A 143,594-nucleotide genomic window follows, 5' to 3' on the forward strand; every position below is an offset into this window, starting at 1 on the left:
TCAAGCCAGCAACCCTGGGCCTCAAGCCAGTGACCTTGGACTTCAAGCCAGCAACCTTTGGGCTCAAGCCAGAGACCATGGTGTCATGTCTATGACCCCACGCTCAAGCCAGTGACCCCACACTCAAGCTGGATGAGCCTGCACTCAAGCTGGCGACCTCGGGGTTTCAAACCTGGGTCCTCAGTATCTCAGGTCAACACTCTATTGCACCACACCTGGTCAAGCTTAAATGGTACATGTTAAAAATATGTTATTGAGGCGTGGTTGACATATAAAAATGCTATACATATTTCATGTTTATAACTTGATGAGGTTGCATGTAAGTATACACCTGTGAAACTATTATTACAATCTATGCCATAAACATATTCATCAAAACAGTAATTTTGCCTGACTAAGCTGGCTTGAGCATGGGATCATAGAAATTACCCTATGGTCACTGGCTTGAAGCCCAGCGTCACTGGCTTGAGCAAGGGGTTGCTGGCTCAGCTGGAGCCTCCTGGTCAAGGCACATATGAGAAGCAATCAATGAACTAAAGTCATCCAACTATGAGTTGATGCTTCTCTTCTCTTTCCCTGCCTGTCTATCTATTTTTCTCTTTCTCAATAATAAAAAAAAAAGTACCATTTAAATGTTCCTAACAGTTACTGGTTCTGGCTGCTTCTGCTTCAGTAAGCTGACCTTGGCTATGGTTCTCTGTATTCACCCATCTCTCCAGACTTCAGAGTGGAACTATGTCCAGTGACCTTAGTTGTCTGCCAAATCTAAGAAAAGGTGCTCACTGTCAACTTGTTCCGGTTTTTTCTTGTTGTTGTTGTGGAGTGACAACTTCTAAGATCTTTATGCAGCACAGCTGAAACCAGAGTCCTTCCTTGCTGGGTTTTGTGGGGTTTTTTTATAGCACTCTTTTTTTTATTTTATTTTATTTTATTTTATTTTATTTTATTTATTTCAGAGACAGAGTGAGAGTCAGAGAGAGGGATAGACAGGGACAGACAGACAGGAACAGAGAGAGATGAGAAGCATCAATCATCAGTTTTTCGTTGCAACACCTTAGTTGTTCATTGATTGCTCTCTCATATGTGCCTTGACCGCGGGCCCTAGGCAGACCAAGCAACCCCCTGCTCAAGTCAGCGACCTTGGGTCCAAGCTGGTGAGCTTTTTGCTCACACCAGATGAGCCCACGCTCAAGCTGGAGCGTGACCTTGGGGTCCCGAACCTGGGTCCTTCCACATCCCAGTCCGACACTCTATCCACTGCGCCACCGCCTGGTCAGGCTCCTTGCTGGGTTTTTAACCCATCTACTAAAGGCCTGTCTTCCAGTCATGGGACAGAGGGATGGGCAGTCTTTGTTGGGGGAGCAAGGTCAGGAGCAGGTAAACCCACTACAGGTCCATTCAGCAGACCTGCCCTGCAACCTGTGAGAAGGAAGCATCACGCAAGGGAAACTGAGGCCCTAGGGCAAGAGCCACGAGCCAGGTCCTTAGGAGCCTACCCACCCCTCTGCCAGCTCTGGCTTTCTAGACCCCCTACCTCCTTAGGGACAAGGCTGGGTTGTAGTGGAGGCATGAGGATGGGCTCATGTGAAGTGGGTGTGGGACTGAGGTCAGGCTGGCCAGGCAGACCAACCAAACGTTAGCTCTGCCCTTAAAATATTCATGTCCTAGGACTGGTCACTGTACTTCTGGAACCTCGATTCTCATCTGTAAGCTCAGAAAAGAACAGTACTTTCCTGGTACAACTATGGAGAGGAGGAAAATGCCTGGCACTGGACCTGGCATTTCACAGGTATCCTATAGGTATCATTTCCTCTTCCCCCTACAGCAGTGGTCCCCAACGTTTTTTGGGCCATGGACCGGTTTAATGTCAGAAAATATTTTCACGGGCCGGCCTTTAGGGTGGGATGGATAAATGTATCACGTGACCCAGACAAGCGTCAAGAGTGAGTCTTAGACGGATGTAACAGAGGGAATCTGGTCATTTTTAAAAAATAAAACATCGTTCTGACTTAAATAAAACCGAAATAATGTAAGTTATTTATTCTTTTTCTGCGGACTGGTACCAAATGGCCCACGGACCGGTAGCGGTCCGTGGCCCGGGGGTTGGGGACCACTGCCCTACAGGAGTCCCTGTCACCTTTCAAATCCAGTTCAGTAGCCCCCCGTTGGCACTAACTCTTCCCAGGTCAGGACTACCTCTCCTCTCTCCTGCCCCAGCCCCAGGGCCACCCAGAGGAGGGAAAGAAGGAAGGCGGATAGCAGGTAGCTAAAGTTAACGGAATTATGTGCCAAACACTGTTCTAAGAACTTAATGTATATTTGCTGATTTAATCAGCCCCCAAAATACATGATCTAGGAACTATTGTTATCCTATCTTACTGAAAAGGAAAAACCAAGAAGTTTACCAAAAAAAAAAAAAAAAAAATCATCAATCAATAAAGGGCAGAGCCTGAGTGTGAAGCCAGAGCTCATTCTAAGAGGAGGGTATAGGAAGACAAGATCCTTGACCCTGGGGTGAGGGGACTTGGGAGAGGGAGAGTCCTTCCCACCGAATTAGTCTGGCTGTGAGTTTTCAGAGCTGGAGGTTCCCTCCTGTGCCTTTGGGCTCCCTGATGTACTGAGGGGATGCTTGTGCTAACATGGGAGCCGGAGTCCAGGGAAGCTGGGCTGAGGCTGGTGGTGCCAATCCCAGATCCCATGGCCCTTCCTCCTCCTCTGAGGCAGGAAGAGGCTCAGGGATGGATGTGCTGTGTGTCCCACCCGTGCTCCTTGAACTTGAAAGTGCACAAGGTCTTGTCAAAATGCAGATTTGGACTCAGTTGGCCTGGGTGGGGCCCAAGATTCTGAGTTTCTAATAGGCTCCTGGGTAATGTGGGCGCTCCTGGTCCAGGGACCATGTTTGGAGAAACAAGATTCTACAGGACACTTTATTTCTCAGGCCTGCTTTCTTTTGTTCTCTTCTTTTTTCTCTCGACTCCACCTGCTTGCTTGCCTCTGTACTCCCCACTTCTGGTCTGAGAGTTTTCCCCACCATCACCTCTCAAGGGCCGGGCAGCTTCTGAAAAGCATTTAAGAAAAGCTACCCAGGGGAAAAGTTCAGCTACAAAACCAGTTAACCAGCATAGGCCCAGCATCTCCCATTATCTCTGAGAACACTGGCTTCTGGCCAAAACACAGCACTTATGTCACCTGTAAAATGGAGAAATGACCACAGAACCTGACCTCAGGGTGGATGTGTGAGGATTAGGTGACTTAGCACGAAGAAAGCAGTCAGCCCGGTACCTGGCGCACAGTAAGCACTACTTAAGCATTACCTCCTAAGTTTCTGAATGAATAACCAGATGTGAGTTTGAAGCTGACGTACAGATCCTTAAGTGCAGTGGCCCTCCAACTTGAGTGTGCATCAAAATGGCCTGAAGGGCTTGTTAAAACAGAGATCTCTGGACTTTACCCCAAGAGTTTCTGGTTTAGTAGGTCCGGGGTTGGGGCCTAAGAATCTGCTCTTCTGACCAGTTCCTAGCCGACGCTGCTGTTGACGTCGCTGGTCTAAGGACCAATTCTGAGAACCCCTGATCACGGGAACTCTTGCTCCTGCCCCATAAGGAGGAGCCTGGAGACCCGGCCAGAGCTGGCAGCGGTAGGCCAGGTCACACTGAGCGGTTGGAGCCTTCCCAGCAGCCCAGGCTCCAAGGACACCGAAGGGGCCCGAGGCCCGAGGCCCCTCTGCAGGCCTCTCCTCCAGGCTCGCTCCCTCCTGCCTGGCCCAGTGCCCCAGCCCTCAGGAGGCCCCTCCACCCAGCTTTGTTTGCATTCCTGGAGCCTGCGTCAGCCTGGGCAGCAGGCATGTCTATGCGGGCAGGCGGGCGCAGTCCTGCTGGCGGGCCCTGCGCTGCAGGCCTCCTGGGCTCAGGGCCACAGTGGCCACGCAGAGCTCACTTAGCAGGCTGGTGACTCACACTTCCTCCCGGATTCCGGGAAATGCTTTCCTGCTGCTGTTGCTGCTGCTTTTTTCTTGTTTAATGAGAAGTTCTCAGCAGACTTCCATGGCAACCTCAGGATGGGAGGCAGGAGGAAAAGGTGGACAAATCCATTCCCAAGAGGGGCCTCAAGAATTCCCATCTCACAAATACTCACGCTTAAACACACTCATTTGCATACATACTTCCGACCTCTTGCCAGCCTCGGCCTGAGCCCCCAACCCACCACAGAGATTTGGTCCAGGAGGGCCAGCCCCAGAAATGCTTGCTTTTATTAAAAAGGAATGGCCTCACAAAGGCACAACTGTAGGAAAGGTTGTAATTTGCCCAAATAAAACTTAATTTGATCCATGAAATAGCTGTGGTTTATTGTGTAATAGATGTGCTATGTGTTTCAATTTAATAGAAGCCAATATAATAGGGGGCCAGCTGTGGCCTCCAGAGGCCAGCCTCTTTCCCACCACGCACAGTAGGGCCACACAGCCTGCCTTGATGGTAGGACCCTCCACCAGGAAAGGATGGAGAAGGCTGGCCACAGACTCCTGGCCTGGACCACAGAAGCCCATGGGAGAGACAGCCCAGGGACAGACAAGTAAGAGTGCTTGAAGGAAAAAAAAAGAAAAAGGGAAGAAATGAAAACCACCTTTTTTCCAAAGCAAGGCTGTGAGGAGGGGGTTGTGGAGGCTGAGTCACCTTCCTGTCCCCTGCTGGAGTGGGAGGGCCTCTAGCAAGGGCTGTAAGAGAAAGAAGGATGGGTCTGTCACCTGAAATGTGTTGGGGAGGGGCCCTCCGGAGAAGCCTTCAGGGACAATCCCGGGGCAGCAGGCAGCAGCCTCGCATTGGTCAGGCAGCTCCTCTGAGCTTGGTATTGCTCTGAGAACGTCATGTGTATCATCTCCCCTAGTCCTCATGACAACCCTGCACAGAAGGTAATTGTGGCCCCATATTTCAGATGAGGAAATTGAGATCGGGATGGTAGCTTGTCCAAAATCATAATTACCCCTGGGCCCTCTGCTGCCTCCTCTGAGTTGAGACAGTATCCACCCCATCGCCTCTCCCCTCCCCTAGTCCTTTCTGGCTCTGGGGCTCTGATCCTGGGTCCAGGTTACTCCACATTCATTCTCCCCCATTAGTGTGTCTCTAAAAAGGCTTTCATTTGGTTTAGGGTGACCTTGGACAAACCTCTGAGCCTCCATTTTCTCATTTGTAAAATGAGAATAATTATACATGCCCCACAAAGGCTGTTCTGAAAATTAAATGAGATACCGTTTAAGATCACTGAAGCCAGGACTTGGCATTCAGTAGGCACTCATTAACTCCATCTATTTCAAACACATCCCACTGAGAATATCATATTCTAGGTAAGAGCTAAACATTCATTTGGAAGGGAAAACCATCCCTCCCATTTGAATTCCAACTCTGCCATTTACTTGCCAAGTATCTGGACAGTTTCAAAATCTGTAAAATGGACATAACATGACCTCTTCCACAGGGATAATGGGATAATTAAGTGAGATAATAGATGGCACATAATAGGTGCTCAGTAAAGGATAGTTGTTATTTTATTACTGTCGTTGCTATTATTCTCTTTCTAAACTCTCTTCTAGGGCCTGGCCTCCAGTGTGTATGACCAACCAGCCAGTGCAGTGCTGCCCCCATAATCTTGCATGTGCTGTCCCCTCTTCCCCCCAAGGATTTCTTAGTCTATCTGTGAACTGGGGCTTCAGCACTAAGGCTCAGAGAACCCTCTGTATGCTGAACATCCCAGAAACAAATCACACCCAAGCTTTCTGAAAGAACAGAAAGCAGTTGGCCTGGAAGCATCTCCTGTGCGACCTTAGGCAAATTACCCAACTCCTCTGAGCTCCGTGTTTCCACAGCTGTAAAACGGGATCAAAAGGGTTAGTGAGAGTGTCCAGTGTGAGCATTCCTCTAGGTAATGTATGTAAGTTTTCTGTCACATGAGAGGGACACAGTGTATTTACAGTACAGTACCACTACGCTAAAGAGGATGAGTGTTTTAAAAGGAAAGTCTAGAGAAGGCATTGCTTAACCCAGGGGTCTCAAACTCGTGGCCCGTGGGCCGCATGCGGCCCGCCGAACAATTTTGTGCGGCCCGCAGACTAATCCATGAAGTTCAAAATATTTTGGATAAAATTAAGTAAGCCTAGGGGCCTACTTGTATTTTTCATTTCTCTAGCATCCTAGCTAGATATTAGCTTAGTTAACAGCAGTTGTGATGCGAACTACAGTTTCTGGTCGTTTTGTGACACTGAGTAAACTGCATGTACGATTGTGCTTGTTGTACTGATTTTTTTTGTTTTCAACTGCAGTGAGAAAAGTGTTGCGTAACAGTTGCCTTTTGTAGACCTAGTGCGGCCTGCCGAATGTCTGTGATCTTGCTCTGTGGCCCACATGCTGAGTTGAGTTTGAGACCCCTGGCTTAACCCAAAGGGATGTCCAGGATTCCAGGCATAGGAAGGCAGGGGACACTGCAGCTGACAAACAACTTATAAGGGAGCCCTGGCCCAGGCTCTGCCTGACTGGCCCTTTCCACTGCTTTCTCTTCATCCCAGGCCTCCCATCAAGCCCTTCATTCTTTCTTCCTGGGCCATGTCTCAGACCACGTCACTGTTCACAGCAGTATCTTCACAGCAGTATCTCTGGAAGTGCTTCTAAAGCACTTCCCAGCTCCTGAGTTCATTTGTTCCGCATGACCACTATGTTGAAGCAGGTCTTAGACCCATTTCACAGATGTAGAAACCAAGACCCCACATATTATATAGAGACAAGGTGATAGGGAACCCACTGGCTGCTTCATGCTCCCCAGCCTTCTAAGTCTTCCAATCAGAGCCAGTGCACAGGTGAAAGGTATGAAATGCTATGAGCCTGGGTCTGTGAGGCACATGGAAGAACCTAGCATGGTGAGTGAGGGAAAGATACGGAGGTGGAACTCTAGAACAAGAGTCAGGCAAACCTGGTTGTAGCTCAATGCCACCACCTGCCTGTGTGACCTTGGACAAATGCTTGACTTCTCTGAACTTTTGTTTTTCATCTATAAAGCAGGCATCATTCCACTAATGCCAAAGCAGGGGTAGTCAACCTTTTTATACCTACTGCCCACTTTTGTATCTCTGTTAGTAATAAAATTTTCTAACCGCCCACCGGTTCCACAGTAATGATTTATAAAGTAGGGAAGTAACTTTATAAAATTTATAAAGCAGAGTTACAGCAAGTTAAAGCATATAATAATAATTACTTACCAAGTACTTTATGTCGGATTTTCGCTAAGTTTGGCAGAATAAATTTTTATAAAACAACTTACTATAGTTAAATCTATCTTTTTATTTATACTTTGGTTGCTCCGCTACCACCCACCATGAAAGCTAGAACGCCCACTAATGGGCTGGAGGGACCAGGTTGACTACCACTGTGCTAAAGCATTGCTGTGAGCATGAAACAAGACAGCTTATGGTGTATTAGTTATCTACTGCATAACAAATTAACTAGCCCAATCTGTCCTATTGGTCAACACTGCCATTCAGGTGACATTCGTCAGGCACCCACAGGGTGTCTGAACAATAGGAGTGGGGTGGGTCAGACATCCAAAGGTGCTGCTGACAGGTATTTTGCATGGGAAGTGCAGGAGTTGGGGTCATCTCATGCTGTTTCTCAAAACTTCTCAGTGCAGGGGCGGGGAGGGGAAGATGCTCATGGTCAGAGCTGTAGGCAGGGAATGACTAAGCAGTCAGCTAAATTTAAGGCACATGCACCACTGTGGGAGGGCTGCACAGGGCACTGTCCCTGTCCCTTGTGAGGAAGGCCCGGACATCTAAGGTGTTCCCTTCCAGGTGCTGGGTTGTTGCTCTTCCTAAACTGCCAAAAAGAGCAGTGTGTTCTGTTCCAGTGGCTATAACGTCACCTTTTCCCAATCAACTCCCATTTACAACCAGAACTTTCTCCCAGAAGGCTCGGGTGCAAGAGTGATAGGACATTATTATAAAATTTAACCAGAATTCGGTTTGAATCCCCTTTTGGCCAGCCTACCAAGCATAGTCTGCATGGACTAGTCTAGCCACTTGGGGAATGCCCTGGAATGGTTAGGCAGGAATCTCAGATTTTCAAAATAGGTCAATATAAATCCCCACCCCTTTCATCTTGGTCATTACATACATCCAGTTGGTGGCCCAGAGTAGATGATCTCTTTCTGAGGACAGCCACAATCAGTGACCAAACTGCCTTACTCCAACGAGTAGACCAAGAGGAGGTGAAGGAGAGGGAGTTGAGAAGTCTGACTTGACAAGACCATCTCTGTAGATGGCAGGCGGCAAAGGTCGTCAAACTCCTTGACTGTCAGCCCATTGTGGAGTGCCTTCTGCAATAAAAGATACACCACGATCAGACTGCAAATGACCCAAAAAGATGAAAACATGATGCAAATTAGTTTCAAAGGCCACAATGTTGTGGCTGGAATCGGCTGAATAGACTGGAACAGAAACACCATAACTTGAAAATGTGTCAACAGCAGAGAGGCACCCGCCCATAGCCACAGAAGATGTCAAAGTTCCAAGGCAGTCAATCTGCTTTAAGCAGGCAGGGACCATGCCCACTACAAGACAGCCAGGTCAACTTTTGGCAGGAATTACAAGCAATGTAGAAACATAGAGTCCTTTACTTGTACAGGTCTCTGAGGGTAGGGTTATGGCTCTATCTGCTAGGATAACAGGTCCAGGCTGCCATGGGCAGAAGTCTGGGCAGGTCAGGTATGCCCATTGGTCTCATCAGAGAATAAACCACTACCATGGGCATCCACTGGAGTGACAGTTTAATCAGCAGTCTTGACTCACTCCCACAGTTTGTGACCCTTTAGAGGGGTGTCTTCAATCTGCCAGCCTGTTTTCCAAGTGGAAGACAGAAAAGCCAAGTCATTGGCCATACCTAAGAGACAGTAAAAATGGAACAAGTCGCATCAAGGGGAACGTTGTCTGGAGCTGGGAGAACAATCTGGATTTCTGTCCACTCAGAAAAGTAATCATGCCCACTTTCAGCTCTGCAGAACTGAAACTGAGATGGAACAGTCACAGCAGCCCAGTGGACACTGTCAGGACAAACCCAACCTGGAGCAGTTAGAGCTCTGATACTAGTTGATTCTTCACCTATGGTTTCCTCTGGGATTTTGTCTCAGGAAATTTCCCCAAGGTCAAAATCCCTTACAGCAGCCAGGACTCACTCACAGCCCTCTCACTATCATCTCCAAACGGATCTGAAGCTGGCATGATAGCCTGCAAGAGGGGCTGAGTCATCATTCTCTTTAAGCACGTCCAAGTGCATCCTAGTGCACTTGGATCTAGTGATCCTTCTCATTTCTGCCCACAGCAGTTGTGAATTTCTCTCCTTTCACTCTTAGTGTAGGTGTCCATCTCCCTAACTGCTTTCTGAAAAACAGCAGCATCTATGCCCACGCAAAGAAAAGCCTAGTGCGCGTTTATCTCAATGGGAGGAATTGAGGCTGGCCACTACGTTGGCAAGGAAGCCCTCTCACCCAGGGGTGAGTTAGCCACAACCAGGGTATCATTTCAGCAGCTGTCTTTGAACCGGCATCCCAATACACAGCCTGCAACCACCTCCCCAATTCCTTCTCATGGAAAGAGAATAAAGTAAAGAGCCATTTAATTATCCACTTGGTCATGCAATTTGGTCAACATATTTGCTCCTGGTTTCCATAGATGTCCCCCCAAATCTCATTATTTGTCCTGTGAGGTCCTCATTGCTTCTCTTCCAGAAAGTCATGTCTCTGCCAACATTTCATCTTCATTGCCAAGTCTGTCAAGAACTGAAGGATCTGAGATTGTACTCAACTACAAGATAATAAGTTAGCTTGCCCTGTTTCCTGGATGCTGGCAGAAGACACCAGACTCCTGGGTCAGAGACAACAGACTTCTATTACTCACAGCACAGCCAGCAGTATGAGTGTTGCTTTTGTATCAGTGCTCTTGCAGTGCAAAGAGAGACAGTGACATCTGCACACTCAGGGGGGTACTTTATAGGAGGGAGATCCTGAGCTTAGGGGACCCAAATAATAGGCAGTAAACATGCCTGCCTTTTGCACCAGAGGGAGACACTAGCTCTGTCTTCTGAGGCTACTGGCTATCACATATCCTTGAAGAGATAGCCCAGAACAAAGGTTAGTGAGTACCTCTTCTTGCAAACCTTGCAGAGAGGCCCATGGAAAATCATCTCTCAACACTACGAGCTTACTCATTTAGTTTCTCCATGGTAGAGGATACCATCCCCATTTTACATATGAAAACACCAAAGCCCAGAGAAAACACTAATGCATAAGTTCACACAGTGTGGAAAATGGTGGAGCCAAGATTCAAGTCTATGTCCACAGGCTGTCGCTTCACTCCAGACCCATTCATCCTCAGCAGCAGCAGCTCATGCATAAGGCTTGATGGAGAAGCTGAGGAAATATCTCTGCTCAGTGGTGGTTTTCAGTGGCTCTGTTGACTTTAGCTCCTCAATATCTCCTCTCTCCCCAACCACGGCAAATTTAAGAACAGACTCATCTCAAAGGGCTCTGGTTTCTCATGGTCACTTAGAAGCCACCCCGAAGGTCTAGAAATTATCACAGAAGACTCTGATGACATTGCCCACTTGGGCTAGGGCCAGGCCAGCCAGAACCCTCTACCTTTACGGAGCACCCTGGGAATCTCTAGACTCCGACTCAGAATAGGATCCCAAACATGTGGATTGACAATTCCACACTTTAAAACCCCATATGCCTCAGCCTGGTTCTTATTCCCTGCAAGCTGTTGCAGGAGCTCCCCTAAGCACGGCCAGCTGGGGCAGGGGCCCAGGGGTCAGCGGACCTCAGTCCCTCTGGAGCCCCAGAGTGAGAAGAGTCCAGGAGCCAGCCAAGACCTGTCGCCAAAGCAGACCAGGTGCCACTTAGCTTTCTGGGGATCTGATGAGTTGTTTTTTGTTTTTTTTCTGATGTGGTTTTTATGTTCATTGATATTATATTTTGGGCAGCACAAAGCCAGGGATTCTCAAAGAGTCAAAATCACTGTCATCAGGCCCAATAATAGTAATCAGAACCATCCTAGGATCAGGGGTGAGGGTGGTGTAGCCATTTTCAAAGGGTCGGCTTCTAATACACATTCTTAGAAAACATCAAGATGCTGCCCATTTTATGCAACTTAAGGACTCTGGAAGAGACTTTCTTCTCCTCTACAAAAACTTATGAATAGGTTTGTTTTTGTTAAAATGTTAAGGAAAGTGCATCTTGGACTGCCTGCACGTATGTTGTTTGTGTGTGTTTTCTCTAGGCATTCCTAAAGCTCCATGTTGTTTATTGCTCAGTGATAACAAAAAGAGATAATCGAGGCCTGGCCAGAAAGCTCGGTTGCTTAAAACAGTGTTTTTCAACCGCCAGTCTGCAGACCTATAATCTTCATACAACATAAGGGTGGTTAACTCCTTCTTGGACTGGCACAAAATTTCTGGTGAACTGGCACCAGTTTGCGGACTGGTGGTTGAAAAACACTGAATCAGAGCAGCGTCCCGATACACAAAGGTTGCGGGTTCAACCCCCAGTCAGCGCACATACAGGAACAGACCCATGTTTCTGTCTGTCTTTCTCTAAATAAATAGATAGGTGATAGATAAAATAAAAAGACATACCATAGATCATCCAAGAGCAGATAGAAATAGCAACTAGAAATAGATAATAGAAAGCAAAACTTAAAAAAAAAAATTCTAATCAACTTGCTGTTTCAAACAAAACTGACCAAAATAAAATAAAATAAAATAAAGCTGTTGACAATGTAATATTTTTTTAAGTTCAACAAATGCTGTTACTCACTACAAGCTGGGCCCTGTTCAAACTGCTTTGCAAATATAAACTCCTTTAATTTAATCTTCCTAATCACCTTATTCTTATTCTTATGCCTATTCTAACAAATGAGGAAACTGAGACTCAGACACCCTAAGCAACTTGCCCAGGGGCACTTAGCTGAAGGCAGGGCTGGGCCTGGAGCACCTGGATTTGCCTCCAAAGCCTGTGTGCTCAGCGGCCTTGGAAAATCAAGTTCAGAAGTCAGTGTTGCCATCAGATGTTCTAAGACTGCCAGTGGATTCTGTAACTGCAGATAGTACAGAACCCTAAGTCAACTACATTTTTGCCTCTGCATACATACCTATGATAAAGTTTAATTCTAAATTAGGCACAGTGGCCTGACCTGTGGTGGCGCAATGGGTAGGGCATTGACCTGGAACGCTGAGGTCGCTGGTTCAAAACCCTGGGCTTGCCTGGTCAAGGCACATATGGGAGTTGATGCTTTCTACTCCTCCCCCCTTCTCTCTCTCTCTCTCCTCTCTAAAAATGGAATAAATAAAATCTTTAAAAAATTAGGCACAGTGGCCCTGGCCGGTTGGCTCAGTGGTAGAGCGTCGGCCTGGCGTGCGGAAGTCCCGGGTTCAATTCCCAGCCAGGGCACACAGGAGAAGCACCCGTCTGCTTCTCCACCCCTCCCCCTCTCCTTCCTCTCTGTCTCTCTCTTCCCCTCCCGCAGGCACTGAGGATGGCTCTGTGGCCTCTGCCTCAGGCGCTAGAATGGCTCTGGTTGCGGCAGAGCGACGCCCCAAGATGGGCAGAGCATCGCCCCCTGGTGGGCATGCCGGGTGGATCCCGGTCAGGCGCATGCGGGAGTCTGTCTGACTGCCTCCTGGTTTCCAACTTCAGAAAAAGAAAAAAAGAAAAAAGAAAAAAGAAAAAAAAATTAGGCACAGTAAGAGATTAACAACAATAACTAATAAGAAAATAGAACAATTATAACAATATGCAGAGGCGGATTTAACAGCGGGTGTACCAGGCATGCGCCCTGGGCCCCGACTTCTGAAGGGTCCTGCAAAACCCCAACTTGACACTTTTTTTAAATGACACCAAGTTTGGTTTCATATGTGCAATTTCAACATTAATAGTACATAATATTTTTTATTTATTTAAAAATATGGTTAACATGCATTTTTATTCTCCCCGCCTCTCTCTTTTTTAAGGGGCCCAATATTTTCTTCTGCGCCCAGGGCCTCAACCGACCTTAATCCGCCTCTGACAATACGTTATAATAAGAGTTATGTGAATGTGCTCTCCCTCTCTCAAAATAACCTATTGTACTGAACTCACCCTTCTCGTGATGCCGCGAGACGACAGGAAGCCGAGGCGAGGAGATGAGGTGAGGTGAATGACGCAGCGTTGTGACCGTTAGGTCACAGGGCTACTATTGACCTTCTGGTCAATGGTACAAAACAAGCACTTTACGACTTCTCTTTGGCGTGTCTGAATCGCCAACATCACCACCAAGCACTTTGGGGCCATGATGAGGTAAAAGAAGGGTTACTTGAACCCAAGCACTGCGAGACTGCACGAGTCTCCCTGATGACCAAGATGGCGCCCAGGTGCCTAGCAGGAGGGAGTGTGTGCAGCGTGGAGACAAACAGGTGATTCACATCCCCGGCAGGACGGAGCAGGACTCGTGAGATTTCAGCACTGCTCAAAACAGCTTGCATTTAAACGTATGAACTGTTTATCCTGGAATTTTCTATTTAATATTTTCAGACCTTGCCTGACCTACGGTGGCGCAGTAGGTAAAAGCATCGACCTGGAACATTGAGGTTGCTGGTTCAAAACCCCGGGCTTCCCTGATCAAGGCACACATGGGAGTTGATGCTTTCTGCTCCTCCCTGCCTTCTCTCTCTGTCTCTCTCTCTCTGTCTCTGTCTCTCTCTTTTTCTCTGTCTCCTCTCTCTAAAATGAATAAATAAAATCTAAAATAAAAATAATATTTTCAGACCATGGTTGACCACAGGTAACAGAAACCACAGTGAAACTGTGGATAAAGGGGACTACTGTATACAAGTCCCTCAGTAAATAAAATCTGTTATTATTTTTGCTAAACAAAGGAAGAGTTATATTACTAAGGATTACCCCACTTCTCTCAGCAGGCCCCATATTAAAGTCCACTCTGGCTACCACTCTTGGGACACAGATTTTTGGGTGTAGGGCAGGGGCTCTCTAGAGTCGCTAGACTCCCCCAGAAGGCACTATCTAGCCATCTAGTTTAGATCTTTTCTTTTTGAGGGAAATAGAGGCCCAGACAGGTCTCCCACAGAGCTCCAGAGAGTCCAAGAAAGTCATATTAAAAAACCACCTCTCTCCTGTGCTCAGCCCATGGACTCCCCTCCAGTCTCACGTTCAGAAATTCTGGGCATTTTATCTATACTCCACTAACCTCGCTGTAACCTGCTTTAAAAACAGCAAGGCTGCGAGGCTGTTCCAACCTCTATCCCTGGTGATGGTCAGCCTAGACTGGGCACCCCTTCCCCAGCCCCTCCTGCCAAACCCTCCACAGGGCCAAGATGACACAGCTTCCTCTAGGATGTCAGGGCTGCTGCAACTCAGCAAGGGCTTCCAAATCCCCGGGTGAAGAATTGTAACACTTTCTCTTCATCTGTCTTTTATTAAAAAGTATAGGGAACACAACAAGGAGAATGTACCTAATGTCCCAGAACTGTACACGTAAAAATGGTTGTAATGGCAAACTTTATGTGGTGTGTATCTTATCACAGGAGCATAAAAAGCACAGGGAAGATGAAAGGGTTCTAGAGACCGATGGTGGTGATGGCTGTGTAACAATGTGAACATGCTTAATAATACCATTGAGCTGCGCACTTAATAAGGGTTAAACCAGTCAACTTTATGTTGTATGTATTTTACCACAATTAAAAAAGAAGATAGCCTGATCAGGTGGTGGCACAGTGGATAGAGCATCGGACTGGGATGCGGAAAGACACAGGTTCGAGACCACGAGGTCACCAGTTTGAGCGCAGGCTCATCTGGTTTGAGCAAAAAGCTCACTAGCATGGACCCAATGTCGCTGGCTCGAGCAAGGGGTTACTCAGTCTGCTGAAGGCCCACAGTCCAGGCACATATGAGAAAGCAATCGAACAACTAAGGTGTCACAACGAAAAACTGATGATTGATGCTTCTCATCTCTCTCTGTTCCTGTCTGTCTGTCCCTATCTCTGACTCTCTCTGTCTCTGTAAAAAAAAAAAAAAAAAGATAAAGTGTGACCTACACCCCTACCCTATTGCCTCTCAACTGCTTTGCTTGGGCTGCTGCTGGCTTCTCAGAAGCCTTTGCAGCATTGCTGAGAGGCCCAGTCTGGAAGGAGCCCTAAGTTGTGGGTTTGGTTCCCATCTGCCATTGCCTTGCTCTGTGACCCTGGTTAGCACCCTGCCCTCTCTGGGCCTTAGTTCTGTGAGTAATGGAACTAGATGCACTCTAAGGACATTTCCCAGCTTGGATGTTCTCTGAGTCTGTGTTCTAAATTTTCGAAGGGACGCTACCCCCAAACCAGGAATTCTTGCTACTATACTCTTGGGAGGGTGGAATAAGGCTGCAGAACAGGAGTCCTTGAGCCCTGGGCCTGAGGATGAGGATTCTTGGGGACTTGTAAGGGGAAGCCAGCTGGGGATCGTCATGAAGACACAGGATACTAATAAGCACAACCCCCTCTGGATGCCTGCTTAGTCTTTTAGCATTTATAAAATAAATACCCACGTTCATTACCTCCATGACCTTCCCACTTCTCAAACATGTGGGGGCCCAGGACCATGGGGCAAATGGGACATGAGACATCTCTGGCTTCCAGGAGACTCCCTTGGAGGAGAAAGGGATGGCGGTGTGGTCAGCACTCGGACTGGGCTGGCTGGAACATGGTCTGGAGTAGGGGCAGCTTGCATAAAGACCTGGGAGAGAGAGACAGAGAGACAGGTTAAGAGATGGAGACAGAGCTCTGGAGTGTGGTGTTTGAAGGGCGTTGGCCAGGTAGAGATGGGGCAGGGCCAGATTCCCTTAGGGCCACACAGACCACTCTCAGAGGTAGTTCTTTATCCTGTGGGCGCAGGGAGCTGTCAGAGAGGTCATGGTCATGCGAAGGAGGCGCTGTCAGATTTGAGAGGAGGAGAGTGAATTGGAGGAGGCATGAGAGGGGCAGGAGGCCCAGGTAAGAAGCCACAGCAGCTGTCAAGGGAGGCCGTGGTCTCCCAGACTGGGGACAGCCCAGTGGATCACGACTCTACTTTCCCCCTGAGGAAACTGAGGTTTACACAGGTCAGGTGATTGTCCGAAGTCATCAGCGAGTTAAGGGATCTGAATTTGAGTCCTCATGCTTGCTGAGACCCCAACCAAAGCTTTTTTCACCTCCCTGAGCTGTCTTTCAGGCCCCAAAACAGTACTATTGAGCATCTGCTAATAGTTACCGTATTCCCCCATGTATAAGACACAACTTTTCTCGAAAAATTTGGGGTCTAAAAACTGAGTGCGTCTTATACAGTGGTTTTAGATTTTTTTACTTGCATTTCCCGCTTTTTCGTGCTTGTTTTTGTGCTCATTATTGAAGACAGTGATTTGTTATCAGACACTAATGAGGACAAGGTAATGGATGGGAGTTCTGACAATGATGAGGAGTTGTATGAATTTTATGATGAATAAAACTTGAGTTCAATAACTTTATGTAATACATTTCTTTTCCAAATTTTGGGCCCCAAAATTAAGGTGCATCTTATACATGGGAGTGTCTTATACATAGGGAACTATGGTCATACATGCCAGTTTTGAGTGCGAAGCATACATTAATTTATTTAATCTTCCCAGCAACCTTAGGAGGTAGATGCTCTTATTGTTATTCAGATGAGGACACTGAGGCACAGAGAGCTTATGTAGCTTGCCCAGGATCATATAGCTGGTGAGTGGCAGAGTCAGCATTATAATAAGGCAGCTGCAGCCAGAAGTAGCTAGAACTTTAAGCCCTCTGAAATGTATTAATATATGTGGGATGGGACCTTTCAGGACAGGGAGAAGGGGAATGGGGGGAGTTTCCAGAGGGAACAGAGGTATGTGCACACCCTCCAGAGCACAGATGGAAGCTGTGCCCAGACACAGAGGAAGCAGCCAGACCAGAAATCCAGAGACCTAAGTTTTAGGTTCAACTCTGCCCTAAACTTGCTGTGTGAACTTGGGCTACTCATGCCCCTCCTTGGTCATGAACCCAAGATTTGCAGAGTCCCCTCTGTGTCCCAGCTCTGCTTCTTCCACTGCTAGATGAACACTTCCACCCCCCACACCCCTAAACACTCCAGGAGACTGAGGTGGTGGTGGGGAGTTGGAGATGGAGGGGGTCTGTGGACAGGAGGAGGCAATGAAGAGACTAACCTAGTCAACTGCCGAAAATCCCACCTCCTCAATCCTACCCCCGCTCTAGGCCTGAGCTTGGGTTTGGGGACATTAAGCCCCACCCACATTGTTTGCCAGGGCCCACAGGGAGCAGGCCCTCAGGACACTCTCCAGACCAGGCCTTGCTTAGAAAGTATTTCTTTTGGAGCCTGAGAAACCAGATCCCTGGGTGGTCGGGGGAAACCACAGTTACTAGGGGCACTATGACTAGCAGAGGGGGAATGATGGGAGTTCCTGCCACCACTGTGACAGCAAGTTAGCCTCTCCCGTCTGAGACTTGATTTCCCCATCTGTAAACTGAGGGGCTAGAATTGGATTCTCGGACCCCCATGAAGAAAGGCAGCCACCGCCTCCCTCTCCCTGACACCTGGAGCCACCCAACCACCTCAGGGATATCCTTAGCCTCAAAACAGAGCAGGTCTGAAAGGCAAGATAGCTGTGAGAGTGATGGCCCTGGGTCCCCAGAGGTCAGGCTCATTCTCCCCCACGGACAGGCCACTCCAACAGAACCAATCACAGACAGCACACAGGAGGAGCCCCCAGCTCACTTCTGAGACTCCTTCCCCAGGGAGCTTGGGCAAATGACAGCATTTATGTATCAGTTTCTCCAACTGAAAAAGGAGAATAACTGAGAACACTGCACAGAGGTTCTTGTGAAGATCAAATGTATAAAGACACTTAGTATGCAGGAAGGGCTCACAAATGGTGTTGTTAGTTACCAACTTGAAAAGAAAAATTCAGTGACTCCTCCCAGCCCATCCTCATGTATGTAGCACAGCCCTGCTCCACTCAGTGCTCAAGAGGACCAAGGCCTGGGACGTGCAGGACATCAGATGGAGTTGTGTCTCCCAGGAGAATCAGGTCCAAGGGTGGCAGAGTGAAGGGGTCAACGGAGGAGTCTGGGCTGGCAGGGAAACCAGGGGAAAGTTTTCCGTGAAAAAGTGTGGCCATGAGGCTTAACTCTAGAAAGAATCAATGTCACCTGCCTGGGTGGGCACCCTCTAAGAACCTGGGAGATGGGGAAAGGATGTCAGCATCTGGTTGGCATGGAGTGGTAGACCCTGTGGTGGGAGGCAGGAAACCTGGTCATATCCCAGCATTCATGATCACCCAGTTTGAGATAAGCATTTCCATTCCCTAGGTCTCAGTTTGTTCATCTATAGAATGGGAGTGTCCAGCTCTGTCCCTCTTGCTCCTTGATGGAGGATTATGATCACTACTTCCATATACAGGCATTGCGGTGTGACTGCTGCTTCCTCTAAAGGCAAGGAATCTGTCAGGAGACTGACATTAGTGAGAACCGTCCTCAGGGAGCCAGGATGGATTTCAGGGCTCAGATGACCCATTCCTACCTGCAGCCTGGCCGTCCTCTGGGAAGCCCCTACAGAGAGCTTCTTTTTTTTTTTTTTTTTGTATTTTTCTGAAGCTGGAAACGGGGAGAGACAGTCAGACAGACTCCCGCATGCGCCCGACCGGGATCCACCCGGCATGCCCACCAGGGGGCGACGCTCTGCCCACCAGGGGGCAATGCTCTGCCCCTCCGGGGCGTCTGTTGCGACCAGAGCCACTCCAGCGCCTGGGGCAGAGGCCAAGGAGCCATCCCCAGCCCCCGGGCCATCTTTGCTCCAATGGAGCCTCCCTGCGGGAGGGGAAGAGAGAGACAGAGAGGAAGGAGAGGGGGAGGGGTGGAGAAGCAGATGGGCGCTTCTCCTGTGTGCCCTGGCCGGGAATCGAACCTGGGACTTCTGCATGCCAGGTCGACGCTCTACCACTGAGCCAACCAGCCAGAGCCAGAGAGCTTCTTAAAGCTTAGCTCTCATCACCTCCCTGGCCCACGCAGAAACCTGCCCACCTGCCTCCAAAATGCCAGCCCAGCTCCTCATCTTAACATTTGAGGGTTCCCAGCCTTCCTTTCCAGCCCTGGCCCTGTTTTAATAGCAGCTAATAGGCACCGATGATGAACCAGGTACTAGTGAGGTACTTAATTCTTCCAATTCACACTTACTTCTCAGGAATAATTTTATTCTCTTAACACTGAGGCACTTTCAGAAGTCCCTGAAGTCACTCTATAAGTGGTACAGCCGAGACCTGAATGCAAGCATGAGTGTCTGGGCCTGACCTGTGGTGGCACAGTGGATAAAGCGTCGACCTGGAAATTCTGAGGTCGCCGGTTCGAAACCCTGGGCTTGCCTGGTCAAGGCACATATGGGAGTTGATGCTTCCAGCTCCTCCCCCTTCTCTCTCTCTCTGTCTCTCCCTCTCCTCCCTAAAATGAATAAAATATTTTTTTTAAAAAAGCACAAGTGTCTGAAGACTCCCCTCTCCTGCTTCATCCACACAATGGCCTTCTGATTTCTGCCACCTCCTGTGGCATTGCCCCTTTGCTCCTGCCCCCTCTGCTACTCCTAACTTGTCATCTTGCCACTCATCTCTCAGGTGAGGGTCCGAGCTGAAGCACTGAGCCGTCCCGGGAGGCGTCCGATTCCTCTCCTCAGCTCTCCCTCGGAACTGGCTCCCTAATTCCAATTCCGTCTTGCCTGGGGACCTTACTAAGCCTGAGGAGCCTCTCCAGACCCCACAGAGACTGCACTAGTGAGGCAGGTACCCCAGGTGAGCATCTTCAGGGCAGGGCTCAGTGTGGGGTGCCCTGGCATACCCAGCAGTCAGCAGTGACCAACCAGCCCAGAGGTACCAGTGTGCCTTGAAGTGAGAACAGGATTAACAGGGGTGGAGAGTCTGTTGGCACATAACTTCGGGAAACAAAGTGAAATGGTACATTTCCTGGACATGGTGGCTATCCCTACCTCCTTGGCATTCACACTCCTGTGCAGTCCCTCCCGTATTGTAACAAGAATGGTTTGTGTGATACACAGAGTATGGCAGAAGTGACGGCATATCACTTCCTAGGTAAGGTTATAGGCGGTGACAGCTTCGCTCTTGGTCATCTCTCTTGGACCATGTGCTCTGGGGAAAGACATTTCATGAATAGCTGGGGAGGACTCCATGGTGAGGAACTGAGGCCTCCGCCCAATAGCCCCAGGAGTGAGTTTGGAAATGGGTCCTGCTGCCAATGTTAAACCTCAGATGACCACAGTCCTGGCTGACGGCATGAAACCCTGAACCAGAACCACCCACCTAAGCAGCTCCCATACTCCTGAATGCAGAAACTGTGTGATAGATAATGTTAGTTGTTTCAAGCTGTTAAATTAGTTATCCACAGGACTTCCGAGAGCATTTGCTACACAGTACTGATGTAAATCTCCAAGGAAGATACATGATGTAAAATTCCCCTTCATTATTTGGCCAAGGAGGCTTTCTTTTTTGAGTTTTCAAGAGAAAAAACCTACTTACTATGGCTCTGGTCCTACAGTTAGATGTAACTTCTAACCTAGGTCTGTCTCATGAACTAGGCATACCCTTCCAGAACCTCAACTTTTCCCTTTTATAGAGAAAAAAGAAACCACCCGACTTCCCATAATTCATGAATGCAGCCCAGATTCTGAACTATTTAGAGGTGGGTGGGAGGGTCGCTTGGTGAGGTCCTGGTCCTAAGAGCTTCACTCTGGAGCTCAGGTGGGCTCTACATGGTAGTGAGCAAGCCTAAGGCCCCACCTTCTCAGTTCCTCAGGCCATTTCCCAGAGTGGTGAGATACAGCCTGCTCTTCTAGCTGTGCACAGCTCAGAGATGGGAGGCATGGGCCTGCGACTCCACCATCAGGCTGAGAGTTCCTCCAGGCCAGAGCAGGAGCCTCCCCCATCAGACTGGCATGGATGACTCATGCACTCGCCATTATCCCTCCTTCTCCCCAGCCTTTGGACACCACACAGCAATGGGCAAGAAGGAACAACACAACCTCCTGTAGCCTTAAGAGTAAAGGTTTGTCCTTCTTCCCTTTTTCAATGTATTCCCTCTAATCTTTATCTAGTAAAGGGCTTTGTCAAGTTTCAGGATCCCTGCGGGGTCAGAAACCCACTGAAGCCCTGCATGACCCTCTTTGTTAAAATGAAGACAGTTTTTTAAAAAAACAAAACTATAATGCGAATACTTTATTATCAACGAGTGACTGGTATTAGCTTTTTGTCTGGGCATTAATATTTCAAAAACCATACACCAAACCCAGGCTTTTCCACCTAGCTCTGCTGTATCGTTTTCTTTAAAAAAAAGAAGAAGAATAGGAAGAAGAAGAAGAAGCGGGAGGAGGAAGAGAAAGAAAATATATCTGTATTGAAAGAATTATAAGCCAAAGTGCGTCTTTCTTGTTTTGTCCATATACACACATTGCACCATACATAAATAATTACATTGTAAAAATGACTCCATAATTACAAGTATAATATATATTTCCATATAATATATAAAACTTTATATTAAATCTAGGTAGATGATATTTGGGAGGTTGCGTCCGTGGGAGCAGTGTCTCTGGGCACTGGCACCCCCGGCGGGGGGGGGGGGGGGGGGGGGCAGACGGCGGGCCGCTGGTGGGCAGCTGCCGCTATCTGTGGTTGTTGAGCAGGATCTCTAGCCAGCAGGGACAGGAGGTGATGAACTGCCGGGAGTAGCAGGGCCCCCAGCCCTTGGCGAAGCTGATGCGGACGCTGTTGGGATCGTAGGGGCCGTCGGCGGCGTCGGGCTCAGGCCCGTGCTGGAGCAGGCCAGAGCGCTCGAAGTCGAACACTTTGATGGAGTAGCCGGGTGGCACCTTGCGCACGACGAGGGCGCGGCCGCCGGGCGCATCCAGCGTCGGGGAGTTGACGAAGATGGGGTGCTCGCCGCGGTTGTAGGCCCACACGCCGTCAGGTTCCTTGCTGAGCAGGATGCCGAAGCCGATCTTGCTGCGCGTCCGCCGCACCGACTCGCTGCGCTGTTCCAGGTTGAGCTGGCCCAGGCAGAAGCCGCTGCCCTGAGGTAGGTCGTAGAAGATGCTGACGGCCTGGTCGTACACTGCGTAGAGGCGTCCCACACGTGTCCGGTGCTCCCAGTATGCCACGCTGCACCAGTGGCTTGGCTTGGTGGCATCCGGAGACATGCTGGCGTCTGTAGGGCAAGCACAGGGCACAGTGTGTTTATTCAGGGTGGGGAGGTGGGTGGCAGAGGGGAGCAAAGGTGGTACTGCTGCCTGGATGGTGGGAGTTGGGTGGTGTTTCTAGCGGTCAACAGACCCGCCAGCATCTACTGTGTGCCAGCCTGTCCTCAGGAAACTTAACACACAGTGAGACCCCTCCCTTCCCAAAACATACACAAAGGAAGAAACAGAGGCTATGAATCTACAGCAGAGGCAAGACACCTACTATGTGCTAGGTGTTGTAGGAACACAAACATGAACCACACCTGATTCTTGGCCATAGAATTTCACAAGCTAGCAGGAGTCGGAAATACACCCATGTGCCCAAAGGAGACCCTGGGCGCTGAGAGCCTACAGTGTACCAGGTGCCATCACTGTACTTGTTACTCTGCACGTGACCTCACTGGGTTGGGTCCTCCAGTCACTCTGTGACGAAACCACCTTCTTCTTTTACAGGAGGATCTAAGACTTGGCAGGCACCAGCTACCTGCCCCCGGCCACACAGGTCGTAAGTGGCCTGGCCAGGATTGGGAACTCGTCAGTCCAAGCCTCTGTCTGAACAGCGTAGGGTTAAATATCAGGGGGCAAATCATCACTCGGGGGGACTCAAGCAGAGGAGTTGGCCCCCAGGATCCCTTCTAGCTCAGAATCATAACTGTCCGACTGCCCCCGACTGGTCTTCGGGCATTAGGTCTAGTTCCCTCAATGTCCCCTCGAGTTGGCTCTCTCGGCAGAAAGTGCAGGTTTTCACCAGAACTGCAGTCACCTCTGTGAGACAGAGAAGTCCAAGGTCTCTAAAATGCTAAAGAAACTTGCTCCTCAGGGGCTTCAGAGTTTGCCGGCTCTCAGTTGTGTGTTGTGCCTCTCTGGGCCTCAGTTTCCCCACAGACAACAAAGAGGTGCACTGGAGCATGACTAGAATCCTTTCTCATTCCAGCTTGGGGCATCTCTATGTCTGGATAAATTTGGCAATTTTCTGAGACCAGACCTAAGACCACACACACAAAGGGTGGGGTCTGTCTTGAAGGGCAGCCCCATGCTCACTGCTCTCCTGTGTGGGCAGCTTCTCAGAGTCTGAAGCCCTTTAATATCTGCTCTTTCCTTTGAACTCACAGCTCTGAGAAGCAGGTGGGTACCCATGACTGCCTCGTCATGTTCCCACATGGGCCCTGGCTGGGGCTTTTGCATGGAGGCAGAATTCTGTTGATGGCCTGATGAGAACACACCAAAGCACTCTATGGCTCTTATTCTCCAAGAGAAACTGATCAAAGTCCAACTAAACTAGAGGGAAAAACAGCACTAACAACTTCATTCAAGAGCCTGAGTGAGGTCAGCTCTGTCTGTCAGCTCAGCCCCACTAGAAGTCCCACAGCAGCAGGGTGACAGGCCCCCTGACATCCTCTTACGTGCTAGGAGGCCTGCCTAGCTACCTAGCAGGAAAACCTGTCTGAGGGGCCTCCTGTAAGCTGTCAGCTCTGCTGTGGCCTTGGGCTGGGCACAGCCCCAAAGGGCGTGCCCCTCCCCCTATGTCTGGCTTCAGATGCCAGTCACAGGTTCCCAGGCCAGCTCCTGAGGAGGTATCATTTTGCCTCACAGCCTCCATCCAGGACCCTCATGGTTCTAGCTGATTGTCAGGTAGGGAAAGAAGAGACCCCACTCCCTGCCCTCACTGACCTGCCCCTTAGCCAGTGGGCGAAAAGACAACTCTACCCTGTTATAGGTGACCAAGCTGTGGGCACTAGGCCAGTCCCAGCAGGTGGGCAGCCAGGAACACCCAAGCCATTGCCCCTCTCCATTCATCCGTCTGGCACTGATTGGGAATTCTCAAGTACCACCCCAACCCAGCCATAAAACTCTAGCACCAACATTCTCAGCGAGCAAAGAGGATTCCTATTAATGCTCGTGGCAGAGAGAAGTGAGGAAGCAAAGAAGCCATGCTTGGAGAACACTAGGCAACAGGCATCCCTGGGTGCCTAACACGAGCTAGGCGGCTTCTCTACAACCATCCGGGTACACCTGTTATCACCCCATTTCACAGGTGCAGAAACTGAGGCCCAGGGAGGTGCCCTAACTGGTCACGGGTGCACACTAGTGAGTGCCGTAGCCAGCCAGCATCAGTGCCAGACCATACTCCTGCAGGAAATGCTTCTCCATACTCCAGGCAGGCTTCCAGCTAAAACCCACGCACTGAGAAAGTCCCTCCCCTTCCCTAGGCCGCAGTTTCCCTATCTCTAACCATGACTTCTCTCATGGTCTATGAGTCCTAGAGGTGTTTACCCACAAGCCTGTGAGTCACTCTCCCTCCCTAAACAAAGGGCCTTCACTCCCCAAGGACTCACTGCACAGTGTCACCAAGTGAGGGACTGATGCTACTTCCCTTTCCCAGATAAGGCTCAGAAAAGGCCACCTTATCCTAAAGTGGCAGCTCTTCCCCAGGGTGTAGCCACTTCGTTGTAGAAGGGAAAGAAGCAGTTTCAGAGTCAGAGTGTGGGGGAGGAGGGTGGTAATGGGAATGGGGGGGGGTATGTACTCTTTCCCAGCTCCTATAGAGCAGAGGTCCCCAAACTTTTTTCACAGGGGGCCAGTTCACTGTCCCTCAGACGGTTGGAGGGCCGGACTATAAAAAAAAAACTATGAACAAATCCCTATGCACACTGCACATATCTTATTTTAAAGTAAAAAACCAAAATGGGAACAAATACAATATTTAAAATAAAGAACAAGTAAATTTAAATCAACAAACTGACCAGTATTTCAATGGGAACTATGCTCCTCTCGCTGACCACCAATGAAAGAGGTGCCCCTTCCGGAAGTGCAGCGGGGGCCAGATAAATGGCCTCAGGGGGCCGCATGCGGCCCCCCGGGCTGTAGTTTGGGGACCCCTGCTATAGAGCTTTCAATCCAAGGCCAGGTAGGACTTTCTGTCTCCCCTCTCCTCTCACCAGCCAAGCAAAATGCCCCCTATCAGCTATACCCACCCCCATCAAGACCTGTGTCCCCTGCCTTGTCCCAGTGCCCCTCACAGGGATGGCATCCTGTGATTGAGGACAAACCCCACATTGCTGCCTTAGGGCCCAGCATGCCCCAGCCGTCTGGCTCAGAGACACGGCCTGGGCCAGCCCTCACCTCCTGCGGCCTCTTCGGTTGAGCAGACTAGGTAACACCTCATCAGGCCTGGGCTGGTGGCCAAGTCTTCCAAACTCCAGGAGATGGACTGCTGCCTCAGAAAAGCCCTCTCTGACCCCTCCCTCCCGTGTGGTTACAGGCTAAAATGCAGCCCCACCCTTGGCCTGAGCAGGTGTCTGTGCTATTGGTCAGTGTCCCTGGCTAGGCTAGACTCTCAAGTGGGAAGGGGTGGGTTTCAGTCCTCTCTGTGTCGGTCCCAAGGCTGCATGTATCCCTAAGGTGCTCTTGGAACACACACTAAAAGGGAAGGAGAAAGGAAATAAAATATATCATAAGTGTTGGCACACTGTCCTTGCCGCCACCCCCATGAGAATCCTGCCCAGCAGGTGAAGCTCATGGCTTTAGGCCCAACTTAGATCTCAGGTATGATGGAGAACAAACCAGCAGGTGAGCCATCACCATGTTCTGGGGGCTTCCCCACCCCCACCAAGCTCTCGGGGGACTCAGGGCTCCAGAGCTCGAAGGACTCCTGACAGAATCTCATCCAAGGAGCCCCAACACTCTGGGCTTTCACAAACCAACACACACAGTTTAACAGAGGGGCTGGGAATGTCAGAGTAACCACTGTTTTATTTTGTAATGACATTAAAATCCTCAAGACCATCTACTATCACTAGCACAAAAGTGTATTAATACTAACAAAATTATAATTTTGTATAGCTAAATTAAAGTATAATTTAATACTAAAAGAAATCAGGAATTTTAAAGTTACTACATTTGGGTCAGTGATTTTCAATTGGTGTGCCACAAGAGTTTTTAAAACATGCAATACCTGACTAGTCAGCAGCACTGACCTCTTTTCCCTTAGACTGTCAAATTAAAGAAGGGAGGGAGGGAGGGAGGGAGGGAGGGAGGGGAGAGAGAGAGAAAGAAAAGAAAAGAAAAGAAAAGAAAAGAAAAGAAAAGAAAAGAAAAGAAAAGAAAAGAAAAGAAACCAGCTAACACAATAGCCATCTGGTGTGAATGTCCTGTCCCGAACCATAAATGTATGGGTCATGCGACAGCATTACATCTAATTGGTCACACTGCATAATAAGGTTGCATCTGACTTTTTTTTTCTGGTGTGCCACAAAATTTTAGTAATTAGTTTATGTGTGTCATGAGATTAAAAAGGTTGGAAATCACTGCATTTATAAGAAATTTTCTTGGCCCTGGCCGGTTGGCTCAGTGGTAGAGCATTGGCCTGGCGTGCAGGAGTCCCGGGTTCGATTCCCGGCCAGGGCATACAGGAGAAGTGCCCATCTGCTTCTCTACCCCTCCCTCTCTTTCCTCTCTGTCTCTCTCTTCCACTCCCTTAGCCAAGGCTCCACTGGAGCAAAGTTGGCCAGGCGCTGAGGATGGCTCCATGGCCTCTGCCTCAGGCGCTAGAATGGCTCTGGTTGTAACAGAGCGACGCCCCAGATGGGCAGAGCATCACCCCCTGGTGGGCGTGCTGGGTGGATCCTGGTCGGGCACATGCGGGAGTCTGTCTGACTGCCTCCCTGTTTCTAACTTCAGGAAAAAAAAAATTTTTTTTCTTATTTCTTTCATCATGGATCAATGAAAAATTAGTCCTTTGACTAACCTGTGTGAACCACTGATTTAGTCCAATATCCTTGTGCCCCCAGATACAGGGCGAGTCACCCAAGGACATACAACAGTGTGTGGCAGAACACAGACCAGACTTGAGACCCCAGAATTCTAATCTGATGCTTGTCATATGATCTTGTGGACAAGCCTCAGTATCCCCATTTGGAAAATAGGCTTATTCATAATCAAGTGCCTCACTTAGGTAGCCTATGTTTGGGTTTTCTGGAAACTCTGGAAGCAGATCAACAGGGTGCAAAAAGAAGCAGCTGTCTACTGGTCCCAGCATTGGCCTGACCCTTCAGAGGTCAGGGATACAGAGGGGTGTTGGTGGAAATGACCCAGGGTTACCACCATGGGAGGTTAAATAAGACAGTGAATGGCAATGCCCTTTGCAAACTGTAAAGCACTTTACAATGTTAAGGTTTAGCTCCTAGCCTGGTAGCTGAGGCGAAAAAGGTATTCAGATAGTGAAAGAATGATGAATCAAGCAATGAATAAGAATGTCTAGAACAAGGACTAGTACTGCTGTGACAGTATTTCACTCCACACATATACATACATACGTGTGTGCGTCCAAATCTCATGTAGTGTTAACATAAGCTGACACGCTGTCTGCGAGTGAGAAGGCAGGTTCCCCCAAACCGAGGGTCCCCTCTGCACTTCCCACAGCTGCAGAGCACCAGTACACCCACCACACTTCCCATCTGCAGCCTGAGCTGCCACTCAGGGTGCAGGCAGACAGTCTCTTGCAGAAGATCTTTTTCTCCTCGAGGCTCCAAGGCTGTGGTCCCGCCATCAGCCTAATTAGGAACCATCTCCTTAATTGCAAATAAATGCCGGAGAGTCAGACCCGAGTGAGCAACATCAAAGATGACCGCGCTCTGACCGAAACTCCTGCTCACTACCCCCTGCCTGCTAGGGGCCTGGCCTAGTTCCCAGACAGATTCTGGGTCCTGGCTGGGAGGATTCCAGGGGGAGGAGGAGAGGAGAGGTGCAGTCTGGCACTCACGTGGCAGGAGTTCTGTAGTCAGGTGTCCTGCCTCCTGGCTCTGATCAGGCAGGTCACCTACATTATCCTAGCCTCAGCCTTCCCAGCCAAACAACGAGCTTTCAATTTCTGTGATTTAGTGCATGTTCATAGCAGAGCTCTCCTCATAACCACTTAATCTTGGAAAACTGCCCAGATGTCCAACAGGAGAATGGATGTTATAGGCTGAATGTTTTTGTCCTCTTCAAATTCATATGTTGAAATCCCAACCCTTAATGTGATGGCAATAGGAGAGGTGGGGTCTTTGGGAGGTCACAAGGGTAGCTCATGACCGGGATTAGTGCCCTTTGAAAAGAGATGCCAGAGAGCTCTCTAACCCTTCCAGCACGTGAGCAACAGCAAGAAGATGCCGTCTATGAACTAGAAACGGGCTCTCACTAGACACCAAATCTGCTGGCACCTTGATCTCGGACTTCCCAACCTCCAGAATTGTGAGAAAAAACTGTGTTGCTTAAGCCACTCAGTCTGTGTTACTCTGTTCTAGCAGTCGAAATGGACTAATAATAAATAAACAAAAATAAGGTACATCCCTGGCATAAAAACAAACACATAGATCATTAGAATAGAATAGAGCCCAGAAATCAACCCACGCATATATACAGTCAGTTAATATATAACAAAGGACACAAGAATATACAGTGGGGTCAAGATGGTCTATTCAAACAATTTGTGTTGGGAAAACTGGACAGATAAGTACAAAAAAAAATGAGATTAGACTACCTTCTTACACCATATACAAGAATAAACTCAAAATGAATTAAAAACACAAATGTATGACTTGAAACCATAAAACTCCTAGAAGAAAACAGGCAGTAAAATCTCTGACATTTCTTTTAGTAATATTTTTTCCTGACATACCTCCTCAGGTAAAGGGACACCTAAGAAAAAATAAACAAATGGGACTACATCAAACTAAAATGTTTTTGCACAGCAAAGAAAACCATCAACAACATGAAAAGACAGTCTACTGAATGGAAGATTGTATTTGCCAGTAATACATCAGATAAGAGGCTAATATCCAAAATTTATAAAGAACTGATACAACTCAACACCAAAAAACTCAAACAATCCCATTAAAAAAATGGGCAGAGGACCCGAATAGATGCTTCTCCAAAGAGGACAAACAGATGGCCAACAGACATATAAAAAGATACTTAATGTCACTAATCATCAGAGGAATGCAAATTAAAAACCTCAGTGAGCTATCACCTCACACCTGTGAGAATGGCTGTCATCAATAAATCAACAAACAAGTGTAGGTGAGGGTGTGGAGAAAAGGGAACCCTTGTGCACTGCTGGTGGGAATGCCGACTGGTGCCGCCAAAATGGGTAACAGCATGGAGGTTCTTCAAAAAATTAAAAATGGAACTGCCTTACAACCCAGTGATTCTGCTTCTGGGTATATAACTGAAGAAACCCAAAACACTAATTCAAAAGAATATCTGCACCCCTGTGTTCACTGCAGAGTTATGTACAAGAGCAAAGATATGGAAGCAACCCAAGTGCTCATCAACAGAGGAGTGAATAAAAAAGTTGTGGCACATGTATACAATGGACTGTTGGTCATAAAAAAGAATGAAATCTTACCATTTGTGCCAGTGTGGGATGGACCTAGAGAGTATTATTATAAGTGAAATGAATCAGACAGAGAAAGACTTAAATACCGTATGATTCCACTCAGATGTGGAATCTAAAGAACAAGATAAAGAACAACAAAATTGAAACAGACTCATAGACTGAGATCGGACTGATGGTTGCCAGAAGGGAGAGGGGTTGTGGGGCTGGAGGAAGAGGTGAAGAGATGAAGAAGGACAAATTGGTAGATACAAAATAGTCACGGGACGTAAAGTACAGCATAGAGAATGTCATCAGCCCTGGCCGATTGGCTCAGTGGTAGAGCGTCGGCCTGGCGTGCAGAAGTCTCGGGTTCGATTCCCGGCCAGGGCACACAGGAGAAGCGCCCATCTGCTTCTCCACCCCTCCCCCTCTCCTTCCTCTCTGTCTCTCTCTTCCCCTCCCGCAGCCGAGGCTCCATTGGAGCAAAGATGGTCGGGGCACTGGGGATGGCTCCTTGGCCTCTGCCCCAGGCACTGGAGTGGCTCTGGTCGCGACAGAGCTACGCCCTGGAGGGGCAGAGCATCGCCCCCTGGTGGGCAGAGCATTGCCCCTGGTGGGCGTGCCGGGTGGATCCTGGTCAGGCGCATGCGGAAGTCTGTCTGACTGTCTCTCCCCGTTTCCAGCTTCAGAAAAATACAAAAAAAAAAAAATTAAAAAAAAAAATTTAGTGAAATTAAAAATAAGGTACATGTATACAAATGGAACACAACTCGCCAATAAAAGGGAACAAACTACTGAAAAATACAACGTGCATCAGAAGCCTGGGCTGCCAAGACGCCCACAGCAGTGCTGTTTGTTTCCACTAACAGGAAACTCTCGAATAGAAAAAAAAAAACGAATCTATGGTGACAGACATCAGAACAGTGATTACCTCTGTGGAGTGGGGATGACTGGGAAGGGGCACAAGGGAACTTTCTAGGGTGACAGAAATGTTTGATATTCCGATCGGTACAATGGGATCTCAGGTGTACACATGGTCGAAATCATGATCCGTACACCTAAGAGCCGCGGATTTCATTGTAGGTATGAGGCGTTGAAAGGAATAAAATGAAAAAAAGAACGGTGCGCCACCAGGCCAGTGGCAGGCCCGGCGTGGCCTCAGCAGGGCTCTGTGATGGACCGGGGACAGCCCTTGTGTTTCCAGGCCGGGCAGGGGGGGGCTGTGCTCCTGGTGGCGCCCACATTCCTGCCACCAGAGGGAGGTGGATGCCTGCGGTGGGCTGGGACAGACAGGCCCTCGACAGGCCCTCTCCCCTAAACTGGAGCCAGCCCCTCCAATGGTTGGCATTCCTTCCTCTGGGCCTCTTTGCCCACAGAGGGAGCTGTGAGCCCAACATGTAATTTTGTGGGGGTGATGGGGCACCAAGGGGGCCAACTGCAGTCTGGGGGAGGCGGGGAGAGCTGAAATCCCAAGAAAAGCCTTCAGCTTCTTCGAAATCAGCAGTTTTCTGTCAAAACAAAGGGCAGGAACGTTCCTGTGTGCTCCCCCGTGAGCTGCACGCTCCAAAAGCCTGAGCACACGCAATGCAGCTTGTTTTCCTCGTGATTCCCCCCTTTCCACTTGGCCAGACTGCCTTGGACTCGGCCTTCCTGTGAATGGAACCTAAAATGTGCCCAGATTAAAAGTTTCTGATCCCTTAGGCTTTAGCTAGCCATAATGACTCAGAGCGCTTGCAGGAGGCCAGCCGCGGACCTGATCTCCAGGGTCCTGGCTGTCACCCCCACCCCACGCTCCTCTGCATTCAAAGCCTGTGCTGCAGCTTCACACCAGACTTGGGGGCCACAGCAGCCTCCCTGCCTCTCCCGGGGCGGGATGGAAAGGGCCTGCCCCACCACACCCCAAAGGAAGACTGACACAGACCCAAACCCCACTGACACCTGGGAAGGGACATTCAGAGACAGAGATCCTGAGAGGTTAAGTAACTTGCTCTGGGTTACCCAGCAAGTTGGTGGCAGAGCTGGAAAGGAGTCCAGGGCTGCCTTTTCTAATCCTCTTTTCACAAGCCACACTAGGGCCTCCAGCCCTTCTGGAAAACACCTTTCTTCTGTCCTATGTCATGACTGTGGCTTCAAGTTCCAGTCCAACCGGCAGCTTTTTCATCTGCGGCTCTTAGGCCTGGGAATAATTACATGTCCCTGCATCTGGTTAACCTTACACCCCTTTAAAAGCCTTGTTTGCCCATTAGATAAGTAGTTTTTGTTATCAAACTTAAGGAGAAAAAAGGAGTTTCCACTTAACTTTCCTTTGTCATTTTAAGCTATAGAAATGGCTTCAGGTTTTGCAGCAAGTCCAGAGACGCAGCATTAATTAAAGGCTGGGTTTTTTTTTTTCTTTGTTAAGGAGGGGGTGACCAGCCCTTTATCCACTGGGCTCAGGCAATAAAAGCAGAGAAGGAATGTGCATGGACCATGTTAATGGTCAACAGCTTAGACCAAGCCTCTCTGCTGAACTCTTTCCAAAAGCAGGGCCCAGCTGACAGGAGTTTCCTCCTATTCACTCCCCCCCACCCCTTCCCACCCCCCACCTCAGAGCCAGCACCTCTGGCTCCTAGAGGAAGCCGGGCTTCCAAGAGGAAGTTCCTAATCGGTCATTACATCATGAGCGGTCTGGCGACCACTGCCTCCTGCACAGGGTCCATCTTGGGGTCTCTTTCGGCCACTGGGGCCAAGGACTGTGCTCACCAGACAGACCACCAGCCACACATCAGCTGGGGCTGAGGTTTACCCCCAAAACAGAGAGCAAACAGAAATGCAAAAGGAGAATGACAGTGTGCAGAGAAGGGAGGCCAGGAGAGGTGCAGTCCATGTAGCCAAAATTCACAATTTAAAGACGCAAAAATTGGGGCCCAAAGAGCTAAAGTGACGTCCCAAGATCACAGCAGAAATTAGCCATATGGCTAGGAATGGTCAATTGTCTCCTACACCAGGCTGGATGAAGAGCATAGGCCTTGTATCAAAACTGCCTGCATACAAATCTCAGCTCTGCTACTCACCAGCTATGAAATCTTAGGAAAGTGACTTCACCACCCTGGGTCTCAGTTTCCTAATCTGTAAAGCGGGGATGCAATCAGTGCTTACTTCACAGGGCTGTCACGATTAATTTCAAGTGTATCTGATAATGCCTGGTTCAAAATTAGCACTCCATAAGTAACAGCTACTGCTGTTTTTACTAATACTATTACCACCCTACAGTCTTAACTCTAAATATTATTTACATAAATAATTTTTATTTAATAGATTGATTCAGCCTGTCTAGTTTCATAAGGGTATTCATATAGGCAGTAGTAGTACCGGCAAAGATAAGACGTGTCAATGGAGTTGAGAATGGAGGGGAAGTCATGATAGTAGTCGCAGTAGTAATGATAATAATAAAACATAGTAGCTAATAATAATAATAATAATAAACCAGCCGACATTTAATGAACCTTTACCTGGCACCATCTCAACATACTATTAATCCTCTCAGTCGTTCCCATTTTGATACGAAGGAGCTGAGGCCTGAAACTCACACAGGGTATCCACAGTCCTCAGCCAGGATGTTGCAAATCTGGGACTGGGACTCGTGTCTATCTAAGCTTAGAGACAGGGGACTTTGCATTACTCCCATAGGTGCAACCCGTGGGCTGCAAAATCCCAGAGGACTGCAGGGTAAGGGCGGAGGAACTGTGCTGCAGCAACCCAGCCCTGTCCACTCCACGCTGGCACACGAAACCTCTGTAAAGACTGGACATTAAAAGGGGTCCTTGGATGTGGCAATGTGGAGGCCACTGCCCCACCACATGCTGCCCACCTCCCTGGGAGGGCAGTGGGGTTTTCAAATAGCATGCCTCATCACAGCTATCTACGGCCCCCTTCACAGCCCTGCAAACACATACACTTTTCTGGTTCTTCAGCTTCTCTCATACACTCCCACCACTCCTCCAAAACACAAGCATTCTCTAGATGCGCTGCAATGAATGGTGCTCCTGGGATGGGCTGCTAATGCTGGCTGAGTCACTGGAGGGTGGGAGGTGCCGGGTGCTCCGTGCTCCCCATCGGTTCTCCCTTCCAAAACCCCAAGCCCAGGAGATGGGATTATCCCCATTCTGAGGACAGACACCAAGTCAGAGGCCAGCAGCAGTGCAGTGTGGGAATCCTGACTGGCTCGCCAGACTCTGAGCACACTCCCCACCAGGCCCTTTGTGCTACCTCAGCTGCTCCCTCTGCTATTTTGAGGAGTCCTCAGAGTGCTCAGAGCCCCTGGCCTGGAGGGGTTTAGGAGGGATACGAGTATAAGGATAGTCAGTGGCTACCCAGATGGGCCATAACTGGCCTTCTCCAGGGATAGGCCTGTTGAGCCCTGCAGGAAGACCTTTCTTTCAGCCTTGGTGTCCTGACTCCGGCCTGCTCAGTCCCATGTCTCTAACGGAACAAAGTGGCAGCCTGGACTGGGGTGGGTGAGGTTTCCATTCTTTTATCTTTTTTTTTTTTAATTATGTGAGAGGCAGAGAGAGGACAGACTCCCGCAGGCGCCCTGACCAGGATTCACCCGGCAAGCGCGCTAGGGGGCTAAGCTCTGTTGCTCTGCAACTGAGTTCTTTTAGCACCTGAGGTGAGGCCATGGAGCCATCCTCAGCGCCCAGGGCCAACTTTGCTCCAACTGAGTCATGGCTGGGGGAGGAGAAGAAAGAGAGAGAGACTGAGAGAGAGAAGAGAGAGAGAGAGAGAAGCAGGAGGGGGAGGGGTGGAGAAGCCGATGGGCGCTTTCCCTATGTGCCCTGACCGGGAATTGAACCCGGGACTTTCACACACCAGGCCAATGTTCTACCACTGAGCCAATCTGCCAGGGGCCCATTCTTTTATCTTGTGTAGTATTCAAACAGATCCTGAAAAGATGAACTCATTTGTAACCTGACATAAAACAAGCTTTAGCCCAGGCCCTCATACACAGACCCGCTGCTCAGCATCTCCCCCACAAACAGTCTCCTCGGGACCCCACTGCTCTGGTGGGCAGGGCGTTCCACCAGAGGAAGAAACCGGGGCCCTGCTTTCATCAGCATCCTCCTCACCCTGGTGCCCTGGCAAGACTGTTCCAGGTTCTGGGGCCCAGGGAGCAGCGGCTTTTCTGCCCAGGCTTCGGTGCTTCCTCTGAACACTCTGCAGGCAGCCGCAGCTCCTGAGAGCCACAGTGAGGCAGCCATCAGACTGACCTCCCTTCCCAGCGCCGATGGGTCAGGCCGCACACCAGAAGCACCGGTGAGGGCAGGGAGCAGAGTCAGCTGGGAGAATTCTGGTTCCTGTGTCCTGGCAGGGAAGGATGGTGACAAGTATCTCCAAGGGAAGAGACAGCAGGTTGTAAAATCAGCCCACGTTTTTTTGTTTTTTTTTAAAAAAGAACCAGTTTCAGCAACAAAAGGCTCTGAACTTTGCTCCCATTCCAAGTCCTCCTTTATCAGTCAGTATGTTTGTTTGTTTTCTTACCCAGAGAACCCCCCACCCGCACCCCACACCCCGCACCCTGGGGGTGGGAAAGGCTGGCTTTTTATACTGGCTCTGGAAAGACTGAAAATAACATTATTTGTGCAAGATAATAAAGCTGGGTACCTTGGTCCCCAGGAAAGAAGTGGCAATTGTGAGAAGGGAAGGAGGCCCCAGATCCTCCCTGCCCCTTGGTCTGCACTGCTGACGGCTGAATTCCTGGATTCACACACTAACCAGGCCCCTCGCTGGTCTTCTGAATGCTTAGCTGAGTCTAGGTTTTCATCGTAGGTGTGAAGTGCCAAAGTTCACCGATTCAACCCAACTTTGACTTTGCTGTTGACTCCAAGACCACAGAGAACAAAATCGGCCCTCTGGGGGTTCAAATGGGGACAGCCTGGGCACGTGTCAGAGGGCAGGGATGCAGGTCTGTGGCAGATGACAGTGTTGTGCTTCAAGGAACATTCCTGCCCAGCAGGTTCCCAGAGTGAGGAGAATTTGGGGCACCTCCATTTTTCTCTCATTTCCCAAATACAATTTGAGTTTTATTAGCCAACCTCCTGTCTCAGTCTGTTACTTGGATCCAATATAAAGCCATAAAAACAAAGGACCCCAAAACTGCCTTCAGTCAGCCTGTCTCAACTCTAAGGGGCAGGAACTCAGCACACAAGTGCACATTCAGGGGACGACCAGGTGAGGCCCCTCCAGCCGGGGGTGCCCATCAACTCCCTGGCCTCACCATCTCCTGCTATTGGGGTCCCCTTAGCTCTCTGTGTGTACTTTGTCCATCCCACTCTCTCTTGATCTGTAAAGGCTCCCTGAGATCACAGGCAGCAGAGAGGTGAACTGGTGCAAATCCTAACGGCTCTGTTACCATGGGCAGGCGATTACATCTTGAGTGCAAGGACCAGCTACTAATTCAGGGGGCCCAGTGTAACAGGGCTCCTTGTTCAAAACCTCTCCAGAATTTCAAGGGTGAAAGCACAGAATTAAACTGAGCAGAGGCCCCTCTGAGCCTGGGCCTGAGGAAGGCGTATGTTGCATACCTACAAAGTTGGCCCTGCTCAGCACTGGTTTCCTCTGGCTTCCTGCCTCACTCAAAGGGGCAGAGATTAGTAAGGGGCCTAAAACGGTAACTGGCACTCAAGGAATTTGAGTTTCCTCCCCTGTGCCCCGCTGTTTTCACAGTCTTGCTCAACCAGCAAGACCCAAATGTCACCTCCTTTAAACAGCTTTCCCAAGGCCCTGGGTCTGAATCCCCTCTGTGATACTCTAATTGATGCCGTCATCAGGGGGCCTGTGCCTCCACCCCACCCACCTGTAGCAGGCTTTCTGAAGCTTAGGCTGCAGGCATCGCTGCCCCTCCTCCCCGGGGCCTGCTGCTGTGCTGCCTGACAAGGGTGCTCCACCATGGCCTGCGGATGGAATCTTATATTCGAGAGTGGGGAGGGCAGTTGGGAAATCATTAGTCCCCCCCCCCCCCCCCCCCGCCCCGTGTTTGAAAAAGGCCCAGCAGCAGTACTGTTCTCATCATCAACAGATGACAATACTGATGCTCTGAGGCCAGGACATGAGGCAGAGAGGAAGAAGCAACTTGCTGATCCTCATGATGCACCCTGGCCAATGGACTATTAGACGAGTTCACTATGAGCAAGGTTTGTTTCAATGGCTCAGAAAAAACAAAAACAAAAAAAAAATCACCTAAAGCCTACCGTCATCCCATCTGGCAATGGGAGTGGACTTCATTTCTCTGGAAGTCTGTGAGGGTGAAGGGAACAGGGAGCATGGCTCTAAATGAGAAAGCCAAAGGACAGTGAGGGGGAGTGGGCTTTCTTGTTTGCAAAGCTCCCAATCAGCCTCATCCAGTGGTGGGACTCAGCTGGTTCACACCGGTTCGGCAGAACCGGTTGTTTAAATGGCACTTGTAATTAGGGTTCTCTCTAAAGTGGGCGCCTGGGCAACCGCCCAATGTGGAAATCCAAATGTACATTCCCTACTCTTTTTTAACATTCATCCATGCCAACAGCGTATACTAAGCGCCCATAGTAATGTTCATTCCGTCCGTAGGTGAAAAAAATGGCAAGTGAGGATGCCAATCAAGAAGCAATATGGAAATATCTTAAATAACAGTTTAGTTTTTTTGGTATTATTTCATATCTTTTAATTCATATTTTAAAATTCTTATACCATAATCTAATTTTGTGTATACCTCTCTTATTGTTCTTATTTAAGTATTAAATGCATGAAATAATAAGCTACCTTTCAGTATATCTTTTTTTATACTTAAAACAGTCATTAGGGCAGAGAACCAGTTGTTAAATTATTTGAATCCCACCACTGGCCTCATCCAACACCAGCCTGTTGTTATTTACCAAGGAGACAGTATCATGTGACCTTTGCAAGTCAAATACACCAGCTTTATTTACATTAAAGATGCGCTTTGGGATAAACATCAAATGAAAGTCCCAAAGGTAAGGGCATTCAACTTTAATCCTCATTAAATAATTTCCTCTAAAATATCCTTTCATACATAACACAAAGGTACATATTTCATACCTCTGTAGTGAATGCTGAGCCCTCCAAACTTTCTTAAAGTGAAGACTGCCTAGATCATTCTTGTATAATTTAAGGAACACAGCAGTGCTTTATAATACTGTAACCAAAAAGCTAATATTGACTGGAGAGATCATTAAGACACAATTAAATACTATTTGCTATAAAGAACCAGTAACATGAGATTTAAATGTTCCCTGCTAAACTGTTGCAAAATGACCCACCAGCTTGGAGAAGCTCACCCTTGTGACCCAGTCTTCTGTTTGTGGCTGTGCTACTGTGCACAGTTGAAACAGCTAAAGCTGCTTGACGCCACCTGTGCCCAAGTTCCTAGATGCCTGAAAAGGGTGGCTTGTTTGATCTGGGGAGGGAGATGCAGAGGAGGTAGGGTGCTGGTCAGTCTGTCAGTTCCATCAGGCTTGCAGGTAGACCCAGCTCAACAAACCTGGGCCCACGCACCAACCCCAAATCCAAGACTGGTTTCCAAAGCAGAAGGAGGGCAAGCTTGGTTCCCACAGCCTCAAAAGTCTACCCCAAGAAAGTGGCCCAATCCTCATCAGTGCTGATAGTGGGATGCCGTTTTTAACTGTTAAGGATTTTCCAACTCTCCAAATCCATTTATAAATGACCCCATTTTAGGTTATGGTATATAAAGCTCAGAGACGTTGGGCTGACTACCTTGAGGTCCACAGGGTTAATGAGAAAGCAGGGTCAGGGTTCATCCATGTCTTCTGAGATAGAAGGTACCCCTTCCACTATCACTGTCTCCCACTAAGCATCTTTGGAAGGTGAGCTAGCACCTCAGTAACAGGTTCATATTCCTCAAAGTAATTCTTTAGCCTGTGTCTGGATACACTTGGGCACACACCACATGACTCAAGTCAATGCACCAATAATGTGAAAGCATTCCTGACGCGGTGATAGCACAGTGGATCGAGTGTCAACCTGGGATGCGGAGGACCCAGGTTCAAAACCCGAGGTTGCCAGCTTGAGCACAGGCTCATCCAGCTTGAGCGCAGGCTCACAGCTTGAGTGCAGGATCACAGACATGATCCCATGGTCACTGGTTCAACTTGAACTCCCCTGCTCAAGGCATGTATGAGAAAGCAATCATGAACAACTGAAGTGAGGCAACTACGAGCTGATGCTTCTCATTTTTCTCCTCACTCTCTCTGTCTCTCTCCCTTCCTGTCTGTCTCTCTTAAAAGAATAATAATAATAATAATAATAATAATAATAATAATAATAATGCGAGAGCAATCGTCACAACTGTCAACTGTGCTTCTATTTGGTCTTCTTTTCCCAAGGCCAACTTTTCAGCATGTTTTCCCACAGGGCCCTGTGTGATAGTGAGTAAAGGAGTGCCCTTCCTGACTCACAGGGAAGTCTAAAGGGGCTACTGGGAACAGAATCGCAGGTTGAATAATCTCATCTACCTAGAAAGCAGTATACACCTGGCATGCATGGGCCTAGCAAACATTGGCAGAGATTCGAAAAATAATGACCCTGTTTAGAGTAAGCTGCAGGCTTCCATTCCAGTCATCTATGGAAATCCAGCTGCTACTGAGTACCAATTATCCATACCCCCTCCCCCTATCTCATTTAACCCCGAGGACAATCCTAGGAGATAGGTATAACCTTTCAGAGGAGGAAATGAAGGCTCAGGCAGATTAAGCCCCTTGCCCAAGGTCACACAGCCAATTAGGCAGAATTTGAACTCAGGGCCACCACACTCCACAGCCAATCTTCCTTCCATTACTCCTTCAGAGGGTGTCCAGGCAGGTACTTAACCTCTAGCCCAGGGGTCCCCAAACTTTTTACACAGGGGGCCAGTTCACTGTCTCTCAGACCGTTGGAGGGCCGGACTATAAAAAAAACTATGAACAAATTCCTATGCACACTGCACATATCTTATTTTAAAGTAAAAAAACAAAACGGGAACAAATACAATATTTAAAATAAAGAACAAGTAAATTTAAATCAACAAACTGACCAATATTTCAATGGGAACTATGCTCCTCTCACTGACCACCAATGAAAGAGGTGCCCCTTCCAGAAGTGCCGAGGGGGCCGGATAAATGGCCTCAGGGGGCCGCATGTGGCCCGCGGGCCGTAGTTTGGGGACCCCTGCTCTAGCCTACACCTAGTTCCAACAGGCAGTCACTGCAGCCCTCAGCTGCAGGTGTGGCTCGCGCCTCCTCCACAGAGGCTGGCGCCTCCATGCTGCCCCCCCCCTCCCTGTGGGCACAAACGGCCCTGCAGGCTGCCTGTCTGCATTCCTGGAGAAAATGCCCAGGTTGGGCCCACTGAGGAGGATCCCAAGTAATTCAGCCCATAAATCATGGCCATTGTGAATTTCCCTTTTAGCCACAGGCAAAGTCAAACTTTTCCTTCCCCCACAGTAGTTAACCACTCTTTGTTCACTGTATCTCTCCCAGCTCTGCCTGGCTGGGGGCCAGCTCTCAATTATTAATTAATCTGGGAGATGCAGGTTGCATTCCTGGCCACCTAACCACTTCCTCCTCGGTGGGGACCTCACAGGCCAGGCCCTTTTAGTTACATCAAGCATCTCGCAACATCCCAGCCCTATCTTGTGGCCATAGCTGCAAGGAAGGACACTTAATACCAGTTTAAAATAACATCAGAAAACCCAAACACCCAGAAGCCTCCTTTCCCAACTCTACCCCACAGCGCCAATCCACCCTGCATGCCACTATTGTTATAAAACCACAAAGCCTCATTTCTAGAAGTCAGTGAAATGAAGATACACTCCCTTGATTTGCAGAGAGAGAGAGAGAGTGTGTGTGTGTGTGTGTGTGTGTGTGTATGTGTGTGTGTGTGTGTGGTAAGAGGGTACCTGGTACACCCTCCCCTCTGATAATTCTCACTAGCCAGGAAGAGACACCGAGACTTAAAGCTGAGAGGCGATCTAGAGACTGGGCTGGGGAAGCCGCTGCAACTAACTTCAGGGTGCACCTTTTTCTCACTGCATGAAGGTAATGACAGGCAGCTGTGCAGGGGAGGGCAGGCGAGGCTATGGCTGAGTTCAGGATGGAAGTGTAAGCCCCTCTTTAGGTCAAGTTTTGGAGAGGCCTTTGCATGGAAACAAACATCCCCAACAAATTTGCGGATCAACGGAACTAGGTGACCAACCTTGATGCGGAATGTAGCCCCCATGATAATAAGATCACAATTTTCTTAATGTCAGTCCTGAAACCTCGGGCCAAGTGGCATGATGGACACACAACACAATCAATAGTTCAAATGCTAGAGAGGCGTTTAGCTGAAACCTATGTACTCTTACTGATCAATGCCACCCTATTAAGTTTAATTCCTAAATAAAAATAAAGGAAACAAACAAAGAAGTCATTCTGAATGGCTGATGCCAGCACTAGCTGGATGAATGTCAAAGGTGAGACATAAACCAGTGTAGGACGAAAATGATGGCCGGGACACATCAGATCATTAAAAAGGATAAACATTTGTTGTTGCTGGAAATGACCATCAAGTGTCCTCCCTCCTTCTCACCTCCTCCTTCCACTGGCTCCATACACACTCTGCCGTATGCAAACCTCACCTGGAGAGTCCACTGAGCCAGTCAAGCCCAGGGGACTCAAATCCTTAGGGTTACAGTCCAGGAAAGATATTGGAAATCTCATGCCTTATCCACTCCACAACATGCCTGCTTCTGATCTGCTTAGACAAATGACGTGTCCCCTAAGTCTTCATAGAGCAGTGATACTCTGGGGAGGAAGGGACACTTCTGGATTCCCTTATCCTAAGCCCAGGCTTTTGGATAAAGCATGCATACTGCCAAGATAAATTACTGTACACATACAATAAAGTACCATTAATTAGGACTCATAAATCCAGAGTTTGTAATAATTCCAAAAGCAGCTGGGTTGAAGTTATAAAAAAAAAAAAGTTTTGATAAACAGATGCAAAATATAAATAAGGTTCAGGAGAACTGTTTATCCTACGAACACTGTATAAACAACTGGCATACCAATCACAAATTACTCTTTATCTGTTCACTAAAGCAGATCTCCGAATGACCTCTAACAGGAAACATTATCCATTTAGCATCACAGTCTATGGTATTTGAAAAGCACAAAACTTGGTTTATTAGACAGTATTCTTCCCAAACACCACCCAGTTTGCCCGAATTGGTGAGGAGTCACCAAGTGGTCAGTATTCCCTTTCAGTGTATCTGGAAAGGAAACCACCTGGATGGCTGAACCTCCAGTCTCCCTAGGGCCTCCAGGCCCTGCAGCGGCTGCCCAGGAAAGAGTGGTAGCCCTTGGCTCCGGCACATGAACATGCCACCCAATTATTTCTATACCCACCTTAAAGAAGCAGCATTTCCTAGGGTGTTTGCCCAGGGCACCCAGCCAACTGGAGCATATCCACGTGAGAGCCCCCTCAGGCGTCAACTGCAGTCGATGAACCAAGGAAGTTTATGGCCTCCTTGGTGATTTACAAATTAGCCAAACCCCAGGCTTTCTCCCAGGGAGAAGCGACACTTACAACTTTAGGGGTCAATAATGTTTTTGGAGCAGCAGGCAAGGTGAGAGGCCCACAGATAAGCTTGGGGAGTGCAGGCTGGCAGGGAGAGGCCCTGGGCGAGTTGGGAAGCCAACCAACGTCAAGCTGAGAGGGTGTGTTGGTCCTGGCCTGTGAGGGACAGACTGCAAGGCCCCAGAGAGGTGGGCGGTGGGCCAAGCTGGAAATACCGAGGGCTGCTCCAGCTCGAGGAGAAGGCCCTGCCAAGTCAGGGAGGCGGCACTGATGGCGGAATGGCAGGTTCCGGCCGGGCAGGTCCCCAAGGCCGAGTCAGGAGTAATCGCCTGTGTCTTTGGGCACGTGGGGGGCTGGAGCCATGCCAGGGAGACCCAGAGCCGCCAGTCTCCCCGGGGTGCCTCTGTCCTGGTGCTACCCCAAAGCCCGCCAGCATTCAAGACCCCTGAGGAAGGCAGAGCCCCTCAGAGTGGCACCGACCTTGGGCAGGCAGTCAGGCCCGGCCTCCAGGCCAGAACAGGCTTCTCCCTCCACCTTCCATCGCCTAGTTCCGGAGGTGCTCAGCAGAGCCCCGTACGACCACTGCCCACTCAGGGCCTGCCATTACTGCCCCCATGGGCATTACAGACATCTTCTGGATTACCAAGATGCACTGGGTGATAGAACCAGCCTCAGAAGTACTCCCAAGGCTAGCAGAGGCCTCTCTGTTGTGTCCCTGAGGAAAGACTCATCTTGTTTCAATTAGCAATAATCGCGCCTCAGATAAACCTCATTGGCTACGACACTGCCACTGCGCAAAGCTAAGACTCATCTTGTGAGGCAGGGAAGCCAGGGGTCCTGGCGAATGGTTTCTCTCCCTCCCCTACCAACTCCTTTGGGCTTCAAATATTGCTCTCAGGTAAGACTAACAAAAGCACTGAGGCTGGGGCTTGCCACGTACATGCATCCTGCCACCAGGTGGACAATCTGCCACAGACACCACAGGTTCTGTAGTTGACCCACAGTTTGATCGAAAGGATCATCTTCATACATACGGAACCTGAGCATCCACTGGTTCGGCCCTCTCCCTCTTCATGGCCTTTACTGGCACACACCAACTCACTTACTCATAAAGACCCACCAAGAACCACATCCTCGCAGGTCATTCGCGGCGGTCTGACCATCTCTACCTTCCTGAAGCGCCCCCTCCTGACCACTCCAACCCAGCCACAAGAGCTGCCCTGCCTTGGCCTCGAACACACGGAGCTCCACCCTGAAACCCTGGAAACAAATTCCCTGAAGGGAAAGAGTGGGTAGGATGTTTTCAAGAACCACTCATTGTGGGTTTGGGGTCCAGCCAACAGAAGTGTCACTGAGATGCAAGAAGAACATTTGCTCCGGAGGCACCTCTCTCATGCTCACTAAAGGCCTACTATGTGCCGAGCACCTCCAGGACTAGGCGATGGAAGGTGGAGGGAGAAAGAAGACTGTTCTGGCCTGGAGGCTGGGCCGGACTGCCTGCCCAAGGTCGGTGCCACTCTGCGGGGCTCTGCCTTCCTCAGGGGTCCTTACGCTGACGCTGGCGGGCTTCAGGGTGGCACCAGGACAGAGGCACCCCGGGGAGACTGGCGGCTCTGGGTCTCCCTGGCACCGCTCCAGCCCCCACGTGTCCACAGGCTTCCCGGAGGAATTTAATCCTGTGGCAAGTGAAGTGCCGGAGGCTGAAGTCAGGAGAAACTCACGGAGATGTCAAAGGAAATCAGAGAGACTCTTTATTTTCGTAAACATCATTCCTTCTGGTCAGTTCCAAATTATTTAGCGGGCCTTACACACATATTTTCTCCCTCAAACCAAAATCACCCTCCCTGAGATTTCCAGTCTGTGAGGAATAAAAGAAACAACATAAATATTCTCTGCAGCTGGCCCACAGGAGGTGAGCACTAGCCTGTAGCGAACTGCAAGCCCGCAGCAAGGCCAACTCCCTGTGAGTTCTGAGGGTCATTTCCCTCTTCCCAATACAAAACAGACTCTGTCACCTGGGGAATCCCCCACCGCTCAGTGGGTCCTAGGGAGGTCTTGGAGTTGAGGGCGAGAAGGGCATGCCACTCCTGGGGTGGTGGGAACTCTGAAAATTATACAATGCGGTGCAACATGCTAACAACAACATCATGTTTATTTCCAAGAGAAACTTAAGGGAATCTAAAGGATTCTTGGGAGATTGCTAAATGTCAGGGCTAGAGATCATTCAGCCCAACCTCCTCCCTTTACAGAAAAGAAAACTGAGGCTCGGAGAGCAGAAGCCACTCGCCAGGGCGTAAGCAGCAGGGCCAGGCCTCACAACGAAGGCCCCTGTCTCTGGGGAATGACCTGGTCCTGAATACCACTGGGCTCAAGGAACAAATAATCTTGATGAGCCTGACCAACATGAATTATTTTTGCAAAAGGGTCTGTTTGTTGGTTCTTGTGGGAAGCAGGCAGAGAGTCCTTCCTCCATCGCTGTCCTGGCGGAACAATTCCCCGCCTCAGCCTGAGAAGTGACCCGCCCCGGCTGGCCGGCACCACCACAGACTCTCAGGCAAAGGATGTGCGTTGCAAAAATGGGGCAAAGTTTCCTATTCTGAAGATAACATTGTAAGACACAGGAAGTCTGCAAACAGAGCCTGCATTTCCAGAAGGTCTCTGCACACCCATTCGCAACCGCTTCCATTGTACAGGGTTCCTAGAGACTCAAAGCTGGGGGGTGGGGAGGGCGAGGCAGGGACAGTGCTGGGAAGGGGCAGCGGCCGTAGCCCAGGTGAGAGTCCAGAGAGGGCTTTCCAGGCCCTCGGGCTCCCTGGGAATTTCCCGAGCCTGGGCTTCCTCAACAGAAAGAGAAAAGGGTTAAACGAGCCAGTGATTACTCTACTTTAGGCCCTGAGTCCAGATTCCCAGGCCCCGCCCCCGGAGATTCTGATTCATGGGTCCTGGGTGGAGCCCAGGAATCTCTGTTTTTAACAAGATTTAAGAGGCCCCTTTTCTGGCTCTGATATGTCACCATCCCATGAGTAGAGGGTTCAACAGCCTGGCACGTTAGCGAGAGAGTTGGCTTCCTTGAGGGAGGAATGACAGGGGCAGGAAGGAGACCAAACCAAATTGACTTCCTAGAATGAGATGAACGTGGCGGTCCCAGCGCCAGGCCGGGAGACCGACAGGGAAGGCGACACTCTGGAGCCACCAGGGATGGCCCTGACTCAGTGCGTCTGGGTGTATTTAAGGACAGGCCCTTGGGACAGTGTGCACCTCCACATGGGATTTGGAATCAAAGACCTCAATTCAGATCCCAACATTGCTACTTTCTAGCTGTGTCTGGGAAGAATGGCCGCAGCCACTCTGGGCCTCGGGTTCTCCAAGGCCCAAAGTGGAACGGGATCAAAAGCATCCCAATTCAAATCTCAGCTCATGAGTTTGGTCAAAACCCATGACAAAGAATCATTGGACAGGGACTACCATGCTAATAACTGACATGTCCTGCAAGCTCACCAGGCACACCTAGTTCCCACAATAAACCAAGGAGGTAGATGTTATTAATTGTCCCATTATACAGATGAGGAAGAAAAAAAACTGAGGCCCCCAAACCAATGCAAGGTCACCTGCTGGTGAAGGGGGTGGTGCTGGGACTCGCTAAGCATTCAGTCTGACCTTTCTGCAGCAGGTAGGGAGGCTCCTCACATATGCTGCCTGCCTTCCCACAGGCCCTGTCTAGAGCCTCTGCTGCACACAATACTGTTCTTCTGTGTGCCAGGAGACCAGACACACCTCTGCCCTCAGAGCTCCAAGTCCAGGGGAAGAAAGAACACACTGCAAAAGAGCATTACCAACAAGGGGCAGTGAAACAAGGAAAAGCAGACTATGCCATCCATCTGGGGAGGAGGACAGCTGAGTGCCACTATACAGCAGGTGAAATGAACGGGGAGGGAAAGTGGGACTCCAAGAACAGCCTGGGTGAAGGCATAGGAGCGAGAGAAGACAAGGAAAAACCGTACTGTATGTGGCCAGAACACCGAAGTGGTGGTGGAGAAGGAAGAGTCCATGGAGGCTGGGTAGGGCCAGACCATGCCGAGCACTTCTGCTGTTTTGTAGGCACAGGATGCCATGGGAAGGTGGTGGACAAGGGTCGGGGCCCGACCAGTTCTCCACTGTTTCATGTGTGCACATCCCAACTGGCGATTATATGTAACTATCAACAACAAGTTCACAGTATTGTTCCTAAGTCTGTCTCTGTCAACTTTTGAAAGCATTATTTAAAAAGTCCTGTTCTTCTGGGGGTTTCTCAAGTTCTCCTTTTATTTCTACTCATCTTTGATTTAGATATGCCAAAGCTGTATGTATCATTAGGTATATAAAAACCCTTAATTATTGAATCTCGCTGATCATTTTAGCTTTGATCAGTCAAGGGCCTGCAAAAGCCAAATTCGGCCTGCCACTTGTTCTTGCAAATAAAGTCTTACTGGACCACGGTCACGCTCACTGTACGGTGTGTTGTCTGTGGATGCCACGAAGGCAGCGTCGAGCAGTTGAGACGGAGACTGTCAAACCTGCAGAGCTGAGCACATTCACTACTTGGCCCTTTTCAGAAAAGTCTGAAAACCTTGATCTATATAAAATTTGCCTCTTTGTTCCTTTTAATGTGCTTTTTGCCTGGAATTATTTTACCTCCTATTAATGTTACCAGACTTGCTCTCTTTGGTTTCACACTGACTACGTATATCCTTTTTACCGTTCTCTTTAGTTTCAACCTTCCCATATCATTTTGTTTAGGTGCCTCTTTTGGAAACCCAGCATGTAGCTGGATTTATAGAAACAGTCCGAGAGCTTCTGTCCCATTTATTGTCACTACTGTTTAGATTCGCCATACATGTATTTTTTAATCTACCGTGTTGTGTTGTTTTCTTCATCCTGTTGAGTTTTTTAGAGTCGTTAACTTTCAGGAAGAAGGTAGGATGGGTAAGAAAAAAGAGTCTTCTTTATCATTAGTATATTTTGAATTTTATAGAAAGAGAATATATTATTTGTGTAAAGACATATTACTCTATATTTAATAATAAAAAGGAGAGTTTTTTGTTTTGGGTTTTTTTTTTACAGGGACAGAGAGAGATATAGACAGACAGGAACGGAGAGAGATGAGAAGCATCAATCATTAGTTTTTCGTTGTGACACTTTAGTTGTTCATTGATTGCTTTCTCATATGTGCCTTGACCGTGGGTCTTCAGCAGACCGAGTAACCCCTTGCTCAAGCCAGCGACCTTGGGTCCAAGCTGGTGAGCTTTGCTCAAACCAGATGAACCCGCGCTCGAGCTGGTGACCTCGGGGTCTCAAACCTGGGTCCTTCGCATCCCAGTCCCACGCTCTATCCACTGCACCACTGCCTGGTCAGGCAAAAAAGGAGAGTTTTAAAAAACCAAGGGCCATGAAAATACAAGGATCCGTATGATGAATCCTTCAGTCAACAAAAAAGTTCCAGTCACACTTTCCATCCCACCACCTCCACCCGCAGACACACACAAAGACAACAACTTTATATAAATAGAGTTTATATAACGTGGGGTTTGCTTCAAGGAGTGTCCCGGGCCCTCTTGGTCAGACTAACCAGAAACCAGCCCTCTGGCCGCTGGAAGCTGCTCCCTGAGGTCACCGAGCATGCCCAGGCAGCCTGCTCCCCCAGCCCCCAGCCCCCAGCCAGACCAGCTCCGCATTTACAGAGGACCTAATCCCCAGTGCCCCGGACCATCGTGTTCCGCCCGGCTCTGTTGTGCTGCCAGCACTTCCTTCGCAGCTCGGCGACGTTCCGGCACCCAGGGTGTGTGTGCAGAATGCAGCGCTCGGGCAGGCCCAGCTCGGGCGCCCTCCAGCACCCAGCGGCTGCTCCAGCTCTCCCTGCTGGCTCCATCTCCAGAATTTCCTTTGGTCCTCTCCAGTATGTCAAAGCAAGACCTCCAAGAGACTGGGGGCGAGGCCCTGAGAAGGGCCGGAATTAAGATGGACTGGTCCCCAGCCTGGGGAGTTAGAGAGAGACCCAGCCTGAGGGGGTGGGACTCTGCTCAGGAGCCGGGAGGAGCGACAGCCTGGGTTCAGGCTCTGCCCCTGGCAAGTCCTCTGCCATCTCCGGGCCTCTGCCCCACGAGGCTAAACAACTTGTCCACTCTTTCCTGACTCCAGTCCCTGTCATTCTGTGATTCCACATTAAGAAAAAGGTGGCTGGAGGACGTAGGTCCCTAACCAAAGGAAAAGGAGCATTTCCTGATACATCCCACACTGCACTGACTTAGGGCACCTGCGGACGCCAGATTCTCTCTCCTCTCCTGTCCCACCCTGGGTGTCCAAGTTGGCGGTCTGTGAGGATTTTACAAAAGCCCTGGACACCTGCTGTGTCACGCTAGCCCTTCTCACACCACCCTCCTCCGTTAGATCCTTAAAAGGACTATACTATCACTTACACAGTACAGGTGGGAAAACCGAGGCTCAGGAGGCTCATGCAATTTACCCAGGTCACAGGGGGCAGTCAGCAGCAGAAGCCCTTCCCTACAGCCCCAAGTTTCAGGATTCTCCCTGGGGATTTTTTCCACGATGTCATAGTCGCCTCAGGTAGACACGAAGCAGAACTTCCCTCCCAACATAAGGGTCAAGACCAAAGCTCCTAGGGAGAAGAAACAGCCAACATAGTCACAAGGCAAGAACCCCCCAGCTCTGACTCTCACCTTTGGTCCAGAGGACACAACTTATATACCTCAAGTCACTCACTCTGTTCCTAATTGGCTATGTGATTTTAGGCATGTCACTTCCCTGCTCTGATCCTCCATTTCCAAAACAATGGGGTTAGACTATAAGAAACTCGGGTGTCTTTTCCAGCTCCATCAGCCCAGTTCCACCCATTACTAAACCTGATTAAGTAGAAGATTCTGAAGTGGATGTGACCCCTCCCCCGTGTGGCTATGTGGGATGGAGGGGAGGGCAGACAGAGCAATGGAAAACAAATATTTTCAAGGGATGGGAGTAAACACCGCTGTTGGCATGGCAGAGCCGGTGGAGTTGCTGAACTAGAATCCTGAAACCGTTAAAAATAGGAAAAGAAACGGTACAGTTCACATATTTTGCAAAGCTAAGTTAAATCAACATCTGCAAAAAATATCCCCGTTAAACGGAATAGCAGGATTTCATTAAGTAAATTGCAAGTTGGCAAAAATTCTGAAAGAAAGGGGAAAAGCCACGGGCTGGCCTGTAATTTAAACCTTATTTTAACTGTGACAGCATGACTGCAAAGAGCTCCGTTTCCAAATGAAAGGAAAAAAATAAAACCTTAAAAAAAAAAATTTTTTTTTTTTTAAAGGGCCTCTTGCACTCCCAGGCACACCCCTCCTCCTAGCTTCCATGGACCCACAATATTTTCAGTAATTATAACGTTACCTAGTTTTCCCATGGATATAACAAATGAGGGACAGAGAGAAGGGGGAGGTATGGGGAAGGAGGAGGAAAAAGTGAGCACACAGACAAAGTCACCACTGTCACCTCTAATTAGGTTTCTTCTTTCTTTTCTTTTTCTTTCTTTTTATTTATTTATTTAATTTTTTTTTTTTTTTTTTTTTTTATAACCAAAATGGCTTGAAGCACAGAACTCTGGGAATCTTCTTCCTCCAGGAGGCCTTTCTGTTTCACCCCACTCTGGGTTCCCCTCACCTGAAGCCCAGTTGGGAGGTGGGAAACAAGCCCAGCCCTGCTTAGGGGTGGGGAGATGACTTCCAACCTCCCTCACCCCTCCACCCCTGCTGCACGGCCACTCTCTCCGTCCCTCAGCTCTAGCAGGACTCCCTCTTTCCCTAAGCCTCAGTTCCTTGTCCCTAAAACGGGGTGATAACAACAGCTTCCCTGCCCACCCAGTGCTGAAAGATCAGTCGTGAGCACTTTGTAAAAAACAGAGCATTTGCAAAGCCCAGAGATGCACTGTGGGCTCTTCTACCTGGAGCCCAGGTAGGACCATGACTGCAAGTAAGCAGATGGCTGCAGGGGCAACTTCCTGGACGGGTAAGCAATTGTGTAACCCTGCCTTACACCCTCTACCCAGCACCACATCCTCCCCCTCTGGGGTTCCCTGGGGGTCATCCAAGGGTGACCTTAGCATAATAATGTCCTCATCAGGAAAGAGATTTGAGTGGGTGGTATCATCTGTTTGGTTCTTGAAACTTGTTCCCTTAGCAGGTGGAACACCCACTCCCCTTTCTCACCCACTCAGAATCTTACTGTTAGCCCCAGGATCTAAAACAGGGAACCGCATAGCTACCCCGTCCCTCATGCTTTGTAGCAGCACCTGAAAGAGTTTGAAAACCAAAAATCCAAATTGTCCCCTCTCCTCTCCTGCTAAAAAAGGGGAAACTGAGGCCCAGGAACAGGGAGTGACCATGGCTTGCTGGTTTCAGGGCAGGTGGGGTCTGGGAGGTGTGGCCCTATACTCACACTGACAGGGTCAACCTAGTACCTTCCAGTGAGCCAACAGGAATTTCTGTCAGATCCTAGCCTGTTGGTGACTGTTCAACAGGAAGGTGACCCTTAGAGCTGGGCCCTGACCCCTACACCCCTAAGAAGCTTTTGAAGAGTAAGGACAGTGCTGGAACTAATAAAAAGAGCTCCTTTCTGTGTACAGCTGATCAGCTGCTGGAGATTCCCAGAAAACCCAAAGATGAACTGAATGAGTGTGCAGTCCTTACAGGCCCAGAGAGGGAAAGGGATTTGCCGAAGGTCACACAGCCAGCAAGCAGCAGAGGGGGCACTAGGGACAAGAGTAAAACAGCCTCCTTAGCCCCAAATGAAGTCATACCCTTTTGATGAGGTGAGACACACTGTATTCTCAAAGCAAATATTCTCAAAGAGACTCCCTGCCCCGGCCCAGTTCCTCATGCTGCCTCTGCAGGGGGCCATAAGGCCTCATCTTGTCCCTTACACTATTGTTAAATGGCCTTTTAAAGCTCTGTACTGTTACTTTAAGTTGATCTGTGCCTTTTCTCTGAGCCTCAGTGATTCCCCCCCTGTAAAATGGGGATTATCATTAACTATACTCCCCTAATACCCCCTGTTGTTATAAGGATTAAGAAAGGCACTCTTTGTAAAATGCCCGACTCTGTGCTGAACAGCTAGTAAGCACTTACTCTGCACCACCCTACAAGGCCCAGCCCAGACAGCACCCACTTGGCAACATCGCTGCAGAGGGGCAGAAAACACAATGGGCATGTGTATCATTGAGCTCCTAGCAAGTACCAGCGGCTGTACTGCAGCGGAGGAATACGGTGAACTGTGTGAGTTCGTGTGTAAGTGGAAGGTGAAGGTAACTGGGGAGAAGTGGGTGTGACCCCTACAACCTACAAACTGCAGCCCAGCAAGAGCCTGCCCACTCCCAGGCCGCATGACCTGTAGCCTGGCACTCTGCCCTTTTTGTAAGAGTCTGAGCTCAACTCTGCCTTTATCTTTTTAAATTATTTTTTAAATTCATTTTAGAGAAGAGAAACAGAGAGAGAAAGAGAGAGTGAGAGAGAGAGAAAGAGAGAGAGAGAGAGAGAGAGAGAAGGGGGAGGAGCAGGAAGCATCAACTCCCATATGTGCCTTGACCAGGTAAGCCTGGGGTTTTGAACCGGCGACCTCAGCGTTCCAGGTCGACGCTTTATCCACTGTGCCACCACAGGTCAGGCCTCAACTCTGCCTTTAATTTAAGGGGAGCAAAAGCGAGCGGCCAGCTCATTTATTAAGAGTGGTGGTGGCTGAGGGTGTCCAGAGAAGAGTCAGATGAGAGGAAAGGAGGGAGGAGAAGTACCCCCTTGTCTCTGAGGATGAGACAGCATCACCCATTTATGGAACGTTTGCCGTCTGTGCGTTACTAACTCGTTCCCCTGAGGTCGGCCCACCATTATCCCCACTTTTACAGAGGAGGACAAATGAGAACATGACCACCCATGGTGAGTGTGGCAGGGCTGACATTTCACCCCAGAGACTGAGCTCCCAATGATCCCACAGGCTGCCTTTTTAGGGCCTCTGATGGTGAAGGTGGGCAGTGCGGGGAAGCTGAGCCAGGAAATGAAGTGTCACCAGCTGGGGATCCTTCTCCCAATGAGGCCCTCCCTGTCCCCACAAATCTGCAAGAATGATGAAGCCCTTGCAGAAAGAGAAAAAGTGTTTTAATGAATTCCTCTTCAAGTATCTGAGGACGGTTGGGGTGGGAGGGCCTGAGTTGTGCGAGGCAGGGAGGAAGTGCTGCCTCCCACTCTCCATCCTATCACGGCAGAGGACGGTGACTCCTCGCCAGGGGTCCCCAGAAGTTCTGGCCCAGTCCCTAACATAGCATGACTTTGTGCAAGTCACTTCCCTTCTCGGAGCCTCCGTTACCCCATCTGTAGAGTGAAATCTTGAGCCGAGTGACCCCTGATACCTCAGGTCCATGAAGCAGGACCCTTAGAAAAGGCACCCAGAGATTTAGGAGAGAAGCAAGCATGCCACAGCCACCCTGACCGCACCCGCTTGCCCCTGGTGCATGTCAGAGGCCTCCCGAGGAAGCCAAGGCAGGAGGAGGGGACAGGTGGTGAGATGGTGACCCAGGGGCAGTGCCACGGTTCTGGGAGCAAGGAGCTTCTGGAAACCCTTAGAGATGTCCCAACTCAAGGAAGGCCAAACTCTACCCAGGTCTCATAGCTGGGATGACACAAGGGCTGGGGGACAAGGCGGCTGCCACTGAGGGAGGCACTGGGACTGTCCACGCCCACCCACCCACCACCGGGGCACATCCTCTTACAGGACTGTTCGGCCTCATCACCTTCTGCAGATTTCACATCCTAAAAGTGCTGGGAAGATCTGCTCAGGCCTCAGGGCCTTTGTGACAGTGGCATGGGAGGCTGCAGAGAGGCAGAAGGCAGGCAAGGGGCTTTACAACCCAATCCAAACAAGCTATCTCCCTTCTCTAGGGCCCAATGACCTCATCTGCAAAACAGCAATAATTAAACCAACTTTCAGGGCTCAATAAGGACAACACACATCGAGCACAGCGTGCATGGTATGCGTCTGGCAAATGCTCCTGCCATCCCCCTGCATCTTCTCTCTAGAGTGCCCCTCACTGTCCCTATTCAGGGCTAAACATCACCTCCCCCAGGAAGTCTTCCCACACTCACCTAGGAAACTCCTACTGCAATCCTACAGCCATCTGTTCAGATCTTTATTATTAGAGCTCCGCTTATCATTTTTCATGAAGTGCCTGCTTCCATTAAACTGCTAGCATCCTTAGAGGAGAGATGTGAACTGGTGGGGTGACATGAGACCAGCTATGCCCGTGAAAGAACTCAAAGCACAGAGGTAATGTGACCTTGAGGTGGCCTTACACGACCTGCTAGTATGGCAGTATGGTCGTTTACCTACTAGTAAACGACCTTGTATGGCAGAAAGGTCACTATTCTGGGAGTCCCAAGACCCAGGCAAGCTTCCTGGGCCTCAGTGACTCCAACTTGAAAATGGGCGATACCCCTGTTCCTCTCGTGGTTTTCCTAAGGAGCAAGTGAGAAGCTGGGTTGTAGGCTGCTTTTTTAAAAAGGAACCATTAAATGTAAGGGGTTTTTATTATGTTTATAAGCAACTATAATAAAAAATACTCTACACAGTAGCCTCCTATGAAAGGAGTAGAAAGAAAAGTGAGCTGGGCCTGACCTGTGGTGGCTCAGTGGGTAGAGTATCAACCTAGAATACTAAGGTCGCCAGTTTGAAACCCCAGGCTTGCCTGGTCGAGGCACATATGAGAAGCAACTACTAATGAATTGATTGCTTCCCATCCTCCTCCACCACCCTTCTCTCTCTCTCTCTCCATAAAATCAATACATAAAATCTGAGAGAGAAAAAAAATAAGCCTGACCGGTGGTGACACAGTGGATAGAGTGTCAATCTGGGATGTTGAGATCCCAGGTTCAAGACCCCTAGGTCCTCGACTTGAGCATGGGCTCATCCAGCTTGAGTGCAGGTTTGCCAGCCTGAGCGTGGGGTCTCCAGCTTGAACAAGGGGTCACTGGCTCAGCTGGAACTTCCCGGTAAAGGCACATATGAGAAAGCAATCAATGAATAGCTAAGGTGCTGTAACTATGAGTTGATGCTTCTCATCTCCTCCCTCTCGAAAGAAAGAAAAGAAAGAAAAGAAGGGGGGGAAGGGAGGGGAGGGGAGGGGAGGGGAGGGGAGGGGAGGGGAGGGAAGGGAAGGGAAGGGAAGGGAAGGGAAGGGAAGGGAAGGGAAGGGAAGGGAAGGGAAGGGAAGGGAAGGGAAGGGAAGGGAAGGGAAGGGAAGGGAAAAGAAAAAAGCTGAAGGGAAGGGAAAAGAAAAAAGCTGCGGTGGCGAGCTGTGGTGGCGCAGTGGATAAAGCGTCGACCTGGAAATGCTGAGGTTGCCGGTTCGAAACCCTGGGCTTTCCTGGTCAAGGTACATATGGGAGTTGATGCTTCCAGCTCCTCCCCCCTGTCTCTCTCTCCTCTCTCTCTCTCTCTGTCTCTCTCTCTCTCCTCTCTAAAATGAATTTTAAAAAAAATTAATACTTTAAAAAAAAAAAAAAGAAAAGAAAAAAGAAAAGCGACCTGGCCATCAGCACCTGGCTGCAGTCTGGTTGGCAGTAAGTCACTGTGGACTTGGGGAAGTCACTGGTGTCTCTAGGACTGTTTCCTCTTCTCAACAAAACAAAGGTTTGGGCTGGCTGACCGCCACAGCCCCACTAGCAATGACATCCTGCTCCATGTCCAGCACTGTCTAGGCACTGAGGATACACAAAGGGCACAAATCAGGAGCTCCAGTTCCAATGAGTCTAAAAGTCTTGACACAACAACCTGCTCAAGGCAGTGAGTGCCACAGCCAGAGAACAAGGCTGGTCCACCCCACCTTGGTATGGCTTCCCCTCCTTCCGCCCCAGGCAGGCTTTTGCCCCGGGTGGGCTTTGCAATTTGCGTAGACTTTTGACACAGACCTGTCTTGTCAGGAAAGCAATGTCACCCAGGGGGGCTCAGGAGAGCTGGGTTTTGGTCTTAGTCCCACGGGCTTCAGTTTCCTATTGTGAAAAAGGCAGTGATAAACTATGTCCCACATGCTACCACATCACGTGTGGGAGGTCTATGGAAGGGTATGGTATGTGTGATCACCCTGTAAGGAATGGGAGTGGGAGTGACCATTTCTTGAGCATCTATGTGTCAAGTACCAGGCTAAGCCCGCTACTTGAACTATCATCTAATTTAAGGGTCAGGATAAGCCAGGCAGGTAAGTTCAGTGGCTTCCTCAAGACTACAGACTAGCCACTGGCCCTGAGTTCTGATTCTAGAGTATGATAAAAGCCTCCAGGTCCGAGCCCTCTGTGCAGAGTCGTGGTGACTACTACCACCCTCTGACCATCCACAGAACAGAATTCAACAACTGGCAACGCGCTTTAACCCAGAGAACCTCAAACCCAGGGCCTGTCTCACGCCTGTTCTGCAAAGGGCAGGGGCTTGTCAGGCTCTCCTTTTGCTTAGAAGAAACCACTGCTCTGGGAGGCCAGTGGCGGGTCTCAGGGCCACCTGGGGCCAGGCACATGGAGGGCACTCAGTTCACACCGGTCCAATGAACTGAATGAACACCTCTGCTGGTGCTGTGCTCACAACCCCTCAGCCCTCACCAGTTTAGTGCATGGCCCAGCTTCCAAATATCAACACCTGCCTTGTTCCGAGGACACGCCCTGGGAGCCAGGAAGGGCCAGGAATAAAATGCCCCAGAAGTGGTGGATTAACACCCCAGTTCCCTCACCCTTCAGGTGGCGCACCTCGAAGGTAAGCTCTCTATACTGTTTCCCAGAGTTCCCAGCAAACTTCAGCTCTAAGTGCCCCAGGAGTGACTGGCTTCACAGTGCTCTCCCTGCACTGGCCTCCGACCCAGTGGTGGGACTCAACTAATTTAACAACCAGTTCTCTGCCCACATGACCACTTCAAGTATAAAAAAAATGATATTCCGAAAGGTAGTTTATTATTTCATGCATTTAATATGTTATCAGAATGTTTTAAAATATTGATAAAAAAAAATATTACTACCTGACCAAAAAAAACCCAGTAAAACTGTTAAGATATTTCCATATTGCTTCTTGATTGGCGTCCTCACTTGCAACAGCGTTTTTCACCTATGGACGGAATGAACATTACTACGGGCATTTAGAATACGCTGTTGCGCAGATGAACGTTAAAAAAGAGTAAGGAATGTACATTGTGATTTCCACACTGGGCTGGGTGCCCAGGTGCCCACCTGAGGGAGAACCCTGATTATGAGTGCCATTTTAACAACCGGTTCGCCCAACTCAACAAAAAATTAGGTAGCGGTTCTGCCAAACCGGTGCGAACCGGCTGAATCCCACCACTGCTTTTACCCTTCCCCTTCCCTACTCTCCCCCTGCTGCCTCCCGGGTCAACCCCCTGTCCCAATAAACTGTGCACCCGAATTGTTGTCTCAGGGTCTGCTTCTGGGAACACCCAAACTAAGAAGCCTCTGCCTTGGCACCAAACAAATCGTAACTCACAGTAGCTGGTCCCAAGCCCAAGCTCCTAGAGACAAGAGGTGCCCCAAGAGCAGGGCTGCGTCCTTTCAGCCGGTACCCCTGCCCCAGGCACAGGCTGGCTCCCCGGAGGTGCCCATAAATGGAGCAAAATGAATCTACAATGCTGCATTCACTGAGTACTCACTGGCCACATAGAGCACTCGTCCTGTCCTGAGAGGTCCCCAGACCAGCTGGGAGATAAAACATACCACAGTTCAGGAATATACTGACAAAATCAGTGGTTATTTGGTACTAGCGGTTTTTCCTGGGCATCTAGGTTAAAAGGTCAGGAGTCTTACTGAGAGACTTTCTAAGAGATGACTTGCCTAAGATCACACAGATCTTCTGTCTTACATGTGAAAACAGATTACAAGCCCCTCCAGGGCAGGGCCAAGAGGAGCCTCTCTGTGTGGCCCACAGCGGCTCACAGCAGGCAGTCAATAAAGGGCCACAGGTTAACCTTCGGGGAAAGACCTGGAGCCCCGGCCACAGTGACCCTTGGAGGGAGTGTGAGCTTCGCATGTGTACACATTAACCTCGAAGAACAGCACCCAGCCAAGCTTGGAAAATGTGCAGCAGACTCATGATCTTCCCTTTCTCTCAGGTGCCAAACCCAATCTGTCAGCAGGTATCAGCCCAGGCCACCTCCCGGCATTACAAAGGCAAAATCCCTAGATCCTAGACGAGGAATCAATAAGGCAAACTGCATCAAGGCCCAAGCACACGACCCAGCCCCAGGTGGTGCCCAATGGTACTGTGTCCCTACCCCCTGGGTTCCTAGACCCAGAAGAACTCTCAGGAGCACCTACCTACTCCAGTAATCTCTGACCAGGAAGGCACAACACTGGCACCCAGGGAACCCGCTGAATCAGGCCGGGCACTAGGCATGTGTATCGTGACAAAGTTCTCCCAAGGCTCTCATCCAAGCCCCCAGTTTGCCAGAAGGGAAACTGAGTCTCAGGGATAGGTGGTGACTGACCCAGAGTTCCAAAGCGAACACCACATCCTGGCAAATACAGCATTTGGAAAAGCACATCGCCCACAGGCCTCTCCCAATAGCTTTACAAGGAAACTCCAGTCCAGTTGCTTTTTCCTGACATCTCGGGCTTAAGCGAGTTAGGGCGCAGCAGGGAAGAGGAAAAACCTGGGGAGGGGCCGGGGCAGGACCGCTCCCCCGAGGAGCCCTGCCATCTAACGAAGGGAACGCTTCAGGTGGCAGTTCAAACGCTCACGTTTTCAAGATGAAAGTATGCGATTCAATTAAATGTTTAAGTAGTGTTTTCTCATACTAAATCACTGAAACATTTGTGCATTCCTTGAATTTCTCAGGGCACTGTTCATTTTTATTTATTGTTGTAACCCAATGCCCTCAGCAGCGTGAATGGTGCTATTCGAAGGAAACTTGTTTTGCAACGGCGAAAGCTGTCCCAGGTCTCTTAAAAGGTTCATTATGTACGTGGTAACTCTGTTCTATTAATAATCCCCGACTATATAGGCAGGGCTCACTTTCCATTTAGCATTATATTTTCCACAATTCGGTAAACAGCTCTTCCACACAAACCCTTTTGATATTTAATTCCTCCCTGTTTTTTTTTTTTTCCTAACCCCTCTTCTCTCTGGGCCTACTCCTTATATATAGATATAAAGGAAAGACAGAAATCACCAAGCACACATATTTTTTCAATTAAGCCACGTTCGGTGCCAAAATATATGGATCTCACTAATAGCCATAAGTAATCTTAAGGTCTTTTCCCCAAATATTTTGATTATTTTACAAATCCCCCAAGGAATGTGCTCTTAGGGTGATTTATGGAGTCTAGGCAGGATTTATCATTCAGGGAGGGGTCTGGCTGCGGCGGAGCAAGCTAGGGTATGGGGGTAGCTGTGTGTGCCTCTCCCCCGCCGCCAAATACCACCTCATGGTAGGGCAAAGGGGAGGAGGATCCAAAGGACTCTCAGGGAAACTTTAGGCCATTTCTGCAGGGGAGAGAAGGGTGAGTGAGTGGATCCTACACAGGACAGATGGCTGCAGTCAGACCTCGGAGGGAACAGTGGCTGGAGAAGTGACCACTCCAGATAACTCCCGATGTCCCAATAATCCCCAAGTCACCTCCTAACCTCTATTAAAATTATACTGCTCACTTTTTAACTTTTAATAAGTATATGTGACTAAAGGAGAAACCATGGTGGCAGAAAAAGCTAACCTGGAATGAAGAACTACCCTTGGACATTCTTCTGGTAGGCAGACAGGGAGGAACCGATGGAGTCCATGACCCTGAAGTCCCTCATATCCCCCAGGGAACACCCAAGAGGACTGGGCCACAGACCCTTAAAAACCAACTGGGACTGGGTAGTGAGGTTTCCCCCCTGGGGAAGCTAGGGTGCTGAGCAAGGGACCCAAGTACAGGAAAAGCTTATCAGCAGGGGCAAATGAGGCTGTCAGTTGAAAGGCAGGTGTGACAGCAAAGGCCAGAAGATATTTTGTTATTAGGATGTTTTACCAATACTGACATACTAAATGTCCAAATGTATAGCATCTCTCAGAAAGTAACTTAAACCTACCCTTCCCTTACTTATGCTTTAGGACAAGATTAACCCTCAGAGCCAGTGTCCTCAGATTCCAGGATCATCCTCCCCAGCTCTGAGGAACTCAGTTCCTCACACTGAGCTCTGATTCTAATGTCCTGTGAATCCACATGGGGGGAGGGGGGGCATCCTGGACTCACTGGGGGTCATCACAGTCATTCACATCAGAAGCCAGAAGCTAGCGTTTTCTGCATTCCCTCTGTCAGCTACTCTCAAATTGAACCTCATCCTTAACTTGCCACCTGAGCAGTTTGATTACCATGCCCACCGAGGGCATGAAATCAGCAACAGTCAGAAGTGGCGGTCACCGTCTCAGCCTCCCACATAGCAAGGGGGTGTCCCAAAATGACATCTTTTCTGAATAAGCAAATGACTTTTCATTAGCAGGTATGCACAGACCCCAACCCCTAGCCCCCCACCACGGACACCAGGAACCCCCCCACCCTGGTGCAAATCCAGAGAGGAACTGGGAGCCTGTGTGTCAGCAGCAGGAACAATAAGCTGAAGTCAGGGTCCTTGAGGATGTACAACAAAGAGCTGGCTCGCCAGGAAAGGAGACCTTTAACTTCCAGAAACCATACACGTTCTCATTCCCACGTTGTCTCACATCCCCGTGTTGTCTCACATACCAGAGCAAGTCCCGGGGTCACGTGGCTTTTTTGAAGGTCCCAGGTTTGTTGGAGCCAGAAAACCCCCAGGCTTTGCAAACATATAAGTGCAGGAGCCACCAAAGTTGTACAACTGCTGAGTCTCTTGCTCCCTACCAGTCCAGCATTTGTCATGAAACCTTCTCTCACCTGTATGAGAGCGCTCGGGAGGCCCCAGAAGGGGCGGGCCGAGGCCCGGGAGACCAGTGCCAGCCCGCCCTGTCTCCCCCTGCCCCCAGCACCTCCAGCTGATTCATGGGGAGCCGCAGCCTCTTATCAGTGCCCGCCAGCCAGGCACCAGCACACATCCCCACTGGCCGCACCTTCCTCCCAGAGCAGCCCTTTGTCTCTGGCTCCAAACTGGCTGCAAGAAGTGGGGCGCAAGGGGGGGTGTGTGTGCCACAGGGCCCTGGAAGCACTGCAAGGGGCCTCCCCACCTGATTCCATGTGATCCTCCTCTAAAGAGAGACAAGCAGAGGTACAAAGGAACTTGAGAGAGCATCCACCACTCACCTACTCTCTGTGGCTGAGCAAGCTGAGGTCCGAAGAGGAAAGGGGACTTGTTCAAGGTCACACAGCAAGCTGGAGGTAGCGGTGGGCTGGCGCCCAGCTTCCCTGTGCGAGGCCACTGCTGCACACGCACCTGGGCAAGCAGCTGCATTTTCTGCTGCTCAGTGTCTTCACCCACAAAATGGTTTCAGCACTCAGATCTTGGGGATACAAGTCCCAGATGGGAAAGTAGTTTTGACAAAGTAAAAAATACCCTTCTGGAGTAGGAAGGGAAGCCCTTCTCCTCTTAGCCTAAGCAGAGGGGGGAAGTTTGTGGAAACAGGACAGAAGGGAGAAGGGGAACCATCAGGAGCTGTTTTATTGTCAGGCCCAGGAAGTGGGTCGGGGTGGGGGAGTCGAGCTGAGGGGCAGAGGCCTGCCAGCCCAGGGGCTGCAAAAGAGGGGCCTCCCAAGTTGGGGTGGGGAATTGGGGGGTGGAGGGGCTGAGGCTGGAGCTGCAGGTTTTAAAAGCAGGATGTTTGGCTGGGGCTTCTCCTCTTAAATAAACAATCCACAACCTTATTCAAACCTAGTCACTGCTAGGGAAGAACTGTATCACCTTATTTCCATATCCCTTCCCCAGAGAAGTGCCACCAGCCACCTCTGAGGGCCCTGCGAAGGGGTGGAGTGAGAGGCAGTGGCAGAAACCAGGAGCGGACAGCAGCAGTCCTTGGTCCAGGTCACCCGGGGGGACCCTAGCTTGCTGCATGTGTGGGGCCAGTGTCTTGCCAGCGGACACCCTCTCTGGCCCCATCTTTACCACTAACACCCCAATTCTTGGCCTGAGTGCCAGAAGGGGGCCCCAAGAACAAAATCAAATCCCTTAAGAAAATTGAGGCTCACATAGGCAAGTATATCCCAGTCACACAAGAGCAGGGGCATGAAACCAGCACCCAGATTCCCTGTCCAGTACATTCTAGCATCTAGGGGGGGGGGGGGGGGTTGTGTACAACACAAAGGCTCATCCCATTTTCTTGGGTGATCTGGACCACTCCTTTATCATTTCCTTGAATTAATTTGTCCTGTGGCGCATTCATACTCCCAGCCAGTCTTTATGCAGAAAGGACAATGTTCTAGGCTCGGGGAGCAGCCAGCTGTGAACAAGGCTCAGACTGACTTCAAAGAGCTCGTGTAGGCTTCCATTGGTAACAAGCTGCTTTTTGTTATTCGACAATATTCACCACACGTCTAGTCCCTGGAGCACTGAACCAGATGCCAGGGACGGAGGTGGCCGAGGTGGCCGACACAGCGTGGCCCTGTCCGGAGCCTGAATTCATCACAGGTCCTGGGCTCACACTCCTGTTGCCTTCAAGTGTCCAGCACCTTCCCCATGCAAAGTGTGGGAGGGGTGGGGGCGGGGGGGGGGAGCCCGTGGCACAGACCAGGTCTCGGCTCTCCTGCGTGTTCCCACAAGGCCTGGCCCGAGGCAGGCCGAAGAGCATCCACTCAGAAACTGGGAGTGGACTATTTACCAAATGCCTCCCTTCCTCTGGCAGGAAGTTGCTCCCAGCACGGCGGTGGTTTTTTTTTTTTATTTTTTATTTTTTTTTCAACTCTTTCTGGGCTCGTGGTTTGGAAATAGCCAAGGGTTGTGAGTTACAAGATCCGGGCCCTCTCCTGCATGGCTGCTGGGAGAGAAAACGGATACAGCCCTTCCGGAGAGCACGCTGATCTTGAGTGTGCACGGCCTTTGACCTAGCAGTCCCACTTCTAGGAATTTATCCTAAGGAAATAACCAGTGATGCGCGCAAAGATACATGTGTGAGGAAGCTCACCAAGGCAGCACAGGAGCTTGTGACAGTCCTGCCTAACTGGCCGGGCCTGGGGGACTGGTAATAAGCATGGCGCATCCATGAAGTGACTCAGCCAAGCAGCCATTAAACAGTCACACACAGTTTATTTGCTGAACTGAGGAAACGTTCTCCGTATCACTAAGAGAAAGACCGGGAGCTTGCGAACAGCTATGTGTACTTTTATAGCGCCCTTCCTTTCGTTTGAGAATGTCTCACAGATTTCTACTTCCCATCACGTGTTAAGAAAGAGGATGACAAGAAACTAATATTCTAAGCTAACTGAAAAATAATAATGATTTCCTTTCAGGGTGGTAGAGTTAAGAGTAACTTGTTTTTCTTCTGTGCTTTTCCTATTTTCTAAATGTTCTCTACATTAATCGAGTATTACTGAAAAGAAAGAAAGAAAGAAAGAAAGAAAGAAAGAAAGAAAGAAAGAAAGAAAGAAAGGAAGGAAGGAAGGAAGGAAGGAAGGAAGGAAGGAAGGAAGGAAGGAAGAGGAAATGCTATGGGGATGGGGCTTTGCTCCTTCATTAACTGGCGACATCAACAAGTCATTTAATGTCTTTGAGAGCCCCTTTCCTCATCTGTATAATGAGGACATCAGTGATATGGAAAGACAATACTACACAGGTGTTGTATACGTCATCTCATTTCAGTCACAAAACCCCTTCAGGTAGATGCCCATTTTACAGATGCAGAAACTGACTCCATGCCAGCCCAGAGGTCTCTCTGCTCAGCATCCAAGCCCCGTCACCAGCCACTCCAAGGGAATATAGCCCAAGTCAACCTTGTGGGATTGGTTAGAAGCGGGGGTGGAGGGGGGGTGGTAGGGTGATGAGTGGGGCCCAGGGAGAAAACTGTCCCACCACAGAGCTACCAACCCTTCTAAAAAAGCAAACTCTTAGCTGCTACATTCTCACTGCAAACTGCAGGGGATTCTCAAAATCCCATGGGAATAAGGCACCTCAGGGTCTCTGGCTAGTAGGTGCATCCATCCACTCACTCAGCTTTCCCTGGGCAGCTACCACATCCAGGGCAGGGGTGACTGATGGAAGTACAGAGGGTGTGAAAACTGAGGCCCACAGGGGGAAAGGTCACACAGTCAGTGTTTGGCCTACCACATGTCAACCGTGGAGGAGCTGCCACTGAGAAATACAAGACTTTCAGGTGGGGAAATCCAAAGAGAAGAATTCCAGGACCAAGGATTCAGGCAAGAACTCAGTAAAAGCACCTAAGTCCAGAAGCAAAGCTAGGTTTTAGACTAGGGAGTCCAATGGGTGGTCCAAAGCAAAGGCCATATCCACTGACCCACTGGGCTTCGTAAGTAAGGGATACTGACTGTGGCCAGGATCAGAAATACCGGTGGTGATCTGGAGAGCCACGAGCTACATCAGGAGGGGGCAGAGAGCCAGCCAGCTACCCCTTCCCTAAGGGAAGGGTCAACCAGCAAGAACACTGTGGCTGGGTCCCACTCCTACGGCTACCAATTGCTATCCAAAGGGCTGGATGCACCATCCATGGGTCCCCGAGACCACAAACATCAGAGCTGCAGAACCTTGTGCAGGGTCTTACTGCCTGTAGAGACCCGAGCGGGTGTGGCCTGCCCAAGACCACCAGACACACCCTCCTCCATGGCAGAGCTTCCTATGCCATCTGCCAGGAGCTAATGTAACCCCTGATAAAAACTTGTCCCTTTATTGACAAGGTAGGAACACCAGTAGCTTGCCCCTCCTAACTGTGACCTTGACAAAGGCCTTTCTGCTAGGGGGTCAAGTTTCCAAGTGCCCCAATGGCTTGGAGGTGAATTATCCAAGGATGTGACATTGGTGCTAGTCCCTGGAGCAGGGGTGCTTGATCAGGGCAGCAAGAGGACACTGACAGCCTTCAAAGGTAGGCTGAGCAAGTGGAGAAGGGCAGCCCTGGGGGTGTGAGGAGCCCCAGGGCCATCACTGGGCACGTGTCCTGCCTGTGAGCCCAAAGCTGCTCCAGCTGCCCCCGGAATCCCAGGCTGGGGACGAAAAGGTCACCACGTCTGAGCAGTGACTGCTGACCAGCTGGTAGGGTGTGGGGTGCACTGCACAAAGATGGCAGAGAGCCAGCCTATGCCCTGGAGAGTTGTGGGGAAACAGGACCACTTTTCCTGAATCTGGCCCCCCTCCTCTCAGTTCACAGAGGTTCTGAATACCTGGTTCTCCCAGCATGGACCTCGCGCAGGAAGTAGCCTCACCACCTGGTACCCACAGGTCCATCCCTGTCAACGCCTCAGGACACCCTCTTACAGAGGTCCCAGAGGGATGAGAGGCATTGGAATCTCTTGGGGGCACTTGTTCAAAACGTACATTCCTTCTGGAATTCTGCTGTGGTGATGGGTGCATACCACTAAGAATACACCAAAAACCACCGAACTGTACACTTTAAAATGGCGAATTCTATGTTATGTGAATTTAACCTCAATTTTAAAAATTGCCGTCCAAAATGTATACTGTAAGGCCTTGCTCTGGAGATGCTGATTCAGCAGGCCTGGGCATCTGCATTTAACATGTGGCTCTCTGCCAAAACTGGAGACCCTCAACCCCAGCTCCTGGTTTCCACACAGAGCTGGATCTGAAAGTTACACATCCTCCCATCAACCTCCTCCCTCATTCTGCAGATGAGAAAACTGAGGCCCAGAGCAAGAAAAGGACCCAAAGTTCTTGCAGGATCCTACTGAAATTCCGATAATCCTTCCCTAAAAGCAGGGTCTGCTATTAAGGGCCCTTATGAGGCAAAGCCCCTTGGCCACCCTGCAGATAGATGATCTTCTGGCAGATGGGGAGGGACCCCTTCCTGTCTAACTGCCCTGCACGGCATTCCTAGGGCAAAGATGTCCACCATCTCCCCACCTGGGCCTGAAGGAACCAGGAGGCCAGAGAAGATGGAGAATTTTTTTATTATTGTTATTTTTTAAATACGAATTATTTCCAGCCGGAAGGCAGAAGGATGAGGGCCACTGGAGGCCTCCGGCCGCCGGCACCCAGCCAGCCTCGTAAATGTCTGGCAGCTGGAGGGAGACTCAGCTCATTGCTATCGAAATGAGCTCGTTACTGCTAATTTCCTTGGCTCACCAACTGATGTATCCAGTGTGTTCCTGAATCTCCAAAGACGTTTCCTAAGCCACCCTCAAGGGATCTGCCAAGAGTCACGGAGTGTGGGCGGAACTTCAGGGTGGCCTCAGTTTCCCCAACCAACGTGTGGGCAGAAGAAAAGGGAGCAAAGACAGTGCATTCAACTGTAGCTGAGTCAACTGTACTTAGTTTGGGCCAACCATTCCCCAAGGGGCTGCTCATTTCTATGGGTAAAAGGGGAGATGACCGGACAGCACAGTCTCACTGTTACTCAGAATAACCCCCATCGCTTATCCAGCATCCGCCATGTCCCTGGACAACACCAGACACTTGACACATATTATCTCTTTTCATTTACACAACAAGCCAACTAACTACAACAACCTTTTTTATCAGTCTCATTTTACAGAAACCAAGACTCGGAGACGTCAAGAAACCTGCCCAAAGTCACACAGCTAGGAAATGGCGATGCCTTCCTCTAAAGCCAATACTCCACAAAGCAAGCAAGAGAAGGCAGACGTAGCAGGGACGATGCCCACCGTGGAAGCCCACACCAGAAGGCTCCTCCTGAGTGGAAGTTCAGAAAAGAGGGCAAATACCCACTTGCACCACAAACTGGGGTGACCAGAGAAGGCTTCCTGGAAGAACCATCCCATTCATGCCCAGGGCTGCCAAAGCTTAAAGAAGGGAGTGGTTAATACCACCCACGATGGGTGTCCACCTCCCTGGGCCAGCCCTGGGCAGGAAACAACACAGCCCAGAGGAGCGGTCAGGGACTGAAGGAGCCAGAGTCACTGCCTGCCCTGGGGCAGAGCCCTCCTCATGACTGGGGTTCATCTTCCCACCTGGGAGGCCAGGTGTCCAAATTACGAGCTAGCAAGTCAGTCTTGGTCAATCCTTAGGCCGGAATAGAACGCAGCCATCAAAAACAATGTTTATGAAGAGTGTTAATGACATGGGAAAATATTTATGTAATGCTGAGGGGAAAAGGCAGGATACAAAATTGTATTTTTTAACAGAAAAAAAAAATTTTAAACAGAATAAGCCAAAATGTTAACAGTGGTTCTTTCTGGAAGGTAGGATTATGGGAGTTTCTCCCTTGCATCTCTGCACTTTTCTGTGCTTTCCAAACTTTCCATAATGAACCATATGCTTCTTTAAAAAACAAAAGCAGCCTGGACCCGTGGTGGCACCACAGGGGATGGAGCGTCGACCTGGAACGCTGAGGTCACCGGTTGGAAATCCTGGGCTTGCCCAGCCAGGGCACAGGTGAGAACTTCCTATTGCTTCCTTCTCCTCTCCCCTGCCTTTCTCTCTCCCTCTCTCAAAATGAATAAATAAAATCTTTTGAAAAAATGAAAAAGGAACAGAAGCAAACAGGCGTGTTTTATAATGACCAAAAGGATGCGCCTGACCTGTGGTGGCGCAGTGGATAAAGCGTCGACCTGGGAATGCTGAGGTTGTCGGTTCGAAACCCTGGGCTTGCCTGGTCAAGGCACATATGGGAATTGATGCTTCCAGCTCCTCCCCCCTTCTCTCTCTCTGTCTCTCCTCTCTCTCTCTCTCTCCCTCTCCTCTCTAAAATGAATAAATTTTAAAAAAATTAAAAAAAAAAAAAAAAAAGGATGCCACTGCTGGCGCCCTACCCCTCTCCAAGGGCCCTGAGCACTGCTCACCTGCAGCCCCGAGCAGCCCCCACCGGCCTGCCCCCCGTCCGAGTGGCAGACGACGGAGCTGCACTGGGAGACAGGCGGCCTGGGTAAGACTTTTTCTCCAGGAGGCCTTGGGAGTGGCAATCTGAGGCCCCAGGAAGATGGACACATACGCCAGACGTCCACTGGCTGCCTGCAGCGTCTGGATGGCTGCCGGGTTGAGCAATCCACACCTGAGTTCTGTGTGCAGCCAGGTGAGAGCCTTAGCTCCCCACAGGTGATACAGGACCAAGAGGGATGCCTGTGCATGCAATGCATGGATGAAAATAGGCCGTATAAATATTCCCAGCATCCACCATCCATAATTTGCTCAAAAAAGGGAGGTGTTGCCTGACTGGTGGTGGTGCAGCGGACAGAGTATTGACCTGGGACACTGAGGTCCCAGGTTCAAAACCCTTAGGTCACTGGCTTGAGCACGGGCTCATCTGGCTTGAGTGCTGGGTCACCAGCTTGAGCGCTGGATCATCGACATGACCACAAAGTCACTGGCTTGAGCAAGGGGTCACTGGCTCGGCTGGAGCCTCCCTGGTCAAGGCACGTATGAGAAGCAATCAATGAACAACTAAAGTGACGCAACTACACGTTGATACTTCTTATTTCTCTCTCCCTTCCTCCCCCTGTCTTGCAAAAAAAAAAAAAAAGAAAGAAAGAAAGAAAGAAAGAAAGAAAGAAAGAAAGAAAAAAAAAAGGAGGTGCCCCACAGCTGCTCAAGTGTAAGGCCTACTCCTACATTTCGGCCCATCCATGTGAACCTGGTCCCTGGCCCCCAGTGTAGCCAGCACTCCCACCCCCACCCCGGCCCTTGGAGGGGACTGATGGTAGCAATGCTCCCTAGACAAGGCTGAGTTGTTTGTGAACATTGGGAAGCCTGGGATGGAACGTGGAAAAGGGGTTCTAATATGATGTTAGGTGAGGAGGACAGAAAAGAAAACATTTTCTTCCAAGCCACTGCATTGCGACATGAAAACACCAGCGGGACAAGACCCTGAAGGACAGAGAGAAACCTGAGCATGGCAGTCAGGGTAGAAGCAGCAATTCTTTCCTATTTTCTGAACTTCCAGGATCATTATGACACTTGTTTCACACACTATTTTCATGGGGATGACATGAACAGACAGACTTATAAAAGTGGCCCGTGTGTGTGCACCATCACCTCGTATCCCATCTGCAGCCTAAGCCCAGCCGTGTCCCCTCCTCCCCCACTGCACACGCCCAGCGGTGCCCTCCCCGTTCACCTGTGTCCACCTGTTCTTGGCTCCTTGACCCTCCCTGCCCAATAATAATGAGAGCTTCCTAAGGGTGGGGCTGTTTTATTTATGTGTCCCCCAACAGCATAAAATAGCCTCTCATTGTATAAATATTATTTTCAGCAGATTTTAATCAAGGCTCTACACTTGATCTTAGCCAGAAAGGCCGAGAAGCGGTAACAGGCAGCTTTACAAAGCCATTCTCCTTTTGCAAGATGAAGACAGTTAATATGGATGGACGGTGGTGATGTGAATGAGCTTTATGCCTCTGAGCTGTGTACTCAAAAAGAGTTAAAGTGGTAAATTTGATGTTATGTGTATTTTACCACAATTTTTAAAAAAGTCATTCTTTTAATTCCCAAAGAGCAAGTGCCCAGGCTCCCCCTCCTCCCTCTCCCCAGCCCTTCAGCCTCCTTCTGGGCCACGGCCCTTTTCAAAAGGTGAAGGTTCGCTCCTCGCTCGCTCGCGTGTTTATCCAGTGGAGTTCTGGGAAGCGGAGCATCAGCCTGAGCGGGTTGGGGCCTGGCTCCAAGGCTCCGGGTTTGCCACAGGGGCCTTTTTCCACCTACCTAGGCCCAGGGCTGGCACTGCACGACTTCCTGGCTCGCTTACTTTTTTCTTCCCTCAAGTCATTTATAAACCTGTTTACCTTTGGGCTGCACGGGCCCTAGGCTCCATGAAACAAAGTCAGATGCCAGCCCAGAAGAGGAGAAGCAGGAAATGGGGGACCCTCCTAAAGGCAAGAGGGTGTGGAGGAAAGATAGAACCCCCATTCTCACCAAAAAAAAAAAAAAATCCTTCCTTTTACCTCCAATTCAATTCCCATTTTCCAAGAGCCTCGCCATGCCAGGCATCCCCCTCAAACATGGAGAAGTACCCAGGCAGCAACGCAGGGGGCCAGCAGACCCCTCACTCGTGCCTGCTAAGAAGTGAACTGCTATGGCTGAGTCTATGCCATGAGTCCATGGAGGACAGGGTGGCCAGCTCTGTTGGGAGGGTCAGAGCGGGTTCCAAAGGGGAGGTGACATGAGTTGGACCTCCAGAAGGAATAGGAGGAGTTGGCCAGGTGGATAAAACAGCCTGGTCGGCACTCCAAGTAGAAGGGACAGCAAAGGCTGAGGGGCTATGGAAGAGCCTAGAATGCTGGCAGTTTGGGACAGGGCCTGATGCCAGGCTGAACCATCCACTGCCACGGGAGGATGCTAAATTGGGGAGGGTGACAAAAGGGCTCCCTGCTTCTCCCTGGCACATTCCTGGGCCCAAGCCAGGACAGAGGCTCTGGGTACTTTCCAGGTGCCAGAGGGTTCCCTCTTGGTCTCTGGTAGACTCCTTTCCACATCCATGAACAATGAGAGCTGAGCCAGTCTGGGCCAGCGATCCTTGGCCCTGGTTGCATGTCAGATTCACCTGCAGAGCTTTACAAAACTACTGGGGGGCGGTGGGGGCTGTCCAATAGAGACTCTATATTCATTAGTCTGTGGTGGGGCCCAGGCTTCAGAATTGTTCAAAGCTGCCCAGATGATTCTAATGGACTCAGCTTTCAGGCAGCACCCTAATGAGGCCCTGGCAAGATCCTGGCTCCAAAAAACTTTTGTTAGTGCTGTGACCATCAGGTTGAAAAACATAAGCTGTAATGTCAGCCCCAATTGAGTATGAAGCTTAGCTCTCTACCCCTTACAATGAAATGCCCTGGGTAGGGCTGTCAGATAAAATATAAGATTACCAGTTAAAATCTGAATTTCAGATAAACAGTGAAAAACTTTTTACTATAAGCATTTCCCAAATACTGCATGGGACATACTTAGACTTCAACTTGTTGCTGTTTACCTGAAATTCAAATATAACTGGGCCCTGGCTGGTTGGCTCAGTGGTAGAGCATCGGCCTGGCGTGCAGGAGTCCCGGGTTCGATTCCCAGCCAGGGCACACAGGAGAAGCGCCCATCTGCTTCTCCACCCCTCTCCCTCTCCTTCCTCTCTGTCTCTCACTTCCCCTCCCGCAGCCAAGGCTCCATTGGAGCAAAGTTGGCCCGGGCGCTGAGGATGGCTCCTTGGCCTCTGCCTCAGGCACTAGAATGGCTCTGGTTGCAACAGAGTGACGCCCCAGATGGCAGAGCATCGCCCCCTGGTGGGCATGCCGAGTGGATCTTGGTCGGGCGCATGCGGGAGTCTGTCTGGCTGCCTCCCCATTTCCAACTTCAGAAAAATACAAAAAAAAAAGAAAGAAACAAATATAATTGGACATCTTGTATTTTTATTTGCTAAATCTAGCCACCCTAGACCTAGGGCTAGTCACTTAATGTCTCGGAGTTTCAACCTCCCGTTTACCTCAGGGAAGTCACCCAGGTAAAAGAAGGTAATTACCTGCTTGGCACAATACCAACACTCATTGGGTAGACATTACCTATTCCTCCCTTCCTTCTCAGAACATTGTGTCAGTAGAGATTTTCTTTTTCCTTATGAAAAATTTCAAGCATACACCAAAAGTAAAAAGAATAGTAACAAACTCCTATAGATCTTTGTAGCGGATGCTGTTGTAAGCCCCACCAAAGTCCCCTTTATCCCCAGCTACTAGGAAGCCTGGCTGCCACTGGTTCACAGATACCCTTTATTGGGAGAATTGCCCTGGATCAGGCAATTACAGCCACCCACCCCAACATGGGTGTGTGTGTGCACGCGTGTGCGCGCATGCCAACAACCAATGACTAACAGACATGGAAACAAATGGCTGACCCTTGCCTCAAGGTGTGACCAACTCTGTGGTGCAGCTCCCGCCCCAGAAGAGCGCCCTGTGGGGCAGGCTGAGGCTGGACTCCCCCCGCTGAGACCACGTCCTCGCTGCCCCCCTGCTTCCCTCGCTCTCCTCCTGAGAACCCCCCCCCCATAGACCGCGTGCGCCCAAATCTGCATCGCAGGCTCTGCCCTTAAGCACTCGGCCTAGCTAATGTTCACTCATGCAACAATTATCAAGATTGCTTCATTTAGCCCCCTGTATTCAGTTATTTGCTTATTTGTTTTGGCTGAAGTACCTCATATCATTTCCCCTTACATCCTTCATTATGCATCTCTAAAAAAAATATCGGCAGTTAGGTTTTGACTTCCTTCCCTGATTTCCCTCTCAAAGGGGAAGGCTCTGGTGGGGAAAAGAGTCATAACTCCTGGCAATGCCAAGGGACAGAGACCAGAGGCCAACCAGGCGGGCAGCAGGCCATACACCCTGGCTCCAGCCCAGTCCTGGATTATGGCGTGGCTTTGGTGGCCAGCAGGCCCTGGTCACCCCAGGTCCCACCTCTTTTGTGTGGATCAAGAGCTCTGGGACAGTGTCCCAGCATCCTCTTGGGGATGCTGCCAGCATCTAAGTTCCTCTCTATCCTTAAAGAGAGGGATGAGGTGGGAAGGCCAACCCAGCCACGGCTATCCACTAGCCAAAGGTGCTGCCTGCTCTTCTGCCTGGACCCTGGGCCGTCCCACCCACCGGGAGCCACAGTCGCAGGGGCCCACACTCTCCATGCCAAGGAGCCTGCTATGGCAGGAGGTACCACAGATGGGGGAAAGGGCACACCAACTTTTTTAATTATAGTGAAATACACATAATATAGAAATAACTATTTTTAAATGTACAGTTCAGTGGCATTAAGTACACTCACAATGTTGTACAGCCAGCACCCCCGTCAAGTTCCAGAGCTTTTTCATCACCCCAACGGAAGCCCTGTGCTCCCCAGCAACTCCTCCTCACACCAGCTCGAGATCAGAGGACACTTGAGTTTGAATCACAGCTCCTACACTTTGCTACTTGTGTGACTCTGGTAGATAAATGAAACATTCTGAGTCTCAGTTTCTTCATCTGTAAAATGGGGTGACAACTCGGAGGTATAGAGGTGCCATAAAAATCAAAGCTAATGGGCACTAAATACTAAGAGCTGTTCCTGGCTTTATTAAGTAAAGGCCACAGGGGCCTCTCTGGCCAAGGATGCTCTTCCCCTTCCATCTCGTCTCCTCACTGCTCATACCCTTCAGGTTCCTGGGCCATCTGCAGTGACAAGGGTGGGGGGGAGAGGAGGTTACTTCTCCCTCCCAGAGGCAGATCATCGGGACCGAGCACTAATGGATTCCAGTGTTTTCCCCTAGCCATGCCCTGACCCCGGTCCAAACCAAAGAGTTACAAAGGCCTTTAAACTCCACACTCGGGGCAAGGTCAGCCAAAACCCGAGCACAGTGCTTTTACACTGTGAAAACAGCCAAATGTGAACTGGCCATTCCTGAGGGTCACAGCTCCCGGCCGCCTTCTGGCCGCCTGCACCGCCTCTCCGGTCTCTCTCTCCCCCTCTCTCTTCTCCTTCCCTCCCTCCTGGCCATGGCTGTGGTGTCACCTCCCAGTCACCATGCTGTGTGGAACATCCAACTCAGCAGTCCTATCCTCTCATAAGCTGTGGGCAAGCCCGCAGAGCCCTCTCGGTTCTGTGAACTAAAGAGAGGGTTCCCTGAGATAAAGACTCAGTTCTCTCCTCAATCTCCCATCCTGTAGTTTATGTGACCACCAGGCTCAGGGCAGAAAGAGATCTCACCAGGTCATCTGATCCGCGTCTCTCCATTGCCTTCCACTGTACGGACAGGAAACCGACACCCAAAGCCTTAGGCAACTCACCTGAGATGTCACATCTGTCCCGGTAGGATAAAGTCACACTTGACTAGGGAATGGCATGAGGCAGAGGTGATATTTCTGAGAGTCCAGGAGGAAAAAAAATTCTCCACTTTGCAACTCTTTCTTCGAAACATGGCACTCAATGCCAAGCACCAGAGCCTTTAAAATCCTATGCATCCAAGGTCGATATATAAAAATTAATTGTATAATATTTCTATGTGCTATTAATAAATAATTGCAGTTATGTTTTACAATTTAAAATAGTACCAAGAAACATGAACTACACTGGTAAATTTAACAATAATATACAAGATCTGTATTCTCTGTTAAGAGAAATCAAAGACCTAAATGTATCGAGCTATACCATATTTATTGATTGGAAAACTCAATATTGTCAAGACGTCAATTCTGCCCAAACTGATCAAGAGATTCAATGAAGAAAATCCCAGCAGGCCTTTTTGTAGAAATCAACAACTGATTCTAACATTAATATAGAAATGGAAATGCCTAGAATAAGCAAAACAACTTTGAAAAAGAGGACTCATGCTAACGGAGTGAAGCTGCAGTAACGAAGACAGTGCAGTATTGATGAAGACAATGGACACACAACGACACTATATAATCCAGAAAGAGAACACATGAATACGATCAATTAATTTTTGATAAAGAGGCCAACATAACTCAAAAGGGTAGTCTTTTCAACAAATGCTACTAGAACAACTGTACTTCTAGAACCTACGCCTTTATCTCATATACAAATATTAACTTAGTGAGATTTTAAACCTTAATGTAAAACCTAAAACTATAAAATTTCTAAAAGAAAGTCTTTGTGACCCCAAGTTTGGCAATGTTCTTCATACAACACTAAAAGCGTGAAAAGAGACACCTGATAAACTGGATTTCAGAAAAATTTAAAACTTCTGTTCTTCAAAAATCTCCATTATGAAAGTGAAAAGACAAACCACAGACTGAAAGAAAATAGTTACAAAATACATCTTTTCAAGGATTGATAGCCAGAATATATAAAGAACTTTCAAAATTCAATAAGAAGCTAACCCAATATAAAAAAAATGTGCAAAGATCTGAACAAACACTTCATCAAAGATGTACAATACAGCTGGCAAATAAGCATATGAAAAGATATTCAACCTCATTCGTCATTAGGAAAATGTGAATTAAAACCACAATGAAATACCACCACACATCTATTAGAATAACCCAAATAAAAATAAACTGACCATGCCAAATGCTGGTGCAGATCAGAGTAACTGGAACTCTCGTACACTGCTGGTGAGATTGCAAAATGGTACGGGCACTTTGGAAAACCATTTGGCAGGGTTTTTGTGTTACAAAGTTTTAAGCATACTTTTAACTCTACACCCAGTAATCCTAGTCCTAGGTATCTAACCAAGTGATTCAAAATATATGTTCACACAAAAAGCTGAACACAAATGTTTATATCAAACACAATGGAAATAACCCAAACATTCATCTATACAACAATATAGATAAATCTCAAATTATTATTATGAGTTAATGAAAAAGGTATGAAAGGTTACTTGCTATAGGACATTCTAGAAAAGTCAAAACCATATAGCTAGAAATCAGATGGGTAATTACCAGCCGCTGAAAGTTGGGATAAGTAAGAGCTGACCAAAAAGGGGCTCCAAAGAATTTATGGGGCAACAAAAATATTCTATACCCTGACTGGGTGATAATGGACACACAACTGTCAAAATTCATAGAACAATACACTTTCAAATAGTGTTACTACATGTAGAATGTATTTTTTTATTCTTTTGTTTTTGTTTTGTGCCCTGACCAACGATCAAACCTGTAACCTTGGTATATAGCCAGATGACGCTCCAACCAACTGAGCTACCTGGCCAGGGCTATAGATTATATTGTGTGTGTGTGTGCGCGCGCGCGCGCGTGTTCAAGAGAGACAGAGAGAGGGACAAAGAGACAGACAGATAAGAAGGGAGAGAGATGAGAAGCATCAGTTCTTCCTTAGTTGTTCATTGATTGCTTTCTCATATGTGCCTTGACAGGGGAACTACAGCAGAGCAAGTGACCCCTTGCTCAAGCCAGAGACCTTGGGCTCAAGCCAGTGACCATGGGGTCATGTCTATGATCCCACGCTCAAGCCAGCAACCCCATGCTTAAGCTAGTGAGCCTGAAGTCAAGCCAGCGACCTCGGGGTTTTGAACCTCGGTCCTTTGCATCCCAGTCCGATGCTCTATCCGCTGTGCCACCACCTGGTCAGGCTGTAGATAGTATCTTAATAAACCAAAGCAAACAAACCTTATGCAGCCTCTTTAAGCACTTGCCTTGTTTCTCCAACCAGACTGTGAACTCACTGATAGAGTGTGGTAATAATTTCAGCTCAGAGAGGTAAAGTGGCCTGTCCAAGGACACAGGTTCGAGACCCCGAGGTTGCCAGCTTCAGCGCGGGCTCATCTGGTTTGAGCAAAAACTCACCAGCTTGGACTCAAGGTCCCTGGCTCGAGCAAGGGGTTACTTGGTCTGCTGAAGGCCCACGGTCAAAGCACATATGAGAAAGCAATCAATGAACAACTAAGGTGTCAAATGAAAAACTTATGATTGATGCTTCTCATCTCTCTCCGTCCTGTCTGTCTGTCCCTATCTATCCCTCTCTCTGACTCTCTCTGTCCCTGTAAAAAAAAAAAAAAAAAAAAAAAGTATCAGCTACATGTTTTGCTCTCAAATTTTAGCCATTATTACTACTTCTTCTACTGCTATTGTCGTTATTACTGTGAGAGAGCCTGAATTGAGTTGCAGGCTCCATGTCTTCCTGCATGAGGCGGGCAATACCAGGGCCCCCAGTTTCCCTGAGGGGCAGAGGCAGATCCAGGCCCAGACCAGAAAGTGCCCACTCAGTCTGGCTGGGGACAGCAAGGGAGAGGTATGAAGATAAAAAGTACTGAAAGTTCAAAAAAGAGAGGAACCACTATGGGTTGTGCAATCCCTGACAGCTTCCTGAAAAAGGAAGGTTTATTGAACTCCAGAAAACAAATCAGATGTAATAAAATCAAAGGAAAAGAGCTATCAGGAAGGCCAGGCATCAGAAAAATCCCTCTACTCCTAACTTCTCCCCCACCCATCCCTGGCAAAAGGTAGTAGGCAGCCCTCGGCCTTAGTTAGCACTTCCTTCCAAGAAACAGCCCTGGGCCAAGATGAAGGCTAGGCATGACAGCAGAAAGCAGGCACCATGTGTCAGCTAGGCACCCACATGTGTCCCCACATCTGGACAGGAGGCTCCACTGGAGGGCTGGCCCGGGTTTCTGGGCTTTCACTTTCCCCTCTTTTTTCCCATGGACTTGAATTTGGGTTTGTCTGGGGAGTGTTTTCTTAAGCCCAAGTGTTCTTCCTGCAGCCCGGGCCGCCCCCTCCCTGCCCCTCCTGGCCTCGTCTGGAGTGCCAGGCCAGTGAACCGCTGCCTGGCTGGGCCTCGGGCTGCCTTTGATGCGCGCCCCTCCCCAGACTTCAATGTTGCTGTGTGCACGGCCCCTTTAATAAGTTATTTCCGTGGAAAACCCTGGTAACTCCGTTGTGAATCAAGCCTATAAACACCTCAAACCCATCAAAGCACCCAAGAAAGGGAGGGGGTGGGCAAGTGAAGAAAATCTCTTACGGTAACTCACACACTGCTCCCTCGTAAGGGCCTAGGCGGCTTGTTGTCAGAGGCCCCGCTAGGGCTGAGCCAGCCCACTGAGAAAGTGACATGCCACCCCCCAAAGTCCAAGGAGCCAAAGCCCCAAAGGACACTGCCTGTCTGTGTGTCCCAGGGACGATACAAGAGGAGAGTCCAACCCAATACCCAGCAAGATTTACAGCCCAGAGAGGCAAACCCGACCGCCTGCTCCCAGGGTCCAGGAATGTAATGTTTTGGCTACCAGTGAAAGGCCCAGTTTATTGGAAACACACTTCTCTTCTAATGTTTGGTTTCCTTTCACTCTTTTCTTCATTTTGTTTTTCCCAGAGTGCACTATCCAGAGTCTTCGAAAAGGATATGGAGCTAAAATCCTGCCTCAGGGGTGAAGAGGGAAGGTGGAGTATAGGACCTGAATTTCTCCAAGTGTTGGGTAGGCAGCATCTCCATGTGAGCAAAGGGGAGCCCAGGTCTGAACTGAGCTTTGCCACTTGGGAGCTGTGGGGCCAAGGACAGGCACGGTGCCCTTCTCAAGGTCTCAGTAAAATGGGTGGAAGGAACCAAAACCCTCGGAGACGTGTTTCTGACTGAACACTGTGACACTGGACAACAGTCCAGCAGAGCATGGGATAGAGCTGACCACACGATTAATGTGGAGCCCAGCGATTCCACTCCCAGGTATACACCCAAGGGAAGTAAGCCCATATGCTCACAGAAAGGCTTACCCAAGAATATTTATTATAACATCATAGGTAGGAGCCAGAATATGGGAACTACCCGAGTGCCCATTAGTAGTAGAATGCATACATTAAGAGTAGGAGAATCGTGGTCTATGCCGAGAATATTATCCAGCAATGAACGAGCAAACACGGGCGTCACAACAATATTGATGGGCTTTGCAAACACTGTTGAGTTACAGAAGAGCCCACAGGACAGGATTGGTACTGCCAGAAGTGGGGAGGGGGATGACATGTGTGATGTGGTCAAAAGGTACAAACTCGTAGTTACAAGATACATACGTTCTGGGGATGTAACGTGCAGCAAGCACAGCGACTATAGTAACACTGATGAATGGTATCTAGGAAAGTTGTTAGGAGTAGATCCTAAGAGTTCTCATCACAAGGAAAAAGAACTGTGTGTGGTGATGGCAGTTAACTAGACTATTGTGGCTATCATTTTGCAATATATACCAATATCAAAATCATGTTGCGTGTGAGGGCTGGGGACTGACTGGAAGGGAACCTGAGGGGGCTTCTGACACAGTGTTCTGTTTCTTAATCTGGGCACAAATACATTTGGTTTGGAAACACTGTTCACTTGTGATGTTTGTACTTTTCTGCACACATATTGCACATCAATAAAAAGTTTACATTAAACAAACAAAACTGTACACTCTCGGGCTATGTAAACCTATCCTCTAAGGGTGCAGTCAAGCCATCTACCAATCAAAAGTGCTTCTGGGACACGTAGTTGTGGCCCCACAAAGGAAAGCCCAGCCCTCCCTGAGGTGGCATTCAAGGCCCTCCGTGGGCCTCACTTCTTACTGTCCTGCCAGGATCCCTCCCCTTCCTAGAACAACCATCTTCACACTGCCTTGCCTTTTCCCAGCAGTTCCCGGGGCCTGGCATGCCCTTTCCCCCTCAGCCTGCTGAAAAACCCTCTTCCACCTTCAGTCCCAGCTCCGCCCCCGGCCCACAAGTCTCTCAGGAAACAGCCTCCACTTGCCTCTCGAGTTCAAGTCCCCTGAGAAGATACCTTCCTGCCATGCTATCCCTCATACTGATACTTGGTTACTAATTCACTCAACTACTACTTACTGAAAATTAAATGCGTGCCAGACACTGTGCTGTTGGCAGTGGAGCGAGGTGAGGCTACAGAGGGAGGCGAGGTGATTTGGAACACAGGTCTGTCTGGGCCCAGAGCCGGGGTTTTACACCCGACCTATTGAGTCCCCAGCGTCCCCTTGTCACCTATACCCCTCACTCCGTACCCCAGCACCCCAAGGGCTAGACGGAGGCCTGGGCAGAGCTGCGTGGCTCATTTTATTCTTAGTAAAGCTGTTCGGATCCAAGGGAGGTGTCAGGGCAACAAGGAGGGCATGAGGGCTCAGGTGCGGCTACCCCCAGCCTCCTAAAGCATCACAGGGGACCCGTCTTCCTTCGGAGATGAAAACCACATCATCACCTGGTCAGACGCTCACCTTCCACGGAGTTTGAGCAAGTCACTTTAACCACCACCTCCCAGACTCAGCTCTCTCACCTAAAAACTGGAAGTTACAACACCTACCTTCACCAGGTTGTGGCGAGAATCAAACTCACCCTCCGGTGAGCCTTAGAGGGACTATGTGATGTGACCTCACTAGTGCTCTTGTACCACTGACTCCCAGAACATGTACATCACAGCTGAAGGGACTGGAGCCAAGGCAGCTCACAAAGGAAGCAGGCTGCTTTACGATGCTCTGTGTGCCCGTCCCCAGAAGTGACCAAGTACAGGCTGGGGGCCCAGGTACGGAAGAGGCTGCTGCAGGGGAACACGGCGGGATGCTCCAGGTCCCTTCTAGGTCAGCCCAGCCCTGGGTTTTTAGGCCTGGATGCAGATAATAATCACCTAGGGAATTCTAAAAAATTCTGATACACAGTCCTCCCTAACCACTTCTGGAACGGATCTAAGCTATTTAAAAAGTCTTCACTAGCCTGACCTGTGGTGGTGCATTGGATAATGCGTCGACCTGGAACGCTGAGGTCACCAGTTCAAAACCCTGGGCTTGCCTGGTCAAGGCAAATATAAAAGTTGATGGTTCCTACTCCTCCCTCTTCTCTCTCAAATGAATAAAATCTTGAAAAAAAAGTCTTCACAAGACTCCGTGCGGAGGGTTGAGAACAAATGAATTAGACCAAATGGCCCATTTCACAGATGGAGAAGCTGAGTGGAAACAATTTAAAGTCAACAACAAATGTGGGACAGAGGCAGGACTGGGACCTGGGTCTCCTGGCCCCCAGGTGTGGCACTCCTTCAGATTCACAGGAAGTCCCTGGAGCTCGCTCCAGCCTCTGCCCTGTGAGGAAGAGGGCTGACAGCTAAGCCCCAGCTGAGCAGCCAGGAAGGAGACTGGGTCTGTGTCCCCAAGCATCTGGGCCCTTGCTGCCCTCCCCAGTTCCTCTCTCAGGTCACACAGTAGTAGAGGCTCCAAAGGCAGGGCTCTTCCACCCCGAATCCGGGTCTCCTTGAGCCCGAGACAGACGACGTGAGCTGAGTTAAGAGGTGTGGAAAAGCCGTGTCCTCTCTACGAATCATAAACACAATCCCAATATTCACTGCACACGAGGCCTTGAGCTGGGCGCTACGTAGGAAAGACGAAAGCCCTGTCTTCAGAGTCAAGCATCCCAAACCCCATTCCTAAGATCTACCCTTTGAGAGCAGCCTAGAGTCCTTGTTTTGGAAATAATGTCCCTTCTTCCCCCTGCGACCCTACGGCAGGCCTGGGAGGAACCCTGCACATAAAACCTAAGGCCCAGAGCAGACATGTGGTTGGTGGAAGACCGCACAGCCACTGAGCGGAAGGCTGGGCCCCAACGTGGGGGCTGGGGAGCACAGGCTCTCGAGGCCAGACGTGAAGCAGAGAGTGGGAGGGGCTAGGGAGCTTAGCAGAGACGGGCAGAGGGGTCGGGGGACAGGCTGCGGCTTCCTGGGGCACACATGCCAATGGGCTGACCCGGACAGCTCCTATCTCTGTCTACAGCGGGTGTCTGCTGGGTGCCCCGTTTCATCCCATTCAGCCCAAAAGGCCAGAACCGGAGTGTGAGCCAGAACAGCTGTACTCTGCCCTCATCCCTCTCCCAACACTCCCCACCGACTACATCTGCCCAGAAAAGCCCTTCCCCTTAGCTGCGTCCTAGGGCTACTGAGGGGCCACACAACGCCCAGACCAGTCCCACTGACACATCCTGATTTCAGGCCATATGATTGTGTGACAGAACCTACTTCTCCACCTTTTCCCAGCTCTGCCCAATGCTGGTACTACCCTGGACCTGCAGAGAGGAGATCAAAATGGCTTCCAGGCTCCTATCTCTGAGCTACACCTCTCCTTTTAAAATATCAAAGTCTCAGCAATAATTTGCTTTGCAGCCTGGGACAAGTGGCTTGGATGTCTGCTCCAGACCTGAGACCTCTGCTTTCTCAAACCCAGAAACCTCTACCCCAGCATCCCCTCCCTCAGGCCAGGGCAGCCGGTGCTTTGCAGAAGTACCAGCCCCCAGGCTGGGCTCACTCTGGCTGGGGGTGCCAGGCCCTCACTGGGGGGGTGTGGGGAAAGGCCTGCGAACACCAGGAATTCTTTCCACAAGGACAACTGGAAAAGCCATGCATCTCCACTTCCCTTGGCAGCCAAGGGCCATGGAGGGAGAATGTTTAATATAAAAACATCTGACAAAGTACCTTCGGGATATATTTTTTGCATCAAAGGAGCTCTTGGCAACAGCTGCTCTACCCTGACAAGGAAACTTTCGAGCGCAGCTCCCGATTGTTACAGATGCCCGGGCAGAGCGTGCCAGCGGGGACAGGAGGAGGGCAAGCCGTGGAGCCTGGCAGACAGATGGTTGTGATTAGGCTGCATGCAACCAAGTGCATTTTCTGGAATTTCAGATCTCCTGAGAAACTCTGCCTGTTCCCCCCGTGATGCAGGCTGCCTGAAGTGTAGGGGCCGTCTGCCTCCAACTCTGAGTCAAACAGCGCAGGACAGACCCTCAACCCAATGCCTCCTCCCAGAAGCCCACTCACCTCCCATCTCACTGGCCATTCGTTTACCCATCGAGCAAACCATCTGATGAGCAGAGCTGGTCTGGGCCCGGTGAGAAGTGTTCATACTGAACCTGGGGTACCAGGGACATAAACCCACAAGGAGCCAGAACAATGTGAGTCCTACATCTCCCAGGGCTCCTAGAGGGCACCAGACGCTGGGGAGCCAACAGAGAACCCAGACTGACTGGGTTCTGATCCCAATTCTACTGCTTTCTAGCTGGATGACCTTGGGCAGGTTACTTAACTTCTCTGAGCCTCAGTTACCTCTCCTTTAACATGGCTAATAAAAGCGGACGCTTCGTAAGACTTGTGGGGAGGAGTCCATGAATGAATATGTGCATAGCACTTAAAGACAGTAACCGGGACAGAGTTGTGTTAGCTATGGTTCTTTAATATGTGTGATGATCTTTCTGTCTTTTTTTTTTTTTAATTAATTAATTTATTTTTTACAGAGACAGAGTGAGTCAGAGAGAGGGACAGACAGGGACAGACAGACAGGAACGGAGAGAGATGAGAAGCATCAATCATTAGTTTTTCATTGCACTTTGCAACACCTTAGTTGTTCATTGATTGCTTTCTCATACGTGCCTTGACCATGGGCCTTCAGCAGACCAAGTAACCCCTTGCTGGAGCCAGCAACCCTGGGTTCAAGCTGGTGGGCTTTTTGCTCAAACCAGATGAGCCCGCGCTCAAGCTGGCAACCTCGGGGTCTCAAACCTGGGTCCTCTGCATCCCAGTCCGACGCTCTATCCACTGCGCCACCACCTGGTCAGGCTCTGTCTTTATCTTTATATGCACTCTCTCTCTCTCTCTCTCTCTCTCTCTCTCGCTCTCGCTCTCGCTCTCTCCCTGGATCTTTTTGTACCAGGCAAAAAATCACTTATTTTTTCCACAGTGATCTCTGGCTATGGGCTAGGCCATGCACTGGATGCCAGACAAGATCCAGAGCCCCTTCAGGACCAAGCATGTCCCAAAGTTCCCCTGGCCCCAGGGACCACAGTCCCTCTGCTCCAGCCCATTCCTCCAGATTCAAGATACCCTCTCTGGATTCACCTTTCTCTATTCCCCCACCTCTCACATATTAATCTACCAGCCACAAAGAATACATGGTGCTATTGCACACCTCCCTACTCCTACACAAGCTGTTCCAGCTGTTCCTTCTCTCTGACAGGCTGTCTATATCCTTTTGTCTTCTTGGTGAACTCCTAGTCGTCCTACAAAACCCAACTCAGAATCACCTTCTTCTTGAAGCTTTCCCTGAACATGCCATTCCCACCCCAACAGAGTCCACTGCTCTTGTTTCTGTGCTGGTGCTAAATCATGCCCACTGTTTCCACTACACGTAACACGATCACTCACCATTCACTTTCGCTGTCTACTTTCCCTTCTAGCCCATCAGTTCCTCAAGGGAAAGGTCCAGGCTTTCTTCACTTTGTATCACCCGACACTGGCATACAGTAGATTCTTAATGAATGTTCAATATACTGACTTTTCAGCCCAAAGCCTACAGTCAGGAAACACACCAGCCCTGACGTCCTTTGTCAGAGACCCCAGAGGATGTAAACGCTGGTGATCTCTGCCGGGTCCTTCGCCCTCTCCAGGCCTTGGATTCTTCCTTGGTGGAGGGTACCCTCAGCTCCATTCCCCAAGCTTTATTGCCCTGGGATATGGGGGAGGAGAACCAGGACACGAATTCCCTCCCTCCACATGGTCTTGTCCCAGGCCTTAGTTTTGCTTTGGGACAATGATGAAAAGCCGAGATGCTGCAAGGCCAGAAGCCCCAGCTCTCCACACAGCTTGTCAAGGCTCAGGAGCTTGGACCCTCTGCCCAGAACACATCAGCATCAAGGTGCCCCTGAATCAGTGACCCAATGGTCCCAATGTACAGCTGAACAAACTGAGACTAGAGAGTGAGGAGCTTACCTGAAGTGACAGCAGAATAAAGGGAAAGCCAAGCCTGAAACCCACTCTGTCTTTGTGGTAAACCCACATTGCTTTATGGACAACCAGACTGCCCAGAACGCCTTCAACACTGTCTGTTTCTCCCAAGACTGCTGAAGTCACCTTTGTCACTCCTGCCCTTCACCCCTCACCACCACTTTTCCAACTTCAGATACTCAGCCCAGGGAGAGTGGGTCCCTTCGTGAAACACCTGGGAGGTTTTGAGGAGGGAAGAGGGCTTCTTTTTTCTTTGATCGGTCAAAACTAAAAATGCAAGGCAAAGGCCTGATGTAAGTTCCAAACACTGCTGACTTTGGAACCCGAGGTGAGTGTTCCTTCTCCCCAACCTCCACCCCAAGAGGAGGCAAGGAGTCTGAGGCCATTTCCGAATTGGAAACGGCAAGCTGGTCCTGGCCCAGGAGCTCAGGGTCAGTCCTAAAACCTGTCCACCACCCCTAGGTTGGAGCCTGACTTGGGAGGTAGGCAGAGCAGTGTGGGCCACACCCAAGGGCCAGCTCTTAACCCATGGGACTGATCTAGGTTCACATCTAATTGCTTCAGAACACCAGAGGCCCCAAACTCCAGGTAAAATGTCCTTCTTGCTCTCCAAAACCAAATGAAACCCTCTTTCAGCTAAAATGTACCCCCGCCCACTCACTAGATCGCAGTGGCCTTGGACCCACGGGCAAGGAGCCCTGCCCTGTGTCAGGACTGAGCGCTGTCACATACAGCAATGGTATCCAGGGTGTGATCAATTTGTAAAAATTCACCGAGCTGGGCACTCGGTGTATTATAGTAAAAAGTTTTTAATAAATGTTACCCCGGCCCTGGCCTCCCCTTGCTGTATCTCCCACCAACACCTGGTGCTATGCTTCCTAACCCCTGACCTCCTTTGGCTTCTCAACATCAGGCTGTTTTCACACCTCCAGGCCTTTGCACGTGCTATTTCCTGGGCCTGGAAGGTGTCTTGTCTCTTTGGCAGACTCCCATTCATCCTGTAAAACCCCTCTTAGATATCACCTCTTCCAGAGAATCTTCCTGGACCACCTCCCCACTACACCAAGACTCAATCACAAATCCCTTCTCCCTCTGGACTGCCTCTTATACTACTTCTCCTTACGACGGTGTGTGTCTTTACCTGTCTGTGAGTACCCTGAGGGCAGAAATGGTATCATTTTTATCTCGGTGCCTCCAGACCTAACAGCTGGCTATCCCAAAGTCCCACAGCTGGGACAGGGCACACCTGGGACCTGATCCCAGGAACACTGGTGTCCAGCCCATGCTCTTTAGTTCACCTTGCTCTAGAGGCTCGGCACACGCTGACTGAACTGAACTCAACACGGTGGAGAACGAGGAGCTTCAAGATGTCTGTTAAATGAGGGCATCTGAGGGGAACATGCTTGGGCCCCAGAATTAGGAAGCAACAGGAAACAAGACTGCACCAACACACTCTGCCTCCAGCTTCTGTGGGCCCTGATGATGAACATCAGACAGCCTCGACCCCAAAGGGTACCTGTTCAGGGACCACTGGGAGGAAGGGTGGCAGGTGGGTAGGCAGCACGGTCACCTGGATTGTGAACTGGCTCTACTTGCATAGGCTTGCTGTGTGGCCCCCAGCCACTCCCCTAACCTCTCTGAGCCTCTGTTCCCAAACTCTGTCAATCTGCAAAATGCAAGAATCCTAGAGAAGGATGCATGCCTGCAAGCAACTTACACTCTGATAGATGAAGAAAGTCCAGCTGAGACCCCCAACTTTCCACGTGGTCCAACACAGCTCCCTTCCTTCCCCAGGGTTTCTCTTTAAAATGAGGGGCCCGCCCTCACTGACGCAGCTCTACCGGCATGCTCCCAGGACTGAGACACCGGTGCACACAGCTGAAGTCAGCAAGAGGGACAGCCTGGTCCCCATGACAGGCAGCTTACAACACGGCTTGTATACAGCGGGTGTTTAACAAAGCACCTGAACTGTCTATTTTCCAAAAGGCACTAGAATAGGCTACCAAAGAGAAGTCACTGGTTCCTGAAGAAGCCTGCTCAGTGCTGCTACCAGTGGGTGTTTAACAAAGCACCTGAACTGTCTATTTTCCAAAAGACACTAGAATAGGCTACCAAAGAGAAGTCACTGGTTCCTGAAGAAGCCTGCTCAGTGCTGCACCCCCAGCATCGAGCCGGCCAGGCCTGGGTTCCAAAGCAGCCCGACCACTTCAGGATTTCATTAGAAGACCCAGAACTCACTCAGCACCCAGCACCACCCCTGGCCTAGCTGCTCCTTATCTCACAGAGCACAAAGCTCCTGTGTTCTGCTCATTTTGCTCTTCTAGCCTAGAGTACCACAGAGCTGAGAGAACCCTGCCTTCCACCCTCAGCCCTCCACAGAATGGCCCTTCCCAGGTGGCCTTTATCCTGCAATCCCTTGAATTATGGCATAGTCTGCCTTTAAATTCCCAAGAAGGGTGGCCTACCAGCCACTTACACCTTAGTGTGAATTTAACTAGCTAATCTGCTTTTTTCCCAGAACTAAACTGAACTCAAGGAAATAGGAGAGGGGTAGAGATGTTGTAGAGAGAACAAGGATGGCCTGGGGGGGGGGGGGGGGTTTAGACAGTGGGGCGGGGAAGCGCCCCAGGCTGAGTTAGGCAAGGAAGCCAGGGCCAAGGCTCTAGGCTTCGGGTTTGCAGGTGATATAGGGATCAGAGGAGAGTGTCGTTGTGTCAGCCATTCGGCAAAGAGCTGACATTAAACAGTCTCCTGTCTGCTGCCCCCTGCCCTGCCCACCCCCCACTGATGAGTTCTTTCTGCTAGGCTGTGACTAACCCTCAAAATTCCCACCATTCCTTCTAAAGTGGCCTCAACAACAGGACGGGAAAGTGAAGAGGAGACCTTGGACTGGATAAAAATAGACAGCCCAGGCCAGGCGCTGGGATTGTCATTGCGCAAGACAAACAAGGGCAGTCCCGCCCCAGGGCTGCAGAACCACGCTCCAGCAGGACACCTATTCCAAGACACTAGGAGGGGCAGGCTCTCAGGATGATGGGAGACAGGGGGTTAGGGCAGCTGAGGGGCTGGGGCAGCTGGCTGATACGGTCGGTCTCTGGGTGGTCTGCAAGGTTTGCCTGGTAGTGAGGTGGATGAGCACAGAGCACAGAGCACAGAGCCCGGTGCCTCTAGCCAGCCCCTCACCCCTATCCTTGGTTCGTCTACTGGGACTGGCTGCCCCCAGGTTCCTTTTGATCACTCGACATTGTGCCCAGGGCATGTCTCCTTGGGGGATGGGAACCCTTGCTGTGGAACGCTAGGAAGGCCATCAAGGTGGCGGAGCTGGGCAGCCACACTGCTCAGGCTTCCATCCCAGGCCTGCCTCTTACAATTTGTGAGTGTGGGCTGCTGACCCAGCATTGAGCCTCAGTTTCCTCACCTACTGGGACCACTGGAACTCAGACAAAAGCCCACCAGACCCCATTCAATCTCACCCCCGCCGGAAATCCCAAACTTCCGCCCCAGCTCCCCTTAGAATTCCAAAGCCATTGGACGCAAAAATTTCTCATGACAGCCCTCCAGTCCTGGTCCACAGTAGAGAGCAGCAGGGGCTTTCTCAGTGGCCAGGACCGAAGACTGCTCTGGGATAACCGGTAGGGAAGCCCAAACCGAGGCCCACGGCACCTCGAGGGCGCTATCCACCCCGACCCTCGGGTTTCCAGAGACCTCCCAGCCTCCAGAGCTCGCTTTCTCTGGGGAACCAGATGGGAGGTGACTCCAGCAGGTGCTCTGGAGTCTGCTCCTTCTTGCCTGAGCCACACACCAGGCCCACTCTGGCATGACAGAGTCTGAGAGACTACATGCCTGCAAACACATCCTGAAACTGTAAGGCATCTCCACACATCGGCATTTCCACGATTAAAAATGAGGGGGAAGGGAATGTCAAAAAATTACCCATCCATCCAACCAAAGCCAAGGTGACCCATCTAAATTACACACACTTCGAGGGTTGGTAGGGACACAGAATCATGCGTTCAGATATACTTCTAATCTCCAAAATCATATGTAGCTTCTACCCCCACAGTCACTGAGGAAAAAGAATGAATTAAAAAGTTAACTCCCTGTGTTCAAATGGTTAGGACTTTCAGAGAAAGACACTATATATGGCAAGGGCCAAAAGGCAGAGAAGGAAACAAAGCGGCCCCATTAGAGGGGCCACCAGAGGCAAAAAGGATCCAGAAGACCTCAACCCCAGTACCAGCTGTGCCATGAGTCCCATTGATGCGACCCTGTGGCCAGTCACTTCCTGGTCCAGCTTCTAGTTTCTCTATTTTTGAAACAGATGTAGTCTTGTGATCTCCCACGGTTGTGATGGAACAGAGAATGAATGAGGAAGGGCTCGCACATGGGAAATGGCCAGGCAGCCATGAGAAGCCAGCCTCGGGTAGAGCCACGGGGAGAATACTGCAAGAACGGCAGCCGGAACTTAGTACAAAGTTAAGTTTATCAGAGGTACATTCAGCCCTTGCAGAAAAGGGGTGGGTGGGCAAACACTGGTTAGAAGTACAGAGACAAATGGCTCAGCTCTATCTGCCCCTGGCCTAGTTCCTTTGCTGCTGTTCTGAGATGATACATACAAAGGGGCCCCAAGCACAGCCCATGGCCCAAAGTAAACACTGAACAGCTCTGATCAACATTGTTTCTATTATGACATGGGTGTGGGGCACAAGAAAGATAGTGCAGATGTAGACAGAGGCCTTCAGGCCAAGATCCAGTCATGTCCACTTGGGAAGCAGCTCCAGCCCCAGGGGCCATCACCCCATGCAGCACAGGGCACCAGGCCACATGCCCCAGCTGTCCTCATGGAGCACCACCTGCCATGCTCCCAAAAGGCCCCACAGACCGTGGCACCCAAGTCCTTCCTGGCCCTTCGGGCAGGCAGGTTACCACCAACCTCTTTATTTCTTAAGGAAAGCTTGATTTAGGTATTCCTGGAATTTCCCTATGGCCAACTCTTAATTGCAAGGAGCGGGAGCTCCAAACCAGCCTTCTCTCTGCAAGCTAATCCAGCATCCACTGCTCTAGGAGACGGGCAAACCACTGGCCTCTGGCAAACTCCCTGCTCACCAGACCCTCCCAAAAGCTTGCTCCACCCACTCCACTGCCCCCTCTTCTGACCCTTCACATAGGTCCTTCCCCAGAGTGGGGACAGAAGGAGAAGTCTATAGAGAAATGCATACACACACATCCGTTTGCTGCCTCTCAGCAACTGGAAGATTGCTTTCTAAAACGAGAGATGGTGAGTTGTGCTGGGTTTTTTACTCATTTCCACGAGACAAGGCAGAGACAACTAGTTAAAACGCGGACCAACAGGCATTTTAAATGATCATCTTTAGGTTTCATTCATACAGACTATTCTTAATCCCCAAAACACCAACAATAAAGACATGGGCAGTCTTCCAATCCAAGAGGTGGGAGGAAAAGGGGAAAGAAAAGGAGTGGGAATACATATCCAGAAGGCTTCCGTCAAGCACCGCTTCTACCTGCGCCCCTCTGTGAAGTTCAACACAACAGCACCAAGCAGAGAAGAAATGCCAACCTGAGAATTCACCTGGAGCAGTGATGAGGGAGTTGGTGGCCTCCGTTTCAGTGTAAGACAATGTGGAATCGGATAGATCTGCGGGAGGAAAGAGAAAAAGAACTTAGTTGGCTGTGGAGTGTGTCTGCGTGTCTGCTTTCTCATGCAAGTGTGTGCACGGGTGTCCACGAGTGTGTGTGCATGCAAGCCCTTGCAAAGGGCAGCATGTCCCTCCCAACCTTCTGATGCCACTCTGTAACCCTGTCCCGTGACCGTGGGCGACCAGGCCGGTCAGCCCTAGCACTCTTCTGGAAAATGCTGACTGCTGCAGCCCTGGCACCTGAAAAAGTTGCAATTGCTCTGACCACAGAAATAACCCAAGTTCATGGGACTGTGCAAGTACCAACTTGGAGCCTCCCTGGGTAAGGTTAAATTAAGCCCCTAAACAATTCATAGTTGCTGTACTTAATTACAACCATTAAAATTCTTGAAGTTGTTCCTTCTTGCTTCCTTCCTTCCTTTCTTCCTTCCTTCCTTCCTCCCGCTGGAGCTCGGGAAACCCTGTTTTAACAAGTTACCAGCCATCCTCACTGTTTCCTGCTTACACCCCTCTAATTAAGGGCTTCAAGCGTTTGCTCCCAGATTAACTTTTTTTCCTCTCTCCCCTCCTCTACTCCCCAGCATCCAAACCTGCTCACAGAGCAACTTTCAATGCCTGAACTGTTTTTGTTTTCTTTTTAAGGCATTCTTTTTTCGTAAGGAGTTTTAAGTACTTCATATGGCGTGCATTTATTTATTTTCCCCTGTCTGCCGTGTAGTTAGATGGGGAAAGGAAAATCTTTTGCATGTTTTTTTTTTTTTTTTTTTTGTTGAATGCCGAGCTGCTAGTTTGACAAGCTGATGCCTTTTGGGGCAGGGAGACTTGGAACATTTTTCCTGGGCCGTTGCCTCTTGCTACCAGCGATGGGGTGTTGTCCCTGTTAAGGGGCAGGCCTGCCCAAGAGTCAGAAGGCATGTTCTGTGAGGCCTGCAGCCCTTTCCTCTTCTTCTCAGCCAGCACAGCCCAGGTCCGGCTTAGCTGCTCCCACCTGGCTCAGGGGAGGCACCCAAGCTGGGGATTCCTGGGGCAAAAACCGTTAGTCCAGGCCCTCGCCAACTAGGATTCCATTCGATCCTACAGGATTATTATTTTTTTTCCTTTTACCACATGGTTTGGGGAACGGGAAGATGAAACATTAACCAGTTTGGCCTCTTCCCTCCCCCTCCCCACTTATCAGAGGCTGACTGGGTGTTTTGGGTTTTACTTTGTTTTTTTTGGTATCATGTGATCACAGAGGCTTAGAAGTGAACTGACTTATTGTTTATGAAAAAAAACAACAATCCAAGGGAAAGAAAATAATATAAAAATAACTTGGACAATTTATCAGGGCATGAAAAAGTTATCTGCTGGTAAAATGGGTTCAGAGGAAAATAAGGACAGATGGAAAATCTCATTTTTAAAAGATATAATAATAACCTCAACGCCTCAGTGGGACTTCTTAAAAGATTGCTGCTGCTTTTAATACCTGGTGTTCCCAAAGTGGTCACTGCCCCAGTCTTGCTGCCACTTCTTGTCTGAAGCAGCAACATCAAAGGCTGAATCCTACTTCTTAGTAAACCATAGTCGAGCCAACAGAGACAGCTCTGTGAGGTTCCCAGAGTGGGAACACACAGGTAGCTTCCACCTTTCACAGCTAGTTAAGTCAGTCCCTACAGTGGATTCTCCAAACCTTCGCATCTGGTGCTTCTAGTGAGGCCCTTGAAGCCTGAAGTGTCTTCGGGCTATTGTAGAAAAAAGAGCACTCCTTACCTCCATCATGGCTCAAGCCCCAAGGAGGGGCCCCAGCCAGAAGTTGGAGCCCCAGATTCAAGTCCCACCTCCACTGTTAGTCAGCAAAATCAAGGCTCACCAACTTTTTCTGCAAAGAGCCCAACGGTCTTTTCAGGCTTGCAGGTCATACAATCTATTACAGCTACTCCACTCTGCCACTGAAGTGTGGAAGCAGCCACAAGCAATATGGAAACGGGTGAGTGTGCTCTGTTCCAGTGCAACTTTTATTATGAACACTAAAATTTGAATTTCATATAATTTTCACATGTCATGAAATATTATTCTTCTTTTGACTTTTTTAACCATCTAAGAAAGTAAAAACCACTCTCGGCTCACAAGCCATACAAAGACAGATGGTGGGCTGTCTGTCACAGATCCCTGAGCTATTTGACCACCAGCAAGGGGCCACTTCTTCTCTCTAGGCCTCAGTTGTCCCGTTTGTAAAATAAACAGGACACCTGTTGATTTCCGAATGGTCACTGCAGGGCTGAGTAGTGTCCAGGTTTTTGCTGCGTTATCACAGGCTGACCCACAATTCCTCAAGGCAATGATCCTTGACTTTCAAACTAAGGTGCAACTTTACTAAGAACATTTGAGGATGTTTTCCCTTTTTTTTTTTCCTCTAATGAAACCAGGGATCTTCTAAGTGACTAGTCTAATTACACTGCCTTAGGAAGTACTGAGGGAAGGATGGGGAATCGCTGAGCTAAACAGAGGGCTGGCTTTGGATTTCCGCCTCAGCCCTGCTGCTCATTAGCTGGGAGCCCTCCCTATCCTTCAAGTATGACTCCCCACCTATGAAGTGACAGGGTCCAACCACATGACCTCTCCAGTTCCCCAGAGAACTAAATAAAGCTCCTCCATGTATGAGGTGACCATACGTCAGGAAAAACAATGAGGAAGTTGCTATCATTAAGCCACTGACTCACACCATCATGGGACAGCCTCTGTCCTCCTAGACTGAGGAGGTTAAACTCCTGGACGAACCTGGTGGGCACTTCTGACTCCACAGGAGGGCCTGGAAGGAAAGAGCTGGACCGGATGCCTGAGAGTCGACAACGTTTAGAAGGGACCTCCCAGATGATGCTGACACATGCTACTGGGAAGAGCCTTTATCAAAAACAAAAACCAAACCCAGTTTTTGTGGTCACTTGGTGGAATGTGTGAGCATCACTGCCACGCCATCTGACTTTTAAAGCTTAAGTCCCACGGGAACAGCCTGGGTCACAACGCTGCTCTCCTGGTACTGCTAAGGCCAGACTAACTCACCCCACCACTAGGATTCTCCACTAGAGGAAACAGGAGGGCCAGGAAACAAGCCATGTCTACTTTTAAAACCACACACATTGACTCCAGAATACAAGCTGCTCACCTAGTCCCCAGGTTTACAGAAAACACATTCTGTCTCTGAATGGGACCTGTTCTAAAATGACAAAACTACCTCCATGAAGTGCACCTAGGGGACCGCCATGCCAGGGTCTTTATGTACCAATCCACATGCTTTCTAAACCTTCTAACTGTGGCTCCTGCCCAGGTCAACTTTTTGGCTTAAAAAGGGGGAAACCTACAGCTCCTCTCAACAGTGACATCCTGCGCAACCTATCTGTCATAGTAACAACTAATACACACTAAAGGTGAACAATCTAAGACCAGGGGAGGGAGCGAAAGGAAGAGACCAATACCAACCCACCTCCAATGAGAGCTTGAGTCCAAACCCTATTCGTCTCCCACAGGCCCGTGTTTAAAGGTCACACAGAGGTTAATGATGAGCTGAGGAATTTCAAGATGTAAATAGCTGGCTGGAGGGGCTGAGTCTACTTTGGCCCCAACTGAGGCTGTGTTTGTAAAAACTTCACCCCATTTCAAAGGCAAGCAGGCCAGCTTCCCCCTCATCCTCTTCAGCACTGAAACTGGGCGCTGGAATGAAGGGGAGCCCCGAATGGACACACCTCCCCCAAGGGTCGGAAGGAGGACACACTTACCCAGTGGCTTGTACTCGTCGCGAGGAGACAGCCGAGAGTAGGGAGGTGGTGGTGATTCTGGAAGACAGGAGACAGCATGTCACTGTCAGGGTGGGAGAGTCCACACCTAGGGGTTCTTCTATGTGCTTTTGATTACCAATTTCCTCCAATAATAAACCCAGGTCACCTTCTCTCCCAACGCCTATGCTGCCCAAATCCACTGCAACATCACTGCTCTGCCACCTTTGGCTGTGCAAGCTCAGGCAAATGTCTTCACTTCTGAGTCTGTTTCCTCAGCTCAAAAGTAGCAACAATACTCACATGCACCACCCAGGTTGACCAGGAAGGTGAAAGAAGATTATGTATATAAAATGCTTAATACATCTCCTGGTACTGTGGAAAAATACCTCCATAAACAGTAACTGTTACTACTGTAACGAGAGAAACGCAGGTGCAAGGAAAAGTCAAAGCCAGTGTTCAGATGCTCAGGTAAATTTGAATTTTGGATTTCCATGGCATAAGCTTTCGGTATAAGTATGTCCCCAGCTATTGAGAGGGTATGAGTTGTTTACCTGAAATTCAAACTTCATCTGGGCACTCTGTATTTTTATTTGCTAAATTTGGCAACTCTAATCAGAACTGAGTGTGAGTACAGAGGCTCAGACATAGCAGCTCACTTCCAAACAAACTGCATTAGATCTACATAGTATTCTTTGGGGCAAGGAGGAGGGCAAGATTGGTTGGGACTCAAGAAGCCAAACCCAGCTACCCAGATGGGAGACCTTAAACCAGTCACTGCCAGCCCTGAGCCTCAGTCCCCTGCCTCTCTAACGATAAGGGGTGGGACATAAGCGATAAGGGGTGGGACACAAGCTCTCACCGCCTTCCAGCTCAGACCCACTGTGATTCCTTATTGTCTATGGTATTTTTCTTTTGGTTTCCTTTCATTTGCCTGAAATACTCCTCCTTAAAAACATATACTTTGTCTTCAGAAGAATTCCTTAGCCTCTTGCTTTAGGGGAAGTAACAATTTGCTAAACTAAGTAACAATTTGCATGAATGAAATGACCCTTCATTTTCCCTAATTGAAATTAAACACCATCAGGTCTCAAACTAAAACAAACGCTCAGTGGTAGTAAAGTGATAATAACTATTATTAGGCAGGTATCAGTAATGACACAAGGGGTAATGCGTGCTTTTCGCAATTATAATAAGGCACAATTAGCTGTTGGAGCATTTGTTTTGTTCCATACACCCTATGTAGCTTCAGCTCTTCCCTAACCTGGCTTTTCCAGCCAGAAATTATTTCAACAAAGTGAAAGCCCTGAGGTCTAGAAACAGGGAATCTTTTATGGACAGTATTAAGGAAGAAGGAAAGGTGAATCATGGAGTAGCTACTGGGAGAGAAGCAAGCATTTGTGGAAAGCCTGCCCTGTGTCTCTCTTCATGCCAAGGATTTTCAATTTCATATATTGTATTTTGTTTTCTTAGACCTTAGGTACAGAGTGGTTATGGTCAATGACATTCACTGGGCACTTATTTTTATTTCATCCTTTCTCAATGACAAAGCGGTCAATACTACTCCCATTTCACAGAGGAGAAAACTAACTTGCCCAGCACCTACCCACCCCCAGTCAATCATGTTAGAACTGGAATTTGAGCCCAGACCCGACTGTGCTCTACACCCCAACAAGACAGGAATCAAAAGACACCCCATCTTCCACCCTTTCATCCCAGTTGAGTCACATCACCTGCACAGAAAGTGCTCAGGAAACATCTGTGGACAAAGACAACAGTGATGAAAATAATGGTCAGGTTGAGGGCATCAGCAGACAAAGTTATGGATCAAGAGGACCGAAGAGGCCAAAGGGGTGATCCATGGGAGACCTCAAACAGGACTCCAGGAGGGGAGCTACTGGCCCTCAGTAGGAGTCGCCTCATCTACTGGTCCTCAAGACTTGGAAGGGCTAGAGACCAGCCTTGAGTAGGAGCAACCTCCCAGGACAGGAGTCAAAACTCGAGCTCCACACAGAAGCAGAACTGAGCACGGTACTCCCCCGTACAGAGAAGACTGAGGCCTGGACAGTGGCAGTGACTCCCTCAGGGCTAAAGAAGGAGCTGGTTGTAGAGCCAGAACCAGAACCCAGGTCTACTGACCCCGAGGAGCCTCATGCCCTTTCCACTACACCCCATTAACTTATCAGAAGGACCGCAATTACTATGTTAGGGTTCCTTTGGCAAAAATCTGTTTGGCTAAGGCCCAGGACACACAAGGTGGAAGGCCCTCAGATCTGTCCCCAAAAGTAAAACTCAGCAGCAATGGGCAGTGGTGGGAGTGCAAGCCACTGTCATCAACCCCAGCATCTCTTCCAGGGGTCACCTGGGCCTTGAATTGTGACACCCATGACCCATGGTCACACCTGAGCTGGGGGGTTCTAATGACATGAGTGAGACAGAAAGCAAATCTTTACACTTGAAATGTCAGACACACCAGCTAGCAGGGAACTGCAAAGCTCTCAGAAGAGACTTTCCCAGGCCTCCATTTGCTCCAATAAAATGGCTTGTAGGGCACTGTTTAGCTGTGGGGACTAGAAGCTAATCACTAACTTCCACACTAGGCAAGTAAAGTATGAAGGCCTATACAGTACATTGTGTGTTTACCCCACAAGTCAAGTCTCTGTTCATCACCATTTATCCCCCCTTTATCCTCCTGCCCCTCCCCCCCAGGCAATCACCACGCTGTTGTCCCTGTCCATGAGTTGTTAACTTTTTTTCATTGCTTTTTGAAAGACAGAGAGAGAAAGGGAGAGGGAGCGTTCATTTCCTGTTCCACTCAGTTGTTCATTCATTGATTGGTTCCCGTGTCCATGAGTCTCACTGTTTTTGTTTTTTGGGGGGGATCCTTTTTTGTTCAAACCTTCTACTCCTGGCATGCAATCTGCTCCACCCGAAGGCCTACAGACTTCACCCCCAAAAGGGAGATTCAGATTTAGAATGTCAGAGGTTTGCCTAACTCAACATCTTGGAGTTCACTCAACTCAACTTCTTTTACATGATGAGACAACTGAGGTCCAACAAGGGAAAGGACCAGCCCACGGCCACCCAGGAAGGTAGGAGAAATTACTCTATTTCAGCTAAACAAGGGGAAGACCAGTTGGGGACCATTATCAAGTTACTTTTTCTTGAAAAATGAAGTTATCATATACTCTTAAGACTCATTCTCTTGAAGTATACAAGTTATAGGTTTTCATTACCCTCAGAGTTGTGAGACCAACACCACCATCTAATTATAGAACATGTTCATCACCCAAAAGAAACCTTGTTCCCAGGAGCAGTCAGTCCCTAGTCCCTCAAACCCCAAACACTAGGCAATCACAAATCTACTCTCTCGCTTTATGGATTTGCTTATTCTGGACATATGGATTCATATCATATATGGTCTTTTTGTCTGGCTTCTTTCACTTAGCATACAGTTTTTAAGGTTCATCCAGGTTGTAGCATGTATTAGAAGATCAATCTTGGCCCTGGCTGGTTGGCTTAGTGGTAGAGCAACGGCCTGGTGTGTGGAAGTCCCAGGTTTGATTCCAATCAGTGCACACAGGAGAAGCGCCCATCTGCTTCTCTACCCCTCCCCCCCTCACTTCTCTCTCTGTCTCTTTCTTCTCCTTTCCTCCTGCAGCCATGGCTCAATAAGAGTGAGTTGGCCCTGGGCGCTGAGCATCCTCCATGGCCTCCAACTCAGGCGCTAAAAAATGGCTCTGGTTGCAACCGAGCAAGGGCCCCAGATGGGCAGAGCATCGCCCCCTAGTGGGCTTGCCGGGTGGATCCCAGTCAGGGCACATGCGGGAGTCTGTCTCTGCTTCTCCTCTCAATAAAATTTTTTTTAAAAGTCATTCTTTTTTACAGCTGAATGATATTCCATTGTGTGGATATACCAAATTTTATCTATCTATTTGTTTATCTCTTAATCAGCTAATGGACATTTGGGTTGTTTCCACTTTTCAGGTATTAGGAATAATGCTGCGAACACCACTGGGTAAGCTTTAACTGGTACCTCCACTCCACTCCCGCACATCCAGGCCTCATGGTTCCAGGAGAATGGAGTTTCAGGATATCAAATCAGGTGAGCAAGGTGGGCACTCAGATGGGACAGCTGGTATGTGAGACAAAAGGTCAGATAAGGAAGTGTGAGCTGCCTCCAGGTCCTCTGTTCACTCCCTTCTTAGAAGCTATCTTAGTGCTTGCAAAAACTGTGTTGATTTCAAAATAATAACTTCTAGAGTCCTGCAGGCTCTTTTGAAAGAAATGCACATGGGGGAGAGAAGAGAGAGAATGGGAGAGAAGAGGGAGGGAGGGAGAGAGGAAGAGAAAGAAATGAGAAACTCCAGTCCCCTCAGACATCTAGCCTCAGGCATCAACTTCAGAAATCTCCTCCAACTTCCTCCAGGAGTGAGAGAGCAGCCAGCCAGGGGCTGAGTGTACCAGAATACCAGAAGGCTAATGCTCAGCACAGCCCTAACTGCCTCTGGTCAGTCCCGGGAGAGTACCTGGCCTTTTCCTCTCTATCTAATCCTAAAGCCAGAAGAGTTCACAGCCTCTCTTAGTGGCTGGTAAAGTTTCAGTTTGGGACACTACCTTCCACCCCTCTCCTTGCAGCCTAGCCTTTTGCTTAGGAAAAGCTCCATTGGCCTCCCTGGGCCTCCCAGTTTTCACCCTGCCAAGGGGTAGATGTAGGTCAGGAGGTAGCCTGCAGGGCGCCTGTCCCCTCCACCCCCCAGAAGCTTTAGGCTCAACCCCAAGCCCCAGGGTGGGAGACACAAAAAAGGAGCTCCTGGCACTTTAAGGCCGGCAGAGCCTAATTGCCTAGATTCCCCCAGCAGCCAGATAAACAGCACGGCCGGCTGGCGCCAGCAAGAGGCAAACTGCACATTATCACCCCTTCCTCACCTCCAAGGAGGAGCTCGGAGGAGAAGGGCAGGCCAGAGAGGCGGGGCGGGGCGGGGGCTTGGAAGCCCAACTTGAAATTGATCTCATTTCAAAGGGATAATGCCAGGCCAAATAAAAGGAAAACTTTCTGGCCCATTCTAATTCCTATAGTCCTGGCCTGGGAACCCTGTGTTTTCCTAGGCGGCCTCCTACAGTCGTTTAGAAGTTCTCTCTCTCACTCTGTCTCTCTTTCCCTGGCACAATTTGGATAATAGTAATTTACTGAATATAATTACAGAAAAAAAAAAGTGGTAAAGCAAAGAGCAGGAGATTTATTCCAAAGTTAATGGATACTTTCAGGAGAAAGGAGCTCTATAAACACAGGTTAGAACTGTGATTAAAGTATTTCTCCACATTTCCGTCCACATAGGCACCGAGCTCAGTGAACTGGCTCTTCCTGGGACAGAGAGACACATAGAGGAGGGAGTGCTAGGGCCTGACTCCCATGAGGAGTGGGGGGCAGGGGGAGCGAGTGGGGGGCTGGGGGAAGCAGCAGAGGGAGAAAACCACTTACTGAGAGAAGTATTAGGGAGAGGGCAGGGAAGGAAGGCAGGCCTGTCACCTGAAATCTGCCCGTCAGACCTAAGGTATTCTGTCCACCCATACCATGTTACAGATGGGAAAAGAGGCCCAAAGACGGGAAAGAGCCTGATGCCCTAAAGAAAATTATGGATGGAGCAGCCTTTGCTCTAAGCAGCAGGGGTCTGCACTGCCCAGTGAGGGGCCGCCTGTCACTGAGGATCCCTGTGGGGGATCAGGGGCACTGAGGGGACTGGTGCCAGGTGGGTGTCCCTCAGTTGGCCTGCTGGGTATTCCAGTGTACTGTCTGTCTGTCTGTCTGTCTGCCTGCCTGCCTGCCCCAGTGCCCCAGCCCTCTCCCCCAGAGCCTGGGAAGGAGCAGTCTCCTTATCAGGACGCGCACGACTGAGCTCCAGCTATGCACCCGCCCAGCTCTGGGAGCCAGGCTGGCGGCCAGCTGGCGGGAGTGGGGTGGGCAGTAAAGGGCTCCCCAGGTCTTAGTCCCAGTCTCTTCAGCACATGCCATTAGGCAGGGAATGAAACAAGAGAGTCTACCTGGTGCATACTGGAAACTCTTCCCAGACCATCCGTCCTCCCAACAGCCCCCAGGATGGCTTGAAAAGAGGGTCTGTTGGGCTGAGGAAGGGAAGGAGAGAAGACACAGCCCCAGCAAATAGTGCCTCCTCCTGGGAGCAGGAAGGGAGTAGAGTGCCAATGCTTAGTGTAGAATTAGATGTGGAAAAATGTTCCTGGAGCCACCTTCACTGACCCATAGGGAGACTACGAGGGCAGGTTACTCGTCCAAGGTCAAGTAGTGTTACTGGCAAAGCAGAGCCTAGGACCAAGTCTGTGGTTAAGCACCATCCCACTGCAGTTTGTCTCTCAACCTGTACCTGCCCAAGTCCACCAAACTCAAACCAACACCCAAGATGACTTGTCATCCAAGGAGTAGGGACAACCTAACACCATTGGCAAGGCTGAGTCTTGTTGTGGCCAAGTTCTTCACTGCCCCCTTCCTACCCACACACCTGAGCTTGCCTGACCCCTTGATTCTCAGCTGGCCCTGTCCTTCTCTTCCAAAACCCACCTCTCCTTACCCACCCTCCAAGGCCTGCTCCAGGTTAGAGTGCTGGAGCTCCTGGAAGTGACCCTGTTACATACATACCCCACAGCATCCTAATAGTTCTCACCCCCTCACCTGGCCCTTCTTCCCCCATCTCTATCCCATCTCCTCTGGAAGATAAAATTTCTTGAGGGGAAGGATCCTACTCATATTTCCACTCTCCCTGCTGCTGCATCCAGCATGGTGCCTGGAAAAAGTAAGTGCTCAACAAGTATTTGCTGGCAGACTGACATGGCGAGAGAGAAAATACCTGCCAGGGCTTTCTAAAATAGCAGAGTGAACCTCACCAATTATGTCCCACTAAACATTAATGACCAGAGATAGGGCACCCACACACAGGGTCCCCTTCCCCAGAGCTACAGGGGAGACAGGGTAGCAGAAGGGAGGAAGCCACTTCCAGGGGATGCTGTCAGAAAGAGAAGAGGCACAGAAAGCTGTGGGCCACAAGTTAGGGACTGCCAATAGTTTCTGTATCAGACCTAGAATGACCAACCATACAGGGGCACAGGGCAGCCAGATCAACGCTGCCTTTCCCCACCAATGCCCATCAGTCAACCACCACTAAGGTACCTTTCTTTCCCCTCCAGCCACTACCCCCGTGCATACTCACAGGCCCACCCCACCCATTTCACATTGGGAGTCAGAAGACCTGTGATCTGACCCTCTATGGACCCTCAGGGTGGATGCTGACTCTCTCAAGAGGCACCAGACTGGAGAAACTCAGAGCCCTCCAACACCCAATAGCCTGTAACTCTAACCATCACAACCCTGCAGAACCCCCAGTGCCACCTAAGATGCATACAGCCCAAAGATGCTACAGACTAAACTGTGTGATCCTGCAAGTTTCTGGCCTGCCAGAAATCACCGGTCCTCACCTCTGCCCCAGCACTCAGGGCATCCTCAGGAAAGTCGGGCTGAGGGTCGGGTGTGTGCAGGAGGTCTCGGGAAGTGAACAAAGACAGGGAGCAGTTCTCAGATGTAATGAAATACCTGCCTTCCTCACCTACTTACTCACAGACGCCCTCAGGACCCTCAACTGAACACCAAAACTGGACGCAGAATTGAGAATGGCAATGATGGTGAGCCCTAGCATTTGACATCCAAGGGATGTGGGGAGCAATCAGGTCAAGAGGGTGGTATCCACTTTGAGAGTGGTTACCCTAAGAAAGCTTTGCTCCAAATCATACTAAGGAACAAGTGGGACAATTTACAAACACTTTGACTCTAGGTACCAAATGTCTACACCCAATTTCACAACTTATTTCTCTACAGTTGGATACAGGAAAGGAGGGCTCAGGTATAGGCATATGCACACAAAGGCTAAAGGCCTGAGCACTCCCTGGGATAAAATGGGGGGCGGGGGGGGGGCACGCAACCTTTGCCTTGACCTAAGTCTAACCTTTTCGTCTGTGAAGTCAGAGCTTACATTCTGCCCCTGAAGCTCCATAGAGAGAACTCCACCGTGTACCGTTTTACTTCTGCCGGTGCCTTGATGAAGTTGCCATTTGATGTAGGGGCCCAGATTCCCACTCCCCAGCACCTCCACTGGAGCTCCCATGCTAGACTAGATGCACTGGCAGGGCACAACTCTGCCCTCGAGGTATCTGGCCACGAAAGAGGACGGGAGTGGGGCCCCGAGCCTGCCCTCCCCGCCAGCCTTGCGCGGCGCGCTCACCTGGCCCGCAGAGCCGGCTGAAGTGGTAGGGGTTGCAGCACACGGTGGGGCCGTCGGCGGCGGCAGCGAAGCTGTGGCAGCCGCACAGGGGCTTCAGCTCCACGGCGTGCTGCAGGTCAGGCCAGCGGAAGAGGCGGCCGAGCAGCAGCTGCGGTGGCGCGGGCTGGCCGCCCAGGCGGAGATCGGCACGCGGCACCAGCACACAGCCGCCCGGCACGCCGCCGCGGGACTCCACCGCTTCCAGCAGCGTGTCCAGCGAGCGCTCCTTGAGTCGCTTCAGGAGCGAGTACGTGACCGTCTTGAGTTCCTGCTCCAGCAGCAGCAGCCGCGAGCGGGCTTCGCGACTCCGCCCGCCGCCCGCAGGCTCCAGGACCGCCCCGGCCAGGGGATCGCCGGCGTCCCGGGGAGCGCCCGCAGCGTCCCGCTCCGAGAAGAGACAGCAAGTCACCGTCTCGCAGTCACTTTCGGGCAGCCAGCCCGGGCCTCCCGGCTCCGCCACGTCCAACGGGGAACCCCCAGAGCCGGCCCCCGGCTCCGACATGGGCCTCGGGGGGCCCCCTGCGCGCCGGCGCCTCACCGCGCCCTGGGCGCCTCGCTGTCCCACCGCGTCCCGGGGCCGCCGCGGGGCTACCGGGCGGACTTCAGAGCGGCTGCAGCCTCCGCCTTCTCGTGCCCGCGGGGCCGGCTCAGCTTGGCTGCCCAAGCTCCCATCCTCGTCGTCGCCGCCGCCGCCACCGCCGCTGCCGCCGCCTTCCTCCCGGTCGGGGACCACACGACTTCGCCAAAGTCGCCGCACCAGCCCCGAGCGTTTGGACCTGAACATACGATATCCTTTGGCGCCGGGGGTGGGGGGGTGGCGGTCTCCGGTTACCGGGGGTCCGTTCCCTCAGCGAGGCGCCGGCTGCGCGGGCCGCAGCCCCACATGAAGCTCCGCCGCGGGGCGCCGTGCAGACCGCGCACAGCTTGTCGTCGAAGGGGCGCCGCAGGGCTGCAACATGAGGGAGCTCGCCGGGGTGGGCCGGCGAGGAACACGCGAACGCCGAGCCGAAGTCTGCGCCCGGCCAGCGGCTACATGGATCCCAGCGGCCGGGCTGCTCAGCAACTCCAGCCCCGGCGCTTGAGGGGGACCGCAGGCGGCGCGCCGCCAGAAAGTCCCCGCATGGGCCGGCGAGCCTTCAAAAGTTGCGCGGCTGGTCCATGAGCACAAAGCGCTCGCGCCGAACCCCCAAATGTGTCTGGGAAGCCCTGCCTGTAAAACCCAAGCGCTTAACTACATGGGCTTTTCCTGCAGGATCCGAAACGCAGGCTTGTTGATAATCTCAGTTTCCTTCTTACTCCCTGCAAAAAGAAGAAAAAAAGAGAGAGAGAAAGAAACCCCAAACAAAACCAAAATCCCTGGAATTGCATGCACGAAAGGCCAACTCCGTCTCAGGTCCCAGGCGCTAGATGCACTTGGAGCGAGTTTCTCCCGAACGCGGGTGTCAACACATGAGTGGAAACTGTAAAAATCCCAAAGAGCTGCTGGAAATCCTTAATTAAAAATGCAATCCACCGAGGCAGAGGTCGCAGCCCTCCCCACGCTGCGCTCGGACGCCCCGGGCGCCGCGGCTGCAGAGGTCGCCCCCCCTTCCCCCTCCACAAAAAGTGCCTCCCGGTGGCCCCGCGGTCCCGGCGAAGTCTGGCGAGGCAGCGCCCGGCAGCTCTTTCTCTCGGCTCGGCTCCCTCGCTCGCTCCCCCGCTCGGCTCTCTCTCTCTCTTTTTTGTTCTCCTCAAACGCACACTGAGGGCCCCCGGAGGAGCGCCGCGGAGTCATTGGCTGCCTCCCATCATATGCCAGTCTAGACACTTTGGCGGCTCCGCGGCGCTGATTGTTGCGCAAACAAGGTTTCAAGTTTCTTAACTCTTAAAGGAGAACACGTCCCATTGCAAGGCCCGCGGCTCCGAGGGGCCGGCTCCTGGGGCGGGCCGAGCCCCGGCCCCCGCCCCGCGCTCTCTCCGGCACCCCCACCCCGGGCCTGACTGCGCCCACAGCCCGCTCTCTGGCTCGCCTTGCGCCGCGGGCACGGATGCAGGCGAGTACTCGCGCGCGCACACAGAACACACGGTTATACAAACCACAGGCGGGTGGAGCGAAGGCTCCACGAACCCACTGAGGCTCGTACGCAAATGGGTCGCCTTGCCTCTCTGTGGCTTGGGCACAGACTTACAAACACACACTGCACTTTAGAGTTGATGCACCCCTCCTTCCCAGAGAAAGCTAATAAAAATGGGTGTGTGAGCCTTACTGGCTTGTGTCTCTTGGGAACAGAGGGTACTGGTTTGCTGTGGTAGCGGGATCTTCCGTGATGGCCCGAGGTCTCAACATCCCTTTCGTAAAGTCAGGGGTCGCTCTACTGGGCCAAACGGGGGACTATGTGACGCTTCGAACGCAGGGGTTCCACGCGTGCCCATGGTAGGGAGTTGTTGAGGGTGGGGTAGAGGCGGGAGTGTCGCCTTCTCGAGCTCTTCTTGGTCGCCATAGCCCTCCCTCTGAGCCAGGCCGGCGGCCAGCGGTCCCAAGCCCCCTCTAGTCTGATGCTTCCTCCTCTCTTTCCCAAATTTAACTCTGCACCACGGTGAGGGATGTGGGTAGAGGTCGTGCTTTCTCCAGCGACGTTTCACCAGTGAAATGGAGATGGACTTGGGGACGGGGTACCGCAGGGTCAGGGATGAGCTGGGGGCGCGGAGGCAGCAGCGGACCGCCTGGCGCTGGAAGGGTTAAGGCCGCTCCAGGCCCTGGAGCCGGCGCGGCGGGGTACCTCCTCGGGCGCGCTCGCTCGTCCGTGGGTGGCAAAAGTTCAAGCTTGTAAAGTCCGGATTGGTCCCGCGCGGAGGGAAAAAAAGGCCTGGTTCCCCCTCCCCCCACGGGCGCGGCGCCGATTGGCCCGGCCCCGGCGGCACCGCCCTCTCTTCGGCACGCGGCGGCCCCGCCCCCCGCACGGCATCCCGCCCCTTTCCGGGCAGAAGCGGGAGCCCGGCCCCTCGCTGAATGAAAGAAATTCCGCTACTCCCATTGGCCCGGGGCTGGGCGCCATTCTCCCGCGGGGGTTCCCGCCTGGGGGTCTCCCTTCCGGATGCCCACGTAGAGCTGGCCTTGTGAGTGTGTGGCGGTGTGAGTCCCCCGCCTGGCGTCTGTGTGTACGCTGGGGTGAGGGAGGTATTTGCGGGAAGGGTTCAGGACCATTTGCTGAGCTTTACCTGGAGCCCGGTACTGTTCGCTCAGAGCTCCCTGGGAGAGGCATTTGCTCTCCCGAATGGAGAGGCTCCCTCACCCTACTGCTTTGGCCAAATCAAAATAGTTGTCTTTGCCTCATTTTCTTATTTGAAAAATGGGGATGAAGCCTGCCTTGCGTTCTTTACAGAACCATATAGATTCTAGAAGATGGTGCATTTTAAGTGCACAAATCCCGTGTGACCAGCAGGATGAATTTTCACAAGTAAACACAATACCTACACAAACAGTACCCAGAAGATGTTACCAGAACCAGGATGGGTGCTCACCCCCAACAGCTAGAAAGTGATGTATGGGTCAGACCACATCCTTCAGGGCAGTGATTTTCAAAATGTGGTCCATTGAACCTGCTAAATCAAAGTGTCGTGGGGTAAGGCCCCAGACTCCATATAACACAACTTTGAGGGTAGGTATAGTTGTTACCGCCAGTTTGCAGATAAGGACACTGAGGCACAAAGACATTAAGTAACTTGCACAAGTTTGTAGTGGCAGAGGTAGAATTTGAACCCAGCCAGTTTGGACGAAGGGTTATGTGTGTATAATGGGAAGCAAAACGAATGGGCCAACAGGCAGGAGATGGGTGTTCAGCTTTCACAAAAACTCAGCACCTACACCTGGGGGCAAATATGTGAACTGTGGCTCCTTCCCCTCCATGCCCCCCACCCCATACCTCCCTGTAGGATTCCTCGGGGACTGCTCTGAGGGATGTTGGGACTGTGTGGGGGCCTCAAGCCTAGCATAGACTGAAACAGTAGCCTTCCTGGGAGGACTGCCTTCTTCCCTGGGCAGTAATTCAGACCAAGTATGGCTTCAGCTGTTGCTCACCCACAGATGTGGTAATGGGGGGGGGGGGCTGCCATTAGGTGCCAGCTGGATGAGCCTGAAGAACACTGCACCCAGCTGCACCCAGAGTCAGCTAGGCCTGAGTTCAGTACTCACCCTCCTTTCCTCAGCTCTGTAAGCCTTGGGGTTCTCCTCTGTGCAATGGGAATAGGAATCATACTTGAGGTGGTTATCAAAATGAGGACATGAGGACCAGAGTCATCCCACATTACTGAGAAGACTGCTTCTGCGGGGAGATAGTATCAGGGAGGGAAGGATAGTGATCGTCCCACAGTCCTTAGATTCCCAGGTCCCATCCAGCCTAGTGCCAGCCTGCTTTATGACCACTAGAGGGTGTGTGCAGCAGGGCAGGGCCTTGGAGCTATAGCCTAAGGGCACCCTCCTAGAGACTGAGCCCCAATTCCCTGAGGGTAGGAGAAGGTGGAAGGTGGGGTTCCAGCTGCTACTCCTCAGGTCTCAGTGGCCAAGTCACTAACAAAGTAAATCACAAAGAAGTAACTCTAACCTATCAGATTCAAATCTGCCTTTTCCCCATTATTCCAGTTTCCCCCAAAAGCATCTTGTGCTCCCCTTTTACAGTGCTTCTCACAATTCCCAACCATACAACTCCTTGTCATTCTCCTCTGCCTCTAGAATATAAGCTCCACATGGATAAAAACGCTGAAACTATTAGTCACAGGACACCCACTGCAGCACTGAGGGAGCAGAGTCAGAAGCAGGCCATTTGATGCCATTCTGGCTGTGTCCTCTCTAAGGAACTAATTCACACAAGACAGTGCCTGCCCCATATTTTTCTCCCCTGTCTCTAGTCCAATGCCTGTCAAATAGTGGGCAGATCATAAATATTTGTCACATAGATGAATTGAAATCCCTTACTTCACCAAGCTCCATGCTCATTATCATCCTGAACAAGCACTTACATGCACCATCTCATCAAATCCCCCCAACGACACAATGAAGTTATTCTTACTAGACCTGATTTTTTAGAGAAGGAAACAGCGAGGTTAAGTAATTTGTCTCTGGTCACAGAGCCAATAGGTGGCAGAGCTGAGACTTGAACCCAGGGCTACTTGAGGTGAGTGTTCATCTTCTTAACAACTGGTCCTAGAAAAGAAAACATGGGCCTGACCAGGCGGTGGCGCAATGGATAGAGCATCAGACTGGGAAGCAGAGAACCCAGGTTCAAAACCTCAAGGTCGCCAGCTTGAGTGCAAGCTCATCTGCTTTGAGCAAGGCTCACCAGCTTGAGCCCAAGGTCGCTGGCTTGAGCAAGGGGTCACTCGCTCTGCTGTAGCCCCCAAGTCAAGGCACATGAGAAAGCAATCAATGAACAACTAAGGTGCCGCAATGAAGAATTGATGCTTCTAATCTCTCTCCCTTCCTCTCTGTCCCTATCTGCCCCTCTCTCTCTGTCTCTGTCACACAAAAAAAGAAAACATGGTTCTTTGCCCTTGGGAAGTTTCCACATTAGCTGGGTAGATACAAGGCATGAAACAAACCATACAAAGCAGAACTTGCTTGTTGGTGGTGGGAAAGGGTGGGCTCTAGGGGCCACTGCTTACAAACAGGCATCACAGAGGGAGTCTGGGCCACCTCTCACTACAGACAGATGGTTTGGCAGGGAGTTTGATTCATCCTAACCCACTTCACAGGAGACTGATGAATAAACAAAGGCCCACTCATTAATTCTCATGGAGAATATGTATAGCTCCCAACTGATTAAGTGATATTGTCTACCCCAAAATTGAGTTGTGGGACCCTTGGGAGATAGACAACCCTTCTGAGCCTTTGTTGGACCCTCTCTCTCTCTTGAAAAATGCTTATGTGCATGAATGGAACTTCGTTTTCATTCATTCAACACATACTTGTTGAGCTTTTGTTGGGTGACAGGCTGTGTTCTAGAGAATTCTACAGTAAGCAAAACACAAAAAAATTTCTGAGCTCAAGGAGTCTAGTGGGAGGACAGACAGACCATAAACAAAAGAATCAGGTATAAAGTGTGTTGGGCCTGACCTGTGGTGGTGCAGTGGATTAAACATCGACCTGGAATGCTGAGGTCATCAGTTCAAAACCTGGGGCTTGTCCGGTCAAGGTACACACAAGAAGCAACTGCTTTTCGCTCCTCTCCCCCCCCCTTTCTTTCTTTCTCTCTCCTCTCTCTAAAATCAATAAATAAAATTTCAGCCTGACCTGTGGTGGCACAGTGGGTAAAAGCGTCAATCTGGAATGCCAAGGTTGCTGGTTCAAAACCCCAGGCTTGCCTAGTCAAGGCATATATGGGAGTTGATGCTTTCTGCTCCTCCCCCCATCTCTGTCTCTCTGTGCCTCTTCTCTCTAAAATGAATAAATAAAATCTTTTAAAGAGTTTTTTTAAATATATTTTTTAATAAATATTTGTATGTTTTGGAAGGTAAAGGTGCCAAGAAAATAAAGCAGACAAGGGGAGAGAGGAACGTTAGGAGAGAGTAAGTGTGGTTCAATGAACCTATCAGGGAATGCTTCCTGGAGAAGCATCTTGATGGTGATGGGAGAATCGCAATGACACGATCTGGAGGAAGAATGTTCCAGGTACAGAGAACAGCAGGGGTCCTGAGGTGGGAGTATGCCTGACACGTTCCAAAACCAGTAGAGGTGATGAGAAGGGAGAAATTCTGGGGGGCAGGGGTGACATATTGTAGGTTTATACAGGACACTGTTGGATCTTGGGCTTGTCCTCTAAGTGGGCTGGGAGCCCCTGGAGGCGGGGGTGGGCATGATCCTCCTTGTTTTAACTGGCTCCCTCTAGTGGCTATGTGAAGAATAGACTGCAGGTGCCCTGTTGGAGCAGGGGCCTGCCTGGTAGAGGCTGTTGCTGTGGTACAGGAGAAGCCAGGCTGAGTTGGGAGAAGTGGTCGGATCTTAAACATATTGTATTTAAAGATACAACCAGCACGATCTGTTACACATCTGAGAGTGTGAGAAAACATCTGAACAGTATACAAATGTATTTCCTCAATTTTTAAAATCAACTCACCACGTGTATTTAGCCTTATCATAAGCAGTGATATCCATGAAGTCACAAATGTGCTAGTTATATTTATCACTTTAAAATAAATAGACTGAGCCGTGGTGGCACAGTGGATAAAGCATCGACCTGGAATGCTGAGGTTGCTGGTTCGAAACCCTGGGCTTGCCTGGTCAAGGCACATATGGGAGTTGATGCTTCTCCACCCTTCCCCCTTTTCTCTCTCCTCTCTAAAAAAAAAATAAAAATAAATAAATAAAATATTTTAATTAATTAAAATAAGTATATAAAATATGTTTACCTTTGTATCACCTGAAATTATCCTAGGAAGCACAAGGATACAAGCAATGTTGGAAACACTGGTTTAACCAATTTCTAATCTCACCCACTTTTCAGCTTTTTTTGTTGTTTATCTGTTGGCCTTTTACTACTTTTCCCTCAAAGAGAATGATTTTGTTTAGTCCCGTCTATAACTATGGGGCCCGTTACCATAGCCTGTCTGAATGGACTGCTGGTTTTTACTGCTGCCACTGCAGGAGCCTGTGCTTGGGCAGTACAGAGTAATGGTTCTTAACTATTACATTGTTGAACCCAACAGACCTGGGCTCAAATCCTGCGTAGCCACCTCTTAACTATATATGGCTTTGGGCAACTTCCTTCACCTGCTACAATAACCCCCGGAAGTGCACTATTATTAATCCCATGTTATAGATTGCAGAGGGGGAGCCTGAGACTTAACTGGTAATAATAATATTGGGAAGTTGTTTTAAAGATTAAAATGCTTAGCACAGTGTCTGGTATCTAATAAGTGCTCAATAAAAAGTAGCTATTATCAGTTCAATGAAATGGAGTTAATCATTACCAGGAACGACTTACTTAATCTCTAGGAGACTCAATTTCCTCATCCATAAAATGGACCTATTTGACCAAGGTGGGAGTTAAATGAGTCAAGTCCTGACACACTGTAGGACTCAGCAGCTCATCATGGAAAGTGACCTGGAGACATAGGTAGGCTGTGTTATAGAACCAACAGAAACTTCCCTCCCAACTGCTACTGGTCACACCCCCTTGGCTTCCCTTAATCCTCCTTATCTCTTTGACCTTTCACAAGTGCAGGGTAGAATGGGGCAGGGAGGGGGAGACTCGGCAGATTCTAGGACCAGGAAAGAAGAGTGACTTGTTCAAGCTCACATTGTCAGTTGGAGGGAGCAGTGAATTGAGCAGAGGTTTGCTGACTCCCAGGGTTCCTTGCCCTTTACCCCAGTACTTAAGGCTTCTCGCCCCCAGCTGAGCAGAGCGTGTAGTACAAGATAAGAGGGCAAGCTCTGGTGTCATCCTAATCCTGGCTCTGCTCCTTACACAGTTGCCTTACGTGTCCTTTATGAGTTTCAGTTTCCCCATCTGTAAAGTGGGCTTATTAATAACAGTACCTACCTCATTGGATCCTTATGAGTATTGACTGACCTTATGAGATTCAGAGCCGCTGTTATCATTCTGCTCCTGTGGATGGATGTTACAGGAGAGGGCAACACCCTGGGCGTGATCAGTTTTCAGAAATAGCCCAGGATTGAATGAATAGAGAATCTCGTGGTTGTTGAGAGGGCTGTAGCCCAGAGTGAGGACTGTAGCTTTGCTACAGTGAGACTGGATTACCTGCACCCTTCTCAAACTGGGTGGCTGGGGGGTGCTCTTGAAGTCAAAGGGTTTTTCTGGAGAACTAACTTGACTCAAACATGTTGGGGAAATGTATTTGTATATTACATTTATAACATATTTCATTTTTAATATTAAAGCTAACCCAGATATATCATGGAATAGAATGTAAAATTCCCAAGAGTTTTAGACAGAGATGAGAGACTTTGAAAAAATGACACAGTTGCTGGGCATGGTATCAGACCACAACCGCAGACCTGACCTGACCCTGCCCCCCCTCCACCTTCAGGGGAATACAGAAACCCTCATTCACTTTAGAGAGGAGAGAGAAAGGGAGAGAGAGAGACAGAGAGGGAGAGAGAGAGGAGAGAGAGACAGAGAGAGAGAAGGTGGGGAGGAGCTGGAAGCATCAACTCCCATATGTGCCTTGACCAGGCAAGCCCAGGGTTTCGAACCGGCAACCTCAGCATTCCCAGGTCGACGCTTTATCCACTGCGCCAGGTCAGGCCGGAAACCCTCATTCAGGAGATGATGCGGGGATGCAGCTCATTTTAGTGCTTGGCTATAGTATTTCTGTTGGGCACTTGCTACAGGCCAAAAGGCAGTTAGTGCAGGGAGCCCTGCCCTTCAGCCTTCACATATTCTGGTCCATCCACCTGGAATGCCTTCCTTCTTCTCCTCTGAAGTGACCTTTCTTTCTCTCTCTCCCTAAGTACAGGCCTGAGACTGTCTTCCTTGCACTGTCCTGGCATTTGTACACCCCTCCTCCCCTGGGCTGGAGATGATGTGTCCGCACCTGAGAGCCCCTGAGTGCTCCTCCCGACTGTACCCCTAGTCCAGCTGTTTAAAAAGAAGGAGGCAGCCTGACCTGTGGTGGCGCAGTGGATAAAGCGTCAACCTGGAAACACTGAGGTTGCCGGTTCAAAACCCTGGCTTAAAATAAATAAATAAATATAAATAAATAAATAAATAAATAAATAATTTAAAAACCCTGGCTTGCCTGGTCAAGGCACATATGGGAGTTGATGCTTCCTGCTCCACCCCTTTCTCTCTCTCTCTCTCTCTCTCTCTCTCTCTCTCTCTCTATCTCCCCCCATCCTCTCTAAAATGAATAAATAAATAAAATTAAAAAAAAAAAAAAAAAAAAAAGAAGGAGGCATTCCTCCGCATCCAAAGACTAAAATCCTAAGTGGCTGACAGCAATATACACAGTATGCTATGAAACTTATGTAAGTTTTACAAAGCACATATGCTTTCATATGCATAAAATGCCTTTGTAAAGATACATCGGGAACTGGTAGAGATGACTGTCTCTTGGGAGTGGGACCAGGAGGCTGGAAGCCAGAGGAATGAAATTAACTATTCAACCCATACTTTGTTTGGGTTTTTTGTTTGCTTGCTTGCTTGTTTTAATTCATTCTATTAAATAGGTAATGCTTGCAGCTGGTACAAAGTCTAAACAGGACCAAAGGGTTAGTAAAGAAGCCTCTGTCTCTCTCCTGCCTCTTGCCTCCAGCCTTCTTAATATGTACTCTTCAGTACATTCTGAAGTTCTGTACCATGGGCGGACATATCCATTCAAAAAAAAATTAAGTCAAGTATTTAAAATTAAAAATATTTATTTGTTAAGAAAGGAATAAATCAACAAAAGACTAGTTGATTCAAGAATTAAGTACATGAAACAGACCAATCACCTGCAAGCAGGACCTAAGTGACGAATTAAATGACAAAAACAAGAAGAGATATAAGAACTGACGGCAACTGAAGAGTACATCCTGTCTTGTGTCGTTCTTGGTTTCCTGTTGCATATACCTTCTCTTCCAAACCAGATCAGGGATCAGGGCTAGGCGTACAGAGGGGTATGATAAACATTTCTGGCCTTAATCCCCACCAGCACTAGCCATGCTCATAGATGGGCCTTCCAAGGCTGCATCATGGGCTCTAGACACTTTTCTCTACATAGGCCCCTTCTTCCATTAAAAAATATATATATATATACACACACATATATTATATATATATACACATATATATTATATATATATAAAATATATATATGTGTGTGTATATATATAGTTTTTACAAGTGTATTGGCATAAAGATAAATGTAATCCAGGCTAAATTCATTGCTATACATTCATTCTTTTTTTTTGGGGGGGGGGGGAGACTGAGAGAGGGATAGATAGGGACAGACAGGCAGGAAGGGAGAGAGATGAGAAGCATCAGTTCTCCATTGCAGCATCTTAGTTGTTCATTGATTGCTTTCTTATATGTGCCTTGACCAGGGGCACTACAGCAAATCCAGTGACCCCTTGCTCAAGCCAGCAACCTCAGACTCGAGCCAGCGAGCCAACAATCATGGGGTCATGTCTGTGATCCCACACTCAAGCCAGTGACCTTGTCGCTCAAGCTGGTGAGCCCGCACTCAAGCCGGCAACCTCAGGGTTTCAAACCTGGGTCCTCTGTGTACAAGGCTGACGATCTATCCACTGTACCACCGCCTGGTCAGGTTATACATTCATTATTATTCTTTTTTTCCTTCTTTTGGTTTCCAACAAAATTGAAATATTTCATAGGTCCTCTATAATTATCCTGGGCCCTAGGTATTGTGCTGCTGGAGTCTAATAGATAAATCTGCCCTGGGCCTGTCCCCTGGGCCTGGCTGCTGTTCACTGAACGGGGACAGCTCCTGAGAGCAGCCCGGCTAGGGAAATACACAGGGGCTTTATCCTGGCTACAGCAGTACCCACTGGGGCTCTGAGGGCAATCACCAAGGCTTCCTGAACGGTTTCTTTCCTGTGAAAATGCAGTGTTGCAGTGAGGATTAGAAATAACATAAGGGGCTTAACAAATACCTAATATTGTTGGTTGATTTGTCCCCAGGATAGAGGGAGTACTCTGGAGGTGGGCCAGGGACACGACTGGGTTCTAGGACAGTGACCACAGCCAGGAGTCCCGCCCCTTCAGAGGGAGAGGTGGAAGGAAGGTGATAGTGGTGGAAGGTTCAGTCACCAGCCTTCTCTGAGCATAAGACTAGAGCAGACAGAGAAAGATTAAAATTCAGAGTTAGGCCACTGCTCAGGTATTCTTCGGCTTTGACTGTGTTAGAATCACCTGGTAGCTTGAAAGATACTAAAACTCAATCCTCTCTCCAGACAAATTATTAATCAGAATATTTGCTGCGGGCCCGTGTGTGGGGTGTGTGTGTGTGTGTGTGTGTGTGTGTGTGGTGTGTGTGTGTGTCTCATTTCTTAAGCTCCCCGTGTGTGTGTGTGTGTGTGTGTGTCTCATTTCTTAAGCTCCCCGTGTGTGTGTGTGTGTGTGTGTGGTGTGTGTGTGTGTGTGTGTGTGTGTGTGTGTGTGTGTGTGTCTCATTTCTTAAGCTCCCCGTGTGTGTGTGTGTGTGTGTGTGTGTGTGTGTGTGGTGTGTGTGTGTGTGTGTGTGTGTGTGTGTGTCGTTTCTTAAGCTCCCCCAGGTGACTCTAATATGAAGCAAGGTTAAGCATCCCCATGGCTATCCCCATAGATGGAAGGAGTGAGCTGGGGAATAATCTCTCTTGTCCAGCAGACAGCTTCTCATCCTGACAACATCTAAGATGACAGACTCTCAGTGGCTGCCGGGGTAGACTGAAAATAGGGAAAATGTCACTTGTAGGAGGGCCCTTCCAAGGTCCTGCACCCAAAAGAGTACTCTTTTTCATAAAGACAGCCTCCCACGTTAGCTTCAGGCTGCACCCAGCTTGGATCCACCCCTGTGGGCACCACTCTCAGCCCAGAACCTTGTTGGACCCTGAGGTAAAGGGACCAGATGTCCCTCTAAGGGTTATGTCCCCACCTAAGGAGGGAATAACAGAGGATATAGGACCCACCGCATCAAGGGTGGGCTGCCATCCCCCCAGCCTGTAGACCTGGGGCAGGTAACCTGCCCTTCTCGGCCATCCCAGACCCTCTGAACCAGCATTTCTGGGTTAGGCCAGAGGCTACACTTTTCACATACTCCCAAAATGGATTCTCGTACACAGGAACATTTTTGAGTTAAGAGAGGACCCATGTTCTACATCTGGGGCGGGGGGGGGGGTACACAATATATACACATGTCAATAGTCATCAAGGTTTACACTTAAGATGTATACTTTATTTATTTATTTATTTTTAATTTTTCTGAAGCTGGAAACGGGGAGAGACAGTCAGACAGACTCCCGCATGCGCCCGACCGGGATCCACCCGGCACGCCCACCAGGGGCGACGCTCTGCCCACCAGGGGGCGATGCTCTGCCCCTCCGGGGCGTCGCTCTGCCGCGACCAGAGCCACTCTAGCGCCTGGGGCAGAGGCCAAGGAGCCATCCCCAGCGCCCGGGCTATCTTTGCTCCAATGGAGCCTTGGCTGCGGGAGGGGAAGAGAGAGACAGAGAGGAAGGAGGGGGTGGGAGTGGAGAAGCAAATGGGCGCTTCTCCTATGTGCCCTGGCTGGGAATTGAACCCGGGTCCCCCGCACGCCAGGCCGATGCTCTACCGCTGAGCCAACCGGCCAGGGCCAAGATGTATACTTTATATAGCTGATTCAAAAACAAATGAAAACAAAGGAGAACCAACCTGCCATGTGTCTGGAACTTGAAGAAGAAGAATCAATGGAAGCTGCCTGGAAGTGGGGCTCTTTGAGCTGGGCCTAGACAAGGAGAAGAGCAGGGAACTGGGCAAAGGGAGTTAGGAGGCCCATGGGGAAGAGGCTTTTGTAGACACAGCAGTGGGGAAGCAGAGAGGAACGGAGAGAGGGTTGGTTCTGAAGCCTCGACAGGCCACTACCTCACTGCCACCTAGGAACAGGGTGTTCTCAGAGGCCCACAGGCTAGTGTGGCCAGCATAGGTAGCTCGTGTAAACTCCCCACTGGCCTCTAAGTGCATCCAGGTCATTCCCCCCAACAAGACGGCATTGTTTGGGGTTCCAATTCAGGGCCAGAAAAACAGAGAGCCCAATTGTCCCTGTCATAATGGATATATAATTTATAATAATGTCAGCTATTAAAGGATTTTTAGTAATTAACTGACAGTGGTGTGCTATTTCACTGCATTTTTGCCTGTTATAATGATCTTGAACTTTGCAAGGCGGTTTTGAACTTGCTCAAAATAAGCCCTGAATACAAAGAAGGGCAAGATCATGCCAAAGGAGGGGTAAGAGAGGTTGGACAAAATGAAGCTATTCTCCCAGGAAGAGGGGTGAGCTGTGCAGAACCAGGGAAACCTGAGGCCCACTATCTTCCGACGACGCAGCACAACCAGTAAAAACGCCTGCCAGGCCAGAGTGGTGAGTAAAGCTATTTCATAATGGTGTGTTAAGTTGCATTGTTTTTAAACACACCGTGTTTGCATAATACACAGCTAGGAATATTTTTCTCTTCCCTCCCAAAATATACTTCCACTCTCACTTTTCTTAAAACACATGACTCTCTTGGTATATCTTTTGCTCTTTTGTTTTTAACAGAGAATAGGTATAAAAATTTTTTCATTTCTTAATTCTATTAAGGAGAAAAAGAAAAAGCCAGCATAAACCCAACAATAAATAGTAACTGACACTGAGTGCTGGAGAGCATTAGGGAGTGGTGGGGTCTGTGGCAAACTGGTGAACTCCAGCCTAACGTGAGCACAGTATCTGCTACTTCACTCCAAACAATCAGGACTGCAGTCCCCTGGCAGAGACTGAGGTTGGCAACCTGCCTATGGCAACCTCAGTTCTCCCCCCTTCTCTTTAATAACAGAATGATGATTTATTTTTAGCTGGGCAAGTTTTATCCTGGGGAAAAGTACTAGCTTGGCCTAAGCATAAACACATGGCTATCCCTACCCTCCCTTGCACTTGGAATAGCCATGTGACTATTTCTGGCCAATAAGATATAAGTAGAAGCTTTGTGCAGGAATTCTGAGAAGGCTGCATAAAAGAGTTGACTGAGCTGGGAGGCTCCCTTTTATGCCTTCAACTTTTCCTTCTCCTGGAGTATGAATGTAATGACTGGAGCTCTGAAAGCCATCGCAGACTGTGAAGCAAACTTTGCTAATGGGAGTTATACACTGAAGACAAGAGAGCAGAAAGAGACAGGGGCCTAAGCCCCGGATGACTTTTTTTTTCTTAAGTGAGAAGTGGGGAGGCAGAGAGATAGACTCCCACATGTTCCCCAACTGGGATTCACCCAGCAAGCCCCCGATAGGAGGATGCTCTACCCATCTGGGGCCACTGCTCTGCAACTGAGATATTTTAGTGCCTGAGGTGAGGCCATGGAGCCATCCTCAGCACCCGGGGACAACTCATTCCAACCTAGCCATGGCTGCAAGGAGGGGAAGAGAAAGATAGAGACAGAGCGAAGGGAGAGGGGAAATGGTGGAGAATCAGATGGTCACTTCTCCTGTGTGCCCTGACTGGAAATCGAACCCAGGACATTCACATGCCAGATTGGTGCTCTACCATTGAGTCAACTGATCAGAGGCGCTGATGACATTTCTTAATCTACCACTGCAGGCCTGGGCTGCCTATTTATCTCCTTGCTTCTTCTTTTTTTTTTTTTTACAGAGAGAGAGTCAGAGAGAGGGACAGATAGGGACAGACAGACAGGAAGGGAGAGAGATGAGAAGCATCAATTCTTCGTTGCAGCTCCTTAGTTGTTCAGTGATTGCTTTCTCATATGTGCCTTGACCCGGGGGGGCTAAAGCAGAGTGAGTGACCCCATGCTCAATCCAGCAACCTTGGGCTTCAAGCCAGTGACCTTTGGGCTCAAGCCAGAGACCTTTAGGCTCAAGCCAATGACCATGGTGTCATGTCTATGATCCCATGCTCAAGCCAGCAACTCCTCGCTGAAGCTGGTGAGTCCATGCTCAAGCCAGTGACCTAAGGGTTTTGAACCTGGCTCCTCTGCTTCCCAGTCCAATGCTCTATCACTGTGCCACTGCCTGGTCAGGTGGTCTCCTGGCTTCTTTTAACTAAGAAAGAAGCATCTACAGGTGTCTTATTTAAGCTACTGTTATTTTTCATTTTTCTGTTATCTGCCCAACTCATCTGCCCTAATTAATACAACCAGGCTCACTATCACCAGCTTATCCAACTTTTTATACAGATTTACAGGTGACATATCTTGATGTCATAAATGTTGGAAACCTTATACAAATATTTAAAATACTGAACAGGCCAAACAAACCACATTTGAGCTGCATTCAGCTCAAGTCACCCTCTAGCTTATACCGTTGATGGCAGTTATTAGGACTGTTGACAAATGGCCAGTCCTTTCTTTTCTAGGAACATAGTAGGACACCATGTACTAATCTACCCACCTGCACTCAAGAGTGGCCATGTGACTTACTAGCCAATGAAATATGAGCAGAAGTGATGTGAGCGTGTCCGGGCAGGTGATTTAAGATCCTGTTGGGTCGCCACATTCTCTGTTCCCTGCCGCTGTGACTATGGAAGCATGTCTACACAGCGTTTTCTTCAACTGGATCTTTGAGTGACTTTAAAGAACAGAGCACCCTGATAACCCACCAAGTCATGTAAGCAAGAAATAAAGATGGTTGTAAATAAGGTGACCAACCTTTTTACAATGAAAATGAGGACAAAAATAAATAGAATAAAACAATATCGTAAATAAAAGAAACATTTTATTCATTGCAACAATAATACACTATAATATGATAAATGCAAAATAAAAACATTTGTAATATTTTATAATTTGCTTACATGCCTATTAATTTTTAATAATAATTGTAAGAAAAAAGTACTCACTTGGTAAAACTAAATATCAAACAAGACCACTAATTTGGAGTGATAATTGGGTGTATTTATCATTTTCTAATTAAAAATGTCTGTTTTATGCAACTATTAAAACTATTTAATCAAAATGCATTATTAATAGATATGGTTTGAGGTTAGATTTCCACTTTAAAACTCGAATTTCAGGAAAATACTTGTAAATAAAATTATACATATTTGGGAATTATTAAATAGATAATAAATTAATAAAACATAAATTGTGCTTACCTGTCTATGATTGAATATTCACTAAGAAAGAAATAATCGTGAGTCTACAATGTCATATGTGCCGTGTCGTGTTTCAGTAAGAAGTACACAAAGCCATGTGTGCTCAGTATATCGTCACTCTCTCAAGGTCTCCTGTGCGGAGCGCATGCGTCTCATAATCGCGTCTCACAGTACTATACTGATCCTTGACGAATCGTCATGTCAAATACAAATACGTCACATCACTCGCAATGGATCGAGTCTGCATCAATAGAATACGGACATTTACAGATCAGTCTTCCAATATCAAAAAGGAGGACATTTTTCAAGGGAGGATGGAACTTAACAAAAGAAGGACTGTCCTCCCTAAAGGAGGGCGATTGGTCACCTTATTGTAAAGCTACTGGGACGTGTTTGTTACCACAATATTGTCTAGCGTGTCCTGACTGATCTGTCATCCGCACCTTGGATATTGATCACTGGAATTTCACGAAGCCCTTCTTCAGGTTTTTTCTCTGGGGTGAAATTTCTCCATCTTTGTAGCCCTTTTACTCACTCTGCGTTTCATTTATTCTTTCATCCATCCATATCTCAAACAGATGGAGAGCCCTTTCATGTGTCAAGTCAAACCACTGCTATCTGGGGGCTCACACCCTTCCTTTCACTGGGTTCTTTCTCTTTCTGATATCCCTTTGGACCCTTCCTGACCTCCCTCACATCCACCCAGCAATGGAAAGGAATGAAGAGAAAGAGATGAAGTCCTTTGAGGGCAGCCTTTCAGGGCTAAGGTTTGTGCCAGGGCTAGTTTGTTTCTTTTATCTAACTCAAATCTTACCACCTCCAGTAAGAAAACCAAGGCTCAGAGAGATTAACTAACCTGCCCGGAGCCCCACAGTTGGAAAGCAGGGGACCTAGACTTGAGGCCAGTTCTGACAAGGCCTGTGCCCTACAACTCCTTCATACCACCTGCCTCCACGAAGTCTCTTTACTGTGGTCGGTGCCAGCAGCAGAAGCCATCTGTAGGGCAGCCTAGCGGAGGGTCACCTCCCACTTCTGATTCTCTCATCACAGACTGGAACAGCGTCTGGAACTGAATGTTCTGCAGTCAGCACCAGCCCATGGTCAGCAGAGGAAGACGGGAGGGCTTGGTCCGTGGGAGTCTGTGGGAGCCAAGAATGCTTGAACACGAGTTTGGAGATGGTGGATGCAGCTGTGTCCATTAGGACAAGTAGTCCAACTCAAAAAGGTTCAAACAGTAAGAACCTTTATTATTTCATGGGGGGGGGGGGGAAGTAACTTCGAGGTAGCACAGGTTCTTGGAGAAGTTCCACAAAGTCACTGAGGACCCAGCTCTTTCCATCTTTGCTTATCCATCCTCAGTGGGTCCGGTTTGCCTTACGCTAGTTTCCCTCCCAGTTGCAAAATGGCTGTTTCAGTTCCAGGCATCAAATCACACATGATGAAGAACACCTTTCCTGCCATCTCCTTCCTAAGAGTAAAGAACCTTTCCCCAGATACTCCTTAGCAGATGCAGCCTTGAATCTCATTTGCCAGAATAGGGTCACTGATTGGCTTAAGCTAAAGAAACGTCACGTGTTAGAGGGGACTAGACAGCATCCATTCATCCCTCCCCTTCTCCACCCACTCTGTGTCTTGTGAGGCGGCTCTGTATGGACGGCATCAGCAGGTAACCTTGCTCTCTGACTTCAGGTTGGACTCGGCCAAGAGGAGACACTAGAAAGTTCTCCTGAAGAGGAGGTGGGAATAGTCAGGGTATGTATTCCCCTGTGTCCTCCTTGCAGGGTTGCCGTGGATTATCTGCACCGCCTCCTGAAGGCCACAGTTCCTGTAAGGCAGCTCTATCCACACCATACCCTCTCTTGGTTCTGGTTCTTACTCCCTCCCTTGGAGCCTCCTCAGACCTGCAGGGTGGTAGCTCCCCACCGTTGCTAGCCCTAAGCTACTCCACCACCCCATCTGTAATACACAAACTCTTCACACACCTTTGTAAGTAGTCCTTTATCCACCCCTCTCAATTGCCCAGTCTGAATGTGCTATTATTCTCTACCCTTCCCGGACCTGACTGATATACCAGTCTAAGGATAAAGCTCCCTTTGCAGTTCTGAATCACTGTCTCCCGGGCCTCTTTCCAGAGGTCCCTTTAGCACTTAACCCTCAGTCTGTCCCAAATACCATGCATCTCTCTAGCCCCCATGCTGACTTCCGCATCTCTGTCAATAGCACCACCAACCATCCAGCCTCCCAGGATCAAAACTTGGGTGTCAGTTTCCACTCGCCCGCTGCCCTGCCCCCCCACCCAATAATCCAGAACAAGTTCCATTGATTCTACCTCTACTCTCTCTATCCCATTCCTCATCCCCTACCCAATTTTAGGGCTCCATTACTGATTATCCGCCTCATGACAGCAAGCTCTCAAATGATGCCCCTGGCTCTGATTCATGCCACCCCCTGCTGCCATAGGGAAATCCTTAACCACAGGTCTGATCATGTTCTTATTCTCCTGCTCATATACCTCCTCCTATTGCCAGCAAATTAATGCCTTAATCTGACATCAAAGCCTTCCACATTCAGGCCCCTACCCTGCTACCCAGGCTCAGTTCCTACTGCACATAAAACCTTCTGGCTATGCAGGTTATATCAGCTATTTCTGGGTAAAAAAACAACAACAAACAAATAACCACTCTAAGTCAGTAGCTAATACAACAACCTATAGTATTGCTAACAGGTCTCAGGTCAGCCAGAAGTTCTACTGACCTGAACCAGGCTCAGCAGATCTTGGCTTGGCTCACTCACATGTCTGCAAGCAGTTAACAGGTTAACTGGGGCTGGGTGGTCAAGAATGGGCTCACTCACGTGTCTGGTGGTTGGTTGGTTGTTGGCCGGGTGAAAGAAAGTGACTGGGTTACATGTCACTAATCATGCAGCACACTAGACTGGTGACGTATTAGTTATCTACTGCTGAGTAACAAATTACAGAGCTAGAAACAACATTTTATTGTCTCCCAGTTTCTGTAGATCAGGAATCCAAGTGCCATTGAGCTAGGCATCTTTGAGCCGGGGCCTCTTACAAGGTACAGTCAAGGATTCCACTCGGGCTTCCTTTGGGCACAGCTAGTGGAGGATCTGCTTCTAAAGCTCACTCATGTGGCTTTGGCAGGTCTCAGGTCCTCACTGGCTGTTGACCAGAGACATCATTTCCTTGCCACATGAGCTTCTCCATAGAACACTCACAATATGACAGTTGGAGTCCTTCAAAGGTTGCCAGCAATAGAGAGAGATAGAAGTCACAAAATCTTTTTACAACCTAATGTCAGAAGTGCCGGGCCATGTCTTTTGTTGTATTTTATTGGTTCGAAGCAAGGTACTAGGTCCAAGCCAGCGTTCAGTGGGAGAGGACTCCATAAATTATTAATCTCAGGAATTGGGGATCACTGGGGCCATTTTGGAGGCTGCCTGTCACACCTGGGCTTGGTCATACACTGTTGACAAGGTACTCAGAACAGCAACAGTGAGTGTAGAATTATACAATGCCAGCCCTGGCCAGCTGGCTCAGTGGCCGAGCATCGGCCCAGTTTATGGAAGTCTCAGGTTTGATTCCTGGTCAGGGCACACAGGAGAGGCAACCATCTGCTTCTCTACCCCTCCCCCCTTCTCTCTCTCTCTCTCTCTCTCTCTCTCTCTCTCTCTCTGTGTCTCTCTCTTCCTCTCCCACAGCCATGGCTCAATTGGTTTGGGTGCATTGGCCTCAGGCACTGAGGATGGCTCCCTGGAGCCTCTACCTCAGGCACTAAAAATAGCTTGGTTGCAAGCCTGGCTGCAGATGGGCAGAGGATTGGCCCCAAATAGAGGTCACTGGGTGGATCCCAGTCAGGGCACATGTGGGAGTCTGCCTCTCTATCTCCCCTCCTCTGGTTTGGAAAAATAAAAATAAAAGAATTTTACAATGCCTCTTGAGGCTCAGGCTCAGAATTTGCATGTTTGGCCAAAGCAAGGCATAGGGCCAAATGCAGATTCAAAGGGTGGGGAAATAGACTCAATCTCTAAATCAGAAGAGCTGCTCAGTTACATTGTAAAGGGGATACTGGCAAGGGTAGAGAATCATGTCCATTTTTGCAAAGAACGACACCGTGTTTCCCACTGGTTTTCCAGCCTTGTGCTTTCTAGCCTAAGGGTCTTTGGGTGCATTTTCCTCTTCCTGTGTATCTTGGCCCCACCTATGCCTATTAGGATCCTACCAGTCTTCAAGGACCAACTCACCCCCTTTTTCGCTGCTATAACAAATCACAATTAGTTTTCCTTTTGCTGCTGCCACAAATTTCTGCAAATTTGTAACTTAAATTGTATTACCCTATAGTTCTAGAAGTCTGAAGTCCAAAATGGGTGTCACTGGGCTAAAATGAGAGCCCTGGCAGGGCTGCATCCCTTTCTGGAGGCTGCAGGGAGAATCCATTTCCTTGCCTTCTCCAACTTCTAGAGGCAGCCTGCATTCCTTGGCTCATGGCCCTGTCACCCATCTTCAAAGTCAAGATTGACTGGTGGAGTCCTTCTCATTCACATCACTCTGACACTGACTATCTCAGCTTCTTTTGTCCACTTACAAGGACCCTTATTACTTTGGGCACCCAAATAATCTAAGAGAATCTCCCATCTCAAGGTCGACTGGTTAGCAACCTTGACTCCCCTTTGGCATGTAACCTAATATAATTACAGATTTCAGGGACTAGGACATGAACATCCCAGAGGGGAGGCATCATTCTGTCTATCACCCCCCCCACTTCCACCCCCATGAATAATAATGGCAGTAGCATTTGCTGAGCACTTATAATGTGCCTGCCAGTGTGCCCAGTGTTTCTTTCCCGAAATAATCACTTCTTCACAATCCTCTGAGAAGTTTCTATTAGCAGTCTCATTTTACAGACTCAAAGTAGTTAAGCAATCCCCGAAGCCACCCAGCAAATAAGTGCTGAGTTTTAGATTTTTTTTTTTTTTTTTGTATTTTTCCAAAGCTGGAAACAAGGAGGCAGTCAGACAGACTCCCGCATGCGCCCGACCGGGATCCACCTGGCATGCCCACCAGGGGGCGATGCTCTGCCCATCTTGGGGCATCGCTCTGTCACAACCAAAGCCATTCTAGCGTCTGAGGCAGAGGCCACAGAGCCATCCTCAGCGCCCGGGGCCAACTTTGCTCCAGTGGAGCCTTGGCTGCGGGAGGGGAAGAGAGAGACAGAAAGGAAGGAGAGGGGGAGGGTTGGAGAAGCAGATGGGCGCTTCTCCTGTGTGCCCTGGCCGGGAATTGAACCTGGGACTCTTGCACGCCAGGCCGACGCTTTACCACTGAGCCAGATGGCCAGGGCCGAGTTTTAGAATTTGAACTCATGTCTGCCCAACTCTGAAGCCAGATTCCCAACCATTTGCTCATTGCTGCCCCCTGTAAAGTTATCTGATCCCTTCAACTAGATGTCACCCCTCTTCTGGGTTCCCATAGCTGAGTCACTGGGTCTTTCTTTTTAGAAATACTCTTTTGAAGTCTCAATTTTGAGCAGGCCACCTCCCCAACGCAACTGGAAAAGTACTAATAGTAATCCATTAATGAGAATCTACCATGTACCAAACCATTCACATACATCTCTCACACTCACTGCTAAGGCAGATGCTAACCTACTTTCCAGAGGAGGAAACTGAGGCTCAAAAAGGTGAGGTTCAGCCTCAGGGCTCATTAGCATCAGTGCTGGGAGTTGAACCCAAGCCGAACTCCAAAGCCAGTTATTCCCTTTGCTAGGCTACCTCAACAATTGTAAGCAGGGTAGAAATATATATATATCATTACCTAACTTGAAGCTGACAGCGTAGCTCAATGGTTCATTTGGAGTTTCTGGAGTCTTACTGCTGGGGTTCAAATCCAAGCCCTCCTATTCTCTGCCTCTGTGATTTAGTCAAGTTACTTAACCTGTTTCTGCCTCAATTTCTTCACCTATAAAATGGGCATAAGAATAGCACCTACCTCAGAAGGGCTATTATGAAGATTAAACGAGCTAATATATCTAAGATGCTTTTGACAGTGATTGCCACACCGTAAACACTTTGTGTTTGCTATTACTGTGGGTTGGTCTGGTTAGCTGAGGGTCATTCAGGGTCCCTGCCCCAATGTCTGGCCACGTCATTGCTAGGCAATGACAAGGCTCTGCTCCAGCCTTGCTAGGCATCTCTCTTCTGTTAAACTGCATTACCCCAGACTACCTCAATGGAGGGTTATCTGGAAGAGCAAAAAAGGTAAATGTTGAGAAAGGCTTTGTAAACTCTAGAGTGAAGTGCCCATGTTGGCTATTAATGACCTCTATGAAGTGCTTAACAATCAGGCCTGAAAACCATAGACTCCTTCAAGGATCCAATGCAGGCCTTCTCAGTGTGAGCGCAGGGAAACAGAGGGCCAGCAGCTGTCATATTTCCTCCTCCCCTTCCATCTCCACACCCCACCCCCGCCCCATCCATCCTGGGGTGGCCGTGGCTGCAGGAATGCGATGGTATCTCAGCAAACAGACAGTTTGTTCCCAGAGGAGACAGGGCCGCCCCCAAGAGGCCCCACTCTCATAGCCACAGTAAACACAAGGGTCTGTCCTCTTTATCACTTGGCTCAGCAGCAGCGGAGACAGTCTGCCCGCTGGAGAGTCTCTGCGGAGCGATAAGCTGCTGGGCCCCTTGTTGGCAGCCCTCCTGGGGCTACAGCCGAGCTGCTCTGGAATAGGAATCTTGGGGCTGGCCTGGCTTGGAGCCTAAACACCTCATCCAGGGGCTGGGGGGCTGAGGGCGGGGGCTGGCTGCCTGTGCTCCGAGGATGTTGGCCCTCCACTGAGAGAAGCAAAGGCCCGGAGTTGTGCCAAGGGGCCAGGACACAGTCTGCAAAGCTCCCAGTTGCTCTCAGAGACTTGTGAATCCCTTAGTTACATTACTTTGCAAGATATCTTATCATCATCATCTTTACAGACCCTATTGATGATCATGTTTTCTTCCAATGTTTCCCAATCCGCACCTCATTCAGAATTAATGCACATAAGCATTTAGCACGGGGCCTGGTGAGGGCTCAGTACAGGCCAGCCTGCAGTAAGTGCAGTGTAGTAGCATCCTTGTCATCATTTTAGTGGTGCAAGTGACCCCCAGTCCCTTCAAATAATAACAGCTAACATTTTTGTGGGAAGGTCAAGCCCATTATGTCCTCAATGTCTCAAGTGACTGGAGGTGGGGATACTGAGTGCACAGTGTCCACATTTGACAGAGGAGGAAACTGAAGGGCACAGAGAGATGAAGTGCTGTGACCAAGGCTGCACAGCCAGGACATAACAGCTGCGACCAGCCTCTAGCCCTCAGACTCAAAGACGGGTGTATTCACTTCCACCTTAGCCGAGCACCGAGGAGCCTGGGCTGGGTCACTGGTCCAGGTCCCAGATCCTCTCAGGGGCCAGGCAGGGGCAGACCAAGATCCTTGGGGTCAGGGACTGGCTAACAGCTCCTCCACTGCACAGAACTCCAAAATAACCATTGGCAGCTCTGAGCGTGCAGGATGAGCACTTGGTAGGGAGTCCCACAGCCCTGGGCTCCAGGCCCAACTCTGTTGTTTTTATGCTGGTGACCTAGAACTAAACACTTACCCTCTCTGGGCTTGGTCCCAAGATCATGATTTCCTTATCTGGAAAATGTCACCTCCTCTGCCTTGGCAACCTTCTCTGAGAGTTACTGGGTGAATTTAAAACCACTGGTTTTGGACTTCATGAGTAAAATCTTCTCTCCTTCTGACAAGCTGACTTTCAAACCCCTGGCCATCATTCAGTGCCCAACTCACATGCCTCCTCTTCCAGGGAGCCCTCTCTTATCTCTCATTTGGGCACAAATGCAGCCTCCCCGAAGCTCACATCTCTTCTAGGGTACCCTCTACCATGCATGGGGTCAAGGTTAGGGCTGATTCCTCATGGCATCCCCTAATCCCAGCACAGAATCCAGCACACATTAAATGTTTAATAAAGTGAATGAATGAATGAATGAATTACCAAAGTAAAATGACCATTCTGTGCCCCTTCTTTGTCTACAAGACTCAGAGAGCATGTCTCCTCCTCCCCTTCGGGCAGCTCACACTGGTAAAGACCCCTGCGTGGCAATTCTTCCTGAATACAGCTTCTTCCTTGCTTGGCCAGCTCCTATTCTCAGCTCCAAATCCTTGCGTGCTCTCTGGGACCCCCAAGGCTCTATGCTGACTCCCTGGCCTAGCCTTCAAGGCCCTTCCCAGACAGACCTCAATGCCTGCTCAGTCTCTTCTCTGGCCCCTGGTCCTGAGAATACCCTCTACCTGAACCTTGCTATCTTTTCTCCAAGTCTCACAGAACGTCTCTGTTCAGCCACCAGCATCGCAGGAACTTCAGCTGCCTCCTCCCTTCTAAATGCACAGACACTCTCTCTAGACCTAGGGGACCACCATGTGACAGCTGGTTCTCATGAATGGGTATCCATCACTTCACCCAACAAAGCAACAGGGCCCCTGACTCAACAGGCTCTGATTCCCAGAGTACCAGTGAGAAGGGAGGGGGCACTGAGGTAGAATTCCACGCAGAACAGCCCCCAGAATGTCTCAGGTTTTCTCTAGGCCACGTCTTCTTCCCTGTGCCTGCTCGAGTGTTCCTGCCTCGACATCTCCTTCAGATGCCACATCACGGAGTGCCCCGTCAGTCCACGCTGCAGCCTCGGCGCTCTGGCCACCGCCCCACGCATGGCCCTGGTCTTGCCTCCGTCCGCCCCTGAATAGCCACCCTATCATCACCATATTTACAAATACTTACTGAATGGATCACAAATACTTACTGAGTGGATACTCTGTGCCAGGTACTGTTCTAGGCACTGGGGACATAGCAGTGAACACAACAAAGATGGTCCCTTTCCTCATGGAGCTTTCGTTCTAATGAAGGAAAAGAGAGAAACGGTTAAAACAAATGAGCAAAATATATAGCATTTCCAGTTAGTTTTATTATAGGTAACTGTTATCATCAAAAGTAAAGGCTTTGGCTAAAATTAAAGCCTGGATGGATTTGAGCATTGTGGTGTACAGCTGCTATTTATTATTATGGGATGGTCAAGTAGGCTGGCTTGAGAAGTTGACATTTGTTTGAAGAGTTGAAGGAGGCAAGGGGGTGGGCCTTGAGAATCCTGGGAAAGAGCGTTCCAAGCAAAGGGAACAGCCAGTGCAAAGGCCTGTTTGAATTCATGTTCCCTTCTCTGTGCAGCCACATTTTTCATTCTTTATTTGTCCCTTAGCAGAATTCAAGAAGGATAGAGGGCCCTTGCCAGGTAGCTCAGTCAGATAGAACATTGTCCTGATATGTCAGGTTTGCAGGTTCAATCCCCAGGTCAGGGCACATACAAGAAGCAACCAATAGTCCTGGCTGGATAGCTTGGTTAGTTAGAGCGTCATGCCGAAGTGCAGAGGTTGCTGGTTCGGTCCCCAGTCAGGGCACATACAGGAACAGCCCGATGTTCCTGTCTATTTCTCTCTCCTTTCCTCTCTCACTGAAATCAATAAATTAAAAAGAAAAAAAAAAGAATCAACCAACAAATGCATAAATAAGTGGAACAAATCGAAGTTTCTCTCTCTCCTCCCACCTCTAAAATCAATAAATTGGGGGTGGGGGAGAATGATATAGGAAGTTGTTCACTCAGCTGCCTGAGGAGCTCCTTGGAGCAAGGACCCTGTAATGGTCAACTTCGTAGTACCCCCACACCTCACGCTGACATGTCCAGACACACACATACCCCCAAACCCACATGCCCCCAAACCCAATGCCCAGACATACACGCCCACACTTGCAGAGAGACACACACTCTGGCCAATAGAGAGGCCTCGCTTATTGTCTACTGAGATGAACTGGAGGAAGAGTAAATAATCATTAAGTGCACCCAGCCTGTCTAGTTTACAAAGGTCTCCGTTGTGCCTCCTCTTTGAGCTTGAGAACTGAGTGGTTATTAAAGTGAGGCTCAGAGAGACCAAGGTGAGCAGGCTGGTAATTGGTATTTGCAGTCCTGGAACCAGCTCTTCTGATTACCATCCAGTATGTGTTTTCATTAAAAAAAAAAAAAAATAGGTCAGATGTGAACAAAGCACAAAACTCAAAATGTCCATAGAGGTAAGTGTCCCCTCTTCCCCGGCCCCTGCCTTAGGCACCAAGCCGTCTCCTTGGAATCTAAGCACACAGTTTGTTTCCAATTTACTTAAATGGAGATGCAGGCTCCCCTCTCTTTATTAAGAGAATCTGCCTTAAAAAATACATCTGACAGGATGAAAATGGACTAGGAGCCCTGATTCTGGAAGCCCCTCCTCTTTGCTCCTAGAGTCTAGGCTGTCTGGGGCCAGGCTAGGCACCCACCTGGTTTCCCCCAAACCACAAGTCTCTTGGAGCCATGACGCGGTCACTGCATGTCCTACATCGTGGTCTCTGGGGAAGATCCAGTCCTCAGGAGGAATGAGCGAGCGAGAAGGGGGAAGGAGCAGGAGGGAGCTCGGGAGGGGGAAGCAGGGCACTGTGGAGGAAGTCACACTGTGTGCTGGAGCGTCTTTAAAGCAAGAACCCCATTTAATGACCTTTGTGTTCTTCCCCAGTGGTTTCACGGCTGATGAACTGTGTGAGATCCCCATGGAAAGCATGGTGCTGCAGTCACTGGATGACTATCGGACCACACTCAGCACAGTGCCTCAAACACACTCCACTGCAACTGCGTGGGGGTGCCTGCCTTTCCTCTACTAGGGACAGACGAAAATGAGTCAGCTGTGGGTCTGCTCTCTGGAGCTTACAGTCTAGGGGAGAGCACACACAGCCCACTGGGACAGTGCTCAGGGAGCCAGGGGGACCACAGGGTGGTACTCTTCCTGGAATGAGAGAAGCAAAGAGAGAGAGAAAGCACACAGGACCCCAGGCAGAGGGGACAACATAGGCAAAGAGCAGGGGTGCTGAAGAAATGTTAAGGGGAACCTTGGTCTTGGGTAGCAGAGACCAAACAGGAGTCAGGAGGGTCAGAAGTGAAGGGCCTGGATGTCATGGGGCGTGTCTGACTTTGTCGTTATAGGTGGAGATTGTCAAGCAGGGTTCTGGCAGGACCCAGTTGTGTTTGTCTGGGTATCTCACAAACTGTGAGCACAGTAGAGAATGGGTCAGGGGCAGGAGATTCTAGAGGCTTCCAGGACATAGGATATCAAGGCCTGACTAAAGTTGAGCAGAGAGAATGTATTTCTAATACGTATTTCTTTTTTTTAATTTTTTTTTATTTTATTATTTTTTTTTATTCATTTTAGAAAGGAGAGAGAGAGAGAGAGAGAGAGAGAAGGGGGGAGGAGCAGGAAGCATCAACTCTCATATGTGCCTTGACCAGGCAAGCCCAGAGTTTCGAACTGGCAACCTCAGCATTTCCAGGTCGATGCTTTATCCACTGCGCCACCACAGGTCAGGCCATATAATACGTATTTCTTAAATAGGGTGATGGGGACACAGAGTTCATGGTTGTTGTTTTTTTATGTCACTTCATAATGGAAAAGAAATTTTAAATAACAGATGTCCGTGAATATAAGGTCCAAGAGTGTGAAGATTATAATAATAGCGCTTCACCCGGGTGGTTCAGGGGATGGAGTGTTGACCTGGAACACTGAGGTCACTGGCTCGAGACCCTGGGCTTGCTGGGTCAAGGCACATACGAGAAGCAACTACTATAAGTTGATGCTTCCCACTCCATCCCCCTCCCTGCCTTTTTTTCTCTCTCCTGTCTCTAAAAGATCAATAAATGAAATCTTTAAAAATAACAATAATAGTTAATACTGAAGCTTATTCTGCACTTAATAGTGCTTAATAAGCACTATTCCTAGGATTTTATAAGTATACATTCATTTCATCCTCACAGCCCTATGAGGTAGCCATTTTACTTCTAAATTATAGATGAGGACAGTGAACTACAGAGGAGTTGAGTATCTTGCCCAATGTCTCCCAGTCAGTAGGATGGAAAGCTGGGATTCAGGGGTGATGCTCTTAACCGGGACTTATACTGCCATGTGGGTCCTATTCACTACAACATCCCCGGCACCTGGCAAAGCCAAGTCTATAATAAGTTTTCTTAGAATGAATGAAGCCTAGAGAGGTTTAGCAAATTACCTTAGGTTAAACAGCCCTTCAGGATTAGGACCCCAGGCTCTGACCAGTAAAGCATCAGCCTGGTGTGTGGAAGTCCCGGGTTCAATTTCCGGTCAGGGCACACAGGAGAAGCGACCATCTGCTCCTCAACACCCCCTTCTTTCTCTCTCTCCCTCTCTCCCTCTCTCCCTCTCTCTCTCTCTCTCTCCCCCTCCCTCCCTCCCTCCTGCAGCCATGGCTCAAATGGTTCTAGCATTTTGGCCCCGGGCACAGAGGATGGCTCCATGGCCTGGCCTCAGGCGCTAAAATAGCTCCTTTCAAAGCAACGGAGCAGTGGCCGCAGATGGGCAGAGCATCACTCTGTAGGGGGCTTGCCGGGTGGATCATGGTCAGGGCGTACGCGGGAGTCTGTCTTTCTGCCTCCCCGCCTCTCCTCCTCTCAATAAAAATTTTTAAAAATCATAATAAGATTAGGCCCCCAGGGAAGCCTAGTTGGCAGGCTCCTGGTCCAGTGCTCTTTCCCCGGCCTGGCTGCTGCGCCCTTCCTCCCTCTTCTGCTCTTCTCATTATCTCCATACCCAGCTGTCCCTGGTCACTATGCCGGCAGCCACAGCCTGACTCAGCCAGACCAGCGGAGCCAGGCTGGTGGCCACACACACATGACCCGACTGAAAACAACATAGTGTGGGTAGGCGGGGTTGGCACACAGGATGGGGCTATATTGGGACAAACCTATGGTGGGGGGGGGGGGGGCAACACAAGCAGAGGCATCTGTCCTTGAGCTGCGTCTGATCTTTCTGTCTTGTTCATTGCAAACTATGGGAGACACAGCTACTGCAGGCCTGTTTCCAATGCAAAATGGTAGTGCCCTTGGAAGGGCCTAGGCCAGGTGGACCAGGGAGGAGGTCCAAGGAGACTTCCCTTTCTCTGCTGGATACAGGATGCTGTGATGATTCAGATCCAGGATTCTAGGCTCAAGGCCTAGAAACATCATCACCTACTGTGGCCATTGCCGTCCAGGCCTCAGTTTCCTGATCTGTAAAATATGGCAGTTGGAGGGGGTGGTCTTTCCACTGTTAATGCCTGGGAGGCTTAGGGAGATGCCCACCCCACCCCCACTCTTGTCCTCTAGCAAAGCTTCCAGTGGTTTTCTGGTCTACAGACCAGCATTAGCAGGTCCCCTGACAACTTGCCAGAAATGCAAAAGCTTGGGCCCCATCTCAGAGTCACTGAATTAGGAACTGTGGAGGTAACGTCCAGCAATCTGGTTTAACCAGCCCTCCCAGTGATTATGATGCATGCTTAAATTTGAGAACCATTGCTGTAGTCTGTAATTTCCCTGATTCTACCCTACAGCACAACTGCCATCTTTCTTGTGTTCAAAATATTATCAATGGCTCCCCACCATCATATAATCAAGCCCAAGCCCTTCTGCCATCCAAAGCCGTTCATAACTTTACATTCCAACCCATCCCCCAAAACAACCAGCCTTTATGGCTCTATTTAGTGGTGGGATTCAAATAATTTAACAACTGTTTCTCTGCCCTAATGACTGTTCTAAGTAAAAAAAAAAAAAGATATACCAAAAGGTAGTTTATTATTTCGTGCATTTAATACTTAAATAAGAACAATAAGAAAGGTACACAAAACTAGATTGTTATAAGAAAGAGTTTTAAAATATTAATGAAGAAATATTAAATGGGCTCTGGCCGGTTGGCTCAGCAGTAGAGCATTGGCCTGGCGTGTGGAAGTCCCAGGTTCAATTCCCAGTCAGGGCACACAGGAGAAGCGACCTTTTGCTTCTCCACCCCTACCTCCTTCTCCTCCCACAGTCATGGCTCAAAGGGTTCAAGCAAGTTGGCCTTGGGCACTGAGGATGGTGTCATGGCCTCGCATCAGGTACTGAAATAGCTCAGTTGCCGAGCAACGGAGCAGTAGCATCAGATGGGCAGCACATCACCCTGCAGGGGGCTTGCTGGATGGATCCCGGTTGGGGCGCATGTGAGAGTCTGTCTGTTGGCCTCCCTGCCTCTCACTTAATTTTTTAAAAAAATTAAATAATACCTGACAAAAAACAATAAAACTGTTATTTAAGATATTTCCATATTGTTTCTTTTTTTTAATTAATTAATTTTTTACAGAGACAGAGAGTGAGTCAGAGAGAGGGATAGACAAGGACAAACAGACAGAAACAGAGAGAGATGAGAAGGATCAATCATTAGTTTTTCATTGCACATTGCAACACCTTAGTTGTTCATTGATTGCTTTCTCATATGTGGCTTCACCATGGGCCTTCAAAAGACCAAGTAACCCCTTGTTGGAGCCAGCGACCTTGGGTTCAAGCTGGTGGGATTTTGCTCAAACCAGATGAGCCCGTGCTCAAGCTGGCGACCTCGGGGTCTCGAACCTGGGTCCTCTGCATCCCAGTCTGACGCTCTATCCACTGCGCCATCGCCTGGTCAGGCTCCATATTGTTTCTATGTTGTTGTTTTTTTGTTTTGTTTTTGTATTTTTCTGAGGCTGGAAATGAGGAGGCAGTCAGACAGACTCCTGCATGCGCCCGACTGGGATCCACCCGGCACGCCCACCAGGGGGCGACGCTCTGCCCATCTGGGGCGTAGCTCTGTTGTGACCAGAGCCACTCTAGCGCCTGAGGCAGAGGCCATGGAGCCATCCCCAGCGCCTGGGCCATCTTTGCTCCAATGGAACCTCAGCTGCGGGAGGGGAAGAGAGAGACAGAGAGGAAGGAGAGGGGAAGGGGTGGAGAAGCAGATGGGCGCTTCTCCTGTGTGCCCTGGCTGGGAATCGAACCTGGGACTCCTGCACGCCAGGCCGACGCTCTACCATTGAGCCAACCGGTCCATATTGTTTCTTGATTGGTCTTCTCACTTGCAATTTTTTCACCGATGGATGGAATGAAAATTACTACCAGCGCTTAAAATATGCTGTTGCATAGATGAACGTTAAAAAAGAGTAAGAGATGTAAATTTGTGATTTTCATGTTGGGCAGCTGCCCAGGCACCCACCTTAGAGAGAACCCTGATTAAAAGTGCAATTTTAACAACCATTTTACTGAACTCAACAAAAAATTAGGTATCAGTGCTGCTGAACCAGTGCGAACCAGCTGAATCCCACCACTGGCTTTATTAGACAACTAAACAACTTGTCTTCCCCCAAACACATCCAGCCTGTGTTTCCAGGCCCTGGTAATGCTGTTCCCTGTGCCTGGAATGTCCTTCCTTCTTCTGACCCAAACTTCCAAGTGTCTCTCTTCCAGAAAACTTTCCTAGAATGCCTAACCCCCTTTTTTTAGATTAAAATTTTTTTTCAATTTCAGTTTACATTCAATATTATTTTGTATTAGTTTCAGGTGTATGGCATAGTGGTTAGTTAAACTTTATAAAGTGGTCCTTCCAATATTTCAAGTACCCACCTGACACCTTCAGAGTTATTACAATATTATTGACTATATTACTTATTAATCTCTTCACCTTTTTCACCCAGCCCTTCCTCCAACTCCTGTCCCCTTTGGCAACCATTAGTCTAATCTCTCTATCCATGAGTCTGTTTTGTTTGTTTGATTATTTTGTTTTTTTTATTCCATATTTAAGTGAAATGTGGTATATTTGTCTTTCTGTCTGACTTATTTCCCTTAGCACCATACCTTCTAGGTCCATCCATGCTGTCACAAATGGTAAGATTTCATTCTTTTTATGGCTGAGTAACATTCCATTGTATATATGTACTGCCACTTTTTTACCGACTCGTCTATTGATGGGCACTTGAGTTGCTTCTGTATCTTGGCTTTTGTACATAACACTGCAATGACATGGGGTGCATGTCTTCTTTTGAATTAGTGTTTTGGGTTTCTTTGGCTATATACCCAAAAGAGAAATCAATGGGTCATAAGGCAATTCTATTTTTAATTTTTTGAGGAACTTCCATACTGTTTTCTACAGAGGCTGTACCAATTTGCATTCCCACCAAAAGTACACAAGTTTCCTTCCCTCTACATCCTCACCAACATTTGTTCTTTGTGGATTTATTGATGATAGCCATTCTGACAGGTGTGAGATGATATCTTATTGTGGCTTTAATTTGCATTTTTCTAATGATTGGTGATGTTGAGCATCTTTTCATATGTCTATTGGTCATCCATATGTCCTCTTTGGAGAAGCTTCTATTCAGGTCCTCTGCCCAGTTTTTAAGTGGATTGTTTTGTTTTGGTCTTGTTTTATATGAGTTCTTCATAAATTTTGGATATTAACCCCTTATCTGATATATTATTAGCAAGTATCTTCTTCCATGCAGTTAGTTATCTTTTCATTTTATTGGTGGTTTCTTTTTCTGTACAAAAGCTTTTTAGTTTGACGGAGCCCCTTGTTTTTCTTTTGTTTCCCTTGCTCAAGGAGAGATATCAAATATAATATATATGTATTGCTAAGAAAACTATCAGAGATTTTACTGCCTATGTTTTCTTCTAGGAGTTCTATGGTTTTGAGTCTTACATCTGTCTTTAATTCATTTTGAGTTTATTCTTGTATATGGTGTAAGAAGGTGATCTAGTTTCATTTTTCTGCATGTTGCCACAATGCCCAACTCTTGATGCCTCCCTCCTGGGAATCCTCAGTCTTTGTACTGCTGCCCAGGGCTAAGCATTTTTTAGGTTGGGTTTTGTTATGGGATAGATAGTGTCCTCCCAAAATTCATTGTTGTAGTCCCAACCCCAGTACCTCAGAAGGTGACTCTATTCAGAGATAGGGCTTTAAAAGAGGTGCTTATCGTATTTCCCCATGTATAAGACACACCTTAATTTTGGGGCCTGAAATTTGAAAAAAAAAGTATTGCATAGTTATTGAACTCAAGTTTTATTCATCATAATTCATACAACTCCTCATCACTGTCAAAATTCTTATCCATTATCTTGTCCTCATCTGTGTCTGATGGCAAATCACTGTCTTCATATATTGCCTCATCCTCAGTTCCATCTATGGCATGTGAAATGCCACAACCAGTGTATAAGATGCACTCAGTTTTTAGACCCAATTTTTTTGAAAAGCTGTGCATCTTATACATGGGGAAATATGGTAAGTTAAAATAAGGATATTAGTATGGTTCTTAATCCATTCTGTTTGGTATCCTTGTAAAAGAGGAAGTTTGGGCACACAAAGAGACACAAGGGATGTATGCCCACAGAGAAAAGAAAATGTGAAGAGGCAGCAAGAGGGAGGTCATCTATAAACCCAGGAGAGACCCCACCAAGGAAACCACCCCTGTGGCACCCAGCTCTTAGACTTCCATCCTCCAGAATTGTGAGAAAATAATTGTGTAAGCCAGTCTGTGGTATTTTTTATGACAGCCTGGCAGACTAATACAGATTTCCTCTGGGTTAATTTATTTTCCCTGAGGTCTCTGCCTCCCCTTTCCAAACCTCACTCCTGCTCAGGCCACTGTTGGCAGTCTCTGCCATCGCACCGTGCATGGCCTGGGGCCTGAACAACAGGCTTTATCAGCTGGGGATCCCCAGCTCTCCCAGTGTGAGAATGGATAGACACAAGCAAAGGCAGATGGATGTTGTCTTCCCTATCTATGTCTCAGACTTGCAAATGGCTTCTCCCCGAGGAACAGTGTGCTTAGCATTGAAGGGGCCAGGCACCAAGAACTTTGCAGAAGAAGTCGCTTCCAGGTAGTGGAGTCCACCTTCCTCATTCCCTGTTTCCCCCCTTTTCCATAAGTCACATTGTGATACAAGCAACGTCGACTAAAATGATCAACCTAAGAAACTATAGGACCTAGAACTCAGAATCATGAAAACTTGGCTCCAGACTTGGCCCATAACCGGCTGTGTGGCACTGGCTTAGTCACATCTCTCTCTGGGCTCTGGGCTTTCCTGTGAAAGGAAGAGCCTAGATGAGCAGATGCCAAGCAGTTCTGATCAGAGTAGATGGTGGGGTGGGAGGGAGGCAAATCAGGCTGGAGCATAAAGAAGCTGGACCATGGGATCCTTGAAAACCACACGAGGAGGTGGGAGTTGCGGGGCTAGGCGGTTGGGAGTCACGACAGGCTTCTGAGCAGTTGGGAGGGGCTTACAAACCTGGACAAGAACTGGCCATGCTGTGGGGGCAGGAAGCTGCCTCAGCCTACCCATATCCTCGCCTTCCTGGCTCCATCCCTTGCCACACTCCCCGTGTTCACTGCTGATCTCCTTGTTCTTCCTCCAAGCCCTTTCCCACCTCACAGCCTTTACCCTTGCTGTCTCCTAAAACAGTGGAAGAAGCATTGCTAGCCCTTACTAATGTGCCAGGCACTGTCTAACCACTCCACACATACAGGCAGTCCCTGGGTTACAAATGAGATACATCTGTAGGTTTGAAAATGTTGAAGTATTTATACTCACAGAAAGGCAAAAATAAATACTTATGTTAAAACAAACATCTAAGTTGCATTTAATAGGTAAACGTACCTGTTCCAACTTACAGACAAATTCAACTTAAGAACAAACTTACAGAGCCTATCTTGTTAATAACCCAGGGACTGCCTGTATTTACTCATTTAATCCTCTCCTATTGCACAGACAAGCAAGCTGAGGCATAGAGAGAAGTGACTTGCTGAAGGTCTCACTGGCAGTACTGGCAGAGCTGGGGTTCAACTGATACCCCCCGTGAATGGCTTGCCTAGCACTTTACCATCCAGCATAAACCTCTCCCTGGGCACACTGCCCCTCACCCTCTGTGATTTTCATCAGAGCATTTGTGTCCTCCTGACATTTTACATTGCTTTGCTGGTCTCTATTATCTGAGTTGTCCACCGGACTGTGAGCTCTGTGAAGGCAGGACTTTATCTTGTTCACGGCTGTATCCCTAGCTTCCAGCACAGGGCCTGGCATACAGTAGGGACTCAATAAGGTTTTTGTTGTTGTTGTTGTTTTTTGTTTTGTTTTTTGTATTTTTCCGAAGCTGGAAACGGGGAGAGACAGTCAGACTCCCGCATGCGCCCAACTGGGATCCACCCGGCACGCCCACCAGGGGGCGACGCTCTGCCCACCAGGGGGCGATGCTCTGCCCCTCCGGGGCGTCACTCTATTGCGACCAGAGCCACTCTAGTGCCTGGGGCAGAGGCCAAGGAGCCATCCCCAGCGCCCGGGCCATCTTTGCTCCAATGGAGCCTCGGCTGCAGGAGGGGAAGAGAGAGACAGAGAGGAAGGAGAGGGGGAGGGGTGGAGAAGCAGATGAGCGCTTCTCCTGTGTGCCCTGGCAGGGAATCGAACCCGGGACCCCTTGCACGCCAGGCCGACGCTCTACCACTGAGCCAACCGGCCAGGGCCTATAAAGGTTTATTGAATGATTGACTAAAGGAACAGGAAGGTAGAGGTGAGATGGCGAAACTCAGCTCAAGCCTCTCTAGACCTGTCCTTTCCTGAACCCCCATGCCCGAGAGAAAGGGTTCTTCCCTCCTGCTTCTTGCTCCCTATCCCATCCCTGCACTTGTTAACTTGTTTATTTTGTGTCAGGCACTCTTCTAAGCATTTTACATGAACACTTTTAATCTTACAATCTTGAGAGATGTGTACCACTGTCCGCATTTTAAAGATTAGGGCAGTGGTCCCCAACCTATTTTGGGCCACAGACTGGTTTAATGTCAGAAAATATTTTCACGGACCGGCCTTTAGGGTGGGATGGATAAATGTATCACGTGACCGAGACCAGCATCAAGAGTGAGTCTTAGACGGATGTAACAGAGGGAATCTGGTCATTTTTAAAAAAAATAAAACATTGTTCAGACTTAAATGTAAATAAAATGGAAATAATGTAAGTTATTTATTCTTTCTTTGCGGACCGGTACCAAATGGTCCACGGCCCGGGGGTTGGGGCCCACTGGATTAGGGGACTGAGGCAGAGAAAGATTAAGTATTTGCCCACACTCATAAACCCTAGTAAAGGGAAAATGCAGGATTTGGAGTCAGGCCCTCCAGACTCCAAAGTCAGTGCTCTTTTCCCATGCAGCAACTGGCAGGGCTGTTCCCGACTGGAGCCTTGGGGGGTGGGACTGAAGTCTGGAACATGCTCTGGCCTCCGCATGTGCTGGCCAGCATCTCTTCCGATCATACACGGGCCTGTAGTGCCACAGGGCCAGACATGGAGCAGTTGTGTCCCTGAATTGAGAGCTGGCCGATCACCAGCTTCTGGAATGTTAGTGTCCTATTGCTGCCATAACAAACTTAGTGGCGTAAAATAATAGATTTCTGGAATACTGACGTCACTGGTTCAAAACCCTAGGCTTGCCTGATCAAAGCACATACAAGAAACAATCAATGAAAAACTAAAGTGAACAAGTTTCTCATCCTCTCTCTCTAAAAAAAAAAAAAAAAATCAATAAAAATAATACAGACTTATTATTTTATAGTTCTGTAGGTCAGAAGTCTGACACAGGTGTCTGAGATGAAGGTGTCAGCAGGGCTGTGCTCTTTCTGTGTCTGCAAGGGGAGAATGTTTCCTTCCCTTTTCCAGCATCTAGAGGCTCCTGCATTCCTGGACTCCTGGCTCTTCCTCCCTCTCAAAGCCAGCAACAACGGCACCAGCCCTCACACTGCACCGCTCTGACTCTGCTTCCCTCATCATCTCTCTCTGCCTCTCTCCTGCTTCCCTCTCCTTATGTGCCTTGACCAGGCAAGCCCAGGGTTTCGAACCGGCGACCTCAGCATTTCCAGGTCAACGCTTTATCCACTGCGCCACCACAGGTCAGGCCCTCTTCCACTTTTGAGGACACTGTGATTCCACTGACCCCCTCCAGATCACCAAGAATAGTCTTCCCACCTAAGCCAGTTGCTAATGACCTTAATTCCATATATAACCTTAATTCTCCATTTCCATGTGAGCTAACAAATTCACAGTTTCCGGGGATTAGTTTGTGGACATCTTGGTGGGAAGAAACATTATTCTGTCTACCACACAGATGTTTCTTAGCTTGTTCCTCAAACCTCCCCAGCCCTGCCGTGGCCTGATAGCTTGGTTGGTAAGAGTGTTGTCCCAAAGCACAGAGGTTGCCAGTTCAATCCCCGGTCAGGGCACATACAGGAACAAATCAATGTTCCTGAATCTCTCTCTCCCTTCCTCTCTCTCTAAAATCAATAAAATAAACATTTAAAAAAAAAACCCTCCCCAGTCCTAAATACCTGTGAAATTGTTGGAACCGCTCCAAAGACCTGCCCAGTGGAACATCCCAGGCCCCAGTTCCCTTAAGGCAGGGGTCCCCAAACTACAGCCCGCAGGCTGCATGCAGCCCCCTGAGGCCATTTATCCAGCCCCCACCGCACTTCCGGAAGGGGCACCTCTTTCAATGGTGGTCAGTGAGAGGAGCACATTGACCATCTCATTAGCCAAAAGCAGGCCCATAGTTCCCATTGAAATACTGGTCAGTTTGTTGATTTAAATTTACTTGTTCTTTATTTTAAATATTGTATTTTTTCCCGTTTTGTTTTTTACTTTAAAATAAGATATGTGCAGTGTGCATAGGGATTTGTTCATAGTATTTTTTATAGTCTGGCCCTCCAACGGTCTGAGGAACTGTGAACTGGCCCCGTATAAAAAGTTTGGGGACCTGTGCCTTAAGGTCTCCAGTGTTGGGGCACAAGCCTCCCTCAGAAAAGCCCCTCACTGCCTGACCAGGTGCAGTGGATAGGGCATCGGACTGGGATGCAGAGGACCCAGGTTCGAGACCCCGAGGTCGCCAGCTTGAGTGCAGGCTCATCTGGTTTGAGCAAAAGCTCACCAGCTTGGACCCAAGGTCGCTGGCTCAAGCAAGGGGTTACTCAGTCTGCTGAAGGCCCGCGGTCAAGACACATATGAGAAAGCAATCAATGAACAACTAAGGTGTCATAACGAAAAACTAATGATTGATGCTTCTCATTTCTCTCTGTTCCTGTCTGTCTGTCCCTATCTATCCCTCTCTCTGACTCTCTCTCTGTCTCTGTAGGAAAAAAATAAAAGCCCCTCACAACCTACAAGAAAAAGAACATAAGGGGGCTGGCCAATGACTTGCAGTCAACCACTTGGCAAAAAACGAAGAGTGGCCCCTCAGAGCAATTTTTCCCATTACAACATCTCACTAATCCTGAGCAGGAGGCCAAGAAGAGATTCTCATCCCCATTTTCAAATGTAGGAAAGTAAGGCTCAGAGAAATGAGGAGCGTCTCATGAGCTCACGTACACATGCTCTAAATCGCCTGCTTCTTTTCCTGCAACCTTGCTTCTCACAGTGCGGAATTTATATCATCCAGGCAGCCAGGAATCTGGACTTCAGGTAAACGTGGCCCTTCTTTCCCCACTGTAAAGCTTTAATTAGCATAAGTTACCTAAAATATTCCTTTTTTACTAAAATAGCATAAATATTATAAAGTGCAAAAGCCATTTGAATTTTTCAGAAAAAGCCTGAGACCTAACTAAGAGAGAAACTGGGGGGGGGGGGGGGACTTCATGAGTCATGTGTGCAAATCTCTGAAGTACTGTACATTTTCCCATCTCCCAATCTTGAGGGACGTTTCAAAGATGCAAGATGCATAGCACCAACACAACACTGCATGCACATATATGCACAGGCGCGCACACACACACACACACACACACACACACACACACACACATACACATTGCCATTCTCCCCAGAAGCCCAGAAAAGCTTGTAGTTCAGCTGCAACTGACTCAATTTTTCCCTTCCAATATGAATGCTTTTTGTTTCTTTTTCTTGCTAGAACCTCTAGTACAATGTTGAATAGAAATAGAGTGAACAGCTCGTCCTGTTCCTGATGTTCTTGAGAAACATTTAGTCTCTCACCATTAAGGTGGTAGCTGTGAACTTTTCATAGATGCCCTTAATAAGGCTAAGTTCCTTCTAATCCTATTTATCAGGAATGAATGTCGGATTTTGTCAAATGTTTTGTCTGCACTTATTGAAATAATTATATGGTTTTTCACTTTTAGTCTGTTAATATGATGAAATACATTGATTCTTGGGATAAACCCCACTTAATATAATGCATTATCTTTTCCATATATTGCTAAATTGGCTAAAATTTTGCTATTAATTTTGGCATTTATGTTCAGGAGGCATATTGGTCTGTAGTTTTATTTTCTTGTAATGTCTTTGACTGGTTTAGGTATGCCAGCCTGAAAAAATGGGTTAGGAAGTATGCCTCTTCAATTTTCTAGATTTTGTGGATAAAGGTATCCTTTCTTCCTTAAATGTCTGGGAGAATTCTTCCCCGAAGCCATCTGGGCCTAGAGTTTTCTTTGTGGGGAGATTTTCCACTACATATTTAATGTCTTTAATAGATATTGGGCTATTCAGGTTCTCTCTTTTATTGAGTGAGTTTCAGAAGTTTGTCTTTCAAGAAATTTGTTGACTTCATCTAAATTATCAAGTGTATTGGCACATCTTGTATATAACATTTCCTTGTTATTCTTCTAATATACATACAACCTGTAGCAATGCTCATTCTCAGTACTGGTAATTTTTAATCTATTATTTTTCTGTTTTTAATTCCATTAGTTTTTGTTCTGATCTTGATTACTTTCTTTCTTCTACTTTGGGTTTCATTTGCTCTTCTCTTGTAGTTCTTTAAGGTAGACACTGAGGTAACAGACTAAGGATATTTTCTTTTTCATATACGCAGTTTAATGCTGCAGCTTTTCCTCTATATACTGCTTTAAATGCATCTCACAAATTTGGATATATTGTGTTTTTATTTAATTCAGTTTAAAATACTTTTTAATTTACCATTTTTTCTTTTGACCCATGGTTTATTTAGAAGGATGTTGCTTAGTTTCCAAGTATTTGAGGATTTTCCAGATATCTTTCTATTGTTAATTTCTGACTACTTCCACTGCGATAAAAAAAACAAAACAACATACAGTGGTACCTTGACACATGAGCATTTTAAATCGCGAGCAATTTGAGAGACAAGCAGTCACTCGTGGGATTTTTTGCTTTAAGTCACAAGTGGATATTTGAATCACGAGTGTTGGGCAAATGAGTTTGTAAAATTTGTGTTTTTTGAGTTTGCTCACTTTTATTGTTAAAAAACGGCACTGGGCAGCCACGTGTGTGCTTTCCCTCAGAGCAGGGCAGTTGATTGCAAATTGTGGATTGCATTCCTGCTTGGGAAAGAGCCATTGTTATGCTAATGTTGGATGGAGGAGAGGTTTTGGTGCCAGAAAAGTTTTTAAAAGGAGAGAAAAAGGCCCTGGCCAGTTGGCTCAGCGGTAGAGCGTCGGCCTGGCGTGTGGGGGACCCGGGTTCAATTCCCGGCCAGGGCACATAGGAGAAGCGCCCATTTGCTTCTCCACCCCCACCTCCTTCCTCTCTCTCTCTTCCCCTCCCGCAGCCAGGGCTCCATTGGAGCAAAGATGGCCTGGGCGCTGGGGATGGCTCCTTGGCCTCTGCCCCAGGCACTGGAGTGGCTCTGGTCTCAGCAGAGCGACGCCCCAGAGGGGCAGAGCATCGCCCCCTGGTGGGCAGAGTGTCGCCCCTGGTGGGCGTGCCGGGTGGATCCCGGTCCGGCGCATGTGGGAGTCTGTCTGGCTGTCTCTCCCCGTTTCCAGCTTCGGAAAAAAAAAAAAAAAAAAAAAAAAAAAAAAAAAAAGGAGAGAAAAAGAAGGAGGAAGAGAAGAAGCCATGATAGCAGAGTGAGAGCAGAGAGAATGCAGTGCTGAAGGAGGAGCCAAGATGGCAGGGTGCTGAAGGAGAAGCCAGTTTGTGCAGAGAGGAGAAGGGAGAAGGGGAATCAGAGCTGACTGAGGCTGGTGGGGGCCTTTGATTCTAGGAAAAACCAGAGAAGATTCTCCTGGCTGTGGAACCAGAGAATATGTAAGCGGCTTTGGGAGCCCTGTATGTATTTGCTCATTGTCTGGTACGAGTCAAATAAAAGAATGGCCCACCATTTTTTGGCTCCACTGTTTCTTTACTGTCTGCCTGAATCTAATGGGAACCTGCATGTGTATGGTCACAACGGTCACGACTACTGGCCAAACATTTGGCGTAGTTTGAGGCAGGATTTGGATCAGACCAGTTTGGAGCTGCCACCACCCTCGAGGGGTGGGGTAGAGGACTGGTTGTTGTTATGGTTCTCCATGGCTGTCCTTTCGGGGACTGTGGGCTGGCTGATTTTTACAGCCCTGCAAGAGGAAACCGAGAGCTCTGTGGAAGAGGTTGCCCAAGGCCTGCAAACCGAGCAGTGGAAGGAGTTGGAATGCCATGGGAGAAAGAGATGCAGATCCTGGAACTGGAGCAATTGCTGGAGAAAGAGGCTGCCCGGAATCACGAATTACACCTGGAAATGGAGCAGTCTCTGGAGAAGGAATTGCAGGTTCGTGAGTTGTAGTTTGCCCTGGAAGTTGTGGAGAGCTGGCAGCCGCAGGAGCCTAAGCTGGAGCCACG

General features: G+C 49.2%; 1 protein-coding gene and 1 pseudogene across 2 annotated transcripts; both read right to left on the bottom strand.

Moving 5' to 3' along the window:
• Window positions 1-21,307: 21,307 nt before the first annotated feature.
• On the bottom strand, window positions 21,308-102,193 carry SMAD6 (SMAD family member 6). 2 transcript variants are annotated; one of them, XM_066342775.1, is made up of 4 exons: window positions 101,228-102,193; window positions 92,946-93,002; window positions 89,127-89,192; window positions 21,308-22,310 (listed from the first exon to the last, which is right to left on the bottom strand). In XM_066342775.1, the coding sequence occupies exons 1-4, from the start codon at window positions 102,048-102,050 to the stop codon at window positions 21,769-21,771; spliced, it is 1,488 nt and encodes a 495-aa protein (XP_066198872.1). In that variant the 5' UTR covers window positions 102,051-102,193; the 3' UTR covers window positions 21,308-21,768. The 2 variants fall into 2 exon arrangements, with proteins under 2 accessions (XP_066198872.1, XP_066198871.1); XM_066342774.1 differs by having other exon boundaries at window positions 89,115-89,192.
• On the bottom strand, window positions 43,020-43,088 carry LOC136377742 (U4 spliceosomal RNA; annotated as a pseudogene).
• Window positions 102,194-143,594: the final 41,401 nt, after the last annotated feature.

The sequence above is a fragment of the Saccopteryx leptura genome, chromosome 6 (assembly GCF_036850995.1).
Source record: "Saccopteryx leptura isolate mSacLep1 chromosome 6, mSacLep1_pri_phased_curated, whole genome shotgun sequence".
NCBI lineage: Eukaryota > Metazoa > Chordata > Mammalia > Chiroptera > Emballonuridae > Saccopteryx > Saccopteryx leptura.

What these genes read in the sequence shown, in the direction of transcription:
- SMAD6 (XM_066342774.1), bottom strand. Translation starts at nt 102,050, where the DNA reads ATGTTCAGGTCCAAACGCTCGGGGCTGGTGCGGCGACTTTGGCGAAGT. An exon ending in CAGCCGGCTCTGCGGGCCAG is followed by an intron (nt 93,003 to 101,227) that starts GTGAGCGCGCCG and finishes CCTGTCTTCCAG; the next exon opens with AATCACCACCACCTCCCTAC. An exon ending in CGACGAGTACAAGCCACTGG is followed by an intron (nt 89,193 to 92,945) that starts GTAAGTGTGTCC and finishes TTCCTCCCGCAG; the next exon opens with ATCTATCCGATTCCACATTG.